The following is a 144,179-nucleotide window of genomic DNA, read 5'->3' on the forward strand; positions in this document are numbered from 1 at the left end:
TTTGCCTTCTACCATGATTGTAAGGCCTCCCCAGCCATGTGGAACTGTGAATCCATTAAACCTTTTTCCTTTATAAGTTACCCAGTCTCGGGAATGCCTTTATTAGCAGCGCGAGAACAGACTGACACAGTGGGGAATGCTAGCTACTCCACAATTCTCCATTATCAGGCTCCACGATTCTCCGTGATTAGACTCCATTCTGATGGAGGGGACAGGCATTTTGGACTTGGAGGTGTAGGGTATGAGGAATGCCTCGTGTAGGAGAAGCTCTGCCTCATGTAATGGAACCGTTATTGAACTCCATTTAAAAAATTCAATCAAATCTCATGAAAACGCATGATAAAGGTAAAGCCAACGGCACAGCAGTGGGACGTGCGTGGTTAGGAGCCCCCTCCCCAGCCCACCCCACTCCTACTGCCCAGGTTCACTGTGATCTGCGGCTGACCAGGTGGGAGGGGACCCCGTCTCATTTGGTCTGGACCTGGAGTGACAGCTGGTAGGCAGCTCCCAGCCTGGCCACCCCCGAGGGGTCACAGACTCTCCCTAGATGCACCTGGGGTGGGTGTGTGCACTGCAGCACTCACAGTGATTCAGCAGGTGCCAGTTTGCTTGGGGCCTGGGACAGCCCTGAAAAGCAGCATGCTCTCTCCTTGAGCTGACTGTGAGCCACCCAGGCCTCGCTCCTGCCATCTGGCTGAACTTTCCCACGGCCACGGGACTCGGCTGGTGTCTGTCCTCTAAGTAACGAGTGACTGTTTGCTAACGGGCCACCACATGCCCCGTGTCAGGCTGAATTTGATTCCTGGATGACCTGAACATCCACCTAGCAGAAGCTGCGCCGGGATGTGCTGGGTGGAAGTAGCGGCAGGCAAGGAGCATGAAACCAGGTCTGCAGCCGGCCTCAGGCCAGGGTGGCCAGCAGTCGTGTGGCCAGTAGGGGGGCCCCGGAGAGCAGGCCTGGAGTGGCTGGGGGCTGCAAGTGGTGCCAAGGTAGGCAAGCCTGGGGCCACGCGGACGTGCAGGAGACGCTTAGGTGTGGGACCCTAAGGAAGCCAGCTCCACTGCCTCCTGTGTTCCCTGGGCCCACTGCACCCCAAGCTGTGGCACACAGACCCCTGGGAACCCCATCTCCTGGGCTTTCCAGCCCTCTGCTTCCAGCCAGGTTTGGCCGATGGGAAACCCTGGCAGAGAGGAGAGGGGTCAGGTATTTATCGTCCCTGGCTCTCTAACCTTGCACAGCACTGTTGATTTCTAGGGCTGCAGCTCCCCCAACCCCAGCTCTGGGTGTCTCTGGTTCCCTCTGATTCTCCATTCAGCTGTGCCACTGTGGCAGCGTGTTCTGTTTTTACACCCGGAGAGCTCTGCGGCCTGGCTGGTGGTCTTAGACCCTCTTATGCACCCAAAAACAGACACATCATTCGACTCTGGGGGTCCCAAGGGAATCGGGGTCAGGATCAGAACCAGTGGCAAAAGATCAGCATCCTTGACTGTTCAGCGATGAATCCATTTCCTGTCCCCACGGCCGGGTTCTCCTCCCACGGCTGCAGAAAGAAGCCCATTTCAGGGACACCTGCACGTGGGGTCCCGCAGCTGCCGCACGTGGAAGAGAGATGTCCAGGGCTCCCTGAGGGCGGCCCTGTGAGCAGACCTCAGGCAGGTGTTTGGTTTCAGGGGCAACTTTGCATCCTTGGTGCCTCAGTCCATGCTGAGTACATAGAAGGTGCCCAACCCACACTGGTCAGGAGGAAGGAGGGGTCCGGGTGACAGACAGTTGGGATGCAATGAGTCCATGGTGACAGTGGCCCAGGGAGGGGTGTGCTCAGCCCCCCTTCCCCTGTGGACGGCGTCAGACCGTCAGCCTCAAACCTTCCTTGGGTCTGGCCTCAGCGCAGGCGGGATGCTACAAGCACCCCCGTGCCTCTGCAGGCAGTTGAGTCAACAGAGGGGACGATCGCCATTAGGGAGTGCCCGTGAAGAGAGCCCCAAAAAAACAAGCAGCTTTCCCCTCCCACCAGCCTTTGAAATCGTCACCACTTTGTTCAAACAGCCTTTGAAGCCACTTCTGGGGCCTGGCTTGTCTCTAAATTACCTGTTGTTTTGGTTTCTTGAGGGCTTTTGGCCAGGAGTTGTTCCCTTGAAAATGCAGTGGCTTCTGTAAATACGCTCTCCCTTCCACAGACCCCAACAGACAGTCACGGCCCTCCCTGTTCTTCTCCGTCCCCTCCCATCCCACCTGGGTACCCCTCCCCCCGGGATGATCTTTTTGCTTTATTTCTGAAACCACATACATGACTTTTTCCTTTGAAACTTCCCCTGCTGCTGAAACACAAGAAAAGCAACTTCTGCTCTGCAGGGGCTGGGGTTGCTCGGCCGGCCTCCCACACAGGTGCGTCCGTGTGAGCAATTGCAGCAGAGGCCCTTTGCTGTCCAGCGTCACTGCTGGACCCTCTCACGGCTGGGTTGCAAGCAGTCCTAAGTAGGCAGAATCAAGAATCAAGCTCACCTCCCAGGCATCCATGCTGCCCTTCCCTGACGTTGTCTGAGTGCTGGGGCTGAGGACCTGCATTCCAGCCCTTGGGGAGGAGGGTGTGCAGGTCCGAGGGGACATCCTGCAGGACTCAGGAGGACTGTTGCAATTGGGAATGTGATGAGGGGCCAGGACTCCCGCAGAGTGACAGCCAAACAAAGGTCCCAGCCCCGGTGGGGCAGCCCCGTTTGGGACAATGTGGCTGGAAGGGGAAGCTAGAGGTCTTGATAGGCGCTGAGTATTGAGCCAAGATACTGGTGCTACGCTCTAGTGTGTGAACTCTAGGAAGCCTCTGGCGGGGACTCCTGCCATTTCTTTGTTTATATTGGCTCTTTTAACAGTAAAATGTATGCAGCAACACATGTCTGCTGAGGAAGTCTTGTGTGTCAGCGAGACTCCAGGCACGCGGGGCCTGTCATCGCACAGAGCAGAACACGCTTCCCTCGCAACACTTGAATCTGACTGAAGCAAAACACTGACTTAGGTGCCACGATGCCATGGGTGGTCCATACTGGGGAACCAGTGGGTGGGTGAAGGCAGACGGCACTGCCGTGGGCAGCCTTGCTCCCATAGTGCAGACCGGATCCCCACCCCGTGTTTCCACAGGGCTGTCCTACAGCCCCACAGAAGGCAGTGGTAGAGGGAGAGTTGGGCAGGGTGCCTCGTGGAAGACCACCGTGGTAGGGACAGAGGGAGAGACACTTGGGGGCCTTCAGAGCTTGACTTCTCGTTCTGAACACTTGAGGAATGTTGCGCTTTTGACCAAAAGAGAGAACACTGGCTTGGGGGCCCCGGGGGCAGAAAGATAATTGGTGGGCACCTGAACCTGTGGTGTCCCTGTGGCATCCGGGCTGGTGACATCACCATTGGATTGGAGCAGGGGAGGGGGCCCGGATAAAAACCGGGAGGGCCACCTGCTTGGAGCTGAGAGAGAGCAGGAAATTGGAGCTCTGCCCCTGTCTCTCCACTCCCTAATTCTCAAAGATCCCTCCACATCCTGATGGGCTTGGCCTCTCCCCCGTCAAACCTTCTCAGAGGAAAAATCTGATTTGTGTTGGGATGGAAGTAAAAGTAGCTGAAACTAAACTGTTAGGCCTATGTCCACCACAGCCTTCCAGAAGGGTTTGGTTTGCATGGGGATTAGAGCCTCAGGCAAAGGGGGTTTGCATTCTCAGGTGGAATTTAGAGCCTACCCTGCAGCAGGTCAAGAAGGGTTTTCTTGGTGCCATGAAACTGAAACGTACAGGCTGCCTCCTCCTCAGCCCTGAAAGAAGAAAAGACGGCACATTAGTCTCACTCTAAAATCTTTGCTCTAGAAATGGTCTTTGGCAACTCCACTCACCTTCCAAATTCGTGTCCACTAAAATTTCATCCTCATTGTCCCTGGCAGGCTTTCCATGTGTTAAAAGTACACATTGTGACTATGTTCTTGGGGCGAGTCATGGAATTTTCAGGTTGGATTTCACAGAGAGGTCTTCCGGTCCCAGGACTCCGTTTTGCAGATGAGGAAACTAGGCCCAAGAAGGAAAAATGCCATATGGCCTTCGGCATGTCAATTAGCAAAAGGATGAAGGCTACGGTCTTTGGGTTCCTGATTCAAAGCAACTTTAACTTGTGGGAGTTTTGAGACAGAGTCTCACTCTGTTGCCCAGGCTGAAGTGCAGTAGCGCCATCTCGGCTCACTGCAGCCTCCGCCTCCTGGGTTCAAGCTATTCTCCTGCCTCAGCCTCCCGAGTAGCTGGGATTACAGGCGCCTGCCACCATGTCTGGCTAATTTTTGTATTTTTAGTAGAGACAGGCTTCACCGTGTAGGCCAGGCTGGTCTTGAACTCCTGACCTCAGATCATCTGCCCGCCTTGGCCTCCTAAAGTGCTGGGATTACAGGTGTGAGTCACCACATCTGGCTCACTTTTCTTTTCACTGAGAATTCTAAGGGACAGTCAGAATATTTTAGGACTTTTTTTTTTTTTTTTTTGAAACAGTCTTGCTCTGTCGCCCAGGCTGGAGTGCAGTGATGTGATCTCAGCTCACTGCAACCTCCACCTCCTAGGTTCAAGTGATTCTCTTTTCTCAGCCTCCTGAGTAGCTGGGATTACAGGCACCCGCCACCACGCCTGACTAATTTTTGTATTTTTAGTAGAGACCGTGTTTGCCAGGCTGCTCTCAAACCACTGACCTGAAGTGATTCACCCCCCTAGGCCTCAAAGTGCTGGGATTACAGGCGTGAGTCACTGCTGCACCCGGCCAACAATCAGGATATTTTGGAGCTCAGTGAGACTTTAGGGATGATTTAGTTTCCTGTGCTTTCTACCAGCAAAGTCATCACTACCAGCGCCATCTTACAGATGGGTAAACTGAGGCATGTCAATGTGCTAGCTACTAGAGAACCAGATACCAAAAGCAAGCCTCCTCCCCCTCCACCTGGTGATTTCTGCAGGACAACATGCCACTGTTTTTGTACAACCTCTTGGGTCTGTTGGTGGGGAAGGGTATTACTGGCCACAGAGCTCCAGGGAAGGTTAGAAAGCCATATCTTGCCTTGGTGTGTGTGCTTTGTGGCCAGTTGATCCCTTCTGAGTGAATCCTGCATGTCGGTTGTGAGGAGAATGAAAGAGAAAATTCTGGTGCCTTCGAACATCACTTAATAAATGCTTGAGAGACTCTCGTCTTAGCACAAAGCCGGGGGCTCCGTTGCAGACAACCACAAGAAAGGAGCGGCCGGGCCTGCGCTCCCCTTAATTCTGGAGCAAACACAATGGTATTTTTTTAAGGATAATGTACAGGGAGAGACTGTGACTGCTAATTTCTTTTTGGAGACAACCGAGGAAAAAAAAGAATAGCAAAGAATTTATTTTGGCAACAATTCTTGATCTTCTTTTTACAAAGAAAGTTAAAGCCATAATTCCCCCAGGTGCAAATGCTGTAGCCTGAAAAACCTTCCTTGAAACATATTAAACCAGAAGCGTAGGTGAGTAGAGAGGAAATCCACCTGGGGCTGTGTCAGATGGCCTTAGGTTTTGTCTTGTTTGAGATGAGAAAACAGGATAGTTTCAGAAAAACACTGCTATTTCAAAACTCCAAATTTTGTGCAAACATGGGAAATGTGTACTGCACATTATCTTTTTGGTAGATCCTGAAAGACATCAGCTTTTTTCTTTTTAATGTGCCTTGGGAGAATCCCTGGGGAGGGGGATGAGAGGGGTGCAGGGGCCTGGATTCCAGCCTCAGCCCTGCTATGAAACAGCTCCTCGAGGAGGCGGTGAATTATCTTGGGTTGGTCAGTGGCTTTGTTGGGCTTTAGTACAGGGTGACTTGTAAATGATGATACTGCAGAATGTGTCACCGGGAAAAGGCAGGATTCCTCCGGGGAGAGTGCATCCTAGGTCCAGGAGCACCTTCCAAGGGTGCATTTTGAGTCCCAGATGCTTAGGAGGCACCTTCTTTCCTCCAGGCTAGCCACCTTCAGCCCCACTCAATTCTGTAAGTTGGAAGATGGAGTGTGAGGTTAAGCCTCCCTTAGCTAATCTGGCAAGCTTTGGATGTAGCGAGCAGTGGCCTTCTTGAATCTCTGGGAGCCCGGCTGACGGCTCAGCCAAGTCTGCAGTGCCCGCCTCAGCTAGACGCTCAGGCCCAGTGCCTCGCGCTTTCCTGGAGGAAAAGCTGCTAGAATGCAGGGCTTCTCCCAGCTCCAGCAAGCATGGTTTAATTGGCATCCATCCCAGAATTCTACACATGGAACTAGAAAGTGAACCTGTATCATTCCAATAAGTGTACAACTCCCCTGGGTTTATTCATGTCCTTTATTAAGGAACTTGTGTTTTCATGTGTTTTCTAAATACATGTGTTTTTCTAAGGTCTTTAGGAAGGTCCTTAGGATGGCCTTAGTCTACAGACATTCCAGAGATGGTTGGTGCGTATCTGTTCCTCTCTCTCCCTCTCTCTCTGCCTCTCTCTCCTTCTTTCCATCATCCCTCATTCATTCACCGGTTATTAATCACTCACCATGAAAAGAGAGAGCCTGGGTCCAGAAGGCAGAACAGGTTCGAGCAGGTGGTTTTTTGGATAGGTCCTTACTGAACACCCTCATCTTCAAGGTCCTGGGCTGAGTGCTGAGGCACAGCCGAGAGATGGATCTTAGCCACAAGGGCTAGCCCAGATTAACGAGGAGTTGCCCCTATAGTAAATGCTATAATTGCAAACGAATTTCATTCCAGAAATGTTTCCACAGTGGAGCACATCTGACCAGAGGGAGATTATCTGGGGTGGTTCCAAACAATAGGAAGTTGTCCCCGTAACTGAGTGAGAATGGCCCAGGAAGCAAGAAAAAAAAAAACTCCGTTCTGTATGATGTTAGAAAAGACAGTGGAACTCATTCTTCCCTTGGGAAGGACAGAGTTTACTCGGGAGCTCTGGGAATCTGGGGCGGTTCCCAGCAAACCCTGAGCAGCCTTGGCCACACTTGGCATGGGAGACCCAAGACCCGGGGGTGGGCAGGGACAAGTGGAGACTATTTCATCCAACTCTGCCTTTCTTTACATTTCTGGCTATGCAAGGTAATAATGATACAGTTTATTTAGGTTAAGATTCAATATTCTTGGAGACTATTTTGTAAAAATTCAATACTGAGGATAAGATTCCAACATTAAGCAAAATATGACATAACAATATGATATATAATATATAACAGGCATCTAGGTGCTGTCTGGTGTGTGTGTGTGCATGTGTGTCTTTGTGTGTATGTGTGTGTCTGGTGTATGTGTGTGTACGTGTGTGTCTGTGTGGGTATGTTTGTTTGTGTCTGGTAGGCATGTTTGTGTACATGTTTGTGTGTGTCATGTGCATGTGCATGTGTGTACATGTGTGTGTCTGCTGTATGTGTGTATGTGTGTCTTGTGTGTGTGTCTGTGTGTACATCTCTGCATGTGTATCTGTGTGTGTCTGGTGTGCATGTGTGCGTCCAGTGTGCATGTGTACATGTGTGTCTATATCTGGTGGTACATATGTGTGCCTGTGTGTACGTGTGTGTGCATGTGTGTGTGTCTGTGTCTGTGTGTCTGCTATACATGAGTGTGTGTACATGTGTCTGCATGCGTGTGTGTCTGGTGTATGTGTGTGTCTGGTATATATGTGTGTGTGTCTGGTGTATGTGTGTGTGCATGTGTGTGTCTGCTGTGTCTGTGTGTGTCTGCTGTATGTGTGTGTGTACATGTGTGCATGTGTGTGTCTGGTGTACATGTGCATGTGTCTGGTATGTGTGTGTGTCTGGTGTATGTGTGCGTGTGTCTGGTGTGTCTGTCTGTGTATGTCTGCTGCACATGTGTGTGTACATGTGTGCATGTGTCTGGTGTGTGTGTCTGGTGTGTGTGTGTCTGTGTGTGTGTCCGGTGTGTGTGTGTCTTCTGTACATGAGTGTATGTGTGTGCATGTGTGTGTCTGGTGTGTGTGTCTGCCATACGTATGAGTGTGTTGCATGTCTGGTGTGTATGTGTCTGGTGTATGTATGTCTATGTGTGTGTGTCTGGTGTGTGTGTCTTGTATGTGTGTGTGTCTGGTGTGTGTGTCTTGTATGTGTGTGTGTCTGGTGTACGTGTCTGTGTGTGTGTCTGGTGTCTGTGTGTGTGTGTGTCTGGTGTACGTGTGTCTGGTGTCTGTGTGTCTGTGTGTGTGTCTGGTGTACGTGTCTCTGTGTGTGTCTGGTGTCTGTGTGTCTGTGTGTGTGTCTGGTGTACGTGTGTGTGTGTATATACATGTTTGTGTCCATGAGGAAATACGGGATGGGAGTAGCAGACAGTGAAATGGTGGAAAAATCAACTGATCTCCACTTAAGACCCCGAGCTTTCACTTTGGTAAATTCACTTTCAATGAAGGTCTTTCAATGAAGAGATTGTTCTAGATTACTTCAGAGTTCTTTATAACCATACCATTGAATCTCAGAAGGTTTTGATTGTAAGATGCTTCATTTTTCGAGGTAACACTAAGAGGGAAAAATACTGTCAAACTATTTTGTGTCTTTACTTGTGAGAGGTATTCTGGTTTCAGAGATATCAAAATGTGAAATAATGTGTCTTAGCATTACTGCAATGCAATGTCTAGTATTTTATTATTTGATTTACACATATATGTGTATGTCTGTACATATGCATATGCAATGTCATAATCAATTAGTAAGAGAGAGGGGCCTAGAAAGATAGATAGATACAGAGAGATGGATGGATGGATGGATAGATATACAGATACACGGATATAGATGATAGACACACAGAGAGATGGATGGATGCATAAATAAACAGATAGATTGATATCTGTATTTACAGAGAGAGATGGATGGATGGATGGATGGATGGATAGATATACAGATACACTGATAGATAGATAATAGATGGACGAATGAGTGGATGGATGGATTGATGGTTGGATGGAGGGAGGGATGGATGGATGGATGGATGGATGGATGGATGGTTGGATGGATGGTTGGATGGATGAATGGATGGATGGATGGATAGATGGATGGATGGATAGATAGATATACATATACACTGATAGATAATAGATGGATGGATGAGTAGATGGATGGATTAATGGATAGATGGATGGATATACACATACACTGATAGATAATGGATGGATAAGTGGATGGATGGATGGATGGATGGGATGGATGGATGAAAAGATAGATGGTTGAATAGGGAGGATTCCTGTGGCACTTCTGGTGCCAACCTCATTAATTTCCAGCAGATGGTCTGTGTAAGTACTGAAATCTGGTCTTTCCAAATATCCTTTCATCAGCTAGAGACTCTAATCTGACCCATCTATGCTTCTCTAACCCATTAGTCATTGATATTTTTAATGCTGTTGTCTTATATGCAGGCTAAACAAGTACTAAACTGTGTGAGTCATTGCAGTCATTGTCTGTGACGTTAGACAACTGTTAGGGAGCCGATTTATTACAGACAGAGCACTGTGTCCAGGCCTGGGGAGGCCAGGTCATGGAGAGGCTGGAGTGGTCCCCAAAGAGCATGGACTCCAGTGTTTTCAAAACAGAAAGACTGTGCAGATCCTGGCTGTCCAACATTATTTCAGGCTTAGCTCAGCATGGCCTCTCATAGGAGCTTTCTCTGATGCCCTCTTCCCTAAATTCATCTCTTCCTTCTCTGTATTCTGGACCATTTTCTTTGACTTTTGTTATATATTTCAATATTTACTACATACACCTTGCCTGATAGCAGAGATGGAAAAGCACTGTCTCATTTCTCTCCCATTGTACTAGCTGGCATCATGGACTTCACCTGACCCTCTTCACTTTCCCCTAGAGTTCAGCCTGGTGGTCTGCACACAGCGAGACCCAGGTGACACAGCTGAACTTAAATACCTGATAAAACAAAGCATAAAATAGTCTTTAACTTCTGATGGCTTAAAATTAAATTATGCAAGGAAAGGGGACACAGGAAAACCTTTAAATAAGGCAATATTTGATAACACTCTGAGTGGCCCGAGCAGCCTCCACTCTGGGATTTAGGAATAGGGAAAGATGGTGCCAGATGGAAGGTCGTGCAAGGATTTGTGGATAGGGTGCATTTTCAGTGCAGTGACTACATGTGGAGATCTTGAAGGTATTTTATTCTCTTTGCCATTGGTAATCACTTTGTACTAGAGCTCCTTATAAATGAGAATAGTTGATCAAACCGTTCCCCGAACATGTTGGATAACCACCTTCACCAATTGACGGTTGTGATGTGGCTTTGCTCCACACTTTCGGTAGCAGGGAATGAGCCAGAGAAGGAACTGGGATCTTGAAGGGAATTACAGGGACAGCCCTCAGACCCTCCCGGAGTAGTCCCGTAGCAGTGCAGCCGGCTTTGCTGCCTGAGGGCACTGCGCACCCTGATGCCCAGGTCAGACTGGTGGTTACTCACCGTCCTAGAAACGGGCCTCTGGGCCTGGTGCCTTGTCTGCCAAGTGGGTTCCAGCGGTTCCCACACATAGAGAATGGGGAGAGAAGGTTAATTTCAAGGGACGAGCTTGGAGTTATAGCTGTAAAGCAACAGTGGCTTATTTTCAAACAACCCAAAATTTATATGGTAAAAACTCAGTTGTCCGGAGCGCTAGAGAATGAATCCGGACATAGCAGAGACAGAGTTTAGTCCTTTACTCATCATTAAAAACCCTGAGCATACTAGATGGACATGTTTCTGCTGAGTGTAGAAACCAGAGGACCAACCAGCCCCTTACCCTGGCATTCACCGTAGCAGGAAGCTCGGCCATGGCTTTGAGGGATCCTCTGAGAGTACAGTGTGGAAACATAATTGGTGCAAGCCTGTGACCTACGCTGTGCTTTGGGGACTGCTCCTTCACGATGCAAACCAGAGCCCGACAGCCACACCAGCCACCGCTGGGAGCTGTGGTTTGCCTCCTCCATGCTTTCACTGTGCTCTTCTCTGCTTTTTGGAAACATGGCTGTCACCAAGCCACCAGTCCGCTTTCTTTCCACTGTGTCCCCCACCTGCTTGAACCGCTCCATCAGCATACAGCTGCTAGAAAGATCTTCCACACTGAAGCCATACAATGTCACACTCTTTCTTCGGAACGTCATCTCTGAAATGACAGGTATGCACCGTAGTTTGGTGTGCAGAATTCCAAACTGTACAGAGCCCGTGCCACCCTGGGTTTCTGCACTTCACCCGCGTCTCCGGGTGAGCTGTGTCTCCTCTCAGGGGACTCCGTGTGGCGCTCCCTCCTCTGCCACCCTCCTCAGACACCCGCAGGCCACCCTGTACATCACACTCACACGTGCCCACGTCGCTCAGTCCACAACGGGCGTCGCGAAGGCAGAGCTGGTGTCCTTTTTCCCTCCCCTCAATCCACATTTTTTTATCGAGTCCCTAATTGTGCCAAGCACTGTTGTGGGTACTGGCACCAGAGAGGTGACTTGGAAGACAGGAGTGGCAGTGCCCCCAAGCGTGTCCTTCCCTTCCCTTCCCAGGCCCTTCCCAGGGCGCTCCAGCCCATGAAACAGGAGTGAAAGGCAAGGGTGCTCACTCCCGGCTGAGGAAGCCAAGCCCAGCAAGTCTTCTCCGTTCTCTCTCTTCTCTCCAGGGGAATGTGGAGACCTGGGTCTCAGGTGGTGCCGCCCAAAGTGGCAGAGCCAGTGTCAGCGGTGGGACAGGGCCCTGCCCACCCACCCCGGGAGCACAGCCTGGAGAGGAATGTACGCTTGCCAAGGGAAGCCCCGCTTGTTCCTCCCGTCTGATGGCAACAGCTGCGCGTCCTTCCGTCTTCCACTCTAGTGAAGAAGGTGAGGGTCAGACCACGCCTGAGAAAGCAAATAAAGGAAGGAGAAAGAGTCAAGGAGGTGCCACACGGAGAATTAAGTCAGGTGACTTGGCAGAAAGCAAGCGCAGGCCATGTTTGATGGCGCGGCCTGGGCAGCCCTGCTGAAGACTCAGACTTCATGGTGAGCTCTGAGATGAGAAGGAAGCCCCCCGGCCAGCCAGGGGCAGGGACATTCGTCAGAGAACCACAAAAGCGCAGGCTGAAGGGGAAGCAAGCTTGGGGAGCTGGAACCTGAATAAGACCTGCGGGGCCACATGGAGGCGAGGGGAAGTCAGAAGGGAGTAAGAGTGGAGCCCCGCGGGGCCTGTAAGTCCCTGTAAGGACTCCGGACTTTGTGCTGTTCTCCGTCCCCCGCAGGCCCAGTAGAGTGCATGACCCCTATGCCGGGCCCGCTTTATTTGGGCTCCACAGCTGCCTTTACTCCCAGTTACTGCTTGATCCGGGTTGTGCTCTGGATCGGTGAGATTGTCAGCAAGCTCCAGGCAGCTAAGGGGGTCCTGTGCCCGGGAGAGAATGCCTTGCCTGGTGGAAGATGGCTGAGAGGATCAGGTGAATGCTAAGTGGATGAGCATTGGGCAAATCAGGGTTTATGCGCGGGTAGCCACACAGTCCGTCTGCTGCAGCCACGTCCTTGAGGAACCCCGTCAAATCAGGAGCAGCAGCTCTCCAGGCCCCTTCATTCTGGGACAGTCGGCAGAAATCTAGCAGAACCAGATACCCAGCTCCAGGAGGGAGACCTGACCCTTGCACGTGGGCTCCTGGGCTGCATAATTCGGAACTTGTGGTCCCTCTCTTGTGTCATCAGGGATGGGGATCCCACAGCAGTGTAGTAATAAGGAGCTGTGGTTCCATCCCTCTCCCTTCAGCTCGGCTTGTGGGTGGAGCGGCCCTGGGGCTCCCTGGTGTGAGGGTGGCTCCGGGCTGTGCCTACAGACAGGTTTTCTGGGTCCTCGTAGGAGGACAGCAGGCAGGGCACCGGCCCGGTCCGGTATGAGCTCACTCTCAGCTTTCAGTTAGATCGCAGCTCCTGGATTTAGCTATACACCCAAACCCAGCTATATGCTCTCTACAAGCACATGCAATAAAGTGATGGAAAGGGATTCAAAAAGTGTGCTGGGTGCTGCATGGAGGGAAGAGGAGACCACAGGGTTAACCTCAGGCTTGGAGGCAGCACAGCGAGAATCACTCAAGGACAGAGAGGATAATTATAGATTATAAAGGGCACCATTCACATCAGAGATATGTAATTGCTATAAACGTTTAAGTATTAAGTTATGCTGTCTTTAAATAGATAAATTAATGTTGGCAATTTAAGAGACGTACAGAAACTAAATGTGGTAGGACACTCAATATTTAGTACTTCTGCCTGTCTTGACTGATCATTTAAGCAAATTTTAAACAAAGGTATAGAGGGAATGAACAAAGAAATTAGGATAATTTAATATAAAAATGAATACCTTAGAGAAAATATAACTTTTTTCCCCCCACACAATGTCTCTGTCGCTCAGGCTGGAGTGCAGTGGTGTGATCACAGTTCCTGCAACTTTTATCTCCTGGGCTCATGTAATCCTCTGACCTGAGCTGCTGGAGTAGCTGGGACTACAGGCACATGCCATATATCTGGATAATTTTTTTTTTTTTTTGAGATGGAGTCTTGCTCTGTCCCCCAGGCTGGAATGCAGTGGCACGATCTTGGCTTACTGCAAGCTCCGCCTCCCAGGTTCACACCATTCTCCTGCCTCAGCCTCCTGAGTAGCTGGGACTACAGGCGCCCGCCACCGCGCCTGGATAGTTTTTTGTATTTTTAGTAGAGACGCGGTTTCACCGTGGTCTCGATCTCCTGACCTTGTGATCCGCCTAAACAGACAAGGTGTCACTGTGTTTCTCAGGCTGGTCTCAAATTCCTGGGCTCAAGCAATCCACCTACTTCGGCCTCCTGAAGTGGTGGGATTACAGATGGGGCCACTGCATCCAGGCTACTACTGTTTTTTAATGTCCATTGAAAATTGGCTAAAATGCACTATGTATTATGCTATAAATTACATCTCAAGTTGGCAAACGCAGAATGTGTATGGGTTATATTCTATAGTCACAACATACAGACACAAGAAGAGAAAAGAAGAAGAATAAAGGTAGGAAGGAAGGGAGGAGAAATAAATTAAGCTGTTCACACTAAACAATGTTAACCTTTGAAATTAAAATATAGACTTCTTTACAATCCTGAAATTAAAATAAAACATAAATGAATCAAAATTTCAATTAAAGTTGCCATTACACTGGGCATGGTGGCTCACGCCTATAATCCCAGCACTTTGGGAAGCCTAGGTGGGCAGATCACCTGAGATCAGGAGTTTGAGACCAGCCTGACCAATATGATGAAACCCTGTCTCCACTAAAAATACAAAAATTAGCTGTGTGTGGTAGTGGTGGGTGCCTGTAATCCCAGCTACTTGGGAGGTTGAGACAGGAGAATTGCTTGAACCTGGGAGGTCAAGGTTGCAGTGAGCTGAGATTGTGCCATTGCACTCCAGCCTGGGCAACAAGAGCAAAACTTTGTCTCAAAATAAATAAATAAATAAATAAATAAATAAATAAATAAATAAAAATAAAGTTGCCATTACAGACTCCACTTGTGTTATAAAGACATCGAAAACCCTGCTGTGGTGGATTGTGTGGGTGCGACACTGCCCCGTCCACAGTGGACTCTGCTTTGCCTCCCCGTGGGTTGGGGCTGGCTCTGTGCGCTTGTCTCCTATTTCCCTGCAATGTGTCAGCACCACCGCCCCATCCCGGGTAGACTCCGCTTTCCCTCCCCGTGGGCTGGGGCTGGCTCTGTGCTGCTCTGACGGACAGATGTGGTGGAAGTGTCGCCGTGTGGTTTCTAGGTCTGGGACTTCAGAGGTCTGCAACTTCGGCTTTTGCAACTTGGAAGGCTCACTGGCGGGATTCTCTCGTCAGGAAGCCTCCTGAGCTAGCACGTGGAGCGTCGACTTCAGCAGAGCACCACGCGTGGGTGAAGCCGTCTGGGAGCTTCGAGCTGTCATCAACTCCAACCTCAGACGAGACCTCAGCCAACACCACAGCCAACACCACATGGAGCGGAGGAACCGCGAGCAAGTGCAGCCTGAAATCCTGATCGTGGAAAAGGATGCATGTGTACACAGGTTGCAGATCGGAACCTGAAACTGTGCTGACCTGCCCTAGCACAGATGCCCGTCAGGCACAGCTGCAACCGGGGCTGAGTTTGCAGTCATCTGCCACCCACCAACATCCGTCTGGTTTTTGCAGGGGCCAAACTGATGACTTAAATGAGAATAGGATGGGGGCAATTCCCTGCATTCTTGAAGTCTTGAAGGATGTTGTTGGCCTCTGCCATCACCGCCCTGGGGTCCCCGGGGTCATGCTGCTGTTTTTGACTCACTCTCTTGGCAGGAGTGACAGCAATTTCATAAGCTTCTACTTGGCTCTTATGCACAGACCAAATCACCAACGTGTGGGGTTTTCTGACTACCACATTCATGTATCCAATTACATATTCAAGGACTGGAGAGTTGATCTCTAAGTAGGGCTGTGGATCCAGTGGATCCAGTGTGAGCTGAAACCAGGCCTGACTCCATTGTCTCTCCGGTCCCCAAAGGTTTTCCTCTCACATTGAGCCATGATAGTACTTTGAGAACCTGGCATCCAGGTCGGATCAGACCCTGCGTCTAACATTCTCCAAATGTTTGTGCACTCGCCTTTTCCCAGTCTGTGGTTACCAGGGTGAATGACTCCAGGTTCCTTTGAGGAAATTCCTGAAGAATTCTTACCATATCTGCCATGTACTGCTTCACGATGGTGACACATCCTGAGAAACGCGTGGTTAGGTGATGCCGCCATTGTGTGAACACCATAGAGTGTAGTAACACACCTGGATGCTGTAGCCTACTACACACCTAGGCTGGATGGTATGGCCTGTTGCTCCTGGGCCACAAACCTGCACAGCCTGTATCTGCACTGCGCACCGTAGGCTATTGCAACAGGAAACGGTAAATGTAAGTGTATCTAAACATATCTAAACAGAGAAAAGGTGTGCTAAAAATACATATGATAATCTCATGAGCCCACCATGGTACATGCCATCTACCACTGCCCAGCATGCCCCTGTACGGCACATGACATCCATGTGGTGCCATAGTGCTTCCTACCCTTTCTTCTGCAGACCCTGCCTCTGTGTCTGTGCGTGGGTTCTGGGTCTACAAAACTGGGCAGTAATATAACGTCGTATTGGGATGCCTGCCCTGTTCTTTCTGATCTATTTTGTCATTTGTTTCTTTTGATTTGATAGATTAAAGCATACCCATGCTGGCCGCCCACCTGTTGTGCTCCAGGAACACCATGTTTTACTGACCAACTCCACAGTTTGGGGAGGGCCCTCTGGGCTGGTGACCCTTGATGATGCCCCATCCAATGACGGCACCCAACCTGCTGATGGGGAAATGCTGCCCACCCCAGCCTCTCCCCATTCCCAGTTGTGCCATGGCGTCTCCCACTGTCATCCCTGCCTACAAGGAGAGTCACTTGTGATGGTTAACTTTATGTAACTTGGCTAGGCCATGGGGTGCCCAGACGTTGGGTCAAACATTGTCCTGGGTGTGTCTGAGGGTGTTCGGGACGAGGTTAACATTTGAATGGGGAACTGGGGAAAGCAGATGCCTTCCTGAATGTGGTGGGCCGTATCCGATCCCTTGAAGGTGTGAATAGAATGAAAGGCCAACCCTTCCACGAGTAAGGGGGAGCTCCTCCCACCTGACTGCTTGAGCTGGGACACGGGTTGTTTTCCAGCCTTCAGACCCAAAGTGAAAAATGAGCTCTTCTAGGCACTGGAGCCTCCAACTTTCAAAGTGGAGCTACACTGTCAGCTCTCTTGGGTCTCCCGCTTGCTGACTGCGATCTTAGAACTTGTCAGCCTCCATATTCTTGTAAGGCAATTCCTTAAAATAATTTCCTTCCTCTCTTTATATATGGGTTCTGTTGGTTCTACTTCTCTGGGGAACCCTGACTAACCGTGGCTGATGCTCACCCTCGACCTTCTCGGACGAGTCCCTTCCCCAGCATAGTTCTAGGTATTCTGGCCAATGGAACGTTTGTCCTCCATGTCCTTGTGCAAGACAGAGTTGGCCAGTTGACTTTGTACCCTTATGATGCACAGGCATACCTTGGAATATTGCAGGTTCAGTTCCAGACCACTGCAACAGAGCAAATGTCACAAAGCAAGTCACAGGGATGTTTTTGGTTTCCCAAAGCATATAAAAGCTACATTTACTCCATACTCTTACATCTCTTTTTTTTTTTTTTTTTTTTTTTTTTTTGAGACGGAGTCTTGCTCTGTCACCCAGGTTGGAGTGCAGTGGCGCCATCTTGGCTCCCTGCAAGCTCTGTCTCCCAGGTTCATGCCATTCTTCTGCCTCAGCCTCCCAAGTAGCTGGGACTACAGGTGCCACCGCCATGCCTGGCTAATGTTTTTTGTATTTTTAGTAGAGACAGGGTTTCACCATGTTAGCCAGAATGGTCTCAATCTCCTGACCTCATGATCCACCCGCCTCAGCATCCCAAAGTGCTGGGATTACAGGCATGAGCCACCACACCCAGCACCTCTTACATCTTTTGTGTGTGCAAGAGTGCTATGTGTTAAAAAAAAAAATCCCAACACGTATAACTTACTTAAAAATACTTGAGGCCAGGTGCAGTGACTCATGCCTGTAATCCCAATATTTTGGGAGGCCAAGGCGGGTGGATCACCTGATGTCGGGAGTTCAAGACCAGCCTGACCAACATGGAAAAACCCTGTCTCTACTAAAAATACAAAAAATAACCAGGTGTGGTGGTGCATGCCTGTAATCCCAGCTACTCGGGAGGCTAAGACAGGAGAATTGCTTGAACCAGGGAGACAGAGGTTGCGGTGAGCCAAGATTGCACCATTGCACTCCAGCCTGGGCATCAAGAATGAAACTCTGTCTGGAACAAACAAACAAAAAAACAAAAACAAAAATTTTATTACTAAAAAATGCTAATGCCTTCAGCAAATTGTGATCTTGTTGCTGGTGGAGGGTTTCGTCTCGATGTTGATGGCTGCTGACTGATCAGGGTGGTGGTTGCTGAAGGTTGGGATGGCTGTGGCAATTTCGTAAAATGAGACAACAATGAGGTCTGCTGTATCGATCGACTCTTCCTTCACAAAGGTTTCTCTGTAGCATGCGATTCGATTTGATAGCATTTTACCTACAGCAGAACTTTCAAAATTAGAGTTAATCTTCTCATACCCCCACTCTTCTTTATCAACTAAAATTATGTAATATTCTAAACCCTTTGTTGTCATTTCAGCAATGTTCACAGCCTCTTCACCAGGAGTAGAGCCAATCTCAGGAAACCCCTGTCTTTGCTCATCCATAAAACTCAACTCACTCTTTCCAGTTTGATCATGAGATTGTGGCAACTCAGTCCCATCTTCAGGTTCCACTTCTAGTTCTAGTTCTCTTGCTGTTTCTACCACATTTGCAGTGACTTCTTCCATTGGAGTTTTGAACTCCTCAAAGTCATCCATGAGAGTTGGAATCCACTTCTTCCAAACTCCTGTGAATATTATTATCTTCGTCTCCACTCATGAATCACAAATGTTCTTAGTGGCATCCAGAATGGAGAATCCTTTCCAGAAGGTTTTCAATTTACTTTTCCCAGATCCATCAGAGGAATCACTCTCTGTGGCAGATGACCTCACGAAATGTATTTCTTAAATAATAAGACTTGAAAGTCGGAATTATTCTTTGACCCATGGGCTGCTGAATGAATGTTGTGTTAGCAGACATAAAAATATTAATCTCATACATCTCCAGCAGAGATACTGGGTGACCAGATGGATTGTCAATGGAAGGTAATATTTTGAAAGGAATCTTTTTTCTGAATACCAGGTCTCAACAATGGGATTAAAATATTCAGTAAATCACGCTGCAAACGGATGTGCTGTCAACCAGCTTTGTTGCTCCAGTTACAGAGCACAGGTAGTGTAGGTCTGTCATAATCCATAAGGGCCTTCAGGTTTTGGGAATGTTAAATGAGCATTGGCTCTAACTTGACATCACCAGCTGCATTAGCCCCTCACAAGAGAGTCAACCTGTCCTTTGAAGCTTTGAAGACAGGCGCTGACTTCTCCTTTCTAGCTAGGAACGTTCTAGATGGCATCTTCTTCCAATAGAAGGCTGTCTCATCTGCACTGAAAAATCTGTTATTTAGAGTAGCCTCCTTCATCAATGATCTTAGCTAGATTATCTGGATAACTTGCTGCAGCTTCTCCATCAGTACTTGTTACTTCACCTTGTACTGTTATGTTATGCTATTTATGCTGTTATGTTATGTTATATTATGTTATGTTATGTTATACCTCATGAATCAACCTCTGCTTACTTTAAACTTTTCTTCTGCAGCTTCCTCACCAATCTTAGCCTTGAAGGAATTGAAGAGAGTTAGGGCCTTGCTCTAATTCAAAGCCTGAATTAGGCTTTGGCATAAGGGAATGTTGTGGCTAGTTTGATATTCTGTCGGGACCATTTAATCTTTCTCCATATCAACAATAAGGTTGTTTCTCATTCTTATCATCCGTATGTTCACTGGAGTAGCACTTTTAATTTTTTCCAAGAACTTTGTCTTTGCATTTACAACTTGACTAATTATTTGGCACAAGAGGGAAAGCTTTCAGCCTATCTTGAAGCACAATCATTTGTAGCTTTTGATTGAAAGTGAGAGACTTGTGACTTTTCCTTTCACTCGAATACTTACAGGCTACTGTAGAGTTATTAATTGGCCCAATTTAAATTTTGCTGCATCCCAGGAAATAGGAAGCCCTGAAAAGAGGGGGAGAGACAGGGGAACGGCCAGTCAGTGAAGCAGTCAGAACACACAACATTGAACAAAGTTCACCATCTTCTATGCGTATGCTTTGTGGTGCCCGCAAACAATTACAGCAGTAACATCAAAGAGCCCTGATGGGTCATCATAACAGAGACAATAATAATGAAAAAGTTAAAATACTGTGAAAATTACCAAAATGTGAAACAGAGACGTGAAGTGAGCACATGCTTTTGGTAACGTTCCACCGACAGACACTCAACTCAGACTCAGGTTTCCACAAACCTTTCATTTGTTCAAAAAAAAAAACCAAAAAGCAATATCTGCAAAACACAATAAAGCAAAGTGCAGGTGTGCCTGTGAATACATACTAATGTGTACACTTTCCTGAGCTTTTGTGTACACCTGTTACTTATTATTTTTTCTATGAGCCATCACTTTTTTTTTAAGTTACCAAGAGCTTAATATCATCTCCTTCAGTTATTGCCAGGGCCATCCTGTGTCTCATTAATGTCCCCATATCGGTAAGCCTTACCTTACTCACTTTATAATTAGTTTTCTTTGAACTAGCACCCCTGAATCTATTCCCGTAATACTCTCATTGCTACATCCTGCAGTTCTTTTGGGATATACTCCTTGATGTCCAGCAGAGGAGATTGGAATAAATCTTGCGGGACGAGAAAAGAAGGGAGTCATGTCTTGCGAAGTAAAGTTTTCTTCCTTGTCTTGAAGCTCCCTCTCTTGTCAGGGAGCACTGGGCCACATCTGCAGGCCCAGAAGCCTCAGGAGGACTTGAAATTATAAGTGCATGGACCGGCGCCTTCCTTCTAAGTCTTATGGGCTCTCTCCTTTCCAATCAGGGCATGCTGCTGGCCTATGGCACTGGTCTTAGCACAGTATCTGAACTTCTCTGAGCTCGGCTGCACTTATTTCTGACTCCTAAGATTATATCACAGCTTTTTCTTGAGATGAAGTGTTCATTATACGTGCTCAGGAGTCCCTTGAATCTCATGCTTCCCCTGAAGGCGGTGATTCAACACCCCATCCTCGCCTTGTCTTTCTCCAAAGCAACAGCCATCTGCTACCACAGTCATAATTTACACTTACCCCTTCCTCCCCGATGCCCAAAAGAGGCCACGCCCCCAGTGCACTGCCCTTTACTGGAATCCCATCCCAGTTCATGACCAGTGAAAATTTTAATAATTTCACCTCAAAACCATGCTGGAGATATCACTGCCAACAGTGGTGAAGTCTCTATTCAGCTTCAAAATAATTCAATTTCAAAATAAAATTGGAAATTTCTGAATAGGAAAAGAGATACAGTAACATTGGTTTGAAAAACATGAGCTGGTTCTTGAAAGAAGGAAATAAGGGATGCTCGGGAGGAGGGAAGGAAAAAAGAAAGAAAATCGTAATGAAATAAAGAATTTAAGAACAGAAAAGATATGGAAGAAAGAATAGAAGGAAGGAAGGAAGGATTAGAAAAGAATAATGAAAGGAAGAAGGAAGAACAAAGGAATGGACAAAGAAAGGGGGAGGAAGAGTAAAAAAAAAAAAAAAAAAAAAAAACGTGGTAAATCCAGTCAGGCACAGTGGCTCATGCCTGTAATCACAGCACTTTAGGAGGCCGAGGTGGGTGGATCACTTGAGGCCAGGAGTTTGAGACAAGCCTGACCAACACGGTGAAACCCCGTCTCTACTAAAAATGCAAAATTTAGTCAGGCGTGGTGGTGGGCACCTGTAATTCTAGCTACTTGGGAGTCTGAGGCAGGAGAATCTCTTAAACCCAGGAGGCAGAGGTTGCAGAGAGCTGAGATCATGCCACTGCATTCCAGTCTGGGTGAACAGAGTGAAATTCTGTCTCAAAAAATAAAAATAAAAAGTGTTAAAATATCCTGATGGTCCCTTAGAATTCTCAGTGAAAAGAAGAATGAGCCGGGCATGGGGGCTCACGCCTGTAATCCCAGTACTTTGGGAGGCCGAGGTGGGCAGATCACTTGAGGTCAGGAGTTCAAGATCAGCCTGGCCAACATGGTGAAACCCCATCTCTACCAAAAATACAAAAATTAGCTGGGCCTGGTGGCATGGGCCTGTAATCCCAGCTATTCAGGAGGCTGAGGCACAAGAATCGCTTGAACCCGGAAGATGGACATTGCAATGAGCTGAGATCATGCCACTGCACTCCAGCCTGGGTGACAGAGCAAGACCCTGTCTATAAAAAAAAAAAGTAAATCCAAACAAGAATAAAAGAGCATTGCATCAACCACCTGTGTGTTCTCCAGCAAGTAATTTCATCTTTTAATTTTTTACCTAAAATATGAAGAGGAAAATAGTGCTTATAAATGAGGTTTTTATGATGATTAAATAATACTCAATATTACTTAGCACATTCAACATTGCTTAGCACATTTGGGGTATATAATGAATACTCAAGAAATGAACTGTAAAAAGAAAGCATACACGCTAAGTCCTACAGTCAATTTTACTTTTCAATGTAAATGCAAAAAATCTTGAGTAAAATACTAGTAAACATTAATTTAGCATTAAAATAAAAGAGTACATATAAAGCCCAAGTTACATTTCTTATAATATTGCTTTTATTTTAGGTTATGTGTTAATACAGTTCAATCTATGTCAAAATATAAATTATAAACTCAGTGAACATTGAAAACACATTGGTTTAAAAAATCTATTCCTGATTAAAATGAAAAGAAAACCCTCTGAGTAAACTAGAAATCTGATGTATGGAATAGGTCTCTCTCAAGCTATATCTAATACCACCCTTTATGGTGAGGTAGGCCCATCAGTCTCCACGGGAATACACAGATAGCTGCTGGAGCAACTGTTGTTAACAATTATTCTTAATGTCCAAGACAAAGTGATGAAATAAGAAAACAAATTAGAGTTATGAACATTGGAAAGTAGTATGGGCTGAAATGCATCACCCCCAAATTCACATGGTGAAATCCTAAATCCATACCTCAGAACACAACTTTATGGGGAAATAGTGTCTTTGTGAATGACCAAGTAAAAATGAGATTTTGAAAGTGGCCGTGATCCAGTAGGACGGGTGTTCTTATACAAAGGGGAAATCTGGACACAGAGACACACAGGGAGAACATCATGTGACGATAAAGGCAGAGACCGGGGTGACGCTTCTGCTAGCCAAGAGATGCCCCCGACCCGGCCACCAGCAGACGCTGGAGAGAGGCCTGGAGCAGACCCTCCCTCCCCGTCCACAGAGGGAGCCAACCCTTCCAACACGTTCGCCCCGGACTTCCCGCTTCCAAAACACCGTGGTAGAGCCATCCAGCTTATGGGACTCATTATGGAGGTCCTAAAAAAGCCACACAGAAAGCAGGAGAAGCAATTATTATTTCTCATAAGTGAAACAAATATTTTTCAAAAACTCAGAATTACATCAGCTAAAAATATAAAATAAACATACAAAAATGAGAGCTTACCTATAGAATCAAAACAACTAGTTCGAAAATAGAATAGGAAAAAGATCCAATTCCCAGTAGTAAAAATAGAAAATAAAGGCGAAACATCTGGTGGTTCTTTGCTGGGGTGTGTGGCGGATGCATGATAGTTGGCGTTTCGCGATGATATTGACAGCAACAAAGACCGTCTTAAAATATAATCCTGGGTGAAAGGAGTAAGAAGCCGAATAAGATCTCTGGCAAAAGAGAACACGCACACACACGCACATGCCCACAGCATTCATGTGCACACACAGGCACACACACGATGCTCTTTTTAAGAAGCACATGTAGACCAAAAGGCACACTTAGGATAGTTGCCTATTCCAGAGGATGGCGAGTGGGAATAAAGGCATTGAGTAGAAGAATAAATGAGACAGGAGGTGGGCCCCATGGGTGCCAGTGATAAGAATGTGACACAGACTCAAGGACCTGATGAATTCAACTCTTGGCTCTTGAGGTTAACACACCACCACACTTCATTTTAAACGTAGGCAGTGCGGCCAGACCCTAGTCATACATATGTTTTTGATGTTGTTAAGCCTTGAGAAAGGTTTCATCTGGAATAATCAGTTTATGAAAATAAGATAGGTCCAGAGCTGAGGGTCACGATGGTGGCGGTGCCCAGCATGGCAGGGAGAATCATGCCACCTCTGCACCAGCACCGCAAGACAGTCGAGCCCCAGACCTGTGATGAGTGACCTTCTGCGGCAAAGGGGACTGGCTGTGCGGGTGTGGCGAAGGGTCCTGAGACGGAGATGATACTGGATTATCTGGATAGGTCCAGGGTAATCACAGGGGCTTTATAAGAGGGAGGTGAAAGTGTCAGAGACAGGGTGACGAAAGTTTGGGCGGAGAGAAACAGAGAGACAGAGAGGGAGGGAGAGGGAGAGGAGCACGTGATTTGAAGATGCTCCATTGCTAGCTTTGAAGAGGAAGAAGCCATGAGCCGTGGAACTCAGGCCGCCTCTGGACACTGGCCAGAGCCGAGGGCCTCCGGAAAGAATGCAGCTCGGCCTTAACCCAGCAAGTCCACATCTAAGATTTATCTGTAAGAGATTACCAAAAAATGTATTTTAAAATGTAGGTTCAAAGTTATCTATTCATTGTTTATAATATAGCCAAAACTGGAAACAAAAGTCCAAAAATAATAAAGTTAGTGATTTCGTACTTATTTAGACTGGAATAATAGGCAGTATCCAAATATGATGATATATGTCTATATTCATTGGTATTGGCCAAAAGATCCATGATACATACTTTAGTGAATAAAAGGTTACATAATAAAGTGCATACAGTAAAATGCCTTTGTGTAACATTCTAACTCACACAAAATGTCTCGGGAAATTTTCACAAACACGTTACAGTGGTTTTCTGTGGTGCTGTCATGTAATTTTGGGTGATGTTAATTCTCTTCCTCCTATTTTGTATGTGTACTTGATTCTCTTTTTTCTTCATTTGCAATGAACATGGATACTTTTCACGGTTCATGAAGACAATAAAGATATTTTTTATTTTGAAGAAAGAAAACAGCATACAAAACTGGTTAAGCAGATGAAATATATATGACAAAAGAGGAACAGCCTTTATAGATCAAGGACGTTATGAGTCACTAAAAAGAGTCAAAAGACATAAACGGACATTTCACTCACACAAAAAAATGCGTAGTCAATAAAGGCCTGGAAACATCACACACACCATGAGCAATCAGATCGAACAATAAGACAATGAGTTTGCATTTTCTTCTACCGTATTGGGAAGGGAAAAAATATTTATCTTCATTGGTTCACAACTCTTGACTGTTTCTAAAAGTCAAACCCATTATCAGAAGAAAATTAAATGTCAAGACAGCTGCCTTTTCATCTTGAACATACTCAGATTAGCATTATTAATATGATTGCAGTTATTAGTCGTTAGCGTGTGCCCTACGCCACGGCAGCAGCTCGCAGAGCGAGTCCCTGGGTGAGCAGCCCCGGTAACCACGTGTCTGTGGCGAGAAAAATGTTCGGCACTCTGCCATCAAAAAGCCCAGGAGCTGGTTGGCCACTTGGACGGAATCCCACTGAGAGCTTTCTTGAGGCTCTTTTAATTTGATTAATTTCTCTAATTTATAAAGCTGGAAAGTTTTTGTGTGTGTGATTTTTCAGCACAATTGCATTATCTCATGCAGCCTTTATAGACTCAAGCCACCAATATGCATTAAAATAGCCACAATTAAAGCAAACAAAATGTCTTTGTTGGTAGGGTCTCTGCTCTTTAGCCTTTAAAACTGCTATCTATATCCTTTATCTTTAGTGGCGGGACAGAACGTTCTGTTCATTCTAACACATCGATTCATCACAGTGGAGATGAAACTCAACTTCAAAAAGTGACCTTGCAGTTGGGAGCTGCATCCTCAGCCAGCAGGAAATGGAGACTATTATTGGAATCCTGCAGAGGCCTGACCAGGGAGTCCCCAAAACAGATTTGCCAAGAGACAGTGTGATTTCAGGGACATTTGTGACGTTCGCCTTCCCATGCTAAACGAGTTCCTCTTCTTTTTTGTTGTCTGATGTCTGAATTTCTCCAACCAAGCCTTTTTTTTGACTGAAGGCCTAACATATAAATGCTCCAAATAAGGAACACAATGACATATGCTCATGGCAAGGAAGATATGACTGCTATCAGGCATTTTCTAGAACAGAAGGACATGGGGCAACTGATGCAAGTCATTACTGCAGGAAGAAAGGGTTAAAAAAAAAAAAAAAAAAAAAGCAACCAGAAAGGATGGAAAAGCAACACTTGGGACTTGTCCTGATCACTTGGCAGCCAATGCTGCAAAATCAGTGGGTGGTATCGATGGATAGATGGATATGTAACCAGCCACGGTCAGCATGGGCCCCGACCCGCTTCAGCACACTCAGATTATGACGTCTATCTCTATCTTTGAAAGTAAAAACTAATGTCTTGTGTATAGAGAATTTCCATGATAAGAAGCCAATAAACCCAAGCAACTAATTAGCCAAGTTTCTCTATTTTTCTTGTGCCCTACTTGAAATAAAAGGGAAATGGCAAATATTGAAAGACAAGCAAAATATTCTATACCAGATAACTCTACATAACATCTAAATCTTCTTTTTCCAAAAATCTAGTCCCGGTCAACTAATATTTATAGTCCTAATGTGGCCCTTGTGATTTGGCAATGTTCTTAAAGTTGTGGTCCTCTTCACTGGATTCTTTTATTAAGGGAAACAGACACAAACATTTTAGAAAATGTTCAAGAAGGTCTCTATCTCAAACCCCGGTCCTTCAAATTCCTTGAGGCTATGACGCAAGGGTTCAAAATATATGTAACCTTTAAAGCAAATTAATGTGTATTTTTATGTAAGGTTTGTCCTGGGATGTTAGGAAAATATAATCCAATACACCCTAAGCTTTGGAACACTATTAAGCCCAGTAGTTGTTTTGAGATTTCAAGGAGATTTGGATGTGACATTGGAAAATAGAAGGAAACAAATGTGTCCCATTTATATTTTTTAAAAAGGATTATAGTCCCATAATTTTTAAAATTACTATGAAACTCAAGTACTACTAAAACAATAAACATATAGTCATCTTCCAAGCCCTTAGGATGGAATAAGATGCTAAGCACAAACTGATAAGGTTGGAGAAGGTCAGATTGGAGACGGGAGACCCAACAGACTTAGATGTTATTCAAGGTAGGAGGGACTTCATGGGCTAGTCAAGGTGTGACTTGGAGTCCAGTCCGTGGGAAATCAAGGGGCCACTCTAGACGGCTACTACTTGAGATCTTGCAATTCCATTTCTAGGCAGCTCCAGCTGCTGGACTATCCTCATGCCCAGCCAGAACCTGTCTCGAATTTTCACCTGCTCATCCTCACTCTGGTCTGGGGAGTTGCTGAGACCATGTTCCTCCTCGTCATTGGAGTGCGGCCCTCTGAGTCTCCCCTCTTCGTGTTTCCCTCCAGGTTGAAACCTCATTTCTCATTTCACTCTTCACACTTGCCAGGTGCCTGACCTCGATAAACAGCAACCTTCGCCACTCAAACCTGGTGCCCGGACCTGAAATTCATTAGCACAGAGCCACTTGTTCAGCCCAGAGAGGAGAAGGCCTGTTAGTGCCCCTTTCCCAGCCCAAACCAATTCTATTACAGCTGCCTCTGGCCAAGCTTCTCCCAGCATCCACTTCTCACTGACATGTCTCTATGAAGATGCAATAAACTTTTTCTCCGATAAAGCATCAGGCTCTGAAAGAAGTGGTGCTTTCATCTATTTTATCTTTGATGAGCAAAAGGCTTCTGGTGCACACAACGATTTTCACTAAATGGAGGAGACACCTTGTGGATTGCAAAACTATTGTGCGAAGAAAGGCAAGGATTTGTTATGCCAGAGACAAGTGTAACCTGCACTCAGGTGGTTTACATTTTGTAATTTATGTGAGCATGCGTTTATAGACATAGCCCCTTTCCTCTAAAAGGCGTCCTGAAATCTTGACCAAGAGTCATTGCAGAGAGAGTGAAAATACACACTGCCATCTGTGGACAGTGATCCCCGTAAGGGGCAGGTGGTGGGATGTATAGGGAGGAAAATACCAGGGTGAGAAGTGGGGAGGGAGATACAGAGATGGTGAGGTGCTTCTTCACGTGTCCCACCTGTACTGATCTGCTCCCTGGCTGCTCACTGTCCCTCTGATGTGACATGTTGTTAGAGATGACCAAATGCTACAGTTACTTGGCAGACAACAGCAGAAAAGGGGCCGGATTCAGAATAAAAACTTTATATGGCTTATGTGAGGAAGGAAAGTCAGTAAGTTCATGGAACTCACAAATTTTAAAATGTCCCAATGAGTCTAGCAAGCAGTGCACTGTTGGGAAGACCCTGGACGGGGCCGTTGCCCCCGTCTGCTGGTGATGTTGAACCACTGCAATGGGGCCACCGGCCAGCAGGGCAAACTCTCAGTATGGGTTTCCTGCAAAGCAAGCCCGAGGGAAGGACTTGGGTGCAGATGGGTTTTTGGAAGGCAACGTCAGGAGATCCAAATGGAGGGGTGGGGATAGTGGGATGGAGAAGGGAGATGGGGCCCCCCTCCTGCAGGAAGCCCTTGGCATGTGAAAGCCATGCCAAGGGATGGTGGGGGGAGCCAGGACCTTCATTTCCTGCCACACTGATAGAGGACTGCCTGGTGTGTGGAGCCCCCACACCTCCAGGTGCCTGTGCACCTGCTGAGGAAGAGCACTGGGCCCTGGAGAAAGCCAAGGAAGCAAAGCCGTCTGTGCACATGGGACCGTGTGTCCCTCAGCTCTGCCAAGAGAAGGCCTGAAAGCACCCGGGCAGGCCCTCAGAAGCACCTGCTCCAGATGAGACGACAAAACCAGCGAGGTGGGTGCAGAAGGCGCCCCTCAGCAGCATGCCTCTTTCCAGACTCTACCCTGTGATGCCAGCTGGGCCCCCTTGGCCAGCAGGGCCCCTGTGAAAAGCCGCTAGATGGGTGCTAGTGACACCCCAGTCCAGAGGAGGAAGAGCTGTGCGCCCTCTGTCCTGCAGCCTCACCTGGGAAGTGTCTCCACTGCAGCAGGAGTCACCCCATTTGTGTGGTGGGGTTTACTCAGCCCGGCCCCTGTGGCAGGCCCCTACTCCGTGGCCTGAGTCCAGCTCTGCCCAGATTCTCATCCTCCCCTGGATTCTCATCGACCCACACCTTTCCTTCCTGGAGAAGCCATCTCACGGTTTCCCTCCAGCCCCGTTTCATCGATTGCTTATGTCACTCAATTCCTTGTACTAATCTTCCTGTGGAAACCTGGTGCTGGTGCTTCCTCCTGACTTGGATCCCACCTGCCATGCTTGGAAAGCCAGCAAAGGCAAGTGAGGGAAGCTGGGCTCTGGCAGCAGCTGACGGGGAAGGAGCCAGGGACCCAGCAGGACTGGGACAGGTCAAGGATGACCAGGAGTTGGCGGGACCGCAGGGACAACTGGAGGCACCGCACAGTGGCATGGTCCGCAGGGCAGTGGGACCGAGCCCTTCCGTCATCTCCTGCCTGAGTCAGAGCCTTGCCAGAAACTTCTACCTGGTCTTCATCCAGTGCAGAAGAGAATCCCACGTAAAACTGAAGGCCTGACAAGCCAAACTCAAAAGACAGGGGACGGCCCCCACCGAGGCTGAGCCCGGAGCCTGTCTTGAATTACTGGGCTCAAGAAGGGTTCTTCAGGTGAGGGGCGGTCTGCGCTCCTAGGTACAGAATGGCCCTGCTTGCTCCCTGGTTCATCCACTCACTCATTTGTTTCATGGGATATATAGCAAGCCCGGGATAGGTCCCCGGAGCTGTCGAGATCCAGGACTGACAGGGGTGAACAAGCAGGGCGGGCGCTTTTCTCCGGGAGGACTGACATCCTGGTGGACACGGGGCTTGGTCGCTGGGAGGACGAGCTTCCTGCGTGAGGGCGCCATGTCTCATTATCAGCAGGTGGGACACAGAGGCTGGAAGAGGTTGGATCCGTCCACAGAGATCACAGGGGGAAGCTGCTTCTATATTTCATGATTCCATGGACCCCTGGAATCCGTGAACGAGTCAACAGCACATAGGCAGACGTCTCTAGGATCAGGGCTACAGCAAGGCCCCCTGTGGCCACGTGTGACTTCCGATCCGCCTTCTCGCTGTGCTACCCACAACGTAAGCATGTCTGTGGCTTCAGAGGCAAGTCTGCGTTCATTAGTGAAGCAGGCATGCACCGAGGTGGGCCAGGGTGGGCTGAAGAAAGGCCATCGCCAGCTCCATGTCCTCCCCCTACACGAGGCTCCTCCCTGGAGTCCAGGTTCACGACCTCTGCCGTGTTCAGCCACAGCTCTTGTCACAGGAGTTTCAGATGCCAGGAAAACCATCCCAGGGCCCCCCACTGTTTGGCATCATTTTTAGCCTCTGTGTCCTGCTGAAGCCACCCCGGTCACTTTGGGTTGGGGTGTCCAGCCTCGCCCCTCACCTCGTCCTCAGGTGACACGGCCAGGACCAGCCCCGAGAGAGGAAAGGACCACGGGCGCCCTGCTGGCTTGGATCTGGGGCACCCAGCGTGCATCACCTGCGTGATCGCTCCACGTGGCTGTGGCTCACTCCTTCTTGGGTGGCCTTAGCCCTCTGCAGTTCCCGTGTCTGTGGCCTTTTTATACAATCAAAGGAGAAGCCAACCCAGAGGGACCTGCCATCTCCCTCCGCCTTCCAGGAGTGGTACCATGGAAACTGAAGGCCTCAGGAGCCATGGCAACCAACCTCCAGGTCACATGCATCCAGGTGTCTCCCACAGGGAAATGGGTGTCACACAAAGCACTGGGAGAGCGCCAGGTCTCTGTCCCGAGGCTTGATCCCACGCCTGCCTCCACCCGTGTGTCCTGCCCGGGATCGGTGCTGACCCAGGGCACTGGGGCAGTGGGAGCCAGGGTATGGGGCCGTTTCCCGCAAGCGCTCTTTGCTCTGGTCCTCGTGAGTGGTCTTGGAGCCCTGGGGCCCTGAACAGTTTGGCGTGGAAACGGTGGCATCTGATAATTTCCTAATTCAGGAGAATACACCGCTTGGTACTAAATAGTCTACACCTAAATGCCCCACTGTCTAGGACTTGGCAATCCTAAAAAAGTTACTTGTGGAGGCAAAATCCCAGAGGCCCAGACACTAGGAGCATAGACTTAAAGACTTAAAATAGAGGGTGCGGCCAGGCAGCGGCACTGACTAGCAACGGCTGCGTGGGAGCTCGGTGGACGATAACACATGGTCTCCTCTCCATGGCCAGTCTCCCATCTGGGGGAGTCTCTGGGTGGCACAGATGGCGTTATCAGGATGGCTTCACTCCTCCCAAACCACTCCACCTCACTGGGCGGTCGCTGCCATTTTCACGCTTTCTCCCTGGCCGGGGAGTTTCCTTGTCACGGACCTCGAGCGTTGGCGGGAGAGGTCGCCCATGATGAGCTAAGGTCACGTCCACTCGCTGGGAGGAAGACGAGACTCTAACATGCAGCCTTTCCACTTCCTTTCCGTTGGCTCTGCCCTGTGCTTCTCTGGGGTCGTTTGAAGAACGTGGTAACTGGGAGGTCCCTCTCTGCCCGGCGCTGTTTGAGGAAGAAGCTGGAAGAAAACCACACTGAATGTAGCCCTTTAGTTTCTTGGGAAAACCAGGCCATGCCCTCCCTCCCTGGGCCTCAGGACACAGAGAGCGCGACACCGGCCAGAAGGCCGGAAAGGAGGCAGGGCCTGGCCATGGCCCAGTCATTCCTTCTGAGTCTTCCGGGTTCCTCCTGAGCCCTCCGCACCTCGCCCGCTCCCGCCCCCCGCCTCCTTGTGGTGTCCTGAGTCCCTCACTGGGGCCAGGGTCCCGATTCCAGCAGTGGCTGTGGGTAAGTGTCAGCTGACGGCTACATCCTCCCCACCTCTGCATCCACCCCGTCCCTCACGCGCCCTGGGCCCTGACCCCTTTGTGCTCTGTTCCCTGGGGCCAGGATGGCCCTGGACTCTGCCGGTTACCACAGAGAGGCTGTTATCAGTGGGATCAGGGATGGTTTTTTGATTTGTGGGGCAACTCTAACACCCCCAAGAGACCTGGAACACAGACCTGCTCACCAGGCCGCGAGAAAGGACTGGCCTTACAGGGATTGTCCCAGCTCAGGGGCAGGCAACCGAAGCTTACCTCCCGGCTTGGGCAGCAGCCTCTCGGAACACCTGTTTCTTTACCTGGGACTGGTAATCCTGCAAGAGGAAAGCACGTGAAAGCTCCATCCGTGCAGAGCTTGTCAGTGGGACTCGGTGAATTTCACCCAGCAGATCCCGGCCTCTCCCTTCTGCGTGGACAGAAACACCACGGCTTTTTCTGGGGGGCGGAGGAGGCTCCAGAAAAATGTTCTCAGCAGTTAGGCTGTGGTTCGCAACCTGAAAGAGGTGTCAGCGAACGAGGCTGAAGAGAGGTGACCACCGCTGGGGTGTGCTGTGCAGCGCTGGAGGGCCGCGGGGTGCGTCTGTCTGATGTTAGGGGCCAGGCTGGTGGCGGTTCCCTCCAAGGTCATGTGTGTGGTCGACAGTGAAGCTCCATGGAGTGGGCTGTGCTACTGTCACCTCTACCGCGGGTGAGAGCCTGGGGACAGAAAGTGAGGAGGCGACCTGCTCACGACGACAGGAAGAACGGGGAAGTTCTGTCCCCAGGCAGGCGCTGCTTCTGTCCAGAGCCAGGGCTTGTCACCAGCTCTCCCGACTTCACTTGTGCCCTCTGCCCCGAAGGGGACTTCCGTGCTGCCCAGCAGTAGAAGCCCTCCCCACCTGCACCCGAGGATGATGGAGTCGCCTGCCGTCACCCCAGGCAGGTGGGGACCGTGTTGCCCGATTCTGAATCCCCAGCCTGGCAACCCTTTGCTTAGTGAATGCATAAAAATGTGAAGCAGCAGGCCTGCTCTCTATTTTCAATCATGAATTTTGGCAGCAAGTGATTAAACAATGTCTGATTTCTGGAAGCTGCTTTCTTTATAAGCACAACAATGCAGGGGAGGTGTCTGCCCTCCCTGTTCGCCACCCCACCCCACCCTCCTCCTCAAATGAGGGCCCTGAGAACTCCAGGGCAGCTCTGGGACAGGGTTGCTGGTCTTCTGTTTTGGGGGAATCTTGGAAGGATCCCCCATCACGGCGGTGCTTCCAGTGCACCTGCACAGCCGGGAATCCCTTCTCCAGTCTCATTTCCAATGCTCAGAACCTCGGTTTAGCAAATCCAATGGCATTAGTTTGTTTTAACTCAGACAGGATGCATGGAGGGTGGGTACCTGTGGCCGGGTGCAGTGGCCGGGCGGTGGACCATGCCAGAGAAAGAGCCCTAATGCCACACTGGTGGTGCATGTCCCTGATTGTGACCTTGGATGGCCGCAGCCTTTGTGCCCTGTTTTCCTTCTTGGTAGAACCAGGATGATAATCCTCTTCCCATGTACCACAGGCACCTGCTGGTATTGGGGAGGGTCAGATGGGACCCAGTGAGAGGATCGTAGGAAGGTGCTCTCAGGGGACGGGCTCAACACAAGGCACCATGATGCAGACATCACTGTGCGGGGTCATCCTGGAGCCGGGCTTCTCTGGGCAGTGCCCAGAGTGCAGCATTGGGAGGCCGAGCTTGCTGCAGGAGGTTGGAGAGTAACTGCGGGGCCATTGCCTGAACAGCTGGGGAGCCTCTGCGAACGCTGCCAGAGACAGGTGGAGAACACACTGCTGAGGGGGTACTCGACTGCCCACTGAGGAGTGGATCAAACTCTGAACTCCTAAGTGGGCGGCCCTCATGCATGCTGGTGGCATCATGGGAGAAACATGCTTGGCTCAGGATGACCTGGAGGCAGAAGGTATTTTCTAGGCTCATATATGCCACAGAAACTGCTGTGTTGTGGGAAGATGGGCCCCAGGGAGAGGAAAAATCAATCTCTGGGCCCTTGCAGCAATATAAGACCTGCAGGCAATGAAGGTCTTGCCTTCCAAAACTCACCCACTGAGTCTTAATAGTCCACCATTCCCGATCCATTCCTTTGAGGTAAGTTTCCCTTCATTCGTCCTGTGTTCTCTCTCTTTTTTTTTTTTTCTGGTGTGAGATAGTCTTGGCCCTGTCACCCAGGCTGGAGTGCAATGGTGCAATCTTGGCTCACTGCAACCTCCACCTCCCGGGTTCAAGCTATTATCCTGCCTCAGCCTCCCCAGTAGCTGGGATTACAGGCGTCTGCCACCAAGCCCAGCTATTTTTTTTTAATCTTTAGTAAAAACGGCATTTCGCCACGTTGGCCAGGCTGGTCTCCAACTCGAGACCTTAGGTGATCTGCCCGCCTTGGCCTCCCAAAGTGCTGGGATTACAGGCGTGAGCCACTGTGCCCGGCCTGTGTTCTCTTTTAAAATGAAAATACTCCTGGGAAAAGTGATGTAGTAAACGTCTAGACCTTGGTAGGAATAAGAAGGAAAACCCTGTGCTCGAGGCTGTGGACATGATGGAGGCTGGGGGGTCATCAGGATGGGAGGTCAGACGGGAAGAACAGGAGCAGAGAGGGAAAGGGTAAACCACGTGAGGCCGCATGCAGACAGGTGGGGCCTGGAGGAGCGAGTAGTGGAGACAGAGAAGTGCACGTCCTAACAGTGTTTCCGGGCAGTGAGGGTCCCACGGTAGATTCCTGTCAAGCGACAGATCTCCCCGCCTCGGCCTTTTCCCATTTTGCCATTGCCTTTCCACTTTGAGATAAATTGACTTCCCTTTCAAGTCATCCCATGGAGACTCGTTCTCCCAGCTGGAGGAGGATTCCAAGGCCAGTTGCGAATTCCTGGCACCGTGAACTCGGCCTCGCCCCTCATTCATCAAGTCTGGGCACGAGTCACTTTCTGCTCAGGTTTGGCCTTTAAGATTATGCACTCCGTGCACCCTGGGGTAACCCACAGAAGGAAAACACGACGGAAGTCTTCATCCTTAGAACGGGAGGCCAATGGGCTCAGGTTGAAGCAGCTGACCCGGGGCTGGGAATGAGAGAGAGGAGGCACAGCACCTGCCCCGGCCCGCATGGACGCAGGCACGTTAGACAAAAAGTGGTAGGGAACCCTGGTTCACTTCTTACCTGACTTGCCACAAAGAGAACACCGCAGCTGCCCAGGCGCAGTGGCTCATGCCAGTAATCCCAGCACTTTAGGAGGCCGAGGCTGGTGGATCGCTTGAGGTCAGGAGTTTGAGATAAGCCTGGCCAACATGATGAAACCCTGTCTCTACTAAAAATACAAAAATAAGCCAGATGTGATGAATGTCTATAATCCCAGCTACTTGGGAGGCTGAGGCAGGAGAATTGCTTGAACCTGGGAGGCAATTCTGCCGTGAGCCGAGATCACGCCATTGCATTCCAGCCTGGGTGATAAAGCAAGACTCTGTCTCAAAACAAACAAAAAAACACCACACTGCAGCCTGGGTCAGGTGGGTGGGGGGATCTCCCTGCCCAGCACTCATGGTAGGAATGAAGAGAGAGGCCCAATTGGCCTCCTCAGTTGTGACTCTTCACAGCTCTGCCACCAGAAGAGTGTGCCAAACGGAAGCATATTTATTTAGAGCAATAGTAACTATTAATAATAATTAATTACTAAGTTCTTCTGTTCCTTTTTTCAGGCGAGTAAATGGTTTCTATTCTTTGCATCTGTTAACAGCTTCGGGAATAAAATAGTTACCCCCATCTCCAAGTTACGAATCTATGGGGCTCCAAACATTGATTTGCATGTCAGTGGCTTGTCATTTAGGAAATATTTTCTCATGGAAAACGCTAGCCCTGGCTAGGTTCTCAGGCTAGCTCACCAAGGTGAATGCAACACGTTGGAATGAAGTGTTTCGTATTGGTAGTTTATCTCTAAAAAGTCTTCATGTCAAATGTAGAAACAAATAAATATGGAAACAAGTGTAGAAGTAAAACAGCTCAGCTCGCCGATGGTTTAAATGGGTGTTTGCGGCGAGCCTGATTTGTGTTTAAAACATTATTTTGAGGTTTGGGGGAGAAGTGCTTCCTGTTTTCACCCTGCCCTTGTAAGAGAATGCTCACCCCAAAACGACGAAGCCCTCAGTGCAGATGTTTCGTTATTTGTAAAGTTTCTGTGCGACATTGTAGGGAATTTCCTTTTCCTTTTCATAGGGAAACTGGTTTCCTTTTTCATAGGGAAACTGGTCCTAAGAATGATTAAGCATCCTAGAATCACAATGGCTATTTTTGATTGATTTTAGTTTAAATTCTAAACACACAATCTTCGCCTCTTCATTAGGAGCAGTCAGTGGCTGTACAATCAGGGAGTCATGGATTCCGCCTGCTTTCTGGCTGTACAGTCAGGGAGTCGTGGATTCCGCCTGCTTTCTGGCTGTACAATCAGGGAGTCGTGGATTCCGCCTGCTTTCTGGCTGCACAGTCAGGGAGTCATGGATTCTGCCTGCTTTCTGGCTTTACAATCAGGGAGTCATGGATTCTGCCTGCTTTCTGGCTGTACAATCAGGAGTCGTGGATTCTGCCTGCTTTCCGGCTGTACGGTCAGGGAGTCATGGATTCCGCCTGCTTTCGGGCTGCACAGTCAGGGAGTCGTGGATTCTGCCTCTTTTCTGGCTGTACAATCAGGAGTCATGGATTCCGCCTGCTTTCCGGCTGTACAATCAGGAGTCGTGGATTCCACCTGCTTTTGGGCTGTACAATCAGGAGTCGTGGATTCTGCCTGCTTTTGGGCTGTACAGTCAGGAGTCGTGGATTCCGCCTGCTTTCCGGCTGTACAATCAGGAGTCGTGGATTCCTCCTGTTTTCTGGCTGTACAATCAGGAGTCGTGGATTCCACCTGCTTTCCGGCTGTACAGTCAGGGAGTCGTGGATTCCGCCTGTTTTCTGGCCGTACAGTCAGGAGTCGTGGATTCCACCTGCTTTGGGGCTGTACAGTCAGGCAGTCGTGGATTCTGCCTGCTTTCCGGCTGTACAGTCAGGAGTCGTGGATTCCTCCTGTTTTCTGGCTGTACAGTCAGGAGTCGTGGATTCCACCTGCTTTCCGGCTGTACAGTCAGGAGTCGTGGATTCCTCCTGTTTTCCGGCTGTACAATCAGGAGTCGTGGATTCCGCCTGCTTTCCGGCTGTACAATCAGGAGTCATGGATTCCGCCTGCTTTCCGGCTGTACAGTCAGGGAGTCGTGGATTCCGCCTGCTTTCCGGCTGTACAGTCAGGGAGTCGTGGATTCCGCCTGCTTTCCGGCTGTACAGTCAGGGAGTCGTGGATTCCGCCTGCTTTCCGGCTGTACAGTCAGGGAGTCGTGGATTCCGCCTGCTTTCCGGCTGTACAGTCAGGAGTCGTGGATTCCGCCTGCTTTCCGGCTGTACAGTCAGGAGTCGTGGATTCCGCCTGCTTTCCGGCCACTCCTCCCACTTTGTATTCCCATTTCTTCCCGTTCTGGCTGCTCAGTGTTCTCAAGGTGCCTGAGTCCATACAGGCAGGAAGTAGCTGACTTCACATTAGGCTGAATTTTCAGTCATAGTCTTCAGGAGGAGAATTGGAGTTTTCCATGTTTTCCAAAATCAATGAATAGGGCTGAATGCCGACAGCCAGCGTTTTAAAATCCTGAAACTCAGCCTCCTAGATCTGACAGCTTCCCATGAGCCTCAAATGGTTTTGTGTTCAAGTCCAAGTTTCAAAAGCAAATGAAGATAAACCGACCACTGCCCAGAAAATCTGTCCAAGGAAAAAAGCAGCAACCACATGGGAAATTTGAACAAGGAGACTGTCCTGTCACTAAATTCAGGATATGTAGCCAACAAGGACAACAACCAGCCCCCAGAGAGCCTCTAGGATGAACCTTCAGGGCAAGGACTTTAACAAACAGGCATCGCCTCCACTGCCAATCCCTCACTAAGTCGGTAATGACAGCAATCTTTATCTCTGAGACCGAAGGCCCCTGCACTTTCAAAACTCCTGTTACATAGAGTACAGGCAGTTCCGGGGTGAGTCCAGGAAGTCTTAGGTAAGGACTCCAGAGGAGAGCCCTAAACAGGCAGAGGAAACGCGACTTTGCACTTACAGCACCGATGGTTTCTCGGGGCAGGCCCGAGCACACGCACACCCTGGTCCTCATGCCCTGGTCCTCACACCCTGGTCCTCCCTGCATCCGCATGGGTCAGTCACTGAACTGCTCTGGACCCGGCTTCTCCGTCTGCTCCAGGGGCCATGCCGGCAAATGCTCCAGCAGCTTGGGAGGGCTCGTACTGCACGAAAAAGGGTGTGGGTTTCCGGGGCCATCTGGACCTTGCCGGCTCTGTCTGCAGGCAGCAAGCTGCTGCCCGGCTTCAGCCATCACCAGAATTTCTGGGTGCAGAGCTCCAGGCTGTGTGTTGCTCTCCCCAGCATTCTGAAGTCATTTTGTCCTGACCTTCCACCATCTTCGGTTGCTGACTATTTGCTCTTGCTGTAATTATTGTTCCATTTGATAATAATCTCTATTTCCTCCCTAGTGGCTTCTAAGATGCTAAGTTCTTTATTCAATATTTATGCTTTCAAATGTTATATTTTGCAGATATATGGTAAATAGCGCATAGTCTTTATGCTATTTTTATTCTTTATTGTTAATGTTTTACATTTTCATTATGACGTCTTTAGATGTCAGTTCATTCTTATTTAAGCGTCTTTGTCTTCTGAGTGCATTTTCAGTGTGAGGACTAAGGTCTTTTTTCAATCCTGGAAAGTTTCCAGTCATCCAAATATTGCTTCTTCATGATTTGTTCTTTTCTTTTGGAATTCCTCTTTGATCTAGATTGGAAATTCTCTCCCTGCTTGTTCTTAGCTGCTTTCCATGTGCTTATTTTGTGGGTCTGCCCTGTGCTCTGGATGAATTCTTGAGTTCTAACTAAAGAACGTAAGTTTATTAATTCTTTGTTCGTGTCTGGGATAGAGTACATTCCATCCATGAAGTTTATTTTTTAAATGACTACCATTAATTTGTAAGAGCTCATCCTGATTTGTTGTTTATGTCTGTTATTATTTAATTTCAGCCTGTTATTGCTTAATTTCTCTGGGTCCTTCTGAATTGTTATATTATTTTTCTTTCATCTGGTGGGAATTTGTGCTCTGGGGGCTATGCTGGTTGTTTTCTACATTGTTTTTCTTCTTGTGTCGTAGTCCCAGGTTGAGTGGAATACTCTATTTTCTCTCTGTCTTTTTCGTGTCTTCTGTACCCATTCTTCTCTGTCCCATGCCTTTTCAGCTGTTTCTTGGGTCCCTAGTCCAGAGCCAGCTCACAAAATGCTTGGGGTCCTTGCCCTGTGCTGATGCTGGGGATATCACAGGTAGCTTGCCTCAGTTCCTGGTCCATGCTGCGTCTGATTTCACCTCTCCCTTAGGCCTGCAGCTTTCCCTGAACCACAGCTCAATGCAGGGCTCCATAGGGGCTTGCATTTAGCCTTCCGTCCTAGAACTCCCGGTATTTAATGGTGATCCCAGATCTGGTCTATGACATTGCCTGGGGAACATAACCCTGTTACCCCTTAGAAACCCAACTAAGGACACCTCTGCAAACTTCTGAACCTCAAAACTTTGATCATTTGTCCCATCACTGCGCTACAAGCTTTTGTTCTAATTAAAGTTTTTATTTGAGATAACTGTAGTTTCATATGTATAAACAACACAGAGAGACCCTGTGTGCACTTTATCCAGTTTCTCCCCAATGGTCGTATCTTGCGGAACTACAGTACACCATCACAAACCAAGACATTGACACTGGTATGGTCAAGCTTCAGAACACCTCCACCACAAAAGGATCCTCGTGTTGACCTTTTACAGCTAAACCACTTTCCTCCCACCTCATCCTCTCTAGAACCCTCAGCAACCACTCATCTGATTTCCATTTCAATGATTTTGTCACTTGAAGAGGTTTATACGAGTGGAATCGTACAGTATGTCACCCTGTAAACTTTTGGGACTGGCTTATTCTCAGTTAGCATAATTCTCTGAAGACTTGTGCGAGTTTTTGCGTGCATCAATAGCTTGCTCCTCTTTGTCACTTGGTGGCATGGAGGCACCACAGTTAGTTTAACCATTCACCTGCTAAGGGCATCTGGGTTGACTCTCAGTTGGGGTTACTAACAAAGCTGCCACAAATATTTGTGCACAGGTTATATGTGAATATGCTTTTTCATTTCTCTGTGATAAACACCCAGGAGTGCAATCACTGGATGGTGTGATAACTGCATGATTAGTTTTCCAGGAAACTGCCAACCGTTTTCCAGAGAGTCTGTACAGCTTTCCCCTCCAGCAACGTGTGAGTGATCCAGTTTCTCCACATCCTTGCCAGCATCTAGCGTTGTCATCATTTTTCATTCTAACCTTTTGTATTAGTCTGTTCTCACACCACTATAAAGATACTACCTGAGACTGGGTAATTTGCAGACAAAGAAGTTTACTTGACTTACAGTTCTGCATGGCTGAGGAGGCCTCAGGAAACTTACAGTCATGGCAGAAGGGGAAGCAGGCACGTCTTACATGGTGGCAGAAGAGAGAGAGGGTGTGAGAGTGCAGGGAAAACTACCATTTATAAAACCATCAGATCTCATGAGAATTACTCACTGTCATGAGAACAGCATGGAAGAGCCACCCCCATAATCCAATCTCTTCCCTCCCTCAACATGTGGGGATTACATATCCTTCCCTTGACACAGGGATTACAATTCAAGATGAGATTTGGGTGGAGTCACAGAGCCAAACCATATCATTCCACCCCTGGCCCCTCCCAAATCTTATGTCTTTTATACATTTCAAAGCCCATCATGCCTTTCCAACAATCCCTCAAAATCTTAACTCATTCCAGCATTAACATAAAAGTCCAAGTCAAAAGTCTCATCTGAGACAAGTCAAGTCCCTTCCACCTATGAACTTGTAAAATCAAGGATGCCCACTCTCACGACTTCTCTTCAACCTAGAGCTGGAAATCCTCCCCAGAGCAATCAGACAAGAGAAAGAAATAAAGGGCATCCAAGTCGGTAAAGAGGAAATCAAACTGTTGCTGTTTGCTGATGATATGATTATTTACCTAAAACCCTAAAGACTCTTCCAGAAAGCTCCTAGAACTGATAAAATAATTCAGCAAAGTTTCCAGTTACAAAATTGATGTACATAAATATCAGTAGCTCTTCTATACACCAACAGCAACAAAGCTGAGGATCAAATCAAAAATTCAATCCCTTTTACAATAGCAGCAAAATAAAATAAAATACTTAGGAATATACCTAACCAAGGAGGTGAAAGTCCTCTGCAAGGAAATCTACCAAACACAGCAGAAAGAAATCATAGATGACACATCTCATGCTCGTGGATGGGTAGAATCAATATTGTAAAAATGACCATACAACCAAAACTAATCTACAAATTCAGTGCAATTCCCATCAAAATACTACCATCATTCTTCACAGAACTAGAAAAAAAAATCCTAAATTAATATGAAACCAAAAAAGAGCCTATATAGCCAAAGCAAGACTAAGCAAAAATAAATAAATAAATACATAAATAAATAAATAATCTCGGCATATCACATTACCTGATTTCAAACTATACTATAAGGCCATAGTCACCAAAACAGCATGGTACTGGTATAAAAATACTCACACAGATCAATGGAACAGAATAGAGAACCCAGAAATAAACCCAAATACTTACAGCCAACTGATCTTTGTCAAAGCAAATAAAAACATAAAGTGGGGAACGGACACACTATTCAACAAATGGTGCTGAGATAATTGGCAAGCCACATGTAGGAGAATGAAACTGGATTCTCACCTCTCACCATATACAAAAATCAACTCAAGATGGATCAAGGACTTAAATCTAATAACTGAAACTATAAAAATTCTAGAAGATAACATTGGAAAAACCCTGTTAGACATTGGCTTAGGCAAGGATTTTATGACCAAGCACCCAAAAGCAAATGCAATAAAAACAAAGATAAATAGCAGGGACTTAATTAAATTCAAGAGCTTTTGTATAGAAAAGGAACAGTCAGCAGAGTAAAGAGACGACCCACAGAATGGGGGAAAAATCTTCGTAATCTGTACATCTGACAAAGGACTAATATCTAGAATTTACAACAAACTCAAACAAATTAGCAAGAAAAAAACAATCCCATCAAAAAGTGGGCTAAGGACATGAATAGACAATTCTCAAAAGAAGATATACAAGTGGCCAACAAACATATGAAAAAATGCTCAACATCATTAATGAGATTTAGGTGGGGACACAGACCCAAACATATCACCATTCTAATAGGCATGTGGTGGTTTCACTTTGCATTTCCAAATGACTAATGATGTTGAACATCTTTTTATGGGCCTATTTGCCAACTCTATATTCTGTTCAATGAAATATCTCTTCCTTTTTGTTTTTCTTTTTTTTCTCTCTCTTTTTTTCTTCCTCACTGTTGAGTTTTGACAATTTTTATATATTCTAGGGACTAGTCCTTTGTCAGATATGGTTTGCAAATATTTTCTCCCGTCTGTAGCTTATCTTTTAGAGAGCAAAAGTGATCTACTTTTATGAAGTCCAGTTAATCATTTTTTTTTCTGTTATGGAGTATGTTTTTGGTGTCAAGTTCAAGAACACTTTGCCTAGGACTAGACTCTGAAGATATTCTTCTTTATTTTTTTCTATACTTTTACAGTTTGTATTTTAGTTTATGATTTTTTAAATATGAAGTGTGAGGATTAGGTTGAGGTTTACTTTTTTCCCTATATATTCACAATTTCTCCAGCATCATTTGTTGAAAAGGCCACTCTTCCTGCAGTAAACTGCTTTTGCATCTTTGTCAAAAGTCAGTTAGGCCTATTTGTATGGGTCTATTTCTGTGTTTTCTGTTCTATTCAATTGAGCTATGTATCTGTCCCTCTGCCAAAACACATGCCCCGATACAGTAGCTGTACAATAAGTCTGGAAGTAGACTGATTCAAATTGTTTTAGCTATTCTATCTCATTTACATTTCTATGTAAGTTTAGAATAATCTTGCTTGTGTCTTTAAAAAACTTGCTGACATTTTGATAGGAATTGTGTAAAACTTTGTGTCAATTTGGAGAGACTTGACTTTTTTTTATTATGTTGAGTCTTCCTGTCCAGGAACATAGATAGTATGCCCTGCAGCACCCAAGCCCTGTGCATGTTTCAATAGATTTATTCATATGTATTTAGTATTTTGAGCAGTTATAAACGGTACTGTATTTTTAATATTGGTGTTCATGAATTCATTGATATTCTATAGAAATACAATTGATTTTGAATGTTTATCTTATATCCTGTGAACTTGCTGAACTCATTAATTTTAGTTTCCTTTCCAAACTGTCTTAGATTTTTTTAAATGTATATAATCATGCTGCCTGTAAATAGGCACTGTCTTATACCTTCTTTTTCAATGTTTGCCTTTTATTTCCTTCTCTTGCAGTGGCTGGAGCTTCCAGCACAATGTTGAATGAAAATGGTTAGAGAGGCTGTCCTTGCCTTGTTTTCAATCTTAGCAGGAAAACATTCAGTGTTTTACCATTAAGTATAATATTAGCTGCAGGGTTTTTTTTTTATAGATGCCCTTATCAAGTCAAAGAAATTATCGATTCTTATTTTTTCTGAGAGATTCTATTATGAGCAGGCACTGAGTTTTATCAAATGCTTTTTCTGAATTGATTGATATGATCCTGTGAATTTTCTTTACCTTGTTAATGTGGTGGATTACATTGATTGGTTTTAAATATTGAACCAGTCTTGCATTCTTGGAATAAATCCTAATTGGTCATGGTGTATACTTCTTTTCATATATTCCATTTACAGGCATTTTAGGGCAGTTTTTAAAATATGTATTCATGCTTTCTTGTTTTTTGACTGTGCTTCAAAATTTCCTCTTTCTAGTTTTATCTATAGTTGCTGTATGTTTGGAGCAGGGAAGGGTGTGTTAAAGAGAAAGCTTAGAGAGTCATCTAGAATAAGGGCTCTAGGGCAACTTTTTAAAACTATGGACATAAAGTGCTTCAATAAAAATAAAAATGATTTGGACTTGGATTGTGTGGAATATCCACGTAGCAGATGCCATTGGTGCTCATCCTGTTCCTCACTCACTGCATCAGTGATGCTGCCCCAGCTCCCGCCCCAGCCTGCCCACCTCCGTGCCTTTGTCCAATGCCTTCTTTGACTGCAGAATCCCATGCTACTGGTTTACCTGGCACACCAGAGTGCAAGGAATTAATGTCCTCAAGAGTAATTTTCAACCGATGCCCAACAGAAACTGGTGCATAAATACCCCAGCTCCCTCCTCCTCAGGTCTTTAGCTCTAAGCTGTGTGCTACATGCCTTGAGTCCCTGGTAGGACTGGGCTCTGCATGCCCACAGTGATCATTTGAGAATGTATCATATGCTCTACTGGTTGCCTTCCTCCTCAGTTTCACTTCTCCCAGCAATATTTCCTGGGATCCTATTCCAAACAAAGCACTTCACTGGAATTGTTTTCTCAGTATCTGCTATTGGGGAAACACAAATTAAGACAGACAAGAAATGAGTCTAATTCAGCCTGGGAAACTATTAGATCAAAAGGTAAGGCACTTTGCTCACATGGGAAACTTATAATTCCTGTATCAAGAGATGTGTCTTCTAGAGAGACAGAATAGTGCTGTGGTTAAAAATATGACTGTAGTCAGCTTGATCTGGACTTGCACCCCAGCATCTCTGCTTCCTAACTGTGCTTTGTAGCAAGTGAGCTAACTCTAAGCCTGTTTCCTCAAAATGGGTGTAATGATAGCATCTTCCTCATGCGACTGCCCTGAGTGCCCACAGGGGCCTCACACAGCAGATCTAGTTCTGGCTTACAGTAAATGCTGCACAAAAGGCAGCTCATTTTTTTTATGCTCAGAAGAGTGGTTTAAAGAATGGAATGAGCCTATAAAAGTGGAAAAGTAGAAGACCAATATGAACTGTGAGTGAATTAAATAGACCAGTGCAACAAAATCTCAACCTTTTCTGGACAATTCCTTGCAAATGTGTCAGCAAAAGTAAGCACTTTTGTAAATACTCCTAAGGTGGCATTTCAGAAAAAAGGTGACCCTGACTGTAAGAAGATCTAACCATAACCTGCCTATTCCACTCACTTGAGTTACCTTGAAGTGAAGTAGTCAGGGAAAACTAATTTAAGTGATATTGTTCTGGAGAAAAAAAGCAAATTATACACTTCTCAAATTCTTGAATAATTAAAGCATTTTTTAAAGAAAAATAATTCAATGATATTTTATCAGTTAGGAAGGCTTTTGGCTGCAAGTAAATTCAGAGCAGTGGCATTAGCAATACAAGACCAAAGTGAACTGTGAGTGAATTAAATAGACCAGCACAACAAAACCTCAATCTTTCTGGACCAATCCTTGCAAATATGTCAGCAAAGGTAAGCCCTGATTTATCTGTAAATGCTCCTAAGATGGCATTTCAGAATAAAGGTGATCCTTACTATAAGAATATCTAACCATAATGTGCCTGTTATGCTCCCTTGAGGTACCTTGAAGCAAACTAGTTAAGAAAAGCTATTTAAGTGATATAAGTGATATTGTTCTGGGGGAAAAGCGAATTACACACATCTCAAATTTTTGACGAAGTAAGCATTTTTTAAAGAAAAATAATTTGATATTTTATCAGTTAGGAAGGCTTTTGGCTGCAAGTAAATTCAAAGAGTGGTGGCATTGGCAATAGGACCCTTTACTTCTCTCCCATGGTATGAAGTCTGGGGCGATTATCACAGCTTCTTATGCCATGAAGGATCAATGTTCACCTTTCCAACCTCCTCTTCATCAATTCATTGATGCAAAGTGGCTGCCACAATAGGACAAAGAAAAGAGAGGGAGGGAGAGTTTCCACTGTTCTTCCTCTCAGCTCCATCTATTAAAGATGCACGAACTTCCCGAATGCCTGTCTGCAGCTCCTCCTCTGGGTTGCTGACCACGACGCATGGCCCGTGTACACCAGCTTTATGGGAGGTTAGGACATGCACACCTGGCCTCATCAGCATCTCTAATGGCAGAGCAATGAGAGAGAAGTGGTTTGTTCCTCTTGGTCACTGTGTCAGCCAGCCCCCAGGGTCTGCCACCACTAATGCCATCACTTTCTGAGCTCCACCAGTTTATAGGATAGGCGCAGTCTTTCTCACCTGTTCCTTCCAGTCATCACTGGGACATTGCTTTGGCTTCCTTCCTAAAACAAGTTTTGATCCAGAAATCCCCAAGTTGTCCCACATCATGAGCATAACTGGGCTCAATGAGAAGCAGGTGTGTTCTTAGGACCCTCAGCTTTCTCACTGCAGTCCTGTATGGAAGCTGAATGCTGCTTTCAGATGTCCACAGCCCTCCTCTTGTGGTTTCTTTTGGGTTCATATTCTACACTGGGTTCTAGGCTGACTCCTAACCATGTTAAGGTTCAGGTATGCTTGACTAACCCCTGCAGTGGTTCCTTCCAGCTGATGTCATCACAGACATCACCCTGTCTGTCCTGGATCTCGACACAGTTACTAATGCAAGCCCAAGCGGGGAATGTGGATAGGTTACATGGAGAGAGAGAGAGAGAGAGAGAGAGACAGAAACTGAGGCAGAGAGAAGGAGAGGGAGGGGATGAGAGAGATACATGAAGAGAATAATGAGAGACACCCAGAGACAGGGGTGAGACAGAGAGAGGAGAAAGAGGCAGGCAGGGGGTGGGGTGGTAGGGGGTTAGTGCTCAGCCAGCCCCTGTGGTTGCAGCTGTTGCAGCCGTCTTAGGCGCTGGACGAGTGAGCGAGGACACACCCCTGACATTGTTGCCCCAGCTGCTAGAGCAGTGGGAACACCCGGCTAAGCGCAGTCCAAACTACAAAATCGAGAGAAGTCATAAGTTGTTGTTTTATGCCACTATGTATGGAGTGTGGTTTGTTACACAGATAACAGAAACAGCAATGAAAATAATTTGCTGAAATGAACTAATGATGCCCTCTGTGTGCTTGTTGACTGATTGAAAGTGCCAGCTTCCATTGGCAGGGCTGGCAGCTGCAGTGGACTTTATCTGTAAAGGGTCTGTGGCTCTGTAGATCCTGTGTTTGGTTTAGCACTCAGGGTTTAAACCCAAAGCCTGAGTATTTAGATGGTTTCATTCCGAGTTGCCAGTTCGCTCTCTGGGAGGCTCCATTGGGAGGCTCCACTGGCCTCAACTGTGTCAAGCATTGGCTGCCACCGTGGACAGTGTGTGCACATGAAGTTCATGTGTCCCGGTTCATTCGCCCAGACGAGCCTGCTACTGCACCATGGGTGTGGAGAATAAAAATATTTGCATCTGAAGTCTTCTGAGACGATTGGCCAAATTCAGAATTTCAGAGCCTGGATGAGAGATGTCTCTGAATGACCCTCCACACCTCCCGTCTTCCAGGGCAGCTCAGCCCCAGCACAGCGGTTTTGGTCATGATGGCTGTGGTACAATTTCAGAGGTGCCCAGGCCCAGGAATCCTTGGGCAAAATTCTAGAAAGCGTGTTTGTGGGCCAGGTTCCAAAAAAGTGAGTAGATGTTTTTTCATTTTCCTATCGTGTTTCCAAAAAAAATCTCAATATGGGAAATTAAATTATAGACCAGATCAAAAATATTCTGCTTAGAAGCAAAATACAATGCACTGTCATGAAATCAGCGACGGGCACATTCAGGCTGGGATAATCTCTGCTCATCGAACCTCTTCCTCTCACAGCAATGTCCTCTGACTGCCACTTCTAATTCGTGTCGGTGGAGTCGGAGTTTTCTTGTGAGTAGAAAAAGAAGGACTTCATTTGTCACCAAAGCTTGATTCCTTTTTTTTTCCTGCACATAAATCCTGTCAATTAGGTTAATAATAGAAGCAAACTTCATCATGAAATGAAATCTCCCCCAACATTTAAGACTGTGCAGTCGTCTCTTTGCCTAATTGTATTAATAAAATTTTTAGCAACATAGTTTTGGGGATCAATGCAGCAGGCCCTGCCAATCAAAGACTTTTCTACTTACTGAAAAGGTGCTAGACTTTTTAGTTTCTTTGTGACAAACTATGGAAAGGCTGCGTTGCCCCCAGAAGATTAAATCTTTAATTTCACATTATTTCCAGCCATCTCTATAGAACAAAGTGGGCTTTACCTGTTGAATATGGGGCTTACGCAACTTGAAGTACTCTTGAGACATTAAGAGGCGGCCGAGAACGGTCTCTGAGATTTAAGCTGAGGGGAATTCTAAAGGGATTACTGCTGCATTTTCCATAAAACGAGAAATAAAAACAGACTTAAGCAATGCATGATCATAAATGCATTCCTGCCGTGATGGAGAGTCCCATTCCCACTGCCACTCTGAGGCCCAGGCAGGAAGCTCTTGTCAAAGGCACCCACACTTGTAAGGATTTGTGCAAGTCCAACGTATAATGAAGTTAGGGCTGAATACTTTGGAAAGATTGGCTATTTGAAAAAAAAAAGATACTCTTCCATTTTTTCTGGCCCAAAGGTGAGAAATGTGCACATTACTTTGACATCATTAAGATATCTTTTGTTTGGAATGCTAACCTGTCTTGACCAGAACTGGATAATGCTCTCTATGAATAATTAAGAACAAAGATCTTCTTGAGAAGATTTTCATGACTGATTAACTATGTGGGCTGAAAAAAAAAAAAAACAACAAAAACCTGATGTCTTCCAAAGATTAAAAGAAAATGAGGACCCTAATTAAAATCCTGTCATCCTTACTAATCAGCTTAAGAAACTCAACTAAAACAAAAGTTGTATTAAACATGTAACAGCATTCTCAAGCGTGCACTGATTACTCAGCAATGCACATTTTATATAAATACACTCTAATGTTCTAAGCATATCTTGCTTTGAAAGTTAAGATTAAAACAGTGAAAGAAAATTGTCATGCACTTAGAATGGTATGATGTAAAAAATGGAATTTTTGTTTTTAAGACTCTGTATTCAAAGTAATATTCTGACTTTGTGGTAGTTTGAAGAATGTTGGGTGAAGAGGAAAAAGCCTCTCTATGATCACATGCTCCATTTAATGAATGAATTAAGTTAACTCATCCATCCTGACCACACATTTATTCATAAAAAATAAAAATGTGACCGTATAGTTGCTTCCTACCCTTGCTCTAAAGGAGGTTTTTATGCTTTCCAGTGGTGTTAGTTCATGGCTAGATTCCTCCAGCTCTGAGCGTCTGTGATTCTAAGTATGACTCTATGGTTTCCCAACATGACAAATACAGGCCTAGTATGTGAAAAGAAGACGTAAGAGCTGGATGATTTTCAGAGCGCAACCTTCTAGAATTTTCTCATTCAATGGGCCAACTTGCTCATTACCACAGACCTAGTTAGTGGAAGAGCAGATGGAAAATCCCGAACATGCTGGGCCGCGTTGGCCTCCATGTGCACTTCCATGCTCATCTCATTGCATCGTCCCGAGATGGCCACCCCGTCCCCTGGCTTCCCTGTGGGGATGTGAGCGGCAGGCCCCGGCAGCCCTGCTTGGGCACCTTGCCTTGCAGTGAAGACCTCAGAGGCTCAGGAAGGGGGCTGTCTCTTCCTCCCTGGCCATTCCCAGTTCCCTCTCCATGGCGGGGGTACTAGTCTCCCAGACCCTCAGTGGAGGCGGGCGTGTTAGAAAACACCTGTTTACTAGAACAATTTTGACCAACACTCAGAAAAGGACAGCACTGGCACACCTGGTGTCAAATCGCCCCGTCACCCTGAAAGCCACATCTGGGGCCTTCAGGGACCTCTCATTGCACACGTGGCCTGAAAGGAGGGCCCCAGGGAACAAGGGTCCTGGCACTTGCAGAGCTGCTGAAGGAAGGGTCCCCAGAGGCAGGAAGCAGTGCCAGGGCGGATGGGAGCCAGCAGGAGATGGGACCCCTGGCTCACCACCTGTCCCAGCCCAGCAGGAAGGAGCACGATGGCCCTCACTCCCGGAGGACCCCTCAGCCCAGATGGGCACCTTGCTGGAGGACAGGCCTCTGGCAGAGGCAAAGGATGGGGCCGTGTATCCCCGCCTCCTGCATCCTCACTATTCTTTATTTCACAAGCTCTAGGGTGGGGAAGGACTGGAGGAATTCAAGCCCAGCCCTGAATTCTCTTCTACCATGGCTGAGTGTGCGGTCCCCTGACTCTGGTACATCCTCCTGGGAGTTGGGCCCCGCTCTTGGGAGGCGTCCTATAGAAGGGCTGTGCAACTCCTCTACTGCTTTCCTGCCCCTTCCCTCCATGGAGCCTGGACCCTGGAGCTCCAGCCCTGGAGGCAGCTCAGAGCATTTCCTAAATGACAAAGACAACTACTAGCTGCTTTTCTTCAGGACAAATGAAACCTGTCAGTCCATGGAGCTCGTCCCTATGTGACACGGTCCACAATCTCTTGCAGCCCTGTCACCTCTGGGGACATTGCAATGTATCCTGCGTCTTTTACGTGTGACAACCCACACTGGATGCAACTCCAGGGACCGACTGACCAGCAGAGAGTGAGGTCCGGCTCTTCCATCTGTGATCCCACTGAAGCTCGGGGGCTTTTATCTTTTGGACCTCCAAACCAGGTTTCTTCATTTGGGGCGTCAGGGCAATTCATTTTCTTAATTTATACTGGATCTTAGCAGGGGGATGCTTCCTCTTAATTTAATATATTCAAAATTCTCTCCCCAACTTAGGAAAAGTCTACTTTGAAAATGCCCACTTAAAAATATAGTTGTTTCTATCTCATTATTTCAAGCCCATGATATTTTGCCTCAGATTTGTTCTAATAGACTTTTCACGACTGCATTTCAGTGATCAATTTAGGAGCAGAAGTGTGTAGAACATGGAGGGATACCGTGTTATGGAAAAGCGCGGACAGCAGACGTGCATACTGTATGACACTGTGTACATTTGAATAACGCTTTTATTTTCATTCTATTTTTAGGCTGCTTGTTAAGGAAGATGGGCTTTCAATGCTCCTTCCCACTTCTTTCACTCCTTGGAAAACATCGCTTTGCCCATGCACACGGGAATCCATGCTCCCTTCTGGGTTCCCAGCTCCCCACACGGGTGGCACTTAGACCAGAAGGGGTGGCGCCGATTCTTCCAGGAGCCCAGGCTCTTCTCCCACCAATAAAATGTGACCTAGAGCTTTACCTTACTTTGCTGTGCCCAATTCTATCTTTGAAAAATTGTTAATCGACAAATAATAATTATATATAGTTATGGAGTACAATGTGAGGTTTTGATCTATGCATGCATTGCAGAATGATTAAGTCAAGCTACTTAACATATCCAGCACCAGAAGAACCTGAAGGACATTCCGCTAAGTCCAAAAGCCAGGCACAGAAAGACAAATATCACGTGATCTCACCTGGGTGTGGAATCTGAAAGTACCAAACTCGTAGAAGCCGGGAGTAGGAGGGTGGTTGCCAGGGGCTGTGGGTGTGGGGAGCAGAGTGAGGACTGGGAGACGTTGGTCAAAAGGTCCACAGTGTCCGTCAGACAAGAAGAATCAGTTTTAGTGAAACATTGCACAGCCTGATGACTGTAGTTAATAATAATGCATGGTGTGTTTCAAATTTGCTAAAAAATAGATTTTAAATGTTTTCAGTTCAATTCACCTTCTCATCAACACATTTTGATTGGGTACCTCCTTTTCAGCATGCAGTCTAATTAGGGAAATATACACACATTAAAAAAATCATGAACCCCCATGTTATGGACGGCGCATTTTGTTCTCCCGAAATTCATCTATTGAAATTCTAACCCCCAGGGAGACACGTGAGGAGGTGGGGCCTCCGGGAGTGGTAGGTGTAAAGGAGGTCAAGAGCCGTGTGCAAACCCGGAAGAGCCCTCGCCAGACATTGGATCCACCAGGGTCTCATCTAGGACTTGCCTGCCTCCAGAACCGTGAGACATACGTGTTTTCGGTTTAAGCCACCTAGTCTGGGGTACTTTGTTACAGCAGGGCAAGCAGATTAAGAGGTCCCGTGAAACAACTCAGGCTCCGTGCATGTCATGGTTAGGGAGTTCTATGTGTAGAAGGAGTAGAGAAGAGATTGCTGTGGCTGGGAGGGCTGGAGAAGGCCTCAAGGAAGAACAAGAAACCAAGATGGCCCCTGAGGGGTGACTGGGATTTGGATAAGTTGCAGAGGAGCAGCAAGGAAAGTTGGGATCAGAAACTGCATGAACTCGGCGTAAACGCCAGCTCACACGGGCTGCGGTGTAGGGGAGCCAGCTGAAGGACATGGCAACAGGTTCTCTCCTGTGGGGGACCTTGGAAATGAGAAGGGGAAGGCATACGAAGGGAAGAGTCAGAGGTGGTGGATTATTCTTCTTAATTGTTCCAAAGAGGGGTTGAGACGGTGAAGAGCAGCACCTCAGGCTCCGGGAAGGCAGGGAACAGGGAGGAATAGAAAGCTGTGCTGCAACTTGCTCTGGCAGGTGGGAAGGGTGCCAGGAACGGGTGACAGTCCGCTGAGATGCTCTCAGGGAGCTGGGCCTGCCTCTGGTCATCCCATGTCCCTCCTGGTCAGCCCCTTTGCCATTCTGCTTAAATTCCGCTTTTAAGAATAGCAAAATTCTTAAAAGAAAGAAAGAAACCACTCGGAGTGAAATCAAGCTGCACTGCGAATCTGACTGTTAAGAGTTTCAAAGACCCAAAGAAAATGTTACTGCATGCCTTTCTAGGGGTCACAGGCTGACCACCATCCATGAAGATGGGATTCTTCCTTGGGCTTAACGAAGTGGAGAAGAACATCTTTTTTATATACCTCAGGGGAAAAATCACCAAACCCTCAAACTACACAAATCTTCCTCATTTCTATTATCTTGGAACATTAGCCTATTACTTTCTAGCCTTCATACAAGTCGCTGAAAACTACTGCAGAAGACTGAAATTGTTTAAAGCCACTTTCAATAAAAGTTCACTTAGCAAAACTTATATATGACAGACAATTCCTCATGGCCCATTCCAAGCACATAGACACTGTCCAGTGATGGGGGCTGGGGGATTAAGTGGGATTAAGGGTCTTAATTACAGTAAAGATGTAAAAACGATTCATGGTTGGACATTAAATAGGAGGATTGGAGTGACACGGCATTCTCTCCATCCCATGGGAAGAATTCACTGGGGAGATCGAGAAACTTGCTGGAATCTCTGGGCTCCTGAACCAGGGTGTCAGGTTAGTGCCATGACCCTCAAATCCCGAAGCGCTTTTAACCAAGCACAGGGAAGGCCACCCCAGCTTACCATAGGAGTCACCACAGCCAAAACCTGACCAGTGGGAATGCAATTTATCAAAAGTCCAAAGTCCAAACTACATTTTTCCCAGCTCTGAAATGACTAAGAAGCTGGTGCTACAAAATATTATATCTAAAGAATATGATGTGGCCACTCTTTCCAGCTCAGCCTTCCCTTCTGTACGTCACGACACAAGTCCCTGCTGGCCTTGGGTAAGTCACAAAGCTTCTCAGAGCCCCGTGTAAAATTAGACACTCCCTAACATTTTATAAGGAGAGTTTAAATCATAGATGGCGACCCAACGTGGGCCTGGGTCATGCGCCTGGGTTGTGGACACTGCAAGGGGAGCCCTGCACCTGCCGTATCACTGTGGGCCTCAGCCATGGACACTGCGAGGGGAGCTCTACGCCTGCCGTATCACCGTGGGCCTGGGCCGTGGACACTGCGAGGGGAGCTCTACACCTGCCGTATCACCGTGGGCCTGGGCCGTGGACACTGCGAGGGGAGCTCTACACCTGCCGTATCACCGTGGGCCTGGGCCGTGGACACTGTGAGGGGAGCTCTACACCTGCCGTATCACCATGGGCCTGGGCCGTGGACACTGTGAGGGGAGTCCTGCATCTGCTGAGTCACTGTGGAGCCCTGGAAAGCCCACCTGTATTTTAGGCCACGCGTCTGCCTGTTTGCTTTGCTTGAACTTGTATTTTAAAAGCTTTATTTCTGTAGCTGAAAACTTTCCTAGTGAAAATCCGAATCCCCAGGAAGATGACATTATAGAACTCTTAACAGTATCACATTTTTTATGGAAAGGATTTGGAAGGGATTAGAACTTAATGTTCTTGAGAGGGAAAAGGCACAGGCCTGGGATTTGCAGTGAATAAAAAGATAAGTTACCCGAATGAGTGCCCGAGAAAACTGCCCGCACGTGGAGGCCTTCCTGCTGCGCTGCTGGTTTGCGTTGTGCACCACGGGCTGGAGATGGCTCTTCTCTCCTGGCGCGAACACGCCTGCCCTCCTCCCTCTCTAGCTAGGACCAGTTCCCTGCCTGGCTGTGTCTCCATTATAGGCAAGGGGAGCCCTTCATGCAGAGTCTGTTCAGCTTGGTCACTTGGCTGTGTGTCTGCTGATCTTACTGCGGGACAGACTCCCGTGCTGTGAGGCGTGTGTGCAAAGCTCTGTGAGGTTGGCTTTGCACAGAAGTTTCACCCTCCTGGCTGCACATGTGGGGCCTCTTAGGAGCTCATGGCCTCCCTGTTCCCCCTTTACTGGGCTCCTCACGCTGGGCATCCTGAGGCAGAGCTTCCAGACCATCAGGACGGACACCGAGGGCCCTCGAGCGCACACACGCAATACCAGTTTATGAAGGTTTCAAAACCTAGGAAATGTTTCCACGTATCTAATTCCATCCATGAGTTCGACAGGTGAGGAACTGAAGCCTGGCCCACTGGAGGGAGTGGCAGGATGTAGACTCCAGGTCTGGTTCATTGACAGCCCTCAGCGTGTCTTTTCACCGAGTAAAGCCAATTAAACAGGACCAAGGCCAGACAGACCAAAACAGAGACAACAAACCATTGAAAGCACAGGAAGGATTGTTCCAGCTCCGAGGACCTCTCCCCAGAGCTCATCTTCCTGCTTTCATGGGCCTTCGCCACGCCTGTGTTGTTCATATCCGCTGCTCTTGCCAGAACCCCATGGTTTTGAATTCCCCTGATTTGTGCTTCCTCCAAGGCTCACCAAGGGGCCAATATTTTATCTCGAGGGCCACCTGGAGACGTGCTGTGAGCATCGCAAAACCTCCTTCCCAGAGCCACATCGCTCCCCTCCGATTTCATCTTAGAGTTTTCATTGCTCCCATAATCTAACGTTCTCGACTTTGGCTTCACAGTAACAAACACCCAGGAGGCTTTTGAAAAATGCTTAGACCTAGGACATCCCATGCCTGTAGATACCAATTCATTTCATCTAGTGGAGGCCTAGGCCTCTGTAACTTTTTGTAAATTCCAGATGATTCTAACATGCATATGAGAACTCGAGACTGTTAACATCATTGCAGGTTCTAAGTTTATTCCACTCACAGCTGGGTCATGTTGCCCAGAATTCATCCATCCAGATTAAAGGGAGGAGGCCTCAGGCACACACTGCAGTAGCACTTGCTGGCGTTTACTGAGCATCTAATGCATGCCACACAGCGTGCTGCGTGGTTTACAGAGAATCTTATTTAAACCCTGTGAAGCCCTGCAAGTTACTATTGCTTTATTCCCCCAACAGGTGAGGAAAATGAGGCTCCCTGTGCTTAAGCGCTTCCTCTAATCACACTGCTCGTGTTTGGCAGGGCCAAGGCTCCTGTTGTTTGAATGGATCAAAAGACTGTGGTTTCCAGCATATGTCTGTGCCTCACAATCACACCGCACCTTCCGTCTGTTTAAATGAATGTGCCTTTAGGTCAGATACTCCCAGAGGCGCCTTTTAAGGGGCCCATCAGAATCCTAGGGAGGCTTTTCCAAGCTGTACATGCTCAAGCCTCTCCTTGCCCCCTCCTTGATGGTGAACCCGCTTCCAAATTACGGGCTTGGCTGCGGGGGCGAGGGGAGGTGCTGTTCAGTGGGGCCAGCATTTCAGATTTGCAGGAAGAAAAGGTTCTGGAGACCCACTGCACAGCAATATGAATATGCTTAACACGACTGAACTGTACTTTTTATTTATTTATTTTTTAGACCGAGTCTCGCTCTGTCGCCCAGGCTGGAGTGCAATGGCGTGATCTCGGCTCACTGCAACCTATGCCTTCTGGCTTCAAGCGATTCTCCTGCCTCAGCCCCCATGAGTAGCTGGGACTATAGGCACCCGCCACCACGCTTGGCTAGTTTTTATATTTTTAGCAGAAACAGGGTTTCACCATGTTGGAGTTCAAGACCCACTTGGCCAACATGGGGGCTGAAGCAGACGGAAGGTGCGGTGTGATTGTGAGGCACAGACATACGCTGGAAACCACAGTCTTTGGACATAGGGCTGATATGACACTGCATTTGCAGAACTGCTGACCTGGATTTTGGATGGGACAGCAGAAGACTCAGACCTCTAAATCCTAAACCATTCTAGCTCTTCGTTCTCTTTCTCTGTCTCCCTTTCTCTCTGGCTCTGTAAAGCAGTGGTTGTTGGCTGATCCATGGACACATTTCAGCTTGTAAAACTTAGAGTGCTTGTTCATTTTTCTCAAAAAGAGATGTTCTGTCACATCCTCCATTGTTATAAACCATGAGAAGAGCAGTCGTCTTCACTGAAGAGGAGAGAAGGCGACATGGTCCAGTTCTTACCGATGCTTTATTCGAAAGCCGTGGTCTTCCTGACTCACACAGCAGCCTCTAGCTGGAGAGACCAGTCTGGGCAGCACTTATTTCATTGTGAGGGAAATGATATCTCAGGGAATTAATTTTTTTTATAGATTAAAGGCATTTTTGTCATTTTTAATGTCTTACTACTAGTACTTTATAAAAAGTATTTGTGATGATGTGGACATGCATTTTACAACAAGAACGGCTTCAGTGGTATTTAATGGATAACTTATTACTAAGAAAAAATTCTTCGGGCCTGCTTTACCTTGTAATTCGTGGCACTGTCTTTGAGTGTTTTTGCTGCATAAAAGGAGGTGTGAGAAGTAGTGGGGAAGACAATGATAATCATACATACTTTGCTGTTCGATCCGGAATCCCTAAGAACCGCTATGAGAAGAAGGGAGTTGTCACTTGTCCACGAGGGAGAAACAGAACCTGGTTTTCAGAAGTATTTCTAAAGCATAACTCCAGGGAAGACAAATTGATAGTGACTTCCACAAAGTCTTAGAAAACTCATTTCTGCCCTTTGGATACGATGTAATAAGTTCAGGTCAGCTCAAATCTGTAATAAGAAATGTTATTACCACATTGATCAGACGCCTCAAATTTCAGAAATAAAAAGGACAACAAAAATTCACATCAACTGACCTAGACTGAAAAATGACCATCGGCTCTTTCCGGTTTCTGATGGACTTGCTCCAGCGAATCAAGGCTGAGTGCCGGAAGCTGTCTCCGTGGTCCTCGACAGATCTCCAGCGTGTTTCCATGTCTTCCCCACTTAGGAGCTTTGACTCTGAGTCAACAAGCTGAGGCCAATGCCCATAAAAATCAGGACTCACGGCCGGGCGCGGTGGCTCAAGCCTGTAATTCCAGCACTTTGGGAGGCCGAGACGGGCGGATCACGAGGTCAGGCGATTGAGACCATCCTGTCTAACACGGTGAAACCCCGTCTCTACTAAAAAAAAAAAAAAAAAAAAATACAAAAAACTAGCCGGGCGCGGTGGCGGGCGCCTGTAGTCCCAGCTACTCGGGAGGCTGAGGCGGGAGAATGGCGTAAACCCGGGAGGCGGAGCTTGCAGTGAGCCGAGATGCGGCCACTGCACTCCAGCCTGGGCGACAGAGCGAGACTCCGCCTCAAAAACAAAACAAAACAAAACAAACAAACAAAAAAAATCAGGACTCACATATTTCAGTAAATCCGGTAGGTTTTCCTGCTCACATATTTCAGTAAATCCGGTAGGTTTTCCTGCTCGCGTATTTCAGTAAATCGGGAGGTTTTCCAGCCAGGCTTTCTAACAGGAAGAAACACAGATCTTCTGAAAGTACTTTCTCCTTCCATCCTCCCATAAATGTGATTCCGAAATCCCTTCCACTCAGGGTTGCCAGGTAGAAAGAGCCAAGTTAAATTTTAGATCAATAATGAGTATTTTTTTAGTGTATCTCCCATGCAATATTTGGGACATACTTACACTTAAAAGTATTTGTTATTATCTGAATTTAAAATCTAACTGGGTGTTCTTTATTTTTATTGACAAAATCTGGCAAGTCCGTCAGAGCAGACTTCGATCAATTCTTGGGAATAGCTAACTCCATCCAACCCTGGTGGCCATTACATAGCAACTAATATGTTTTAGCTGTGTTCCCACCCAAATCTCATCTTGAATTCCCACATGTTGTGGGAGGGACCCGATGGGAGGTGATTGAATCATGGGGGCAGGTCTTTCCTGTGCTGTTCTCATGATAGTGAATAAGTCTCACTATATTTGATGGTTATATAAGGGGAGTTCCCCTGTACACACTCTTCTCTTTGCCTGCTGCCATCCATGTAAGATGTGACTTGCTCCTCCTTGTCATGATTGTGAGGTGTCCCCAGCCACATGGAACTGTAAGTTCAATTAAATCTCTTTCTTTTGTCAATTGCCCAGTCTCAGGTATGTCTTTATCAGCAGCATGAAAACAGACTAATACAGCAACTGAACCATGCAGCTCTGCACTGGGAGCCACGGACGGCATGACATAGAAATAAGGCTCCACTCTCCACTCTGCTTTTTGGAACTTGAAGGAGCACATTCACTTTCCACTCATTGAAAGCTAGGAGTTTTGCACTTTGCATTCATTTGTTTCAGCTAATTCTCATTCTAATTCTAAGAAGTTGATATTTTATACTGATTTAGGACTAACAGGGAATAGGTGGAAGGACCAACCTCTGAACCTGTCTGTCAGTTTCCCACCCTTTCCTTCCTCTTCTCCATCCAGAGAAGACACATGGATAAACCAAGAGCAATGGAGAGATGCAATGTTAGCGAGTGCTGGCTCCGGGGTAGCCAGGCCTGTGGAAGGGACCACGTTCATTCCCGGGCTGCCCATATGCCAGGAGGCTGCATGCCCCTGGCCACCTTCTTGCCCCATCCCCAGGGCCCAGCCATGAGCACCACACAGATGGCAGAATCCCCCCGCCACAATCTAGAAAGACATCAGAGTATGCTCACAGGATACAACTTTGGGAAAAACAAGATAGCAAAAGATAGGATGCGATGACGTCAGTGGGAAGAACCCGAGGGAGTCAGCCAAGGAACAGTGACCTCGGTTGTGCAGGAGTGTCTAGAATTTTGTTCCTGAACGGCTGGACCCCACACATGCCCATGCACCACACCAGGGCATTGTCTGTGGGTGCCAGGTTCCAAGGGCTCGTTCAGTGAAGGGGGGGTGTGCCCAGAGGAAATTGTGCACCCACAGATTCACCCCGGAGGGCACGGAGGTGCCGAGCAAAGGGTGCCACAAAAAGTGAGCTTTTTCTAAAAATCAATTAAAAGCCAAGACATGCTGGGAGACTATCTTTCACAGGGAGGCTCTGTGAGGAAATCAAAGGCAAATAAGACAGCACAAAATCAGGGGGCAGAGAGGATGAGGCTATAGGAATAGAAGGCAGAGAGATCAACGGAAAGTGAAAGTCAGGGATGGCTTCCTGGAGGAGGAGGGCCTGTTCCAGGGCTTTCTGTTATGAAACCACCAATAGGGAATACTTTTAAATTAAATTGAGAAACAAATCTGCCAATCAACCACAGAAATACCCTCATATATAAAATACTACCCCAGAAAAAGGTGTCAATCGAAGTTTAAGATGTGTTCACTTAACTATCTCTGGTGTGAATTCATTCCTCCATTCACGAATCCATCTGTTCATGAAGCACATCCAAGTGCCCACTGCTGCCAAGTCCCAGGAGGCTCCAGGGAGACAACCTCGGCTGGAAGCAATCGTGGTCCCGTATTCGTGAATGTAATATCTAGATCAGGGGTCCACAAACTTCTTCTGTAAGGGGCCAGATAATAAATATCTTGGGCTCCATGGGCCATATGGCCTCTGTCACAAGTACTCAACTCTGCCCTGGTGGCACCAGGTCCCCTGTGTGAACACGGTGCGAGTGCAGGCATAGAACAAGTGTGAACATCACAGGTGTGGACACGGTGCAGGTGCAGACACAGAACAAGTGTGAATGTCACAGGAGTGGACATGGTGTGGGTGCAGGCATAGAACAAGTGTGAACATCACAGGTGTGAACACGGTGCAGGTGCAGACACAGAACAAGTGTGAATGTCACAGGTGTGGACATGGTGCAGGTGCAGGCATAGAACAAGTGTGAGCATCACAGGTGTGGACATGGTGAAGGTGTAGACATAGAACAAGTGAGAACATTGCAGGTGTGAACACATTGTGGGTGTAGACATAGAACAAGTGTGAACATCACAGGTGTGGACACAGTGTGGGTGTAGACTTAGAACAAGTGTGAACATTTCAGGTGTGGACACAGTGTGGGTGTAGACATAGAACAAGTGAGAATGTTACAGGTGTGGACATGGTGTGGGTGTAGACAGAACAAGTGAGAACATTACAGTTGTGAACACATTGTGGGTGTCGACATACAACAAGTGTGAACATTATAGGTGTGGACATGGTGCAAGTGGACACAGCACAGGCATAGACATAGAACAAGTGAGAACATCACATGTGTGGACACGGCACGGGCATAGATGTGGAACAAGTGGGGATGTCACAGGTGTGGACACGGCATGGGCATAGGCGTAGGACAAGTGAGAACCTCACAGGTATGGGTATAAACATAGTACAAGTGTGGACACGGTGCAGATATAGACACGGTGCAGGTATAGACCTAGTACAGGTGTAGACACAGTGCAAGTATAGACAGTACAGGGTGACCAGAGTGTGGTGTGAATGCAGCCCAGGTCTGGACACAGGGCAGGTGTAGACACAGGGCAGGTGTAGACACAGGGCAGGTTTTGGCACAATGCAGGTGGAACATAGTACAGGCGTAGACAGAGTACAGGTGTAGATGCAGTGCAGGTGTAGACACAGTCCACAGGTGTGGATGCAGTATAGGTGTGGACACAGTACAGGTGTAGACACAGTGCTGATGTAGACATGGTGCAGGTGAGACACCCTGGAAGTGTGAACATAGTACAGGTGTAGACACTGTGGGTGTAGACACAGCATAGGTGTAAACACAGTACAGGGTGGACGCAGTACAGGTGTAGACACAGGGCAGGTGTAGACACAGTTCAGGTTTTGGCAGCATGCAGGTTGAACATAGTACAGGTGTGGACACAGTCAGACACAAAGGTGCAGACACAAAGCATGTGTGTAGTTGCAGGACTGGATTATGTGGGACGACCCGGGCTGGACTGTAGCTGCAGGACTGGATTACGTGGGACGGACCCGGGCTGGACTGTAGCTGCAGGACTGGATTACGTGGGATGGACCTGGGCTGGACTGTACTGGATTACATGGGACGGACCCGGGCTGGACTGTAGCTGCAGGACTGGATTATGTGGGACGGACCTGGGCTGGACTGTACTGGATTATGTGGGACACAGCTGGGCTGGACTGTAGTTGCAGGACTGGATTACGTGGGACGGACCCGGGCTGGACTGTAGTTGCAGGACTGGATTACGTGGGACGGATCCGAGCTGGACTGTACTGGATTATGTGGGACGGAGCTGGGCTGGACTGTAGTTGCAGGACTGGATTATGTGGGACGGAGCTGGGCTGGACTGTACTGGATTATGTGGGACGGACCCGGGCTGGACTGTACTGGATTATGTGGGACGGACCCGGGCTGGACTGTAGTTGCAGGACTGGATTACGGGGGACAGACCCGGGCTGGACTGTACTGGATTACGTGGGACGGAGCTGGGCTGGACTGTAGTCGCAGGACTGGATTACGGGGGACGGACCCGGGCTGGACTGTAGTTGCAGGACTGGATTATGTGGGACGGACCCGGGCTGGACTGTACTGGATTATGTGGGACAGACCCGGGCTGGGCTGTAGCTGCAGGACTGGATTACGTGGGACGGACCCGGGCTGGACTGTACTGGATTATGTGGGACAGACCCGGGCTGGACTGTAGCTGCAGGACTGGATTACGTGGGACGGACCCGGGCTGGACTGTACTGGATTATGTGGGACAGACCCGGGCTGGACTGTAGCTGCAGGACTGGATTACGTGGGACGGACCTGGGCTGGACTGTAGTTGCAGGACTGGATTACGTGGGACGGACCCGGGCTGGACTGTACTGGATTATGTGGGACGGACCCGGGCTGGACTGTAGTTGCAGGACTGGATTACGTGGGACAGACCCGGGCTGGACTGTACTGGATTACGTGGGACGGAGCTGGGCTGGACTGTAGTTGCAGGACTGGATTATGTGGGACGACCCGGGCTGGACTGTAGCTGCAGGACTGGATTACGTGGGACGGACCTGGGCTGGACTGTAGTTGCAGGACTGGATTACGGGGGACAGACCCGGGCTGGACTGTACTGGATTATGTGGGACAGACCCAGGCTGGACTGTAGCTGCAGGACTGGATTACGTGGGACGGACCTGGGCTGGACTGTAGTTGCAGGACTGGATTACGGGGGACAGACCCGGGCTGGACTGTACTGGATTATGTGGGACAGACCCGGGCTGGACTGTAGCTGCAGGACTGGATTACGTGGGACAGATCCGGGCTGGACTGTACTGGATTATGTGGGACGGAGCTGGGCTGGACTGTAGTTGCAGGACTGGATTATGTGGGACGGACCCGGGCTGGACTGTACTGGATTATGTGGGACGGACCCGGGCTGGACTGTAGTTGCAGGACTGGATTACGGGGGACAGACCCGGGCTGGACTGTAGCTGCAGGACTGGATTACGTGGGACGGACCCGGGCTGGACTGTACTGGATTACTGTGGGACGGACCCGGGCTGGACTGTAGTTGCAGGACTGGATTATGTGGGACGGACCCGGGCTGGACTGTACTGGATTATGTGGGACAGACCCGGGCTGGACTGTAGCTGCAGGACTGGATTACGTGGGACGGAGCTGGGCTGGACTGTACTGGATTATGTGGGACAGACCCGGGCTGGACTGTAGCTGCAGGACTGGATTACGTGGGACGGAGCTGGGCTGGACTGTAGTCGCAGGACTGGATTACGGGGGACAGACCCGGGCTGGACTGTAGCTGCAGGACTGGATTACGTGGGACGGACCCGGGCTGGACTGTACTGGATTACTGTGGGACGGACCCGGGCTGGACTGTAGTTGCAGGACTGGATTACGTGGGACCGTTCCCAGGCCCCGGCTGTGGTATTTGTGTGCTGTGGAGACAGGGAAAGGTTGTTTCTGCACTCCTTCCTTCTGTGTCTCCATGGCCTTCACCTCCCAGGGCAGCCATGCCAAAGCCGGTTAAATGGAGGTTTGGGGACGAGAACCATCTGAGTCTGCTGTTGCCTGTGGCCTGAGAATGGCTGAGAGATGAACAATGGTCCTGAGATCTGAGCTGGGCCGTGAGGAGGAGGGTGAATTGCTTGGATTAGGATGCAGATGAGTGCCGGGCAGAGAGCCAGACAGGAGCTAGACACAGAGAGGCCCGTAGATTGCCATTTGTGGATGTCTCTGATTGATTAAACAGAGGGGAAATCAACTGATTTCTTGAGAGCAGAAACTATAATGGATGCTTTCATTTGGGCTCACTGCAAAGCAATTTGCTCCCAAGCTCCAGGCTGGTTGTAGCCACCCTGGGGTGCAGGGCTCGCCTCTGTCTCCTCTCGCCTCCCAGGTGGGCTCCTGGCTGGGGGTTCCATGCTCTCCCGCTGCCCCCCACTGCCCAGTTCTGCTGCCATCTCACTCCTTCTTCCCAGGCCCCCTCCACTTGGAGTTGTCCCGGGTCCCCTCCCCTCCCCCGCCTATGCCTCAGGGATCTTGCTTCTGCCAGGGCTGGGCTGACGAATTCATTCAGTCACTTATTGGCAGATCACGGCCTAATGAGCTCCCCCTTCCGGTCCCACGGGATATTTTCATTTCGTTGGAGGATTTGCAGGGTCTTAGCCCAGAGGTTAAGGCACAATGTGGCCTGCAACCCACCTCCCACTCCAGAGTTGAGCCCCTGGCCACATCTCGGTGCCACTGGTTCACTGGCCCATAGTGACACAGGGGTGGGCACTAGGGAGGAGTGGGGACAATGCCAAGAGGAGCAGGGGAGCACGTGTTCCCTTAGATAGGTGAGCAATGATTACGTGGCAATGCATGACCACCCTGGCACCTCCGGCTGCCCGGCGAGCACTGCTGGCATCCTGTGTGGGACCTGGATGCTACCAGCACGGAGCAGGGGAAAGCCAGGCAGGTGCGGCTGGGGCGGGAGAAGAGCATGGAAAGGAAGAATGTTACCTGAGGAACCAGGCTCTGCTGCAAGTTGAGCAGAAGCATGAGCAAAGACAGAAGGGGAGAGCGGGATGGAGGGAGACCACTAGGCACACCAGGCTCTGCTGCCGGGCAGGAGCCTGAGCAAAGACGGAAGGGGAGAGCGGGACAGAGGGAGACCACCAGGCACAGCCAAAGGCATCACTGTGCAAGAAGGCAGCCTCTGGAGAGCCGGATGCCATGGGGTGTACTGGGTGAGGCCTGGAGGCCATGGTAAGGCCCTTGGGAAGAGTGCCTGTATAATCAGGTGAGCAGCTGCCCATGGGGACGGCTTGTGGGGCAATCTCCAAGGACAGCTACCCATTCCTCTGTCTCAGGAGGAGACAGCACTGAACAACAAGTTCTCAGTTGGTCGACTTCCAGAACTGACTGTTCTCTGCATCACCTGAGAAATTCCTGAGCAAGCTGGCAACCCAGGGCTCCGGCATTTGGAGCGAGGGACTGGTGGAGGCCAGGGCAGCAGAGTTTACTGAGATGCTGGGCAAACGGTTTGTGCAAGGGTGGGGGTGCCAAGTGGGGGAGGTGAAGGTGGTCTGTCTTTTTGAAAGTATATTATGGTTGGAGGAGCTCAGGGTGTGTGACAGGAGGTAGGAGATCCTGCAAAATGGCAGAAGAGCCTCATGAGGCACTCAACTCCTGCCCCACCCAGCAGAGACGAGGGAGCTGGGCTCTAGGTCAGGTCACCAAGCATCGGCTCTTGGGCAAAGCCACACTGTTTCCCATCTGTCTGCAGCACCTGACAACAAGATCAGAGGCAGAAACAGCGTGATCCAAGAGCCCATTCTCTTGAGGCATTTCCCGCTTCAGGAACCCTGAGTTACCCACGACAAGGGAAGACGGGATTTTCTACAGAAGAAAAATACATTTGTTTGCAAAACCCACAGCAATAGTAGGTGTCGCCTGTGTCTACACAGGCGTATATATCTCTGCATTAGTATACATATCTGCATTAATCTGTGTGGCCACCGTGCTGACTGGGTGCAGCCACCCCTTCCCTCTCTAGATGTGCATCTCCAACAAGAACACGATGCCACCTGTAGATGCCTGGCCTTGCAGGCAGAGTCCCTGGTGGGTATCCCTGATGACACAGGGGGACCCCTCCGGGGCCAGCCCATGTTGTTGTTGCTTGTCCACGGAGATCTCTAAAACCGTGTCTGTGTTTCTGAGATTGTCAGGAGACAGGAGGGTATGGGCAGAAACTCCAGGAGTGACAGCCCAGTCCCGACCCGGACGCAGCCTCCATCCTGGCCCACAGCCTCGCATGCCCACCTGTACTGAGCCTTCTGTCTTCTAGCGTCTGGCCCCAGATGGTAGGAATTCGTTTGCACCTTTGTGTATCTATTTACCCATTCTTTCAAACACACATTTGTTCAGGGTTTCCTATGTGCAATTCCATCATTAATCATTCGATCATTAATTGTTTCTGCCCTGGGGAGGCTTTAATGGGCTATAAGTTGGGGTATTGGAGCCCCGAACTGGCAAGGGCAGTGGCCTTGACTTGGGGGGGATCATTCCCCACGATCGTTTCTGTGTGTTAGTGTGGGGGGAGCAAACGTCAGGATGGGGCATAAAATGTCTGTGTCATTGTCCAAGTCTGAGTGTCAGGTGAGGCAGAGCCAGGCCTCGGCCCGGCCTCGCTAGACTCCCCACATCTCCTCATCTTTCCAGGCCCCAAGCCTGCAGGAGTGCCCTTCTCCAAGCTGACTGTGTCCATTTGCTTTTCCAATCACCAAGTCGGCTTTTATTTGATCACCAGATAACAATGGGATTAGTACGATTTGGGCTGTTCGAACAATTTTGAACAACCCCAAATGACAACGCTGCATGTGGCTTTGAAATAAGCCTTCAAAATCATCAGGTGACTGCTGATGACCTGTAGCAACCGCTTATTAACACTGGAAAGGCAAGTGCTCTAGCTGCTGCCAGTGAGCCTGCCGAGGGGATCAGCTGGCTGCCCCACCTGCCCTTGGCTGCAGTGCTCAGGAGAGATGGCCGGCCCCTGGGAGGACGAAGATTCAGGCGCTGCCTGGTTCCAACAGGCAGGTTCTCCAGGAGGCTACAGCTCTTCCCAGGTGTGTGGGCCGAGTGGCCGCTCCTGCAGCATGGGGACAGATCATTTGGTCAGACTCTCCGGGGAAGCGAAGCAGGCTGCCTGTACGTGTGTACACATATGCGAGCACGTGTCTCCCCCAGAACACCAGCCCCACTAGCTGTGGCTTCTCCCTTCTTCCACCTTTCTTTGTGGCCTTGGGCACTCTTTGATGGCAGATAATTTCCTCTTCCAGTACGGAATGCCCCAATGTTAAACTACTAGCTAATATCCTGGGCACCCATTCACGCATCTGCTGGGCTGAGTTGTGCGGGGAGGCTCAGAGCTGAGGATGTGGGAAGCACCTGGATCAAGAGCAGACAGTGCCAGGATTGGGGGACAACGAGGCCCGTGGGCCGAGGGGACATGCCAACGCCGTATGAACATACAGCCCCAGGAGGCCCCAGACCATGCATTTCTGTGATTTCTAAGTGAAAAAAAAAACCAAAAAAGCCCAACTTACTCTGCAGAAACTTTGCTTTTCTCATAAGGGGCCTCCACCTCTAGGACTTAGCCACACGCTCCCTGAGGGAGACACGCTGTGTGATTTGAATAGCACGGAAGGGCTGTAGAGACCCAAAGCCCACCCCGGTCGTGGCCTCAGCTCCCAGTCACTCCACAAACATCTCCCAAGCCTCTTGGCCTGACTGAGCGTGAGCCCGTGCTTGTCTGGAGGGCTGGGCAGGCAGGGCGGAGGTCTGACGGTGGGCACCCGAGATGATGTGCCTGGCGATATTTCTCACGCAGCTCCTTCCACACCTCCCTGCTGTGGGACTCCTTCTTTCCCTGGACTTCTAAGCACTTCAGGCCCTCCCTGGCCACCTTTAGGAAGGATGCGGAAAGTATACTGAAATCAAGTAAATATCACTTCCATAAATGACGGGGCACGGGATTCCTGAGGATCCACTTTCCACACTGTGCTTACCCTGTTTCCCAGTTCTCTGCTCCCGTCCAAATTCTCGCCTTTCTTCGGGACCTTGCCCAGAGCCTGCTGTCTTCACGACACCTTAGCTCACTTACAGTCAGAGAAGCCTATTTGGCCGCCCAATCCTGCATTGGGCTTCGCCTGCGTTGTTTTGTGCCTGTAGCTTCATCCTCCTACTAGGCTGTAAATCCGTCCTGGCTGGTGCAGTGGGGTCGCTGACCTTCCCACTCACTCCATACAGCAAGTACCATGCGCGCATGGTGTGGTGTGAGACACTGGGAGAGGGCTTTGCTGAATGCAGTTCAGTTGAGTCCTTGATATTGGATGGAGAAGGATCTCTGAGGAGAAGTAAAGGGGCTTGAGCAGGAACAGCTACGGTTTACAATGAACTACCCAAGTAAACCCATCGGCAAATAATGGTGAATCCACCCAGCACCATTTTAGGCACGCAGGGGAAACATGACGTGCAGGTCAGTTTCTATTGTGGAACTCATAATTTTGGAGTGACAGCGGCTTGTGAAAAAAACAAGACAGCTGGGCTCACCCCTGTAATCCCAGCACTTTGGGAGGCCGAGGTGGATGGATCACTTGAAATCAGGAGTTTGAGACCAGCCTGGCCAACATGGAGAAACCCTGTGTCTACTAAAAATACAAAACATTAGTCAGGCATGGTAGTACATGCCTGTAATCCCAGTTACTCAGGAGGCTGAGGCAGGAGAATCACTTGAACCCGGGAGGCAGAGGTTGCAGTGAGCTGAGATCGCACCACTGCACTACAGCCTGGGCGAAAGAGCGAGACTCCATCTCAAAAAGAGAGAAAGAAAAGAAAAGAAAGAGAGAGAGAGAAAAGAAAGGAAGGAAAGAAAAGAAAGAAAGAAACGACAGTTATAGAACAAGACATTTCAGAATTTAATTGCCAGGCTGTACATAGGACTACACAGAAGAGCCTCTCTCCTCTTCTGACCCTGGATGTCTCTTAACCATAAAGCAACCTGGGTTTCCCTTTCTCTCTCCTTGTTGCCTTGAGCGACTCCCACCACTGCACCCACCAGCTGTAATGCCACGCCCCCCTCGCCGGCCTTCCCCTAATGCCACGCCCTCCTCGCCGCCCCTCCTCTAATGCCACGCCCCCCTCGCCAGCTTTCCTCTAATGCCACGCCCCCCTCGCCGGCCTTCCTCTAATGCCACGCCCCCCTCACCGCCCTTCCTCGAATGCCACGCCCCCCTCGCCGCCCCTCCTCTAATGCCACGCCCTCCTCGCCGGCCTTCCTCGAATGCCACGCCCCCCTCACCGCCCCTCCTCTAATGCCACGCCCTCCTCGCCGGCCTTCCTCCGGGCTGCCTCTCTACCCGCCAGGCGTTCTTCAGGGCTTCTGACCCTCACGTGGACCGTTTCAACACCTCCCTCCTCGGCACAACAGATTATTTTTAGAAGTAACCACAGATAATCAGCAGTAATCTTTATTCCCTTTATTTGTTCTTTAGAGTCAAAACAAGTAACATTTTTAAAAGAAGAACACATTTTCATTTTAAACATATGATTCAAGTTCAGGGAAATATCGCACATATGAATAAAAATGTGTAATTGCCAAACAAAAATATTCTACCTCCGCAGGTTTGCCATTTCACTGTTTTAAATTTTAAATGAAATTGAAAACTACAAGTGTTTGAGACTCCAGTATCGTGTCTTCGTCTTTCTGATAAGTATGTCATGATTGTTTATTCTGAATCTACTATTTAAATGCAGAAGCTGGAGATATGACTTCACCCAAAGCCAGCTCAAAGGTTCTGAACGATTAAAAACCTGCCCATTGGGTCAGGGGCTCACTTTGTGACAGGCAATTCTCCAAATTAACTTCCATGTAAATAAGAAGGTCAATTAAGAATAAATGATAGCTGGGCACAGTGGCTCACGCTTGTAATCCCAGCACTTTGGGAGGCTAAGGCAGGCAGATCACCTGAGGTCCGGAGTTCAAGACCAGCCTGGCCAAGATGGTGAAACCCTGTCTCTACTAAAAATACAAAACAATTAGTGGGGTGTGGTGGTGCGTGCCTGTAATCCCAGCTACTTGGGAGGCTGAGGCAAGAGAATCACTTGAACCTGGGAGGTGGAGGTTGCAGTGAGTTGAGATCGTGCCACTGCACTCCAGCCTGGGCGACAGAGTGAGACTCCATCTCAAAAGAAAAACAAAAACAAGAATAAATGACAAAAAAGCACTCCTTTGAATCTTACATATATGTCACTAAAAGTCAGCAGTAACCACAGCAATTGTTTCAAACAAACGGTCTTTTGTTAGTGGAGGTCTTTAAGTCATTGCTAGTGTTCAGAATTGCAGGTGCACAGTGCTGAGGACCACAGGCTCACTCCCCCTTGGCATTACAGTGATTGTAAATTCTCCACAAACAAGGCACTTATTCCCTGCACTGGAGTGGGCAGGAGCACTCCCACCGCCGGCCCATGGCCACTCACCTGGCTGCCACGCTCATCTTCCTGATGCTCATCGCCGAGCCCTCAAGAAACCACTTTTACCCGTAACATCAAATCCAGATTTTACAGCTCCAAGTCAAGAGTTTCCAGCCAGACATCATCCCTCCAAGCATGTCTGCTGCACTCCACCCGGTGCCCATGTCCCCCAGGGCAGCCTGTCTCCTTGGCACCCCTCCGCTAGCCTTATTCTCTTATTTACCTGAAAAGTCATCTCTGAACCTCCCCGACCCTAACTCTGCCTTGTCTTAAGAGACCATCTCTGTGTCCTTCCTCTGCTCTCTTGCTTCTTTGGACATCGCTTTGATAAGTGATTGCATATCTTACATCCTATCTGTGTTACAGGTACATATAAATGTTTCCCCTCGATAAGAGGAAAGGCACCATAAATATTTATTTTAGATGGTTCACATACTTTAATACAGATCTAGATACAAAATAGATACTTAGGGAATTTAATCCTAATATTTTGAGCCAAAGACATTTGAAGAAAATATGAGCATTTGGGGAAAACATCACCCCTCCACTGGATTTCTGCCACCGGGTGGTCCATCACAAAGCACCGATACCTCGCAGTACCTCAGTTTCCCCCTTCATAAAACTGAAATGATAATATTTACCTCCCAGGGCTTAATCAATATTTGCAAGGTACTTTGAAATCCTGAGATGAAAGGAGATACACCAGGCAAAACCTCATCCACGTTTTTGAATCTATCATTATAGTTATTGCCATTGTTCATAAAGATTATTATTATCACCAATCATCATCATCGTCATCGGAGGGGTATTGTGGGATCTTTTTATTTGATCCCTGGTACCTCTGGATGCAGGGCTAGGGGGTTAGAGAGAATGCAAATCCCAGATCTGCCCAGACACTGTCAGAAGGAACTATGTATCTCCCCGGCACACAGATAAGGACGTCCAAAATGTTACCTCGGCCACGGTATTCTCCAGCTAGAAATCTTCAGTGGTTCCCTTGGGATGCCTATAGGAAGCCCACAGAGTGGGGGGAGGACCCTGCACTTTGGATCAGTCTGGACCCAAATCCCTAGGTCCTGCCTCTCACTACTGAGCTGTCTTGCAAGCAGCACACCTCTCTGGGACTCAGCCTGCTCATCTGTAAGATCGGGATGATTATGTCTACCTGGTGAGGCAACGTGGGAACCAGCAGTAGTGTATGCAAATCATACATTAAATTTTAAAATAGAAAAGGCACAATGTGTAAACCCTGGAACTGACTGATAGAGGGCACAAGCTCTGCATTTGGATGACCTGAGTCTGAATCCTGCCCAGCCACTATTGGATGAGCAGCTGTGGGGAAGCCCTGAAACTGTCTGGGCCCCACCTGTAGATAGAAATGAGAATAGTACCTATCTCACAAAAGAAGTTAATGCAAATGGTGACAATGTTGCTGTTGCTATTGTTACTATCATTACCATTATCTTCATCACTTAGGGCTTACTCCAGGATGCAACTCATACTCAAGGGTACACAAATAGCAATTATTAATTTAAGTTAAACATCTCAATTTTAGGCCAGTACCATGCTATTTTAATTACTGCAGCTTTAGAGTTTGAACTCAGGTAATGTGATGCCTCTAGCTTTTTGTTTGTTTGTTTTGCACAAGATTGCCTTGGCTATTCCGGATTTGGGGGAGTCTGTTTCTATGAATTTTAGAATTGATTTTTCTGTTTCTGTGAAAAATGACATTGGAATTTTGATAGGGATTGCATCGAATCTGTAAATTGCTTTGGGTAGTATGGATGTTTTAACAATATTATTAATTCTTCCGATCCACAAACATGTATCTTGGAATTTTGATAGGGATTGCATTGAATCTGTAAATTGCTTTGGGTAGTATAGATGTTTTAACAATATTATTAATTTTTCCGATCCATGAACATGTATCTTAGAATTTTGATAGGGATTGCATTGAATCTGTAAATTGCTTTGGGTAGTAGAGATGTTTTAACAATATTATTAATTCTTCTGATCCATGAACATGTATCTTTCCATATGTTTACATCTTCTTTAATCTCTTTCTCCAAAGCTTTATAATTTTTAGTGCATGGATCTTTCAACTCCTTTGTTACATTTATTTCTAAACATTTTAATTTTTTGGAGCTATTGTAAGTGTGATTTGTTTTCCTGATTTCTTTCTCAGATAGTTTGTTGTTACTATATGGAAATGGTACTAAATTCTGCATGTAGATTTTGTATCCTGCAACTTTCCTGCACTTATTAGTTCTAACCTTTTTTGTGTGTGGAATCTTTAGGGTTTTCAGCATATAAAATCATGTTGCCTGCAAACAAGCATAATTTGGCTTTTTCCTTTCCAATTTAGTTGCCCTTTATTTCTTTCTCTTGCCTAATTGCTCTGGCTAGGGCTTCTAGTGCTTATTGGAAAGCAGCGGTGAGAGTGGACATCCTTGTCTTGTTCCTGATCTTAGAGGAAAAGCTTTCAACTTTTCATCCTTAAGTGCAATGTTGGCTGTTGGCTTGTCATGTATGGCCTTTATTGCACTGAGGTACATTCCTTTCACATAAAAACAAACATGTCAACCAACGGAAGAGAACAGAGGCCCAACATGAACCCGTGGATTTATGGTCCATTGATTTTCAACAAAGGCACTCAGAATACACAATGGAAAAAGCACAGTCTCTTCAAAAGAGCATGTTGGGAAAACAACACCCACATGCAGAAAAATGAAACTGGACCCTTATTTCTCACCATGTATCTCTCACTCTTTGTCCACAACACAGTCTCAACAAAAACCAACTCAAAATGGATTACAGAGTTAAATGTAAGGCCTGAAACTAAAACTACTAGAAGAAAACATAGGGGAAAAACTATATAACGTTAGTCTGGACAATGATTTTTGAATTTGACCCCAAAAGCTCAGACAATAAAATCAAAATCGACAAATGGGATTACATTGAACTAAAAAGCTTCTACACAGTAAAGGAAATAATTAATTGAGTGAAGAGCTAACCCACAGAATGGGAGAAAATACTTGTGAGTCATACACCGGATAAGGGATTAATATCCAAAATATATAAGGAACCCAAAGTACTCAACGCCAAGAAAACAACCCACTAAAAATGGGCAAAGGAACTAAATGTACATTTCTCAAAAGAAGACATACAGATGGTCAACAGAGACAGAAAAAATTCTCAACATCATTAATCATTAGAAAAATGCAAATTAAAACCAGAAGGTACCACTTTACTGTGAATGATTGCTATCAAAAAGATGAAAGACAGGTGCTGGTGAGGATGTGGAGAAAAGAAGATTCTTGTACATTGTTGGTTGAAGTGTGAATTAGTACAGCTGTTATGGAAAACAGTATGGAGGTTCCTCAAGAAAACTAAAAATGGAGCCACTATACTTCCATAAATTCCACTTTTGGATATATACCCAAAGGATTTGAAATCAGAATGTTTAAGAGATATCTACACTTCCATGTTCATTGAGTGCTATTTACAACAGCCAAGTTATCAAATCAATTCAAGCGTCTGACAATGAATGAATGGATAAAGAAAATGTGGTATATACACTATTTGGCCTTTTTAAAAAGAGGAAGATTATGTCATTTGTGATATCATGGACCTAGAGGACATTATGGTAAGTGAAATAAGCATAAAGACAAATGCCACTTGTTCTCACTCCTATGCAGAGGATAAAAAGGCCAAACTTGTAGAAGAAGAGTAGAAGTAGCGTTTACCAGAGTCTGGGGACTGGGATCAATGGAGAAGTGTTCATCAAAGGGTGTGAAGTTTCAGTTAGGCAGAAGGAATAAGTGATGAGTATTTGAGGTGAAGGACATATTAACTGTCTTGATTCAATCTTTCTACAAGGTGCACATATATTATAGCATCACATTGTACCCCCATAATCTATAATCTGGCCCCAAAGAGCAGTGGCTTGGGGTAAAGACCCTGGGTTCCAGCCTGCTTCTAACCCTATCAGCCTTTGAGCAAATGACCTGGCTGTGCTTCAATCCATAAAACTTCAGGGCTATGTTACCCTCAAGCTGGGAAGCTCATTGCTTCTAGGACTTGTCCTCTATAACTTTCTTACACAAACAGTTCAACCACAACACAATCCCAACACTGCCCCAATACATTGCACACTCGATTGTACCAGACATTTGCTGATGAGCTGATGCCTCCTCCCTGTCCTGAAGGGTCTTGCCACATCCTTTCCAGGTACACAGGACTCCTCCTTCCGGTCCAGCTTTTCCCACCTTCCCTGGTCTTCCTCGAGGACCCCACCTCCAATGTTTGCCTCATTCACAGGCTCTCAGGGTTCCCTGACACCTCCTTCCCCGGCTCTCGCACCTGACCCGCCATAGGTCCTGATTCGTGATCACCCTAGCCTGAGCAAAGGGACTGCCTATGGCCAACGGTACTGAACACACAACCAGCGATTAACATGCCTATGCTTCTGCCTGGAATGGAGTTCATTCCTTTTGTTCACATGGAGAACACCAATGTTTTCTTCAAGACCCTCTTCAAACCGTGTTTCTTTCCAAAACCTTCTCTTATCCCAGTAGCAAGGATCAACTTATCCATGTGCCTGAATCTTTCCCTCCATTGCCGGACACGCCCACTCTGCAGTGCGAATCCTGACACACGTGAGGAAATGGTGCTGACTCAGGAAGCTGTGCTCCGTGCGCAAGGTGCTCGCCGCGGCCAGTTCTCAGCAACTCTGTGGCCACTAGTGAAACTGGAGAGTTGGGGCGTGAGTGAAATTTTTTCCTACTAAGTTATTTTAATTAAAAGGATACTCTGATCTGTTTATAAGTCTTTGCTTATGGGCCAAGAGCAGGCAAACACTGCAACATCTGATAACAGATTCCACTTCAGAATCCCAGATCGCAGGCTTGAGGCTGGAGAGGCCTCAGAAGGGTCCCCAGCTGCCGTCCTCGTTTCTCAAGTGAGGACAGTAAGGATCAAAGGCACCAAATGAGCTGTTCTAGGTCACACTGGAAGCTGAGTTCTAGCTCATGTATAAGCTCTGGGCATCCAGCTTTCGAAGGTGGCTTCTGAGAGTGCACATGTAACAGGCCCCCTAGACCTGCAAAGTGTCGTATACACAAGGTGAGGCGTTCTGGCCACATGCCACAGGATGTGAGCTACCATCCAGCAGCCCTTACAGAGCTGGCATTTGCTGCTGGCACGAAGGCCAAATTCCAGCCTCTTATGATGCAGAAAGCACACATCTGAGAAGAAATAGACATTTCAGAGAGAAAGCTAATTCAGGACTTCTAAAAGGTGTTTTGCTTCACAGTAATTACATAGCTCCAGAGCCTTTGAACTTCTGCAGGGTCTTTCATCAGTTTATGTGCAGTAAGAGTGAACGGCTGCATATCCTCTGGGGTAGATATTATCACCACTCCCGCAGCTGGGCAACTGGAGACAGAGAGGAAGCGGCTTGGCAGCTGGGATGGAGGTGAGTGAGCCGATACCTGGATCTCAGTTATTCTGCCAAGAGCTCCTTCTGGACAAAATTGTCCTCAGGGCTCCATCCACCCCCTCCACAAGCCCAGCTCCCAGCTTCCTCCAACTGGGCCCAGAGCCTCAGTGGGGCGGCAGCGTGCTTTGGAGTGGTGGAGGCTTTGGAGTGGTCCAGACGTAGGGTCAGGCCGATCCTGCCTGTTTCCCAGCTCTGGGATCTGACACATTTCTGCCCTGCACTAAGCCTTACCTGCTGCACTTGTGAAATGGAGCTAACAGTAAGTGTCTCAAATGAATGTTGTGAGGGTCATGCCAAGTAACTCAGCTAGGACAGTATCCTCACCTGGTAAGAACTCAGCCATGAATGCAATAACTGCTGTTTAGTAATGACAACAACAAAACCACCACCAGCAATGCATGACTTCCTCCAGCCCAGCGAGCCCCTTCCCATCTCACCGTCCACTCCACTCCAACGCTCTTCTGGAAGAGTCTTACGCTAGTGACACACCCGGCTACCTCCCTGGAGTGCTGCCGGGTGAACAGTTTACTCCATTACTTCATCTAAGACGAGGGACTGATGGGTAATCAGGCTGCAATGTGGCCCCAAAGCCCAGGGGCTCTGCCATCCATGAGGCCTTCCTACAGTAGCTAGAGGAGTGGACGAGGCCAAATCTGGGGTGCCTTGGTGGGCAGAGCACACATTTTCCTGCTTCTTTGCAGAGGGCAGTGGGTGGGACACTCCCAGCAGGGGCAGTGGGTGGGGTGACACACTCCTAACTTTCCCAGTGGGAGGGGCAGAGCAGTGGGTGGGGTGGGACGCTCCCAGCAGAAGGGGGCAGTGGGGCAGTGGGTGAGGTGGGACGCTCCCAGTGGGGGCACTGGTACGCTTGTAGAGGGGTGGCAGTGGGTGGGGTGGGACGCTCCTGGGGAGGGCAGTTGGTGGGTTTATGTGGGACCTTCGTAGCGGGGTAGGGGAGGCCATGTGTTGAGTGGGACCCTCCTGGGGAGGCAGTGGGCAGGGTGGGATGTCTCTAGGGGGGGCAGTGGATGGGGCAGGACATTCTTGGGAGGGGCAGTGAGCAGGGTGGGAAGCTCCAGGGGTGTACTGGGTGGGGCAGGAGGCTCCTGGGAGGGTACTGGGTGGAGTGGGAGGCTCCTGAGAGGTGTAGTGGGCAGAGTGGGAGGCTCCTGGGGGGGTAGTGGGTGGGTCGGGAGGCTCCTGGGGGGTTAGTGGGTGGGGTGGGAGGCTCCTGGGGGGGTAGTGGGTGGAGCGGGAGGCTCCTGGGGAGGGGGTAGTGGGTGGGGCGGGAGGCTCCTGGGGAGGGGGTAGTGGGTGGGGCGGGAGGCTTCTGGGGGGGTACTGGGTGGGGTGGGAGGCTCCTGGGGGGGTAGTGGGTGGGGTGGGAGGCTCCTGGGGGGTAGTGGGCGGGGTGGGAGGCTCCTGGGGGGGTAGTGGGGGGGTGGGATGTTCTCAGTGGAGGGTGGCGGGTGGGGTGGGAGGCTCCTGGGGGTTAGTGGGCAGGGTGGGAGGCTCCTGGGGGGGTAGTGGGGGGGCGGGAGGCTCCTGGGGGGATAGTGGGGGGGGCGCGATGTTTTCAGTGGAGGGCAGCGGGTGGGGTGGGAGGCTCCTGGGGGGGTAGTGGGGGGGCGGGAGGCTCCTGGGGGGTAGTGGGGGGGCGGGATGTTTTCAGTGGAGGGCAGCGGGTGGGGTGGGAGGCTCCTGGGGGGAGTAGTGGGGGGGGGTGGGAGGCTCCTGGGGGGGTAGTGGGCGGGGTGGGAGGCTCCTGGGGGGGTAGTGGGTGGGGCGGGATGTTCTCAGTGGAGGGCAGCGGGTGGGGTGGGACATTTCCAGCGGGGCACCGTGTGTGGGGTGGGACGTTCCCGGTGGGAGGGCACTGGGCGGGGTGGGTGCTCCCAGCGGTCTTGCCAGGGATTCCATCTGTGTTTCTTGACAGAAAGAAAAGAAAAGGAACTGAGATGGTTTAAGTGACTTTGCACTTTCACCTCTTTCTATTTCACGGGGTCACAGGTCAGGCCTCCGCAGCCTGTCCGGGGGTTAGGTGGAGGGCTCAGCCTGTCCCGTCTCCTGGGGAGGGAACCGTTGATGGGAACGCGGGGCCCCAGCTCCTCTCCTGCAGCCGGTTGTGCCTCTCAGGCTTCCTGCAGCCTGGTCCTCCCGGGCCCGGGGCAGGGGCCGCCCTTGCCACTTAGTGGGGAAGCAGCTTCCGTTCCTCTCCAGCCCCTTCTCATCGACCCCGGGTCGATGCCAGAGAATCCACACCACGAAGGTCGCCCAGGACCCCTCTGCTGCCGCCAGCTGACGCCCTTAGAGTCTTGCAAACACCCTCCTCTGAAGTAGGGGCTCCCTGCTGTGCTGCAGGAAGACGCTCCCCTTGGGGGTCCCTGCTCCTGGTGGCCTGGGACAGCTGTGCCTGAGCCAGAGCGGATGTCGGTAGGGAGTGGACCCTGAGCCGTCCTGGGACCCGCCAGGCCTGGAAGTGCAGGGGGGAGCACAGAGCAGACGCCTGCCCCACCCCTCCCCGCATGGTCACTTTCTACAGAAGCCCAGCCGCGTGTCTGCAAGGAGCCCCCGCTCGGCAGTTCCAGCCTGGCTGGGAAAGTGTTGGGCCCGGCCCCACGTGGACACACCCCAAGGAAGGACACATTCCCACTCCCAGAGCCCTTCACAGGGCCAGGCCCTCCAGCTCTGCGGCGCTGCCTGTCCTCCGAGGCCCGGCCCCTTCCAGGCGAGGCAGGAGTGCTCTCCTCTCCACCGGTCACCAGCCACTGCTCCAGGACTCTGTGGCCAGCTCTGTGTTCTCACCCTGCGTGAGGACAGCCGGCAGGGACAGAAATGATGCTTGGACGTTATGGTGGCCAAAGCCCAGCGCGGCAGGTCCTTCCGAGATGCCTGCCTGCCAAGGCCTGCACAGCCACACAGATCAAACAACGCCCTTCCTTGAGGGCTTAGGAGAGGTAGGGAGGTGGCCCCCAGCTTGCCCTAATGTAACCCTCAGCAATATCCATTTCAAGGCTTAACTGCTGAAAGCCTGAGCCCTGGAATCAGTTAGACTGCGGGAGGTGAACCCCGCCTTCCTCTCAGAGGGCGTCCTCAGTCGGGTCCGTCCACCTTGCTGAGCCCCGGCCTCCTGATCTGTGATATGGGAGATGGCTGGTGTGAAACTCATTGCTCACTGTGAGGACTCAGCCTAGAAGCAGATGTGCGCAGTGCCTGGAGCGTAGCAAGGCCTAGGCTACGTCCCTGCATTTCATGCTCAGTCGTGCACACATTCATTGCTGCACCCACGGCTCACCTGCAAGGGCCCTTCTTGCCTACTCCACCACTTCCAGGCCATTTTCTTAGATCACCATCGTTCTTAAAGCTGAAAAGAGGCCAGGCACAGTGGCTCACGCTTGTAATCCCAGCACTTTGGGAGGCCAAGGCGGGGGGATCACCTGAGGCCGGGAGTTCGAGACCAGCCTGACCAACATGAAGAAACCCCCGTCTCTACTAAAAATACAAAACAAAATTAGCCCGGGGTGGTGGAGCATGCCTGTAATCCCAGCTACTCAGGAGGCTGAAAAGAAACATCCCTCCCAGGACAGTCTCTGCCTTCCCAGGTCCCAGCACGCTCCCTCTGCTGTGAACTCCTAGATCACCTGCTGGTTGGGATCTTGGTGTGGCCCCTCAGATGCGGCCTCCTGGTGAGAGCTGTGTGCTCCTCTCTATTCTAGGCCGACACCATCCTCAGACAACCAAGGGCAGCTTCCAGCACAAGCTGCATGTGACATTGAGATTTCCTAATAGCCACGTTGTTGAAAGTAAAAAAAAAAAAAAAAAAAAAAAAAAAGGTGCAATTCATTTTAATACTATGCGTTTTAAACTGAACAACCCAAAAGATTAGGTTTCAATATTGAATCAACGTCAAGAATTGTCCGTGGTAGGGTCACATTCTTTTCCTTTTACTAAGTCTTCAAAACCTAGAACGGCACATCCCAGTTTGGGCTGGCTACCTTTCCAGGACTCAGGGACGACGGAGGCGGGTGGCAGCCACACTGGGTGCAGCTCGAGACCAGAGTGTTCTTGGGAAAGACAAAAATGAACTTTCACAGGATAATCTCACGTAGGACCCTCAAGCACTCTTATGAAAATGGGACAGAGTACTCAGTAAGTTCTTTGTCATAGTTTGTCATGATGCATACCAAGTTGTGGCTGCCCTTGTCCTATTTTAGGTATCGTATTTCTGGCACTGATTTTTCAGGCATGCCATTAAAAATCAGGTATGCATCAAATCCCTGGGTCTGCCCTGTCTGCTTCAGATAGTCCTGCCTTGGCTCCCAGTAACTTAAAGACTTGCTCCACCATTGGCCTGTTCCACGATACGTGCAATAGTTTCCTGAGCTTTTAAAACACCGGAGCTGCCACTCAGTCCACAGATGTTCTCCAAGTGTGCAAGAGACCACAGGGAATGCCAAACGGGACATTCCTTCTGCTGCCCAGGAGTTTATATGAGCAAAATGGATGCCCACTCATTCCAGCAAACTGTATCATTTCCAAGTGACAAAGGTTCTACCTGCTCTTCTTTAAAATCTGGAGCGTTTTAAAGCAGTCCAAGGAGCATAGCAGAGGCCTTTCTCAGTGGAATGTACAAACAGGTTTTGTAGAAGAGGCTGGTGTGCAAATGAACCTCAGCATCTTTCAGTTCCATGTTAATTTATTTTAAGTCTTAAAGAAAGACACAACAAACTGGATTTTCAGGTCTCCTGAGGGGATTTCAAAGGCAAAAATTCTGAATTGCTCCACAGAGTAGATGTCTGGTTGAGTTGTAAATTATTGGTTATACCAGAGGCATTAGAATACATCTATAAACTCATGTCAAAAAATAATATCGCACCAAGGAAGACTCTGATATTAGGAACATTAAATAATTCACAGTTATGAATGCTTTGGTTCTTCCCTATCAGTACGTATATTTGCATCTCTTAGTCAGAAGTATTGTCAGCGTGTTCCTTCGGTGAACATCATTTAGACTCATGCTCTTTGATAATGTTTTTAAAAACACACAGGTCCTTCTTTAACAACACCGGATATTGCTGTGTTTGATTGCTGTCTGAAAGCTTAAGGCATTTTTATAATGAAAGAGTTATGATTTCAAAAATCCCCCAAATTATAAATAGAGCATCCCACCTCCTGCTTTGCCCCAGAAGATAAGGCAGCTGCCTCACCTCAACACACCCCCGAGAGCGGCCCCCACCAGGCCTGGTGGACTGCATTGCCAGGGTGGAGAAAGACGGAAATATTTTAGGATGAAAGCTATGGAATAAGGTGGTCCATGTTGGCCAGCAAAGAGAAAGCCTGTACCTGGCAGACCCAAGCATACAGCCGCCTGAAAGGTACTCTCGGTCACAAAGGAGTGACCCTGCAGGCTCAGCACACTGTTGGGAATATCCCTCCCGTCCTCTTGCTCCCTGAGTGAAGGCTTGCTGAGGAGATGTCTGATGAGCCCATAGCTCTCTAGAAGGGAGGCGACCTGGGTACCTAGGAAGGGACTCAACTCCCTTTCATCATTGATATTGAACTGGTTCTTGGCTCACTCGTTCCCTAAAGCTCATCTAGACCTGGAATGTGTTACCCAGAGTTCTGCAGGTTGCCAAGGTGAGACAACACGGCCTGTCTCTCTGTCTCTTCCCCAAGGGCCAGGCTGTCCCCACAGTGATCGTCCCGGCCTGAACTGTCAAACATAGACTATAGTCTTTGGAATTTCCTTGGTTCTCCAAGATAGGTGTGAGACTGGGTGAGACATCAAGATCAACGGGACAGTCGGGCCTCCGAGAGGACAAGGGCAACCTGGAGGAGACAGGCACTGCAGGGCTGAGGCTGGAGGAAGTGAGAGGAAGTGAGAGAGGGAAAGGAGAAGAGAATGGAAAGTGAGCAGTGAAAAGCCTTGAAGCTGCTGCCATGTCTCCTCTGGGAGGCCCGACTGTCCCGTGCTGCCGGCCCAACACCCTCCATCCCTCTGAGCTGAGGCCGGGCCAGGCCAGTCCACTTTGTGTTCTCCTAGACCAGCACGGTGGTGGCTCTGAATGTCAGTGCCCTCCAGAGACAGGGCCAGCCCGGCTTTCGGATTTGAGGAAACAGCAGAGTCCTGGCTTTGCTCTGTCCAGGTCCTGATGCCCCTTTCACAGGACACATGGCTCGAGGCTACCAGCCCCTCTCTGGACCTTCAGTTTCCTCTCTCTCTCTCATTTGTGTGTGTGTGTCTGTGTATTGAGCGTGCATGTGGGCATGCAAGTGTGTGTCCAGTCCCGAGGGGGCAACCCCACCTCTGCTGGGGGCGGCTCTGTCCCCAGCCCTCAGGAGTGCCTGGCTCATGTGAAAGGCTCAGGGTGCATGTGCTGAACGGGTGACAGCTGCTGGGTGGTTCTCTATAGTGAAGGGTGAGGCCGGGGCTCCTGCGTAACACAGTTGGCTGACACCTTCTCTGAGGCATGCGGGATCCCAGGGCCTTCAACATGGTGGGCACTCCATAAACCTCGTCACGGACCAGCGAGCCTGTGAGGTGTTGACTCCAAGGTGTATCCCTGCCTCAGCTCGTTTTTCCTGCACTGCTGCTGAAGACACTCGCACTGCTGCTCAGCTTCCAGAGGACCCCAGGCTCAGGGCTTCCTACAGCCGTCCATGCTGAGCCCAATACCCCAGAGCTGCATGGTGGGCAGCAAGGGCTGTTTCCAGAAGGCCCTTCTGCCAGGGATTCTCTGCTCCCGCCAGAATCCTGACAGCGTGCACCTGCCAGCCCCGGGAAGGGGCTGAGATGTCAGCAGAACACCCCCAGTGCACAGCCAGCTTTGAATTTGTTGGAACATGGAGGTGGAACCAGAGAGAGCTGGCAGAGAAAGGAGCTACAGAGTAGCAACGGGCAGAGGCTGGGGCGCCTGGGAGGGGCAGGTTTCCCAGCCAACCCAGCCGGGCAGCACAGCACAGGGAGCAGAGGGAGAACAGGACAGAACACTTGAGGCGTGGCCCACACCACTCTGGATGGCCGGCTTACAGTTCGGGGCAGAACCCAGGCTCTCTGGCGTGATGAACGGGAGTTTACAGAAATCGGAGAAGAATGGGGGCATGAGCAAACCCACTCAGGTGGGTCTTGGCCACGCTGTCCTGGAGGCAGTGGGGCCTGGGGCCCCCAAGACGCTGCCCAGACTAGACAGGTTATATTGGCCATCATGGACATGGCTAAATTCCCTTTCTTGGCATTGAAGGGAAGAAATAATCCCTCAAACCACAGTGAAATCTTGAACATCCAAGAAACACCCTCAGTAGTTCTCTACCTACCAAAGCACATTTCCCTGAGGTGGGTGGGTGTGGAGAGAGTCAGGGCGGGGTTAGGGTGTCCCCTCTACATAGAAGCTGGACCCAGCTCTGGCTCCAGTGGTGCAGGAGCCCTGGGTGCTCAGATGGAAGGGCCTGAGCTGAGTGCTGGGCAGCAGATCTTTCATCCGCTCCTCTCAACAGCCCTGCCCCTTGGGACCACATCCCACACAGCCGTAGAGACAGGAACTGGAGACCAGCTACAGCTACTCGGCAAGCCCTGCGCCCGAGCTGTGTCAGGCCTTTCCTAGTCCACGTGGCACCGCTCTTTGGACCAGCTGAGGTCTTGAACGTCCTCATTGCAGAGGCATCGGAGGGAGCGTAGCTATGGGGATGCGGGTGACCCTCCTGTGCCTCCGCACCTACAGAACTCCCTTCCTACGTGGTTCTTAGCCCCTGAATGACTGCTGCCCCCAGCCCCTGCCCTCTAATCTCAGACACACACTCTATTGCCCAAGGTAGGCAGTGCTGGGCCCCCGCCATAACCCCTGTCTATCAGCCTTCGTCCTGTTTCCCCGTTCCCATTCCTTTTGTTGGCTCCGTCTGGTGGGCCCAGGGGGAGTGGCAGTAGAAATCCTGCATGGCTGAGTTTCTGGGTCCACAGTGGGTGGCCTGCTGTTCCCCAAAGTCTCAACTTTCACTCACACAGACTCAAGTAAATATTGTACATCATGGCAAATGAATGGGTATCCCACTGAGGCCTAGTAAGTCAGTTCTGCCAAACTGCCACCCTCCCAACAAAAGTCAATCATTGCCCAGTTTCAGGGCTCTAGTCCAGGGACTGGATAGTGTTTTCTCTAAAGGGCCAGATAGAAAGGCTTAAGGCACTAGAGGCCATATGGTCTCCATCAACTCTGCATGGTGGCATGGAGATAATGTGTAAGTGAATGAGTGTGGCTGTGTTCCAATAAAACTTTATTTACAAAGATAGATACAGGGCCGGATGTAACCTTCAGGCTGTAGTTTGCTGACTATATGTTCTTTCCTGCATCTGGTCAACATGGGGTGTGTCCAGAACCTCCAAGGACACTTACCCCACCCCTTCCTTTCACAGAGAAACGAAGTCATCTTCCCATGCCACATGAGTCTGTGAATAGCTGAGCTGGGTCTGGGGTCCCTGTCCACACCTCTGCTTGGTCACTTTATCCTTTCCTCCTCTTGCCATTGGTGAGCTCACTCCCAGGATTGTCAGAGTGGCTGTGTCCCAATGGCCTGGGCTAAGGGATAAAGGACATGTGTGTCACCCTGGAGTGGCCCTGGCCTGCATTCTGGCTGGAAGGTCCTCACTGCATACCCTCCCTACAGGCTCAGCGTGTGCCGTGGCCGCAGAGTCATAAGGTGCAGCCCAGACCCCAAGTCCCTCAGAAGGTGGCTGCATTTGGAAATGGGGTTTGACAGAGGGAATCAATGAAGTCACTAGGGTGGCCCTCGTTCAATGTGGCTGATGAAGAGAGGATATCAGGACGCAGACTCACACAGAGAGGCCATGTGAGGACGTAGGGAGGAGACGGCCAAGGAGAGAGGCCCCCGGAGGAACCAAACCTACCAACATCTTGATCTTGGGCTTTCAGGCTCCAGAACTGTGAGAAATAAATTTCTGTTGTTCGAGTCTCAGCCTGTGCACTTTGTGACGGCAGCCTCAGGGGGACTCACCGCATGTCTGCAGGAAGGGATTGCACGGGCGATGTTCCTAAGAGGAAGTGAGACCCAAGTCTCCACCTCACTGGCTAGGATGTCACCTTGGCTCTTCCTCGGGCCGCAGTCTTCACACCCTGCCTCTGCAAGCTGCACTGGGAAGTCCGTTTCGTGTTCAACGACATGGGGTCAGAGGCTGGAGACCGAAGGCTGAGGGTAGTGTTAACGGACGTGCAGAGCTGTGGTCAGGAGGAGGGGGCCTCGAAGGAGGTGGGTCGTGTCCACAGTTTGGGAGCCATAGAAATGCTCAAAGGCGAAGGTGGCTGCAGGGCCCTTCCTGAGGTTAAATCCTCTCAAAGCAAGAGTGGTCCCACATCAGGACTGCGGAGGGCTCCAGGAAATGCTGGCCTCACGGCAGTCCAACGGCAACAATCCTCATTTACTGAACAGAGCAGGAAATACTTCAGGCTTCCTGGAGGAGAGCTCCTAAATTAAAATCAGTGGCCAGAATGTCCTTGAAGACTTTAATCTTTCAAATTTTTTCCTGTATCTTCTAAGATTATTTTCATTCTGAAATGAGTCGGGAATGACACCAGTTGGCAGGGATTTCTTTTCCCCCACCCCAAGAGACACAGACCCAGATCGACAATGTCTCTTTAAGACTCCAAGCCCAAATTTTGCTCTCGTGGTTTTCAAAATAAAAACATGTGATCAGTCCTTTTTATTGAAAAGAAATTTCTTAGGAAGACTAAGAAATATTGCACTCGATTAGGTCTGTCTCTGCCCAGAATTGGAAGACAAATGGTAAAACAAATTATTTTCCCCTACAGAAAAAACATTGCCAGAGGGAGAAAAATAAAATGATTTGACAGGTGCAAGGAGCCCCGAGGTGTGGGCTCGTGAGGCTCATCCCCGTGATGCAGTGCAGACCTGAGAATGAATAAAAATCTTTCCCGAGCACTCCAGGATGCTCTGTGTACGCGTGTCAGAGACAATGCGGACCGGCTCGAGGGGCCTCCGCGTCGTGGCCTCGTGCCAGCCTCACCACAGCTGTGTGGTGCATAAGAATCACAGCAGCTGTATTTAAACTAGAAATTAAATCTCCTTTTATTTAATGTGCACAGTCTTTTTAGTTATCAAAAGGAAACATTAGCAATTAGGGAATGTGTATCTCGTGGATGGCGTTGGATTTGCTGTTTTTGTTTTGGATGTCTATGATGTCTAATTCTAAGGCAGGATGACGGCGGCGGCCAGGTCTCTTGAAAGAGGGAGCTTTTCACTACCTTTTCCTTTGTCAGCAGACAGGGAGTTTCAGACGTGCCCTTCTCCCCACTTTGGGAGAGGGCTGGGGAACCACAGGACTTTTATTCTTTATTGCATTTGGTTTTGATTTGAATGCTGAAGTCGGGAAAGAGGGAGAAGTGGGGAGGGAAGAGGAGAGAAGAAAGAAGGGGAACGTGAGGAGAGGGAAGAAGAGAAGAAAAGAGAAAAGTAGTTGAGTGATGAGTGCACCAAAGTCTCAGAGATCACCACTAAAAACTTATTCATGTAGCCAAACAACCCATTCCCCAAAATCCTATTGAGATAAAAAATTTATAATTCAAAAATAAAAATAAAAAAAGGAAAAAAGTGAAAGAGGAAGAGGAAGAAGAAAAGCAGGAGAATGTACACGCTACACACTCGGACACGCCGAGGCTGAGAAGATCCACGCTTACGTTGCGTGGAGACGGGGAAGGAGCAGGCCTCTCTGGGGACATCTCTGCAGCCTCTGCAGGCCGTCCTGCTCCGGAGGGTGACTGCTCAGTCTGAGCCTGTGGTGAGAGGGAGGGAGGGAGGAAGACAGCGCTGCTCTGCTGAGCTTCCACACATCCTCCCCACCAGCCGGGCAGCAGGGAGAGGCGGGATGGGGGGCGAGGAAGGGAGGGCGCGGGAGTGAAGGCAGAGGAAGGAGAGAGGAGGTGAAGGTGGGGAGGGAAAACTGGGGTTGCAGGGTCTTCTTGGAAGCTGAACTTGGAATTCTCAAAAAGAAAACTAAAGGGGCACCTTCCTTCCTCGCTGTCTGTTGAAATCTGGCTCCTGGTGTTGCTGACGACGGCAGGAGCATGTCGTGGACCCGAGGCAGCCACAGGCTTTCCTGATGATTCCTGATAACGGTCATCCTTTCTTCCATAGCATCTCCCTTTGCACAAAGGTGTGCTCAGTGCATTCGTTAATAGACCTTTATAAAAACCTCGTGGCAAGACAGCTCTGGCCTCCGCTCAGTGCGGGAGGAATCCAGGCCCAGGCCCAGTCCTCCTCAGGGCCATGGAGGCACTCTAGGCCTTTCGGCAGGAAAACTGATCCAGATGGTTCTCGTGAAGTCGATGCAGGCCCTGAGGTCACTCACAGAAGGGCCGCTGCACCCTTTGGCATCGTTAGAGCCCAGAGTCAGGGCCCTCGCCAGGAACAAGAACCACAGAGAGGCCGGGGCAGCAGGGAGGGTGGGGGGAGAAGTGGCACAGGCTCCTTTCTCCACCACCCTGAAGGTTTCCACCTGTGCCTCCTGTTGGCCAAAGCTACAGAGAAGCTGGAGGTCAAAGGCATCCGGGAAAAAGTAGGGCCCTGTTGTGTAGCCCGCAGTGGAAAAGGGGGACCACGGATCTGAGAGCAACAGGAAGCTGCTTGGGGCATAGAGGTGCAGAGACGGGGAGGTGGACGTTTCCCGGATCTCCCAGCTGGCGGATCAAAGGCTCTCCAGCCTGCGTGACGTGCCTCCCGTGTGTTCTCCAGTCCTGGCGAGGGACTCTGGCATTGTCAGTTCCAGAAGAGATGGGAAGCCTCCCAGCCCCACTTGGGCAGGTTGAACAGCTCCAGCCCCATAGGAGCAGAACGTTCTTGAGACACATCAGAGACAGCAGGAGCTGTTCCTGGGGATCTGCAGGGTCGCTGGGGAGGAGGGCAGGCCAGAGCTGGGCATGGGAACTGCCCTTCCTGTTGTCTTGAGCCTTGCTGGCTCCCAAATGAAACCTCCAACGCCCTAGGACGCCAGGACCTTTCCCCGAGTGATGGAGAAACCTAGCCAGAGGTGACATGCAGGCGAGGATGGCTTTAAGGCCCCAGATTTCGTCTTTTTAAAGCGGAGAGCACCTGACGATGGTGTATCCTAATTTCAGTGATGTTCTCATTGGTAGTAAGTCTCGCAGAACTGCCCTCACAGGACTGTCCTCAGAGACACTGTTTACAGCCATGAGCCACAGTTCATCCCAAATAAAGTCACCCAACTCATCCCCCAGCCATGTTCCTCATGATTTTGACTATTTCCAAAAATTACGCCTAGACTTAAAAGATTAATACTTGCTGCTGTGGAAATACTCAAAGGCTGTGCCGTACACATCGAAGCCGTGCTGTGAAAGGACTCCGCAAAGTACTGTGAGCGAAGACAGCCACACTCAAAAGAGACAGCGGGTTCTCAGCAGACCTTTCCCGGGGGATGTGTTACATGCGTCCTTGTCATCACAGTCTCACCTCGCTGCACAGACCTGTGGAACCGGCCACCCCGGGGTTGCTGTGAGCCACTGGACTCATCTAAACCACCGGGAGATGCCAAGGCTCAGGCAGGCAACCCAGTGTGCTCAGGAGACTCTCCTGGGGTGGCGACAACTCTGTTTAGTTTTGGAAGACATCCACGCCAGGTGAAGACAAGGGGAGGAGAAAACTGATGGAGAAGCACATAGAAGGGCCAGATGTGTGCGAGAGGCCCGTGGTGGAAAGCACAAGGTGATTCGAGACGCCCAGGGTAGAGGGTGAATCAAGAATTGCGACGTGTGCCATAACAGTTCTTGATTTCTCTAACCTGATTCCCTATCTGCCCTGGCCATTCTTAGAATAAAAGTTGATGACAATAAGATATAAAATAAAATAATTTAAAATAGTAAAATAAAATAAAAGGAACTGTTACTCAAATCTGAGAAGCGTGGGCTGCTATGGGAAGGTCGTTAGCAGGCGTGATGGGACCCATCTTCCCCTGCAATGAGCAGCCTCAGGGAGGAGGGTGGGAGCCAGGGCAGCCCCGCAGAGGCCTCCTGCAGAGGAGCCTGCTCACCTGCACAGGTGGGAACACCCGGGGGCTGACAGTGGTGGAGGGTGGTGGGTGGACAAATTCTTCAGGAAACTCCTCGACCTTCTGTGACCTGCCCTGCCCACCTCCCCTTCCCTGTATCAGAGGCACTTTTCAATACTTGGGAATCTGTGGCACTTCACCCCTCTTCCTGTCACCAGCATGGCTCTTCTAGGAGAGAGCCAGCTTTCTTCCCCAGGTGACCTGCCTCAGCCGGAGGGCCCAGGCCCTGCCAGGCAGAAAAGAGGCAGTGTCTGGAGAAAGGAGGAGAAACAGAAAGCACAAAAGCACAGAATGCATGCAGCACTGCCTTCACAGGCTCCACCAAGACCCCTCCAGCCTGTGGCCGGCTCCTTGCTCTGCACCAAGACACCCTCCAGCCCACGGCCGGCTCCTTGCTCTGGAAACAAGCACCACATTATGAGACCGACTCCTGCCACTGGAGTGCCCTGACATGCCAGGGTTGGAGCTCAGAGGATGAAATACTTCCACCATGGCCAGACGATTGGCTCAAAGCGTCTAGTAATGTGACCATCCTTGGATTCTTTTAGAGCAAATGCCCACACAGCACCTTGTTTTCTGAGTTGACTGAAATGTCGGTGTCCCCGTTGGTGGCGTTTGCACGTGAAGACACAGAAACAGAAGAATCTCCAGCTCATCTGCTCCACTTCATGCCAATCAGCCACCTTCAATAACACAGATAAGGCCTGGTTTGGGGGGCTAAATCCCATAAGGCATTCAATTAACGTGATGTCAGCATCAACAGGACGTTAGTGCCATGGAACCAAAGCTTTACTGGATTTCCAGGCTTCTCCCATCCAGGCATGAGCAGCAACACCCAGGAAGATGAGAGTCCAAGGAAAGGGACAGAGTCAGAGCAGCTGCCATTCATACTTCAGGATTCAGGAGCAAATGTTGCTTTTAGAGCCAGAAGGTGGGAAGACAGTGGTTACAGAGAAACTTGCTTTCCTAAACAGCTTTAGAAGCAGACGCAAACCTCACGTGCACATGCTCAGCCTCAGCGCTCCCTGTTCCCTGCTGACCACATGTTTCCCTTAGAGGGAAAGCCTGCACAGCCTCCTGAAGACCCACACCCAGAGCGCCCAGTGCTCTTCCCCTTTCCCAGTGTTTATGCATCTGGTTGTTGATGGAGTCATTACGTTCTTCTGCCTTAGCAAGGGCAAGACCTAAAGTCTGGCTCATTCAGTCCCCCTAAATGTGTCTGACTTTAAGAGAAAATCACTCATCGTGAAGATGGGTGAACTTTCTGGAGGTGAAAAACGATGCAGCTTCTTCTGTCTCCCCACCCCCTCACCACTCCAGATATCCAGCAGAAACACCCGAAAGCCAGTCCTAATTGAGCCATTTTCTGAATGCTAGCCTTGGAGAGGCTGGGTGAGAAGCAGGCCAAGTGGAATGTGAACTGTGTCATTAGTGGGAATGACAGCCTCCTGGAAGGCGTGATGGAGATGCGCTGAGTGTGCAGCTGAAGACGTGTCATTTGCTGCGGGTCTACATTATGCTTGGCCTTTAGACTATTGGATAGTAAGTTGAGATTGACAGGAGTTAAAATACAAGGGAAGGCTAACATAGAAATAGCCATCATTTAAATACAGACTCTGGAACATTTTAAAGGAACTATCACAGTGGACCTGACCTTCAGATTTAAAATCACCTTTAAAAAAATGCAGGTATTGGCTATAAAAGAATAAGGTAAGGTGATTTTCTCTCTCTCCCTTTTTACCTGCTTTCTACATATCACCATCAATGAAAGCTTACTGAATATCTAAAACTCCCAATAGAGACAGGTGAAGTCACTGGGTTATAAAGAAATGATTTGCACACATGGCAGTTGCATGGAACTTTGCAGGGGTTGCAGGAAGCTTTGTAAAGAAATAAGTTTCACGGGACCCAAGGTCTGCTTGGTTTTAAGACATGTGAAGCCTTTGGCATGAGGGGCACTCCTGTTTTCACTTCTTTGCCTATGAGGTGGTATGTGAGGTGGCTTTTTAAATTCCCTTTTACAGCCGTGGGAACTAAGGCCCAAGGTCACACTATTAGAACAGATAATGTCAGTCCTGGAAATAAACCCTCTCAGTTTGGGTTGAGCATTCTGTCGGCCACGTGACCTGCCACACATAAACATGCATCATGGTTTAAGAAATGGCTTGTGAAGTTGGTTATGACATTTTTCTTCTAAGAAGTTTCCCACTGCAAAAACTAAGCTTACTTTGAGACAGAGGACATTAAATTCCCTGTCTTTTTTGTGCCAAGTAGTTACAATTTCATCTTAACTGACTCCAGGTCATATTTGATTACAAAACTAGGAAGCACTAACAAATCACCATATAGGAGGGGAATCAAGATTTGACAAATGTGTGATATTAATGTTATTTAAACTGTTTCAGGACATAGAAAACTCATTTTATGAAAACAGCATGACTTTTAATACAAAAACCTATTAATGATAAAAACAATATAAAAATAGACTAATCTCACTTTAAAATATGTGCCAAAATTATAAACATAATATTAGCACTATCTTAAGAAAATAACACACCATGACCAAGCAGAATGCAAGACTATATCAACATAAAAAAGGCAAACAATATACCATTACCTCAACAAATTAGTCACATCAATAGATACTTAAAAGGTATTTGAAAAATACAGCCATAATTTCTAATGAAAACTTTATGTAAGATACAAAAAAAGGAAAAAACATAAATATCAATTATTTAACAGAAACCAAAAGCAAATGTTACAATACTAAATGTTGAACAACAAAATATTGAAGTAATTGAAATTGAAATCCAGAGCTAGAAGATTTGTGCATAATAGCATTACACTTTAACATTATCTTAGAGGTTTTTAGTGAATTCATTATGACAAGAAAGTGAATTAACTTGTATAGACATTGGGAAAATTAGAAATGAAGTCATATCTGGTTGCTGAATTTGCTGAAGATTGATTGTATACTGGAATCCCGAAGAAGTTGAATTGAAAAAAACTACTAGAATTAATTTGAAAGCTTGGTAAGTTGGCATACATATGTTAATCATACAAAGAGAAAAGTTCTATAGTTTTTTGGAGGGAGCAGTGGGGATGATATGGCAGCATATATTAAAATTAAAAATACATTTACTCTTTGACCCAGAGATTCTTCCTTGAGAACCTCTCACAGAAGAAAGACTTTGTCATGTCAGGACATATATTCTAGAATGTTTCTTGCAATATTCTTCACAGCAGGAAAAAAATCTAGGAAGAAAGAGAATGTCTGTCAATAGGGAATTGTTGGCTGGGTGCAGTGGCTCACACCTGTAATCCCAGCACTTTGTGAGGCCAAGGTGGGAAGATCATTTGAGACCAGGAGTTGGAGATCAGCCTGGGCAATGTAGTGAGACCCCATCTCTACAAGAATAATGGAGGAATTGTCAAATTAATGATGGTGCCCACCCTATGGAATAGAAAGCAACCATTAAATGTAATAAACCAGAGGTAAGCAGAGTCACTTGGTGAGATCTCCATACAAAGTCACTGAGTGAAGCAGGAAAGTGTCTGACGTAATCCAGTCTTTGCACAACCATGATTGCTTGTCAGATGCAGTCATCAGAGCACAGTGTGAGGGATGGAAGGGAGCCTACCTGGTTGTTACCACGGTTACTGAAGGATAGTGAAGTATGATGAGTAGAGGCAAATAAGGAGGAGTCAAGCTTAAAATGAAAAAGGAAAAGAACCCACTATAAAGAAAAAGAACATACCAGAGAATCATATTTTTGCATTCACAAAATTATTTATTGCATATACGAGCATATGGGTGTGATTCAATAGAAATTAAATTTAGAAGTTAACATTATCTTAAAGAATTTTAGTGAATTCAATAAGACAAGAAAGTGAATTAACTTGTATAGACACTGGGAAAAGTAGAAATGAAGTCATATCTGACAATGACCAACTCCAAATTGATAGTCCATCTCCACTTGGATGTCCAATAGCAAATCTGTTTGAAACAAAACATGTCAAAAATGGAATCGTTTATTTTTTCATGTGAACATGCTCTTCTCAAAGCTGGTACCATCCCAGTAATGGGCAACACCTTCCATCCACTGGCTGAAGCCAGAACTCTAGGAGTCGTTCTTACGTTCACTCTTTCCTTCACACCCCACATCCAGCAACCTTGTGAACTGTCTTGCCAAGACTTACCTATTTTTCTGCTTCTCTCCCTTTTTATTGCTGCAACCACCCTGGTCTTCCTGTGCTGTTACAGTAGCTTCCTAAATGGTTTTCAGCTTCTAAATATCCCCTGTGATAAGCCACTCTCCACACAGGATTCAGAATAGCCTTTTAAAACTGTAAATAGGATTGTGTTTTTCATTTACTTTACCATTGGATTTGTTCACACTATACAGGTTTTTCGGTTGTTTCAGATAATTTTATTGAAGTATCACATACATACCTAAAATGCACACATTTCAATTGTACAGCTCAGCAATTTTTTGCCAAGCTATTACATCTGTGTAACCCAGGTCTAGATGTAGGCTGTTACAACATCCCTCTTTCAAGATGCAATCCCACTGTCTTCCCGGTTCCATCATTTCCATTAAAACATCAGTGATTTCTAATCTTATTGCTTGTTTGATAGCAATACTTATTTTCTCTGCCTTCTATTAAGAGTTATTTTTGTCCCAATTTTTCAGCACTTTGACTCTGATGTACAGAATGTGACTGTCTTTATTTTTTTCCTGCTAACATTTTTTAGGGCTTCATGAATCTGCGAGTTGTTGCCATCCATCAATTTTGGAAAATTCTTGGCCAATCTCTCTTCAAATACTGCTTATTCCCCTAATCTCTCTTTTTTGTCCTTCTTAGAGTCTAGTTACTCACACATTAGATCTTTTTGTCGCCTCTGTGGCAGCCATGGAGGTGTGCTTCTTGGATCTCCTTTCAAAGGAAGGACTTGCAATTCATCCAAAATGAATGCATTTAGTTGACAGGCCCTAGTTCAATGTCTCCAGGATCCACTTCAGCTTTCAGTCCACCTTCCCAGTCCACTCTTCCTTCCCAGTCCTCTGCAAATGACTGGCCATTTCCACCTAATGCAGGACTTCTCTACAGGGAAATCTTTGCTCTTGTGCTCCCTTTATGGTTGGCCAAGATTTTTCCAGGCCTGCAGCTCTCCCTGTTCAAATCCTTCTTATTCCCACCCCACTTAATTTTATGGGATTCATTTATGCATCCTGGCCCTATTCTGCTTCCTCTATCTTTTGTGTTTCATGGGAATCATCCTCAAAACAATTGTGTGCACTCCCAATTGTGTTTCAGTGTCTGCTTAGCCCTAAGCCTAACCCTAAACCTAAGGATACAATGCTTTGTATTAATAATTGTCAAATTTTCTGAGGAGAAATAGTGGTGGGAAATGTTGGGCTCACCTCAATTTTAGTTTACCTCTTTAAGGCTAGTCAAGTGAAGCTGTGGGAGTGGAGAAGGAACAAATAAATCCGTAGCTGGTTGTGATCAATTAGGTGTAAACACCACTGTACTCAGACCAGCTAAGTGTTCACCTCGATTTTATGTGGATTCTTTAAGGATGTTGGCTCTTTAGCCTTGCCTATCTTAACTATTTCCTGATGCCTGCACACAGATGTTTTGTGTGTGCATATTGTATAGTTGTACTTAGTGGGAGGATAGCCTAAAACCAGCTATTCCACCATAGCTAGAAGTGAAAATCCTTCCCACCAAGGCTTGAGACCTCTTCTTGTTAACTCTGAGTTGGTATTCATCAGCCCATCTTAGGAGCTCCCTCTTAAATTGATGTAGGAATTTTAAAAAGGGATGTCCTTGTAGCCTATGATAGTTGAAGAAATCTTTAAGTAGAAGGTGGAACTTCCTTCCCAAAGGGAAGCCTTGGATCAAATACCTCTATATTAATTTATTTTAGAACTCATATTCCTCTTCCATAAAGTTCTTTTCCCTAAATTCTAAGGATCTGTTTCTCTACTGAACTTTCACTCATTAATTCATTTTATGGTCTGAATAATTTTGTCTCCCCAAAATTCCTAAGTTGACACCTAATCACCAATATGATGGTGTTAGGAGATGGGGCCTTTGAGAGAAGATTAGGTCATGAGGGTGGGGCCCTCATGAATGTGATTAGTGCCTTTATAAAGACTCCATGGAGATTCCTCACCCCTACCGTCATGTAAGGACACAGGGAGAAGGTGCTGTCTATGAGCCAGAAAGCAGGCCCTCACCAGACACCACATCTGCCCTGACCTTGGACATCCAAGCCTCCAGAACTGTGAAAAATAAATTTCTGTTGCTTATAAGCTACACAACTAACAGTATTTTGTTATAGCTGCCCCAATAGACTAAGACACTCTGGAAATATTTACTGAGTATCTACACTGGCTTGGACTCTCCACTGGGAAAGACATAAACCTCATGAGTGAGTCCCTGCCTTGAGTAGCTCACAGTCTAGTGAAGAAAACATAAAGATTGACATCATAACACACAAAGTCCTGGAACAGAGTTGAGATCACCAATGCATTGGCTACTGGTGCAGTGGAATGGAGTTGAGGGATTTGAGGAAACTTTGGACTACTTAACTGCAGTACCAACAGCATGGCTTGGTACTGTTTACCATGAATATTCCAAATATAAGTTGGAGATGACACAAGAAGTGGGAGCATCCTACACTATCTACAGTAAGCCAATCAGCATAGCACAACTCCACTCAACACACGAGTGTCGTGTGTGTCTGAGCCTGAAGTCCTCCATGTCACTCTACACGTGTGACTCCGAGCAGCAGGCTGCCCAGCTGTGGGCTTGCCTCCCTGGGCACTGAGCCCTGGGATGCCCTCCAGCAATGCTGCAGTCCCCAGGGGATGCTGGGCTTTGACAAGGCAACATCAGCAACATCTGAAACTTGATCTTTATAAAACAGACTCTTTTGCTCATAATTCCTCTTTAAAGGAGATGCACCGATAGTTAAACCAGGGAGATCAGCATTCTCTTCTTTTATCCCGGAATTCACTGTTCTTCAGATAAAAAGAAATGGGCCACTGAATATGAGCAGAATTGCTTGCCATAGTACGATTGTGAGCAGTCTAGTCAGACTGCCTGGAGTGGGTTTCAGACTGTACCACTTCCTAGCCCTGTGTCTTCAGGCAATTACTCCCGTACCTCAGTTTCCTTACCTACAACATAGCACTTTTAATAGCACTCACCTCAGAGAGCTGCCATGAAGATTAAATTGTTATAAAGTAGCAGTTAGAACAGTGCCTAGCACATCTGAGCACTGAACGGATGATTGATACTATTAGGACTATTATTAATATTACTAACAAAGAGCATTTATGTGCCTGGAGGCATTAATGCAATAATAACCAATTCTAATTAATATTCACTGCTAAAAACTATCCAGTGATGGAATTTTCTTAAATGCATGTGGCATTTTCTATGAAAAATAAGGGAGTTTGATTTAAGCAATAGGACATCATACAATTCCAAAAAGTCCGTGTAAGATCCCTCTAAATGTCACTGTGCTGAACCACATCCTCCTTCACTCACCCCACTGGCTGTGTCTCCTGCTTCAGCTATCGAGGGCACACGTGCCCAGAACGCAGTATCGGAGATAATGGCCAAATAAAACCTAGCTGTACAAGGATATCATGAAAGAATTTTGGCAAAGTCGTTGTTCATATTCACTGAAAAACACTAGAACTTTCCGAAGTCACTTGGGGGACAGAACACTCAAGAGACTCTTTAGACAAAAGGGGCTCATATCCCACCCTGAGCCCTGGGGGTGGTGGAATTTTCATGCTCAGTCCACCCAAAATCTTGAATGTTGGAGTCATCAGGAAACAGACTCTCTTTAGAGGAAATCTTGTAAGGAATCCCCACATAGGAAGCAGGTAACAGCAGAGACACTCAGGTAGATTTAAGGTAGAATCTTCAGAACCTGTCCCTGTCGTCCACCCACACTTCCAAACTCCAAGACTCTCCTGCCACACCTCTTGGATATTCAGGAGTACGCTTTGAAAACTATGGAGATAAGTATCTAAAAGCCTTCCATCAACCATAAAATGCGACTCCACACGAGGTCTTCCGTGTTATAAATCATCGCAGGTGCACTACCAGTGGTGTTACCTAATGTGACACAATTAGTGGCATAGCCATATTTTTAAACGGCGTAGTTCTGACTATGTTAATTATCAAATGGATGGCCATTGGAAGTCACAACTTACCTTTTGAGCCCCAAGGGAAGAGAGAATTGCTTGGCTTATGCCTCTGATGCCAGTCATCTCCTTCGTCACTCAGCTGCAGCTAGCACCTAGCACCTTTAAGTTGGTGAAAGAATGAATCCAAGTTGTGTGAATATTAGTGTGTCTGGGATGAACAACACAGGAATTGAGACAAGAGTCGGTCCAGTGGATATTTTAGGAAAGTTGAGTGTCCCAGGAAAAAGCCTTAGGGCCAGGAACTTCTCTATTCAGATTTACAGATTAAGTAGCTGGGTAGAGACACGGTCAGGAATTTTGAGGTTTGCCTATAATAAACCAAAAATAAAATCACCCTGTAATCCCAGCGCTTTGGGAGGCCAAGGCAGGTGGATCACTTGAGGTCAGGTGTTCGAGACCAGCCTGACCAACATGGTGAAACCCTGTCTCTATTAAAAATACAAGAATTGGCTGGGCATGGTGGCGGGTGCCTGTAGTCCCAGCTTCTCCAGAGGCTGAGGCAGGAGAATCACTTGAATCTGGGAGACGGAGGTTGCAGTGAGCCAAGATCATGCCACTGCACTCCAGATCTGCACGACAGAGAGAGACTGCATCTCAAATAAATAAATTAATTAATAAAATAAGAATCCCAGAAATGGTATTTCTAATTTTTCAAAAGCAGTTCCAATCATGTATCATAAGACAGGTTCACTAAGAATCAGCCCCCAAAAGTTCTGACCTTCACTACTACAGTGGCCTTGAGGCTACCCCACACATGCATGGCAGCACTCAGCCCTGGCCAGCACCCCTGCTGCCCTGGGTGGCTTATCGATGTGGAGAAAACCATATTCCCACCTGTGATAATTATGCTCTTCTTAGGATGTAGCCGCTGTGCTTGCTCATTTACCATCAAAGCTGGGCAGAGTTCCAACAGATGCCCCAGGGATTCATCTTCAAGCCAACGAGTTCTCCATCAGGTTGATGGCACCAGGATGGACCAGTGGCTGCCATGATCTTGTGCCTCCCGCCGACTTTCTTTGGTGAGATGTGGCTTTCATCCAAGGAGATATGATGGCATGTTTTGTGTTAGCGGATCCAGCCTTATGTCAGCCGGCAGGTAAGGAAGACAATCTTGTCCTATCCCTGCAATGTGTGTCCATCCCAGTCCAGGTAAATCACTGCCCATCTCCTCTAGAAGGAATCCAGTGCAGTCAACTTGCCACTGAGTGGCTGGTAAGTGTCCTCAAGATATGGAGCCTTTTTGAGGGTGAAGCATGCGTTTCTGTTGCTGATGTGGCGTGTTGGCCGTACAAGAAGCCTGGGACCCATGCATGACTCCCACCCTCACCAACAGCGTTACCCTTTTCAGGTGTCATTGGGCCAGCATTGTGGTTTTGTGTCTTCTTTAGGTTTTAGTGCCTCTTCCTGATGGGTGTTAATTGTCAAATATTAATGTTCCACACAAAGATAGTTGCACTTCGTGCCCACTCCATATGTCCAGCCACAAGCCAAGATTTCCTTGTCCCCAGTATTCCAGCTTTTCCCCTTCCAAGCCCCTGACTAGCCAGCCAGACTGTTTGCCATTGCCCAGGTGTCTTTTCATTTTCTCAAAATTTATTCTCACTTTGAGCCACTTCTTGTTCCACATCAAGTGGATGGCCATGGACTCCCCACAGCCTCGCCCACTGGGAGGGCATTCCCGGCCAGGTCATGCAACATCACTCAGGCAGAAGATCCAAGTGCAGTGCTCGGATACTTTTGGGTGGCACCTATATGTCGGGATCAAAGCAACTCATTCATAAAGCGAGTGCTCAGGCCTTTTCTCCCCACCAGCTGGTTGTACGTGCCCCTCCACGTGGCGCTAAGCATGGGATGAGGGGGTGGTGGTGTTGAAACAGTTGCGAAAGTCTGGGGACCCGGGTTTCCTGCCTGTGCAGCCTGCTTGTGCCCTGTGGTTCTTCACATGCACGATCCACATGATGGATTACTGGGCTCATGCGAATCTTTGATGTGGTGGGTCTGTGGCAGGTAGTTGTCTCTGTGTGGTCACTCTGTGTCTAATGGCCAGGTGCTCTGTTTCCACTGGAACCCAGTAGAACACCAGGAGCTGTTTGTCAACAGGCATGTAATTCTCTGCTGCAGAGGGCATGGCCTTCTGGGAATCCTAGGGGATTGCCTGAGATTCTCTCGTTGCATCTTCTCCCAGCAATGACATCTCTAATGCCATGGGATCTGCCAAGTGGCAGGGTTGCTTGTACCGCAGCGTGGACATGCAAAATAGCTGATTCCTGCTCCGGGCTCCACAGAAAACTGGTAGTGGGAGCACCGTTCACAAGTACAGTCTATGCTGCCTGTGGAACCCAAGGAGGCCTACTACGCACTGCACCTGCTTCCTTGTGGCAGGATGGAGTGTTTTTTCTGTACTTTAAATGGGACACTCAGCATGTCGTTGGCTATTGAACCGCCTAACATTTTACGCTGCAGCAAGCATGGAAATTTTTGCACACTTTATCTTGTCATGATACTGCCTCCAGCCCAGGAACTGCAATAGGGCCACTACTCAGCCACGCCTGTGGTCTTGGTTGAGTCATCTACTGTGACCTGTGCCCTGTGGTTCTTCACATGCGCGATCCACATGATGGATTACTGGGCTCATGCGAATCTTTGATGTGGTGACTCTGTGACAGGTAGTTGTCTCTGTGTGGTCACTCTGTGTCTAATGGCCAGGTGCTCTGTTTCCACTGGAACCCAGTAGAACACCAGGAGCTGTTTGTCAACAGGCATGTAATTCTCTGCTGCAGAGGGCATGGCCTCCTGGGAATCCTAGGGGATTGCCTGAGATTCTCCCATTGCAGCATCTGTCTGGTTTTGCAGGGAAGGGACTGGGGAATTAAATGGAGGTAGGATGGGGCCACCATGCTCGCTTCCTTTCCGTCTTTACGAGTGGCACTGATTTTCACCATCTCCGCTGGGAAACGATATTGTTTTTATTTACTGCATGGCGGGGGTCAGGGAGTCACCAGACATTTTTGAATCTTCCACTTGAAGTTCCTCAGAGGGGAAGTAAAATGGCCACGTGTGCCTGGTCCCCTTGTACATTAGGGCCGGGAATATGCTTTGAGGCAGGCCTGTGGACCTGGGGGTCCAGGTGAGCCAGTCCTCGGCCAGGACGCCACGTGTTGCCTGATCTCCACCCCCTATTCTAGCACAGACGACACTTCAGTCCCTGGGTGCAAAACATGTCCCCTGGCTGCGCCCGCTGGAAGTCGTCACATCCTTGCTATTCCTCCTTCCTCAGGGTGTGACCGCCTGGGCCAATGGCTGCAGAGCCCTGTGGGATGTGTTGGAATCATTGTCAGGAACATCTGCTGGATTACGGGAGGCCTCTTTTAGGGACCCACCCTCTTCTTCTGTCCTTGGGCTCAGGCCCAGAAACGGGGAGAGAAGCTGTGATGCTTGCTTGGAGGACCTGTGCCCAGCCACCCCGGATTTCTTCCGATAGCATAAACTGTGTGGCACCTCCTTGGCTCCCCATTTATTTTCTATTTAAATATTCTCTCTTTTTTTTTTTGAGATGGAGTTTCATTCTTGTTGCCCAGGCTGGAGTGTAGTGGGGCAATCTCAGCTCACTGCAACTTCCACCTCCCAGGTTCAAGCGATTCTCCTGCCTCAGCCTCCTGAGTAGCTGGAATTACAGGTGCCTGCCACCATGCCCAGCTAATTTTTGCATTTTTAGTAGAATCGGGGTTTTACCATGTTGGCAGTCTGGTCTTGGACTCTTGACCTCAGGTGATCCTCCTGTCTCTACCTCCCAAAGTGCTGGGATTTCAGGCGTGAGCCACCACACCCAGCCTTAAATACTACGTTTCTCTGAAAATGTACGTGTTTTTCTAAAACTACTCTCTGTAGTTCAGGTCCTGAGCTACCCCTCCAAATGGGCCGCTAGTAACAAAAAAGCCTGAGCGCTGCCACTTGGCCTCTGTCGCTCCCGGTGCCATTGTTGCTATCAGCACGTCGAGCTCCGTGATGGCTTCTTTCTGCCAGTGCAGATCCACGGAGAACGGCCACCAAGGAGCCTCTCGGAGATTCCTATGTCCACTCCCCAATACATTCTTCATGGGCATTTCTGTTTTTTCAGGGAACTTGCTCCTACCATCTAAGTGTTGTTAAGTTTGTTGGCATAAACCTTTTCATAATATTCCCTCTTTATCCCCTTAATTCCCTAGGATCTGTAGTGATAATCCTTTTATTCCTGATCCTGGGAATTTATTTTTTGATCAGTGCAGGGAGGGGTTTATCGACATGGTTTATCTTTGCCAGCCTCTTCCTTGCCCAACTTCAGGTCCTGAATTTCCCTTTGATCCAGCTCCCAGGGATCCATGTCCACGTCTCCTCTTCCAGCCTCTGTGGCCCTGATGACTCAGCTCTTGGCTTGCTGCTGAGTCATGCGCTTCCTCCCTTCTGAGGCCCAACACCTTCATGGCTGGGATATGCTGAGCCTGGATCCTAGCTACTGGTCCAGGGCCTAGGGACAAAAGGAGGGAGAGTTCCTAGGGGATGCTGTGCAACTGGAGGGAGATGAGACTCTCTCTCTGTATTAGTCTGTTCTCACACTGCTGATAAAGACTGGGTAATTTATAAAGGAAAGAGGTTTAATGGACTCACAGTTCCACATGACTAGGGAGGCCTCACAATCACGGCAGAAGGCTAAGGCAGAGCAAAGGCACATCTTATGTGGAGGCAGGCAAGAGGGTGTGTGTAGGGGAACTGTCCTTTATAAAACCATCAGATCTCGTGAGACTTATTCACTATTACAAGAATGGCACGGGAAAGACCCGCCCCATGATGAAATGACCTCCCACCAGGTCCCACCTGTGACACGTGGGAATTATGGGAGCTACAATTCAAGATGAGATTTCTGTGGGGACACAGCCAAACCATATCACTCTGTGTGCTTCCCAGGAGGCCTTGCAGCACTCACAATGCACCTCCAGGCTTTCGCTGGCTGCCTCCGATACCTCTGTGACTCCCAGCAGAAGCCGTCCAATTCCATGTCCCTTACCGTTACTCCTGCCCCAGCACCTCTCACACACCTGAGATGTGGCACTTACGGTTCCCTTCCACGGTACATCGCCCCGGTTCACCCTGGTGCAGTTTTAGCCACGCCCCCCTGCATGTCAGGGCCGTCAGCACCTCATCCACCACCAATGGTACATTCTCGCTTCCAGCTGGCCAGCAGGAGATCCAATTCCAAAATCCCAGTTTAGAGTCTGTGACCTATGACTGCCCTGCCCATGAATTGTTCAGTCAGGTTCCCTGGGGAACAGACTCTGAGATGGAGATGAGTGTGCAGGGGCGTGTGGGGTGCTCTTGGGAATAGCACCTTTAAGAAGGTAAGAGAAGCAGAACTGGGCCGAGAGAGAAGTTGACCTGCTTCGGAGTTATCCCAAATCCGGGTGGGACGGGGCCTTGATCCCTGTAGCAGTAGGTCAGTGAATGTGGGTGCCCCCGGGGAGAGGCCCTAACGCTGGAAAGGCGGCTCCTTCATTGGGGGACAATTCCTGGAGAAGGGGAGCCCCAGGACCCCGCAGGCTGGAGATGAGGGTCTTTCTTGGAGGATCTGGGTGGGACAGCAGCATCCCTTCCACAGTGACCCAGCGATCTTCTCCAAAGGCTGGAGCTCACATGCAGAGACTGCTAGATGTGCTTCTTCATTTCTTCTCCATACTTACTCTTCTTGGAATAAATGTATCTTACGCAAAAACTAGTCCTCTCACTGACAACTCACGTGATCTTTTTAAATTGCCCCTTCAATTAAATGTGGATAACAACAGAATGGAAACCATAGTGTTTTTTGAGGGAGACAGAGATGATATGTATGAGGCCTTCTGCACACTACCAGTACCTCGGAGGAAGAGTTCGACATAAGCTGCTATTTTGCGCATTTGAAAGTGATTGTGGTCACTGTGCCCTCCTACACCCTTTTTAGAAGTGCAGTTGTACCTTAGAGTCTTGTCACTCAGAAATCCTGTTGGCCTCTTTCTGATATTTTTTCCCTAACCCTGATATCTTCACTGGAGTTTTCCTCTGAAATGAGCGCAGCTGGGCCTCTGCGATGGGGTTACATGTTGAAAAGGAACTGGGGAGCAAAGACGGGCAGGGAGAGACAGGCAGAGCCAGGTCCCATTTGATTACCAGGTTCAGCGTTACCAGTGCAGAGCCGTGGCCAGGTCTCAGGCACCTCCCTGTTGGTCTTCAGGGCTGCCCCTCCTGCCAGCTGCATGAGGCATCTATTTCCTGCCATGTCCCGGGGAGCCACAGAGTGCCACTGCGGGGGTCAGAGCCAGGGCGGGAGTGAGGACGCCAGGCAGCCACGGGTCCAGAGTCCGTTTTTTCCCTTAAGTATAATGGTTCTGAGGACACCATGTAGATCATTCCAAAAAGTCATTTTGCACACTTTGGAGGCTGTTTGCAACTGCTGACACTGCCCTTCGGGGCAAGTTGAAGTCCTTCCGCTTCTCACTGTATGAAGAGAACTGTAGCCTCATCAGAGTATATTCCACAGAACCAATTTATTTTTATTGGTCTTATCACGAGCATATTAGCAAGAAGATGCCACTAGGAATTTCCTAATGGATGGTACATCGCTGTTTGGGGGGTTAGAGAGGTAATTGGGGCAGTTATGTGTGAGCTGTATTCAGAAACCGACAGGGGAGACAAGGAAGCGTGGCTAACGATGCCCAACAACAACGCCAGGGAAACTCAACGGGAAAGAGCCCCTGTTGTTTGAAGCAAAACACAACATTTCTCTCTGTCAGTTATCCTTACAGTAAGATACACCCAGACCTAACAACCCTCCTTTACAGGAGGCTGACAGCTCCGCCTGTCAAAATTGGTTGGATGTCCAAATTAACTTGAAGTTAATCCACCCCTCAAAGGCCTATAAGAATCAGATCACAACATGTCTACATAATAAGTTCTTTGTGCCAGGAAATAGGAATTAAATTGTTTTAAAGCAATAATGTTAGGTAAGTAAAGGAAAAAAGGCTTCCTACTGGGAGATATTTGCTGAACAAAATTAAATATTATAAAACCATATTATTAAACTCTGTCAAAAAGGTATTAATCTTGTTACTTTGGCACGGTACTTTACGACTGTGGATCACGGCAAAGTTAACCTTTTGTGTTATCTTGCAGCCAACATGAACAGAGGATTGGAAAGAGTGAAAGAGTAAATACATCAGGAGTAGATGTTTGCAGCGTGGTGAGTTTGACCAAAACCAAAGCCAAAACTGTCTATTGGACGGGTACAGTTTCTGCTTCAAGGCATTTTGGAAACCACAGTAAGTCAAGCACACACCCTCACACACTCACGCACACAAACACGTGCCCGTTCCACTGCTTCTTTGCTTTTTGTTTTTTCCATCTGAAACCTATTCAAAGTGTGTGACAAGAGAATAGCTCCTTTCCAGGCCGGAATGTGCACCGTGTCTCCTTATGTCTGATGGTCTATACTCCTTGGTGCTGGAGTGAGTCCACCTTCTGCAAGGATCTTCTTTGCAAAAATCTCCCAGCACGGTCAAATGTCATCATAGCTCTGGTTTTTTTTTTGTTTCTTTGTTTATTTTTAAGTAATAGCCAACGTTTTCCACTGACTTACCATGTGCCAGTCACACCACTAAGTGCTGTTCATCCTCAGAGCAAGACTATGAGAACATAGTACACTGTCACTAGATCCATTTTATAGAGGAGGAAACTGAGTCCAGTGTTGGTCTGAGGTTTCGGTCATGCTCCAAAGGCCACACTCACCGTCATGACACGGTGTGGCCTCGGCCAGTGCGGGGAACCATGGCCTGCATCAGCAAATGCTCAGAGGACAAGCAAGCTTTCCTCCCACTTGTTGCACACCAAGGCCCTTCATTTTCAGGTTCTCTCCCATCTCTCTTTGTTTCCTCTTTCTTTCTCCTGCTCCTTTCTTCTTGTTTTCATTTCTTTCTTAGCTTCTCTTTCTTTCTCTTCTAAATGGTTCTGAAGGCAACATGACCACCCGAGCTAAAATAAAATCCACCTATACTTTCCAATCATGGCCGCAAATCTAAGCATCTACCCATTTTCCCAGCCAGGGAAGGTGGCGTGATTTACAAGAAACCACAGAAACACTGGGGTCACTGTATTGTAAAATAAAACATCTTCATATGATTCACTCTTTTAAAACGGACGGCATATTCCCTTCCTGCGGCTGCTGTAACGAATTACGTTTCGTGGCTTAGGACCACACAAGCCTCTTATCCTACAGTTCCGGAGGCCGGAGGTCCAGTATGGGCTGCAGGATTGGTCCTGGGGGTTCCGGGGCAGAAGTCTCCTTACCCCTCCCAGCTTCTCGAGGCCACCTGCCTTCTCTGGCTTGCGGCCTCCTCCTGGCATCACTGAGCTCTGCTTCTAGCTGTAAGCTGGTCATCTCTGACCAGTGCTCCCTGTGCTACAATCATTAACAACATTGGGAATGTCCTGTGCAAATGGATTTGAAACAAGGCAACTCAGCTCTCAGTAGTTACGCCTGGGCATCGGCACTGCATACCCACTCCTTAGAAGGTGCTAAACTTGATAGGAGTTGAAACGTGAAGCATCTCCCCTCTTGGACTCAGGACATAGCTTAGGATACAGGACACCTTTGTAAAGAAGAAATAATAATAATAATAATAATACAAGTTTGCAAATGCCAAGTGCCGTCAGGGTTGTGAGTTAAGTTACTTACAAGCTGTCTCCTGTAGGAACTTGACTTTGACCCAAGCCTACTGTGGTCCCAGGAATGCCCTGTCTCACCAACAACTCCTGGAGGTTGAATTTGCAATCTCTAAGTAGGAAGGTAGCAGAGAGTTGTGGGGGACACCGTGCCACGCATGATGGCATCTGTCTCGGCCCTAGTGGGAAAGAATTGTGTGATGAGGAAGTCCCTTAAGCTCCAGTGCCTGCGTTTCCCTATCCGTAGAATAAACGTATCAGTGAGAACGACTCTATCTTCATCCCTAGGATGCTCTCAGTTTGGGGAAAACTATAAAAAGTAGAAGCAGCTGTGATGGCTTGGGCCCTGAGACCCCTCTCCAGGTGTTCCTCCAGCAGTCCTGCCGTGGGAGCTCTGCACAGGCCACGGGATCACGTGTGGGGCCATCTCCACCTCCATCCCTGGGCCCAGGTGCAGTCTCTCTGTGCCAAAGCCTCTGGATTTCCAGCCCCTGGAACAGTGCCTACATCACAGTAAGGGCTCCAGTGCCGTGTTGACCGAATGCCGGAACAGAATAAAGTGACCCTGGAGGACACTAGGGGTGTGCCTCAGGCATACGCCCTGAGAAAAGTCAGAACGAGAGGGATTCTTTCCCAGCACAAGTCACTGCCCTTTAATCTGCTTTGAGTCTGCATTTTCTTTCTCGGCATGCCTGTGATTAACACATTCTCAGCCTCCCCGAAAGTGCCCATCAGGGCTCCCCTCTGCTTCATGAGATACACATATGCTTCGTTTGATTATTTCTGTCAATGACTCAAGCTGGACTTACCATAAGGTGACTCACTAAACACAGGTGCCATGCGATTGCCCGGGACCACAAGGAGCCAAAGGGGAGCTGCTCCCAGGTGTCCTTAGTTCACCCGCTCCACACAGTGGGCCTTGCCCGGGTTACCCCAAGTCCTGTGCCAGTTCGGGGGAGCAGGTATTCTTGGCTTATTCTTAAACGGAGCAGGCTTTAGATTTCCTAATATAGAATTTAAGTCTGGATTTTAATGAGCATATGCCCTGTACTCGAGAAAACAGGACCCTACGAGACAAACAAACAAATCATTACACTGTGGCATTGTATGATCAGTGATAAGGAATTTACATTACACTGTGGCATTGTATGATCAGTGATAAGGAATTTACACATCACTCATAGCTCGAGGAAACCATAGGAGAGATAAGGATGTTTATTTGCAGCCATCAAGAGAAGAAGATGGTACAAAGAGGAACTGTGAACAAAAGGTAAGGGGTTAATTTTAAATTAAGAAAATGTGAGTCTAGAAAACTAGAGAGAAAAGAAGAAAGAAGCTGAAGAGAAGGAAGGAAGGGAAGAGGAGGGAGAGTGAGACACAGGGGAAGGCAGACAGGCCCAGTGGGGAGAACACCCGGCAGAGGCAGGGCCTCCACATGCAGGCCCACTGAGAGTACCGCCCCCATACCCCTGCCCCGGGGTGAAGGGCTGTGTCCCCAGCCATGGGAGTCCCTGCCCCGGGGTGAAGGGCTGTGTCCCCAGCCATGGGAGTCCCTGTCCCGGGGTGAAGGGCTGTGTCCCCAGCCATGGCAGTCCCTGCTCCCTGAGTCCTCACGGTCAACTCTGGGAATTATCTCAGGTGAAGAACAGAACTGCCTTACTCAGGGCCACAGCTCCAGGAGCTACCCACATCCTAGATCAGTCCATGTGGGGTGTTCGTACCACCCAGCCCTTGCTCCGTGGCTCTGGATACCCTGGAAGGGGCCCCCAGCTTTAGTTTCCCTGCGGGCCCATGAGGCCGCTCACCTTCTCCCTCTGCCTCGCCTGCAGGTGTGGACCCTCTCCCAGCCACCAGGCTCCCTTCCAGAGCTGGTTCCTGGGGAGCCTCCCCTGTGGCATCTCCCTGCGGCATCCCCCTGCGGCATCCCCCTGCGGCATCCCCCTGCAGCATCCCATTCAGATCCCTGTGTTTGAGCTGGGTTTCTCAAAGGGTGGTCTCCAAACTCACCGAGAGCCCCACAGCGGTGAAGAGTTCTGTGCCACCCAGACCTTTAGAGTCAGCTTCTTTGATGATGTGTCCTGAGTATCTACACTTTTAACAAGCTCTTCAGGTAATTTGTTGCAAACTAAATTCAAGACACACTGTTTCAGAAAGTGCGGGGCCGGCCGGGCGCGGTGGCTCAAGCCTGTAATCCCAGCACTTTGGGAGGCCAAGACGGGCGGATCACAAGGTCAGGAGATCGAGACCATCCTGGTTAACACGGTGAAGCCCTGTCTCTACTAAAAAAAAAAAAAATACAAAAAACTAGCCAGGCGAGGTGGCGGGCGCCTGTAGTCCCAGCTACTCGGGAGGCTGAGGCAGGAGAATGGCGTGAACCCGGGAGGCGGAGCTTGCAGTGAGCTGAGATCCGGCCACTGCACTCCAGCATGGGTGACAGAGCTAGACTCCGTCTCAAAAAAAAAAAAAAAAGAAAAAAAGAAAAAGAAAGAAAGAAAGTGCGGGGCCAAAAAGACCAGACGAAGGAATGTTACAGGACTTTAATTTCTATCTATGGCACCTGTAAAAGATACTAGGTCCTTTATAAAATGTTGGCTCCTAATAACATCAGGTGAGTGCTCCTCCCATTTCATGAAGGAGGTCCCTAAGTCTTCACCTGGACGCCCTAATTTGTTATGGACAAATTCAACACATTTCATTCTCAAGGAGCATCTGTGTCTCGCTCCCTCTTCGCCGCAGTGAACTATCAGACAGCTGTCACTCTCCTCGTCCTTCCTGCTACTGCTTGGGGGATGGCAGGGAATTGATGTCATTTCAGAGTCTGTCTTAATCTATTTTGGCAGCATGAGGATGGCATACTGTATCCTATAAAGAATGCCAAGTGACTTATCAAACTGAGTGATGTCGTGTGGCCAATAAATTGTCCCGGGCCACAGCAATATGATTCCACTCAGGTCTCCACATCCGAGCCATAGTTCAGGTGACTCCTGGCTGCGGGTGACATGTCCCCAATCCTTTCCTTTCCTGCAGCTAATCCTCTTGAATCCGTAGTTGCTGCCCTAGGCTCTTCTCCAGGGGCCAGGGCTGCTGTTCCTGTACTTTACCCTCCTTTGTTGGGGAAAGAGGATCACAGAGAACTGCAGGTGCGTCCTTGGATTTCTTCTTCTCTGAAGCCGCGTATTAGAGCTTGCTTGTGGGTGAGTGAGTCGCCCTCGATTTGATGACTTTTGGCCTTTGCACCTCGGTGTTGACAGCGGGTTCCATCGCCTTGCCCAGGAGTGCCACTCTCCAGGTCATTGCAGTGTCAAAGGAGCAGCACCCGCCCTGAGGACCATCTCTCTGGTCTGGGGGGAACCCCTTGCTCTGCCTCAGATCACTGCAGGCCACAAACACCTCATTTTGATCCCACTTCAGGACTTGTGCTGAGTGACCTCACGTGTTCCGTGGCCTCATGTATTAATCTTCCTATGGAGAATACATCAAAAGGTTTCCTTAAAGACAAGGTAGAGTGCAGCCACCCCTCTCCACGCAGCTTGTTGGAGAAGAGCAGGGCAGTGGGGAGCGTGGCAAGTCGGGTCAGGGAGCAGCACAAGGTTGGGGTCCTGCGGTTTCCCGGCTAGCTAAGCAACGCAAGCGGGGACTGGGGTTTGAGTCTTGATGGCCGAGTGGCTCTGTTCTGGTGCCAGCAACTGGCCCCATGGTGACATGTATCTGTCCAGGCCTATTTTGATATGTTGGTGAGCTGAGGAGTTAGAAATCAAAAATAGTGGATTTTCCTTTAGCCAACCCCAAATTGTGACAAGGAGAATCAAAAACAAGACAGCAAGTCTCTGGGGACCAAGATCGACTCAGAAAGCTTTTGTCTGGTGGGAAGTCAGTCCAGAGTATTACACAGAAGGAGTAGTAAAGCACAGAAGATCCACGTGTGGCTCATTTTCCAATTCTTCGGAAGAAAAATACTGTGGGCCAGTGAATTGCACCCTATAGCTTAGATCCAAGTACTGTGTCTATTTGAAATATCCAGATAATTTAGGGAGAAGGTTCAGAATTATTTGGCTTTAATTAACTGGATCTAACTAGAGAATGTTAAGTAACCCTAAGAATTTCCCAAGCATATATGGGAAAACTACATCTATTCGTCCTTGAGTGCCACCTGATTCTAAAACAAACAGTATTCTAAATCCTTTCCTATTGGTTTGTCTCTAGAAAATATTTGTTATGCATTTAAGGCCAAAGAGCAAAAACAAACATGGACACATTAATTCACAGAGGGAATGTAGGACTTCTGACAGGCAAAAGATGAAAGGCTTCACTTTTTTCCTCACCTTTTATCCTGAAGTTAACACCTTCAGGAAGCTGGCTTAAAGAGATGCTGAGATTTAAGAAATAAACTGGAGGGCTGTTATTACACAACTTGTTTTTACACGGAGGTTGCATAGATCAGACCACGCCCTTCGGAGCATCCCAGCGACCCCCTGTTAGAGTCCATAGAGGCAGGCTTCGTTTGACCTGAGCTCTGAACTCCACCCTGACTCTGTCACTGAGAGTCGCAGTGCTGTGCTGGTGAGAGGCCTCTCGAGGGGAGAAAGCCCCCTGGTTTGTAGCACATGCTGATTCCTGTGGTGTAAACATTCCTGAGTGTATTTTCCCCCTGGGTGTCAGGAGCCAGTCCAAGGTGGCTCCGCACACCACTGCCTGCTGCAGGATGATGAAGAGAGCATGTCACTCAGGTCGTCCACAAACATTTGTTAATAATTCGTCCCATACCTCTACTCAGCAGACCCAGCCTCACCTCTGGCGAGACCAAAGGGAGTCTCCGGAACCCCCCAAGGAACTGCACCTGGTTTCTGACTGTACTTTGGGCTCTGGATAGTGCAGGCCACTGAGCACACATGAGATGCCAGACTCCAGGCTCCCAGTGTGTCCCAAACGACAGGGATGTCTGCTTTTCGCAAGCTGAGATCTGGCAAGCCTTAAATCTTGTTGGAATCTTCAACTGCAGATTTCAATAAGAACTTTTAGGGCCTTATCAACCAGAAAGTGGAAAGAGTAAGAGGGAAGCATTACCATCATGGGAATAAAAACTCACTGGGTCAAAACGCTGATGAATTTATGAAATGTCGGCTCCACTCCAGGAGAGACACGGCTGTAAGGTTCTCCATCCTCTCAATGACCCCAAAATAAGATCCACTGGCTGGCAGGTTACTGCAATGAGCATTTTGTTACAAGTAGCTTCTAATGGTCTAAAATGTCACTTAAAAGAGTCAAAGTACAAACAAGTAAAACAGCGTATGTGGCTACTGTAGAGGTCTGAGCCACACCTGCCAGGCCCACATCTGCGAGGAGGTGACGGGGAGAGCTCCCACACCTGCAGGGGCTGCAGGCTCCAGCCCAATCCTCTCCTTACTGACCCTCGGCACGCTCCCGCGAATGAGATGGTGCTAAGTGCAAGGGAAAAATGTACGGCCATTAGTTAGTCATCAGCAACTTAGCTCCAAACTGCAAGTCAGGTTCCAGCCTGAGGAAGGGGGTTTCTAGGGGACGGAAACCCAGGATCTGGCTTTTGATGGGAAGGGTCACTTCGGCAGGGCTAACAAAAAAAGAAAAGACAAACATCAACAATGAGAAGAAAGAAGAGGCAGACGTCATCTTAAATCGAAAAGAAAGGAATTCTTGTGTGTCCTCCATGGGCACAGTGCTTTGTCCATAAGAAAAGGTTAGGGGGATGTATTCTAATCATGTTCTACAGAAATCCGAGGCAGTCCCCCAGCCCCCATAGGCCCATCTGCACCCAGCACAGCCCTGACCATCTCTGACCACAGTTGGGTGCTCATGACACAAGATTATCCCCCTTGACAGCCCCTCCCTTCTAGAACATTCTGCCATCTTCTGAGTTTCAGTGTCATCAGATCTCTGAGGTCTGCGGAACCCAGGACCTTCTAAGATGAAAGTGGTGCTGTGGCTGGCGTGGTCCTGTTGGTCCCGCCTGCGGGGTGGGTTACCTTTAAAGAAGAGTCAGGTGTCCCCGAGGCCCAGGTTTGCTTCTCTGAGTCTACTTTCCCCACCCCCAGCCCCACAGAATTTACTTAATTAATGTTTTTCATGGGAGTGTCTCACCATTCCCATATATTTACTGAACTATTTGCTGCTGCAAAGGAAAATGATTGTTTTTATTTATTTGAACTTCTGAATATCTCCCATTGTCTGTTTTACTATTCAAAATTCCAGCACTTTAATAGTCTTAGGAGAGGTGAGTTGGAAATCTTTGTATATTCGTAATTCTATGAAATAATTGTTTACCGGGATTATTTCAGTCTGTAATCGTGTCTTTGTTTTCCCCTGTGAAACATACCGTGCTCAAATGCCTTTGTTCAATTCTCAGGAAGGGAAGAGCATGACACCAGTTCTCCCCGAGAGATCAAAGGGAGATTCCGACGCAGGTCTCCAGGCCGCTCGGTAACGCGTCGCCTAACTCGCCCTCCATTGATCCCCAGGATGTAAAGCTCTACTTGGCGTCTGGGACAGTGAGACTGGCTGTGGGAAGCTTCCCTTCCGCCGTCTGGTGCTTGGAGGCCAGGCACATAGAGACGTCTCTCTGAGTTCTTGACCTTCGTGGGTCTGGAATAACAGGCAGGAAGATGCCCCTGAAGGGAGCATTTGGAGAGAGAAGCAGGACCCCGGAGGCATCAATGTCCTCGCTGTGGCACCATCATGTCTCTGCTCCATGGAGAAGAAAGGAAAACGGGAGCCTCTTTGCTGCAAAACCGAAGAGGCCAAGCTCCCAAAGCGAGAAGCAAAACATAGGCGAGGAGCAGCATCGCACACCCCGGTAGGATGCCCGCCCTGTTGCAGGGTCTGGGTTTGCTCACAATATGTCTGCTTGGGGTGGACGACAGCTGGAGACTGGTGAGAAACCCTCCCTGCCTTAGTCATGGCCCAGGCCCATCGAGCCATCTTGCCCATGGACACACAAGGCAATTTCCAGAGGCCTGCAGAGCCCATTGCTCTCACTCCTAGGAAAGGGGAGGCCGGGAAGCCTGGGCTGCTCAGGGGAGGCCTGTCCCCCAGTGAGGGAGGGGCTTCGGGAGCAGACCCAGGTCTTTTCTGTGGAAATCCTTACACCTTATGTAAAGATCCCATTGAGTGAAAGGCTCTTGAATTCACTGTTGACCTGCGGTCACATAATCAAATTCATTTCAGCCCTTACTGCATCCTATAAGCTTTCCTAACTCAAACCCATATTCATCCCCTATCCATCTCAAAACAATGGGATTTTGTGAACGGAACCCATGGTAATTTTTTCAAACACTCCATCTATAGAGATCTGTGGACCTGAAGAAGCAGTAGAACCACAGGGAGTTTGATAGGGCAAGATAACTCCAAAGTTAGTTAAGAGTGAAATCAGGGCTGCCAAAGATTAAGTCAGCCCAAGACAGACTGACCACGCCCAACCGGTACATGATGACCTTGTGCGTCTGAGCACAGGGCCCTTCACCATCACCCCTCCGTCTCAGTGCCTGAGCCCTCCATCACCTGAACACGGTGCTTCTAACCATTATTGCACCCCCAGACCCCAGTCTGCCTTCAACCTGGCATTAAACAAAGAGCACTACATCTTTTCCCAATGGCCAACCACACGCATCCACCCTGGCACATGCACACCTGAAAGGTAAGGCCCCTGAGTCAGTGCTGAATAAGCTCTTATTTCCCTGATGCGACTTGACCTCAGAAGTCCTTTTCACCAATGCAGCTTAATTTTTTTGTAAATAGTTCCCAGTCCATGTGGAATTCAACGCTGAGTGGTTCTCCTGTTAGAATGTGTCATGTATGTTCACTGCCTGGCCTGTCAGTTCTCATTACTCTCTGCTCGCCATGCGTCTCTCCCTGCATTTCTAAGCAGAGTCTGTTGTATTGTCAGGAAGATCCCCTAATAGCCTCTGCCTTGGTTCCCAAGCCCTTTCTTTTCTTTTCTTCTTTTTTTTTTTTTTTTTTTTTTTTTTTGACGGAGTTTCGCTCTTATTGCCCAGGCTGGAGGGCAATGGCGCAATCTTGGCTCACAGTTCCCTCCGCCCCCAGGTTCAAGTGATTCTCCTGCCTCAGCTTCCTAAGTAGCTGGAATTACAGGCATGTGCCACTACGCCCGGCTAATTTTGTATTTTTAGTAGAGACAGCGTTTCCCCATGTTGGTCAGGCTGGTCTCAAACTCCCGACCTCAGGTGATCCGCCCCCCTCGGCCTCCCAAAATGCTGGAGTTACAGGTGTGAGCCACCGCACCCAGCTTTCTCAGCCCTTTCTCCCAGGGGATCCCTGATTTCATATTTTCCTACTCTGTCAATTCCAGCAGACCTAGAACGTATTTCAAATTGCTTCAAAGTTTCAGAATACTGCACAAATTAAAACTAATAAAAAGCCACAGAAATCCTAGAAGGAATAAGGAGGCAGTAGAAAAGTGGTTTCCTGGGCTCTGAAAAAGGGCTCAAATTATTTATGGGAATCAAAGTAAGTAGGGAACCAGTTTGGTTCGGGTTCTAGCTCAGGGGACAATGAAGTTCCACTTAAACAGATTTCCAAAGGCCGTTAATGGCAGCTTCTTTCTACCACGTGGAACCTGAAACAGCAAGTGCCTTCTGGTCTGGTCCTCTGTGGTACTGGACCCGCTCAGTTCTGTATGAGCAGAGAGAAGGGTTATCTGGGAGGACATTGTCTGGCGGCTCAGACCATTCCAGCTGTTCAGTCCCAATAATTCAGTTCCAAATTTACTTTTTTTCCTTAACGAAAGAGTCTTCATTGCTCCAGTGCTCCATTTTAATGTGCCTTATATACAGTATTGATTTTTTTTTTTTACTCTGCATCTTATTTATTTATTTATTTATTTATTTATTTGAGACAGAGGCTGGCTCTGTGGCCCAGACTGGAGTGCAGTGGTATGATCTCAGCTCACTTTAACTTCCGCCTCCTGGGTTCAAGCAATTCTCCTGCCTCAGCCTCCTGAGTAATTGGTATTACAGGCTCCTGCCACCACGCTCAGCTAATTTGTTTGCATTTTTAGTAGAGATGGGGCTTCGTCTCTGTGGCCAGGCTGGATTTGAACTCCTGATCTCAAGTGATCTGCCCAACTCAGCCTCCCAAAGTGCTAAGATTACAGGTGTGAGTCACTGCGCCCAGCCTGCATTTATTTCCTAAGTACAAGGCAATGGTTTGAATGCAGGCGTGTGCTGTGAGTGCAAAGATGGTCACCGTCATGTGGCCATAGACATCTGTGATTTCTGTGATGACCGGCAGGACAATATTCAGGAGCAAGGCTGTTTTGAGAGAAGTGCCCTGCACTGTTGAGGAAGGATGAAACGTACTCTCCCCACTCACCTCTTCAGACGTACACCTCACTCCCCGCCCCTACACCGTCTAATCGCAGTGCAGTGTGGATCTCGGGTTAATATCATAACAACAGCAAAAACAGCAACACAGATGGAGCTGAGAAGCCCCAGCCAGAGTCAGACAGAAGCAAAATAGTGGCTGCCTGCGTAATCCAGCTTCTCCCCCACCTCTAAATTCTAAATTCTCTTCCTGCCAGGTCAATGGCATTTGAAATTTCTTTAGCTAGAAACAGGTGCTTTTGTTTTGTTTTGTTTTTTCCATAATTGAAGAAGGCTTTAAAGAGGAAACATTCCGAGTGAGACGGAACATATTGGTAACCATTTCTCCTCCAAGTGGTGAGAAGTTGGCATCAAATTCCTCCTTTCCTGAAGGTTACCATTAAAGGAAAGAGAAGGTCACTAAACAGAGGGGCTGCCACCCCAGTGAAAGACTCCCCAGTGTTCTGGTGTTACTCCCCTCTAGCCTTGTTTTGGTCACAAGTCGCGTTGGTGGAAGAGGCAATGGTTGTCTCATGGCTAAATACTCAAAAAACTCTCAGGGTTGTGCCCCCGGCCCTGGAATTATGAGCTCTCGTTTCCAGACGGCTTGGTGTTCAACAGAGAGATTATCTTCCAGGGTACGCGATTCTTTCTCTACACTGAATTGGGAGCTCAGTCTGCCGCTAGACGATGCATGTGGGCAAAGTTAACCAGGGTGATTTCATTCCTGATCAAACAAAGCGACATACAATTTCTGAATCAAAATCGATGGGAAGCGTATGGTGAAATATGGCGACCCTTGCAGGTCTCCCCTTAGAGTATCTTGTTCAGTGATCACAGCAGTGGAAAAGCACCATAGCCCTCTTGAGGAAGAACGGCCAAGACCCAGCCCCTGTAGAAATAAATGCTGCCTCCCCCTGCCAAGCAAAGTGGCCCAGTCCACAGAAGAAGGAAAGAGAGAGAGCCGAGGAGGACGGATGCACTTGATACTGGCTGTAGCCTAAGCCAACTGTCATCGCTAGGCTTCCTGATTTTGCTTTACCTTCCTTTAATTTAAAAAGTACTCCTTTTCTTCTTTCTGCTTACCATCTAAAAATATATATGTATTGGGCTGGGTGCAGTAGCTCACACCTGTAATCCCAGCACTTTGGGAGGCCAAGGCAGGCAGATCATTGGAGGTCAGGAGTTGGAGACAAGCCTGGCCAATATGGTGAAACCCTGTCTCTACCAAAAATACAAAAATTAGCTGGGCGTGGTGGTGTACGCCTGTAATCCCAGCTACTCGGGAGGCTGAGGCAAGAGAATTGCTTGAACCTGGGAGACGGAGGCTGCAGCAAACCAAGATGGTGCCACTGCATTCTAGCTTGGGCAACAGAGCAAGACTGTCTCTCTCTCTCTCTCTATATATACACACACACACACACACACACACACACACACAAAATTTATATACATCTTGTGTGTGTGTATATATATAATTTACATACATCGTGTGTGTATATATAATTTACATACATCTTGTGTGTATATAATTTACATACATCGTGTGTGTATATATAATTTACATACATCGTGTGTGTATATAATTTACATACATCGTGTGTGTATATATAATTTACATACATCGTGTGTGTATAATTTACATACATCGTGTGTGTGTTTATATATAATTTACATACATCTTGTGTGTGTTTATATATAATTTACATACATCTTGTGTGTATATAATTTACATACATCGTGTGTGTATATATAATTTACATACATCGTGTGTGTATATAATTTACATACATCGTGTGTGTGTATATAATTTACATACATCGTGTGTATATATAATTTACATACGTGTGTATATATAATTTATATACATCGTGTGTGTATATATAATTTACATACATCGTGTGTGTATATATAATTTATATACATCGTGTGTGTATATATAATTTACATACATCCTGTGTGTATATATAATTTACATACATCGTGTGTGTATATAATTTACATACATCTTGTGTGTGTTTATATATAATTTATATACATCGTGTGTGTATATATAATTTACATACATCGTGTGTGTATATATAATTTACATACATCGTGTGTGTATATATAATTTATATACATCGTGTGTGTATATATAATTTACATACGTGTGTATATACATAATTTACATACATCGTGTGTGTATATATAATTTACATACATCGTGTGTGTATATATAATTTACATACGTGTATATATATAATTTACATACATCGTGTGTGTATATATATATAATTTACATACATCTTGTGTGTGTTTATATATAATTTACATACATCTTGTGTGTATATAATTTACATACATCTTGTGTGTATATATAATTTACATACATCGTGTGTGTATATAATTTACATACATCGTGTGTGTATATATAATTTATATACATCGTGTGTGTATATATAATTTACATACGTGTGTATATATAATTTATATACATCGTGTGTGTATATATATAATTTACATACATCGTGTGTGTATATATAATTTACATACATCGTGTGTGTGTATATATATAATTTACATATATCTTGTGTGTGTTTATATATAATTTACATACATCGTGTGTGTATATAATTTACATACATCGTGTGTGTATATATAATTTACATACATCGTGTGTGTATATAATTTACATACATCCTGTGTGTATATATAATTTACATACGTGTGTATATATAATTTACATACATCGTGTGTGTATATATAATTTACATACATCGTGTGTGTGTATATAATTTACATACATCTTGTGTGTATTTATATATAATTTATATACATCGTGTGTGTATATATAATTTACATACATCGTGTGTGTATATAATTTACATACATCGTGTGTGTATATATAATTTATATACATCGTGTGTGTATATATAATTTACATACATCGTGTGTGTATATATAATTTACATACGTGTGTATATATAATTTACATACATCGTGTGTGTATATATAATTTACATACATCGTGTGTGTGTATATAATTTACATACATCTTGTGTGTGTTTATATATAATTTATATACATCGTGTGTGTATATATAATTTACATACATCGTGTGTGTATATATAATTTACATACGTGTGTATATACATAATTTACATACATCGTGTGTATATATAATTTACATACATCGTGTGTGTATATATAATTTACATACGTGTGTGTATATATATAATTTACATACATCGTGTGTGTATATATAATTTACATACATCGTGTGTGTATATAATTTACATACATCGTGTGTGTATATATATAATTTACATACATCTTGTGTGTGTTTATATATAATTTACATACATCTTGTGTGTATATAATTTACATACATCGTGTGTGTGTATATAATTTACATACATCGTGTGTGTATATAATTTACATACATCGTGTGTGTATATATAATTTATATACATCGTGTGTGTATATATAATTTACATACGTGTGTATATATAATTTATATACATCGTGTGTGTGTATATATAATTTACATACATCGTGTGTGTATATAATTTACATACATCGTGTGTGTATATATAATTTACATACATCGTGTGTGTGTATATAATTTACATACATCTTGTGTGTGTTTATATATAATTTATATACATCGTGTGTGTATATATAATTTACATACATCGTGTGTGTATATATAATTTACATACATCGTGTGTGTATATAATTTACATACATCGTGTGTGTATATATAATTTATATACATCGTGTGTGTATATATAATTTACATACGTGTGTATATACATAATTTACATACATCGTGTGTGTATATATAATTTACATACATCGTGTGTGTATATATAATTTACATACGTGTGTGTATATATATAATTTACATACATCGTGTGTGTATATATAATTTACATACATCGTGTGTATATATAATTTACATACATCGTGTGTGTATATATAATTTACATACATCGTGTGTTTATATATAATTTACATACGTGTGTGTATATATAATTTATATACATCATGTGTGTATATAATTTACATACATCGTGTGTGTATATATAATTTACATACGTGTGTGTATATATATAATTTATATACATCGTGTGTGTATATAATTTACATACATCGTGTGTGTATATATATAATTTATATACATCTTGTGTGTGTATATATATAATTTATATACGCCGTGTGTGTGTGCACGTGTGTGTGTATATATATAATTTATATACATCGTGTGTATATATATAATTTATATACACCGTGTGTGTGTGCACGTGTGTGTGTGTGGATATATATATAATGCATTGATGTTGGCAAAATGTGTCATGTATTCCACAGGCAGGATCCTGCTAGGATCGCCATGGGATGGGCATCAGTCGAGACCGTCCACCTGGAGAGCCAGGACTCCACAGCACCAACTGTGGGTGAGAGGGTTCTGTATACCTTGGGTTTTCCTCCCGCGGGTGAGAAAGTGAGCACATTTGCAGTTGGAGCAGCAGGACTCCATTATGTTGAGGGCGGAGGTGGGGGTGACGTGGACATCAGCACAAAGAAGAGAGTGTGATATGCGCTCAGTGGCCAAGCTGTGGACCATACCATGGCTGTGTCTTTAGTCTTCCTAGCAACCCCTCCTGACCCTGTTCAGGTAGCAAGTCCTATCTCTTGGCCACAGGGAAGGCATGTGAAACACCCTGGGTTGATCATAGCATCTTACCTCCCCAATCAGGTGGCAGACCCACTGGGTGAGCACCAGAGGAAATGAAGCAATGGAATTCTGTAATGGGACTTATACGTTGAGTGCAAATAAACAGAAGACAGTGAGTGCCAATGCATCTGATGGTGGCACTTAGTGGGAAGTCCACAGGATTCCCCTGCAGAGATTCCTGGAGCTACCCTAATCCCTCCCTTTCCTGAGCATTGATTTTTCTGATTTTCTCAATTTTTTAATAAGTTAGAATTCTTTCCTGTGGCTTGCAGAACAGAACCTAAACTAACACTGAGTACCACCCTCTGGAAGAGAAGCAGTGGCCCTAAGATTCTTCAGAAAGAGAGAGAGTTCCTGAGGAATGGATCTTTAACCCCTGATCTAGATTGGCGAATATGGACTGTTCATGGTGACCTTAATTCTTGATTGTGGCAGGAAGCACCAGTAAGGTATGCCACTCATGAAGACCTGACCGGGTTCCAGTGAAGAAGCATTTTAATCCAGTCACACGCCGAGGCTCTTTATCTGATGTCAGTGAAGCTTTTCTTTTTGGTTGACCATGAAAAGAACCCCAGTGGGATCAACATCTTCCCAGGTCCCAAAAATATAAACAGGGGACTCCCAGCCTTCAAATTCACCCTTTCGGACATGGGTGTTTTCACGTCTCCGTATCGGTGGCTGAGGGAATGAGCCCTGAACTGGAAGTTACCAGACAGGATTGTCTCCAGCTTGGCCAGTTGTTCAGTGAGAATTGCTCTTGGGAAACTTCTCTTCCTTGCCTTTGGAGAAAGGCCAAGGTTGGAGGCGAAAACAAAGTCTGATGCAGATTGCTATCTCCATTTTCTTGGAACCAACCTTCTTGTTTTCCAAGGCTGGAAAAGAGGAAGAGAACATCGCTGGAGGAGAGAGACAGAAAAGAGAAGTGGAGCTCAGCCCCCTCGCCAACCTGGCTATGCTGAGTTCCCGGAGCATCACAGGACTCTGCTAGTGCTAGTGGGTTTCTGATCCTCTTGCCCATGTTTTGGGGAAATTTTCTATACTTTTAGCCAGACTCCAGATCTATTTGGCATCACCCAGGATCCCAGATCGGAAGTCCCAATCCCTGCGCCTCTCTCGTCTGCCTCAGCTCTTCCCCAGCCACGGGCTATGCAGGGGATGAGCGTCTTAGATCCAACCTGTCTGGGACTCTGACACCCATCAGCCCTTTTCAGATTCCTTTTATGCTCTCCCTATTTGTGCTTCCAGGAACTAAATTCTTGACCATGGCCACTTCTTACCTAGACCCTTCCTACCGTATTGAGTGCTCTGGTCTAAATGATCCTACAGTTCCCAGGGTCCCGGATCCACTCCAGACCTGACATCAGTATCTGCAGGAGACTTTTTCCTGCAGAAAAGCTTTTGGAGAGTTGAGACACTGTAAATATTGTGGAATAAATGAAAGACTGAATGAATGAATTGTAGACCACGTTTAATGGATACATTAAAAATTCGTGTTTTCTTATTTTAATATTTTAAAAATTCATCCCTCTCACGTGTCAGACTACACATGCAGTATGAGATAGCTGAGAAAAATACAATTTCTCAAATAAAGGTTTTGCTTTAGTTAACGACAGAGTGAGAGTTGGAGAACAACGCCGGAGAGAGAGTACGTGCTTGGTAAACATTCATCGTATTTGCAAGTGAAAAAAAACCTCAGACACAGGCAGAAAAGATGATGGGGGAGGTTCATGTAGACCTGGTGGGTCTGTGATGTTTGGGGGCGTCCACGGGGCTCAGGAAGGGAGTTTATTTCTCGCAGCATTCACAATGGAGAAGTGGGGGCCGAGGGAAAATGGCCTGTTTCACAGCCGTGGTGACAAGCTTCCATCTGATGGTGATGGATATTGATTTTTTCCTCCTCTTCTTGGCCTGTAATGTCCTAAATCACTTCCTTTGTGCAATTGCCCAAACTCTTACCCCAGCTCCCACAGTGAGGGACCTGAAGGTTAGGGCTCCAAGGGGTGGGGCATCCGCATTAGGAGCAGCAGCGAGAATCCAGCCAAGGCGAGCAGATGGCGCTGAGACAGAACCCCCATCCTGGGCAGCTTTCTCCATAATGGAATCCACATTAAAAATGATATTATCTTCACTTTTAAAGGCCCTAATGGACGATATTTATGTCTGTGAAATATGTCCCTGACTGAGCCCTACACGGTGGAGGAAGAACAAGCCATTGGGAGAAGGCTGCTTCCGAGGGAAGGAAACAGTGATGGATAAATTTCTTTTCCAACCAGCCAATCAGTAAAATAGGTTTTAATACATGACAAAAAGTATAGTTTGTCCGTTTTCCCCACAGAGCATGGCGAGTAGTCGAGCTTTAATGTGACTTGACAGCCTTGTGATCCTTTCTGCCATCCTTGTTCTTAGCAAAGTGCTCTAAAAACACACCTATAATTTATTTATGGGACCTGTCAGTTAACTCATGAATAACCAGAATGTTCCAGAGGGCACTGAGACTCGACACTTCTTCCTTTCTCTGGGAAACACTGCCGTCTGGATCCCGGGGAAGTTAAGTGACGACTTACCCCTTTGTGCCAGAGATTGAGATGGGAGAAGACACGGCCAAATTCCCCGCATTCACTAGAGCATCTCAGGAATTATTAGGGTTAGGTTGAATAAATTAGGGAAATTTATTTAAAGTCTCTGAAGCTCCAGATTCTTTTCATTAATGACCGAATATTTATAAAGAAGAAAAATTTTCAACCGGAGACTGAATTCATAGCATTCGGCATTAGAAAATCTCTAATATCCAAAAGGCAAGCCAAAAACAAAAAACAAAAACAAGAATCACACTCTCAGAATTTGAACATTGGACTCCACAGTTGAACTCTTGGTAACACAGGCCTGAACCAAGCATAACACAATCGCTTCACCAAATGTAGTATTTTACCCAGTATGATCAAGAAATCTTAACAGAACCACAAACTATTTTTATTTTCAAGGATCAAAAGAAAATGTCATATAACTGCTTTATTTTGGCATAGGTCTCTCTATATTCACCAAAGAAAGAAGGCAAGGAGCTGTTCTTCAATGGTTCTGGCCATTGTCAATAACCCAACCAGACCATTACAGCTGGATGAAAGTTATTGTCAACCTGCACCTCCCAGAGTCCCAAGACAGCTCCCCCGGCCACCCCATTGTTTGGGAGCAGATCAGGGCTCAAGGCTTTCAGTATGGGCTGGACACCTGCATGCTGTTTTCACAGTTAGGGATCTAACATTGCACGTTTGCTCAAACTTCAGGCCTGTTGCTTTAAACACGATATGCATACGCACAACAGTGGATATCCTGAGTAATCCTTCAATGTTTAGAAAGTTTGCGTCGTAATTCCCAGCTAAGACAATGGTGATCACAGACACGATACATAAAGGCCGTGAAGCTAAGGTGTACCTCATATGCACCCTTGATTCATAGACGCCAAACATTTTATTGATTCTCTGCCAAAAAGAACATTCAATATTCCAGGAAAAAAATTCCTAACAGGTGACGTAGAGGATATGGCATTTAACTGAACAACAAAAAATAAGGTACAGAAAGATTCAGACTTTTACTACTTTTACTACGAATCTTTGAATTTTAGTATGAATCTGTACCACTCCAAAACGTCTCATTGGTTCACTCTAGAGGTACACACTAGCCCTAAGTGTATTGAAGATGATGGTTACAAATCATTAATAGAGCAGCATTTGCTAATCTTCACACAATGATGGATTTCAGCCTTGGTGGAATTAGGCTGCTGCCACACTGCGAATAGTAGGCAGTTTTAGGAAGCCCAGCCCCGGCTGGCCAAGGTACCCTGAAGATGCTGATGACAATGGTGATGACAGCCAGGGACTGTGGGGTTACCTGTGCCACCTGCTTCAATCCTTACAACAATCCAGGTGAGGCATTCTCAGGGCCCTCACTTACAAATGCGGAAACGGACGCTGAGAGAGGCCACTGACTTGTCCGAGCCCAGTCCTCAGTTTGTAAGTGATGGACAAAGGATGTGACTCCAGGAAGTTTGCATCTGAACCTGCTCTCTTTTCTTTATGAACCTGCTCTCCTAACAGCTGGATTGTGGTCTCCGATCCCCAATTAGCAGTGCTTGTAACTGACGGTTGAGAGAGAAAATTCACACACAAATGGTATGCAGATTTTCATGGGGGTAGGGCAGGGCCCGTTATAAAGAAAAAATGCCACACTGAAGACAGAATTTTTGGCAAGTATTATCATGAGACTGCACAGGTGAGACAACTGAGCTACAAGCTTCCATCAGAAGTGATCGGTCAGCGTACACACTGAAAATGCTTAAACGACACCTGCAAAGCCTGAGCATATTGCAGAGCCTGCAGTGACTCTTTTAGACTGCAGTAACTTAACTCATGATGCTTACTCCCTTTTCAAAAACTCTTCTCCAGTTCCTGACTTTCTATAGCAAGAAGTCTCCCCAGTCAGACGTCAGGGCCTCTCCACAGCCAGGTCACCTGATTTTCCAACTTGCTTTCTTTTCCCACAAGTGCTTTGGCAAATCTGTCTGCTAGACACTTTCAATCTCGGTCGTGTCATTCACGTTGCTCTCTCCCATTCATTCTGCCAGTCTGCATTCTGGTTTTCTATCAGTGCCTGCCTGAAGAATTAATGAAATGTGCAAAACATGATGGAACCCTTACAGCCCCTTATGGGGTGGATTCTGTTGCTATCTGCCAGAGGATAATCTGCCAAGACCATGAGAAAAGACCTAGGATTTGAACCCTGGTCGACACGGGCCCAGAGCCAGTGTTTATCTACTGCTGCACAAGTCCCAGAGCCCACGTCTCCCATGAGGGGTTCTGAGACCCCCTGGCTTTGGTTTGCTTCTTTCTCTAAACTCATAGCCTTGACGAAAAGCTAAACTGCGCATCTCTCTTCTCAGTGTTTCTCTGTCTCTGGGTTAGGAGCTTCGTGACAGGAATTGTCAGGTGTCCTCCACAAAGCACCTGGGAGACACCTGCTGACTCAGAAGGTAGGCAGAGGCCATGTATATGAGGTCTTGCCCAAGCACAGACTTCAGTTTACAAATTCACCCTTCCTTCCTTCCCTCGCTCCCTCCCTCCCTCCCTCCGTCCCTCCCTCCCTCCTCCCTCCCTCCCTCCCTCCCTCCCTCCCTCCCTCCCTCCTTCCTTCCTTCCTTCCTTCCTTCCTTCCTTCCTTCCTTCTTTCCTTCTTTCTTTTTGATGGAGTCTCTGTTGACCAGGCTGGAGTGCAGTGGTGCGATCTCAGCTCACTGCAACCTCCGCTTCCCAGGCTTAAGTGATTCTCCTGCCTCAGCCTCCCGAGTAACTGGGATTACAGGTGAGCACCACCACGCCTGGCTGATTTTTGTATTTTTAGTAGAGATGGGGTTTCTCCAGGTTGGCCAGGCTGACCCTGAACTCCTGACCTCAAATGATCCACCCGCCTCAGCCTCCCAAAGTGCTGAGATTACAGGGGTGAGCCACCTCGCCCAGCCACAAGTTAACTTTTTCATAGTGAAAAAAATAATTTGCAACTTTCAAAGATTTACTCTGAAAGCCGGCGTTGCAAGTTTTCAGTTTTCTGCCTAACGCACCGAGGTCGGGCTGCCTCTGAAACCCAGGTTTGTGGTGTCGGGGCCTTGGATAACAGGCAGAACTCATGAGGGACTGGCCCGAGGCCCGTGTGCAGTGATGCTGGGACTGATGTGCATTTCTGTGGGTGAAAGGGGAGGTCCTGGGCCTGTGTTGGAGGGATGTGCCCCGCTTCTCCCTGCTGCAGGGCTTGAATTGTGCCATGGGGCCAGAAGCTGAGTCGATGAGGGGTCGGTAGAGACCCTGAGTGAGGGCCTCGTTCCAGCTGCTGGGTGCTGCTCGTGGACCTGCAGGAGGGGTGGGAAATGTTGGATCTAAAACGGCCTGTGAGATCTGGATGCCCAGTCTGCAGCTTAGATCACCAGCATAGACACTCTCCTCCTTGAAGAGCAGACAGAAAGTATTGTGTCTGGGAAGTAAAAGAGGTTTTCTGATTAAAATTCAAGTGAAACTCCTCTTGAGAATGACTTATTTAGCCCTGTTGGGAGCTGGGGGTGGGGTGAGGCAGAATTAGGAAAAGGATCGGGAAATAGAAAACCTGACATCTGTGCTTGATTGGAACTAATGCGTTGTGTGATCTTAGACAAGTCATTTAACCTTTCTGTCTCATGTCCTTATCTGCAAATGATGATAATAAATAACCACTCTGTCCCTTTCATAGAGATGTGAGGATGTCCAATGATCTAATAGCCGTGTAATGCCTTAAAAGTAAAGATCTGTGGAAATGTGAAGTGGGGTTGGCATGGCCCTTGCCATCGCTGGTGTGTGTTCACCCATTTCCTTCATGAGCATGTCATCAGTATTGACCAGAGGTCCAGGATTCGGAGTCCTTGCTGACACAAATTCAGCCAGCGTATTCGTTTTAGATGCTGTGTATGGGAAGGCTGTGCTACTTCAGATACTATGTATGCCTCAGGGATGGCTCCCCGTTTGGGCAATGCCTCCTTAAACTTGAGATTCAGGGCTGGGCACTATGGCTCACGCCTGCAATCCCAGCACTTTGTGAGGCCAAGGCGGGGGGATCACTTGAGGCCAGGAGTTCAAGACCACCCTGGCCAACATGATGAAACCGTGCCTCTATTAAAAATACAAAAATCAACTGGTTGTGGTGGCACACACCTGTAATCCCAACTCCTTGGGATCTGGGGCAGGAGAATCACTTGAATTCGGGAGGCGGAGGTTGCAGTGAGCCAAGATCGTGCCACTGCACTCCAGCCTGGGTGACAGAGCGAGACTCTGTCTCAAAACAAACAAAAAACCTTAAGATTTAAAGAGGTCACAGTGGTGTGTGAGGCTGACTGGAGACAGCTGAGTGTGAAATGTGCAAGAATTTGCCAAGCCAGTTTAAGTGACACTGGTCCTGGCGGGAGTATTTAGTGTGGAAACCAGCAAACACTACAGATGAAGGCCCCACCCTCCTGCCCTCAGCTACCCCAGCCCCTGGAGCTCTGTGAGAAATATGCCCCCTGGCATGTTTCTAAGGGCAGAGGAGGAACGCCTAGTGACCAGCCACCCAGGACCAGATACGTGCTTCCTGGACGGATGGTCCTCCTTTCCCAGTTCCTGTTCTTGGAATTGCCAGGACAGTTGGGGCCTGAAGTCTAGGAAGACCCTTCTGAGAGGTGAGACATCAGGGTCTGACACACAGCCCCTCTAGATCTTTCATCTCTCTCTCTTTTTAAAATGGGGAATTCTTGTTGATTTGTAACCTCGTATTTCAGTTCTCTCCTATTTTGTTTTATTCCTAGGGGACATGGAGTCACCAGTTTCTAGTCCCAGTTAGAAAGCCCTCTGTGTTAAAATCCGCCCTTGGCCTTTCTGTCCCAGCTCAGTGGATCATTCATTTCAGAAATGTTTGTTGATAACTCGCGATATAACTCAGCATTGAATGCTAAGCCCCACGGAAGTGTCAGAGATGAAGAAACATTTTCATCGTACAGGAGCTCAGGACTTGTTGAACAGCTGAAACAAACAGACGAAGTGCTTTCCTCAAGGCGCAGTTGTGCTGGTGGCTCTTCTCTGTGACTTTCCAGGGTTCCCCCGAGTGCCCACTGCAGTGAGAGTTACGGACCCATCTTAGTCAATACGACCCCAAGAGGTGGGTGTGGCAGAGAACTCACCGGAGTCAGAGACAGAAGACCTGGGTTGGAACACAAGTTCCACCACGAGCTGCATAAATATGAACAGGCCACAGGATCCTCTTATCTCAAGGTCCTCAAATGCAACATGCAGGCCAGTTCACAACCCTACACCCTGAAGCCCAAGCTCGACACCCTAAGCACGGAACATTCTCACTCATTTGGTGAATCCTGTTCTGAACTGACATGGGACTATTTTTAGTCTTTATTTGTTCCACTTAATGTGAAGATTCAGGTTTCTTTGCAGAAGAATTCATGTGCTTGATTCGGGGGCACTCCAGATTCTCTGGGTTTGTTGCATAATCTTCACTGTGTGCACCTTACCACCTTTCTAAAACCGGAGTCACTCTGAATTCTGAAACACATCTGGTCCCAAGGATTTCAAATGTAGAAGGAAGAGTGAACCCCATTGGAAATAGCTTTTGTCTTCCATCAACAGAACAGGTTTCCTTCACCCGAGGCCCTGTCTGTCTCTGAGTCTCTTCAGCCCCGCCTGAAGGTGAAATAAATGGTCCTGATTCCCCCATGTTCAGCATCTGAGCTCCTTCCATTGTGAACCTGCAGACAGAACAAGGAAACATTGGAGGATTAAAACGTTCGCTCATGAACTTAACGCTTAAAATATGTAGCCTCCATTCTTCTGTCCATGAGGTCAAAGTCTCCCCTGGCCAGTGAGTCAGCGATGGTCTGAGGTTGCAAACATCCAAGAACACAGGGCAAATGCAATAGGAGTCAGTTCCAAGGAGAAGCTGAGAGCGCGACACAACATGGCAGATTCCAAGTCAGTGAAAGGGACGTAGAACTCTCCATGTTCTAAGCAAATGGACACAGCTCACAAATGAGGAGATGGCAGAGTTTGAACTATGAACAACAGGAGAGAAGACATTTACAAGACAGTTATAAAATATGCACTCAGAAGAGACTGATTTAAGAAGTTTTAAGAGAACCTCATGGTAAAATTGATGCTACTCTTGATTTTGCTGTTGTGTGTTAAAAAAAGATTCTCTTTTGATGATGTCAGGAAATTCAAATGGGAAGTACGGGATACTATATAATGCTACCTTGCAACTGTATCCAGAATATTATGACATAGCTAGTCAACACTTGGTTCGTTTATTACTTTAAAAATTGGCACATAATCACAATGATAGCATGTTTTGTTGACTAGAAGAGAGGAATATATCTTCATATTGTTAGCTTCCTATTTTTCCTAAATTTCCAATTGACTCTTTTTTTTTTTAATATTTACTAAAACATATTGGCTATGTTTTAACTGAATTCTTTCTGAGCGACCTTTTCCCAGTGCTTAGTGACCTTGGATGATAAAGACCTTCTGTCTATGTTCTAGAACCCCTTTGCCTTTCTGAGCAGCTCTCTGCTCTTATAACTGCTTCTACCCAACCCGGCTGCCACCCATCAGGCCTGGAAGCTGGGGAGCAAGCGTGTCAGCATCACTCACCCTGGCCATTTGCTGTAGTCAAGGGGATGGAGGGTTGAGACACTAGTTGATGTGGCACAGGGACTAGGGAAGGCTAAACCTGAAAAATACTCCCACGCCTCCTGGAGAGGAACCCAAGGCCTCTGGGCTCCTGCTGCCCCACCCTCCCTGGTGATCCCTGCTGAGGAAGCCAGCATCATGCTCAGCAAACTCCCCTCCACACGGCTTTCCATCCTTGGTTCTGGGGGCTTCCAGCTTAAGACAGGCAGGAGAAGCCTGGCGAAGGCCCTTCTAGCCCTTGAAGACACCTTTCCCATCTCTCTGTGTCTTCTCTTCCAGGGCATCTTTCAACTATCTCTGTGGCACGGGTCCCAGGAACCCTACCTGGCTTCTCCACCTCCTCAGGCTCCTTATCAATGCTTCTCCTACAACTCTATTGCCAGAAATGATGTGATTCTTGAGATATGTTATGAACTGCCTTGGTCATCAAAAATGAAGAGTAGATAATAGACTTTAAGAAATATTCCTTGGGGAGGTCCTTCACATTCCTTGTAAGTTGGATTCCTAGGTATTTTATTCTCTTTGAAGCAATTGTGAATGGGAGTTCATTCATGATTTGGCTCTCTGTTTGTCTGTTATTGGTGTATAAGAATGCTTGTGAGTTTTGCACATCGATTTTGTATCCTGAGACTTTGCTGAAGTTGCTTATCAGCCTAAGGAGATTTTGGGCTGTGACAATGATACAAACCACTGCTCAGTGAAATAAAAGAGGACACAAACAAATGGAAGAACATACCATGCTCACGGATAGGAAGAATCAATATCGTGAAAATGGCCATACTACCCAAGGTAATTTATAGATTCAATGCCATCCCCATTAAGCTACCAATGACTTTCTTCACAGAATTGGAAAAAACTGCTTTAAAATTCATATGGAACCAAAAAAGAGCCCACATTGCCAAGACAATCCTAAGCCAAAAGAACAAAGGGGGAGGCATCACCCTACCTGACTTCAAACTATACTACAAGGCTACAGTAACAAAAACAACATGGTACTGGTACCAAAACAGAGATATAGATCAATGGAACAGAACAGAGCCCTCAGAAATAATACCACACATCTACAGCCATCTTATCTTTGACAAACCTGACAAAAACAAGAAATGGGGAAAGGATTCCCTATTTAATAAATGGTGCTGGGAAAATTGGCTAGCCATAAGTAGAAAGCTGAAACTGGATCCTTTCCTTACTCCTTATATGAAAATTAATTCAAGATGGATTAGTGATGTAAATGTTAAACCTAAAACCATAAAAACCCTAGAAGACAACCTAGGTAATACCATTCAGGACATAGGCATGGGCAAGGACTTCATATCTAAAACACCAAAAGCAATGGCAACAAAAGCCAAAATTGACAAATGGGATCTAATTAAACTAAAGAGCTACTGCACTGCAAAATAAACTACCATCAGAGTGAACAGGCATCCTACAGAATGGGAGAAAATTTTTGCAATCTACTCATCTGACAAAGGGCTAATATCCAGAACCTACAAAGAACTCAAACAAATTTACAAGAAAAAACAAACACCCCCATCAAAAAGTGGGCAAAGGATATGAACAGACAATTCTCTAAAGAAGACATGCATACAGCCAACAGACACATGAAAAAATGCTCATCATCACTGGCCATCAGAGAAATGCAAATCAAAACCACAATGAGATACCATCTCACACCAGTTAGAATGGTAATCATTAAAAACTCAGGAAACAACAGGTGCTGGAGAGGATGTGGAGAAATAGGAACACTTTTACACTGTTGGTGGGACTGTAAACTAGTTCAACCATTGTAGAAAACAGTGTGGTGATTCCTCAAGGATCTAGAACTAGAAATACCATTTGACTCAGCCATCTCATTACTGGGTATATACCCAAAGGATTATAAATCATGCTGCTATAAAGACACATGCACACGTATGTTTATTGCGGCACTATTCACAATAGCAAAGACTTGGAATCAACCCAAATGTCCATCAGTGACAGACTGGATTAAGAAAATGTGGCACATATACACCATGGAATACTATGCAGTCATATTAAAGGATGAGTTTGTGTCCTTTGTAGGGACATGGATGCAGCTGGAAACCATCAGGTAGGGACATGGATGCAGCTGGAAACTATCACAAGAACAGAAAACCAAACACTGCATGTTCTCACTCATAGGTGGGAATTGAACAATGAGACCACTTGGACACGGGAAGGGGAACATCACACACCGGGGCCTCTTGTGGCATGGGGGTAGGGGGGAGGGATAGCATTAGGAGATATACATAATGTAAATGACGAGTTAATGGGTGCAGCACACCAACATGGCACATGTATACATATGTAACAAACCTGCACGTTGTGCACATGTACCCTAGAACTTAAAGTACAATAAAAATAAATAAATAAATAAATAAATAAATAAATAAATAAATAAATGAAAAAAAGAAAAAAGAAAGGAAATATTCCTTGGGAACTTACGTCTCATTGACCACTCCTATCGAGGTTAGTGAAAACAAAATCTCTCACAAAATGACATTTTATTTATTTATTTTTTTAACCAGAGTTCTTTTCCTTTAATTGTAGTACATAAAATAATAATCCTCTGACAATTAACACCAAGTTAGAATGGATGAAATATAGAATGGAAGCAAAGTCTGAAGAAAAACAACAAAACCCAAGAGGACATTCATTATGAAGAACCCAAGGAAGTACATGATATTTTATCAATGCATAGTAATAGTACTCTCAGAAGAGCTTATGGAAATACATATTGCTAATGGTCTGAGGCGTATAAGTAATTTTCTTTTCTTAATGTCTGTTTTTTTTTTAATTATCCAACACATAGATGTAATTTTATGTAATAAGATGTTAATCATTTCTGGTTTTGATTTGGCTTTGGTCTTTTTAAAATATTGTTTTCATTGTTTGCTTGGCCATCTGTAACAGACACACCCTACTCTTGACCCCCCAGTGATCCATGTTCTCGTAATCATCTCCAGTCCTTGGATAAGTGGGACATGCAACTTTCTTCTAGCCAACAGAATATGGCAAAAGTGATGGGATGGGATGTCACTCTTGTGACTATTTCATTTTATAAAACTCCATCTTAGCTGATTTAGCAGCAGGATACTCTCCTGCTGGCACTGAAGAAGCAAACAGACATGCCAGAACTGCCTATGGAGATGGCCATGTGACAAGGAATTGCAGGTGGCCTCTGAGACGCAAGGATGGCCTCCAGCTAACAGCCAGTAAGAAGCCAGGGCCATCAGGCAGGCAGTCCCAAGGAAGTTAATTCTTCCAACAACAATGAAAGCTTGGAAAAGGAACCTGAGCTCCAGAAGGAAATTCAGTCCTGCCAACACCTTGATTGTAGCTTTAGAAGATCCTGAGCAGGGGATTCAGCTAAGCTGTGCCCAGATTCAACCCATGGAAACAGAAAATAAGTGTATGACAAAATGACATTTTAAAGTGTTTTTCTCTTATTTTTTAAACAGAGTTAACTTTTTGGACCCAACTACAGAAGACAGTATGAACTCATCTTCCATTTCTTCTTGTCACAGCTTAGTCATTTTTATAGACTTCTGAGTTATTTTAATAGTCTTCCTTTATTTCTAAGAGGAATTTTAGAAAGAGAGAACAGTATAATCAAGGAAATAAAAATGATCCAAACTCTTATTGTTGGATATAGGTTGTTTCAAATCTTTGCATAGTGTTAATCAATCTGCAATGAACACTCTCATAAATCATTTTGTGCACTTCTGATTATTTTCTTACTGTAAATGGCTTTAAGTGAAATTCATGCATAAAGATCTGGCAATCTTTAAAGCTCTTGCAATCTTGTTGAAACTAGATTAAATATGCAACATGTTAATTGTGTACATTTACATATTTGATAAATATCCTTCAACTTTTAGCTAAGTGTTCAAAGGCACAGTCTTGTGGCAGAGTAGTTTCTGCTTTTTTTTTTTATCTGAACCTTTTTTTCCTCTGTTATCCTAAAAGGTAGGTACTGTAGATTGAGCAAACGTTGTGTATTAGACTATCCCTAACGTTCACTTGCTTCATCTGGCTTAGTCCTTGATGGGAGTCTTAGTCCACACTCCCATCTGGCATGGGAATCCTCCCCCCTCCCCCTATGCCACAAGAGGCCCCGGTGTGTGATGTTCCCCTTCCTGTGTCCAAGCAGCTCTGAGTGGCAGCGTCATTCTTTCTGCTTTTTAGAGGAAAAGCTGAACCTGGTAGACTTTGCTCAAGGTCACATAACTGGAGATCAACAGAAGCAGCCTGCAGACTGGGGCTGGTCTCACTCTGAAGGCTTAACTCTTGCATGCCCTCAGGAAGACATCTGCCTAAGTGTCTGAGAAGTGAGCTCTCTTTCTGACGAGTTGCTGGCTGTTTTTCAGGTTCCTTTGGGTGCCACTTTCATTGGCACATGTGTCAGCAGATGGGCAGTTGTCAAGGGGGGTGCTGTATCCTGGCTGAGGCCCCACAGAAGGAGCACTGCCCCACTGTCCCCTCAGTCTGCAGGGAGCACAGAGCAGGAGGAGGTCCTCAGTCTGCAGGGAGCATGGAGCAGGAGGAAGTCCTCAATCTGCAGGGAGCATGGAGCAGGAGGAGGTCCTCAGTTTGCAGGGAGCACAGAGCAGGAGGAGGTCCTCAGTCTGCAGGGAGCACGGAGCAGGAGGAGGTCCTCAGTCTGCAGGGAGCACGGAGCAGGAGGAGGTCCTCAGTCTGCAGGGAACATGGAGTAGGAGGAGGTCCTCCGCAGCAGGAGGTCTCAGGGCTGCAACCTCGGAGCCTGTGATTCCTCCTACCCCACAGTGACGCATGGGCCCTGCCGCTTCCTCTCCAGGGTCCCCGCCTGTCCCATGGGACCAGGACTTCCAACTCTCCTGCTTCTCCTTGGTCTCCTTTGTTCAGACATCCGATCCAATGCAGACTTCGATGTCCTCCGCTTAAGGTCCTTTTATTTTGGTCTTCACTATTTATTCCATTCTGTGCGCTCTTTCCAGTGGGTCCCAGGGGATCCTGGAGGCTTTCGCCTTTCCTTTAAGCATCAGGCTGACTTACACCCATGAGTCCAGCTTGGACGACAGCAGCACCTACCTCACGAGCTTCAGACGGCACACTCCTCCTCAGAGAAGCTGGGCTGGAGGTACTGTTGTTGTTGAACAATTTCCTCATAAACTGTGACCAATCTGGTAGACAATTTGATTTTCCCACACCTGTCCCTCTGGGTCTCTGAGGATGCTTCCTGTAACCTGTATGGCTACTGCCTGCCCCCTCCTTGCCGGGGTGCAGCCAGGCTGAGCCGCAGAAGCAGACACTGCTCCTGACCCAGTGCTCCAGCAAAGGCCACAGAAAACCCAGGGAAAAGAGAGGAGTTGCCTTCACATATGCCTAGGATTTCTTCCTGCTCCTTTTTGTCTAGTAAGCTTGAGGATTAAGAGGCACACAGGAGAGGGAATTCAGGAAAATCCAAGGAGAAAAGGTTCCTAATAGAGTGACCCCGCAGGCTGTGTGCTGTCTCCAGAGCGTGTGAACACGGTGAGCCGCAGGCTGTGTGCTGTCTCCAGGGCGTGTGAACACGGTGAGCCGCAGGCTGTGTGCTGTTTCCAGGGCGTGTGAACATGGTGAGCTGCAGGCTGTGTGCTGTCTCCAGAGCATGTGAACGTGGCGAGCCGCAGGCTGTGTGCTGTCTCCAGAGCGTGTGAACATGGTGAGCAAGCATTTGGGGTGAGCACTCTGGGGTGTTGTGAAGACAGCCCTGTACCAGGGGCACTGGTGACTCCATGACAACTTGACTTTTCCAAGAAAGGCACAAGTGCAAATGCATCTCCGAAGAGCAGGATGGTGGCTCTCGAATGTCCTGCTGCCTTCTGGTTTGGGTGAATACTTGGCACATCTGTCCTGTCCCCAGCTTTCATCTTCTTTCTTGAGCACTCCCCTCCCGGACTCCTCTTGTCTCCCTGCTCTTCTCACAGAGCCCCTCTTCCCTGCTCCTCTCAAACGCCCAAATGCTGAGAGGACATTGGGGTGCAGGGTCCTTGGTAACGAGGCAGAGGCACCAGACTTTTCTCCACCCCATGCTGCAGGCCCCAGCTCCTCCAGCTCCAGCACGAGCTTCATGGACGTTACCACGACAGTAACAATATTAGGATAGGTGACGCTTCCCCGGGAGCCACACATTAACATTTTCATATACTGGGGCTATTAGCTGCAAAGAATGGGACAGAATTGAGACACGTTCCTTTCTGTGATGCCTTCCATTAATCACTCTTAACAGCCAAAGACTGTCAAAACAGACAGGTGATGTGCACCGTGAGAACCCACTCGTCAGCTCGGAGCTTTGACACTTTAATCTCCGTCATCTCAACTGCTGGAGAAATGAGGCCGAGATAACCTGGAATTCATAGACACACACGCACACATGGCATAGATGACGCCACACACACTGTGTGTGTGATGACACGTGTGCATAGCACAAATACACACACACACAACACGTGCACCCATGGTATACAAAGCAATCATGCTCATAAAACAATTCTGAAGGTTAGAACGGGGCGAAGAGACTGGTAGGAAGAATAGGGCTGGGGCCACTGCCACACTGACCACTTCTACCCCTCGGGGACTGGCCTGTGGCTTCTGAAAACACATGTGTTTTCTGTACATTTCAGAGCCATGTAATCTCTCACAGCTATTAGCACACACATACTTTTAAAATACTTTTTAAAATGCAAGGGGGTTCCAGCACAGGCAGAAGGCAGCTGAGTTCATGGAAGCAAGGATTTGACTCGTCGAGTTCTTATCAGCCAGGTCTCTGCACGGGGCACAAGCCCGTGGTTTAAGCGTCCTCTAAACAACTTTGAAAAGCAGGGCCCTCCCTGCTGAGATCGTCCTGCTAAAGGAAACACCTGGATTGATCATGTTCCCCTCTTTAATGTTGGTATTGACTTTGGCCTAAAAATGACAGGTTTCAAGACTGTCATTAGTCTAAATTACAAACAGATTATATGTTGATATAATAAATGTTTTACCTTTAATTTTTGTTTTAGTATCTTCTTATAAACGGGTATCAAACTATGCTGAACCTATTTATTAAGGCTTTCCTCTGAAAGATGATTTGGTTGCAAAAGAAAACCTTTCTTTATCGGAGGCTGCAGCAAGGTCCCGGTTCTGCTGGAGTGGGCTTTGGGCTCTGGACAGGGCAGCCCCCGGTGCACACTGAGTACCGTCCGCCCTGCTGCCTCTGCTCCTGTTATCTGTTGCTCCACAAACACTACTTCTTTTTCCCTGCCTGTAAAAACCTCCTCATCTTAAAAAAAGCCTGGCATTACGGCAGAATTCTATCCCACCCTATCCCCAGATCCATATGCTGGAGTCCTGAATCCCAGTGCCACAGAATGTGACTGTATCTGGAGATGAGGACGTTGAAGAGGTTATTAAGGTGAAATGAGCTCATTAGGGTGGCCCCAATCCAATATGACTGGTGTTCTTCTAAGAAGAGGAGACGAGGACACAGACACATTAGAGAGGACACCAGGAGAAGACGGCATCTGCAGGCCCAGGAGAGCGGCTTCAGGAGAAACCAACCCTGCTGACACCCTGATCTGGGACTTCTGCCCTCCAGGATGGTGAGAGAAGGAATCCCAGTTGTCCAAGCCCCACAGTCTGCAGGACTCGGTTGCGGCAATCCTGGCAGGTTCGTGCACCTGAATGGGGACACTGGCCCTGTGCTAGTTCCAGAGAAGAGCCTGCCCCAGACATAACGATGAGTAGCATCTTCCCATTACATAGGATTTCCTCCATTTCTAAGATCTGCTTGAGGGCAGAGACTTATTTTCTTTGGCCACAAAGCTTCGTGCCTTGCACATAACTAGTGCTCAATACACTCCGGGTGACTGGGGATAACTAGACTCAAATCTCGTTTCCATTTGAAAACCAGCTTCCCCTCCCCTTCCCTGGACCCACACCATGGGTACTACCTAGAAGCTACCCGGTAGCCTCTATGTTCAGGCCTCATCCTGAATTGCAGTAGGCCAAGCTGTGGTTAGTGAACAGGGAGGAGAAGCACAACGGGTTTTTACAGAAGCTGCTCTGTACATGGCTTTCCTCTGCTTGTAGAAAGGGTCAAATGCTCAGGACCTGGGGGTGCTTGAGGCAAGAAGAAAGGCAGATTCCCTCCAGCTTCCAACTTAGTGGATGGTGCTGAGGCCGAATCATTCACTCCTCCTACGAGAAGGCAACAATGACCAAGCGAACCCACGAGACACAGGCTGTGCAGGAAGCACGAGAGGCCCAACCATGGGGACAGGCCTAACTGCAGGGAAGGGCATTTCAGCTGATTGTATTAACATGACTCCTCTGAGCCAAAATTAAGATTCTGAGCAAAAACTCAGCAGAAGCTTCATTAAAAATGTCATCACAACTTAAGTCTGCAAATCAACAACTCCGCTGATCAACCACAAAGCAATAAGGAGTAACTGCCTAGGAAGTTATGTTATTGAACCAGTGGGCAAATGTCTATCAGAATGTAATGTGTTGATTTGTCACACTTACGTGAAACCTTTAGTGTTTCTTGACTTTCATGTACTAAGAGGCCCCATTTAGGATAATAGCTATGAGTAAAAAAATAGGCTGTTCTCCAGAAGAATCATAGGCAGACACCTTTGCTTCTGATTCTTGGTGCATTTCTTTCATTGTAACAGCGATACATTCAATTGTGTTACAATTGCCCTTTAATTTGGAGCAATGCCAACTGTAGCCAGCTACTCACAGGAGGGGCTGCACCACCCCGGGGCTGTTTTCAGGAGCATTGGCTCACCCTTTATCAGTGTCAGTGATAATGCTGGGATAAAACGCCACAGGTTGGCAACAACCATCTTATTTTGTATTCTCACTTGCTCTCCTCTTTTCTCTCCTTCTCCTCTCCTCCCCCTCTCCTCTGTCTCTGCATCTCTCTCTGTCTGTTTTTCTTATCTCTGTATCCGTGTCTTTGCGTCTTTTTCTCTCTGACTCTGTCTCTCTCGGACTCTGTCTCTTTCTGTCTCTGCTCTCTCTGTCTTTAAGCCTTTCCATGTCTGCCTCTTTCTGTCTTTGTCTCTGATTCTGTCTCTCTCTCTCTGATTCTGTCTCTCTCTCTCTGATTCTGTCTCTCCATCTCTATCTCTCTCTACATCTTCCATCTTTCTCTATATCTGAATATCTCTCTCTCCTCTCTCTCTCTCACTGTCTGTTATACACACACACATGCACACACACACACTCACAATTGTTTCCATTGGTTGAGAAGTAGGCTAAGCTTTTCACAGGTGAAGGCTCAATCCCAAAGTCTAAAGCAAAGCCATTATCAGTGAAAAGTTTGCTCAAGGGTTTTCTGGGTTGTGGGGAACAGGGCAACTCCCTGGCAAGCCCCCGTGCCCTGGCCTCTGCTTGCTGGTGTGTGCTGTGGCAACAATGCATCCCCCTCCCACTGGGCTATTAGTGGAGCAGTGACAATGTCAGCCTGGAGCCCCAGAGGTCTCACAGTCTTTCCCAGGGGAGACCAGCCCATGGAGTCACACAGGGGTGCTCAACCTGCGTGCAGCAGGGGTAAGATGCCAGGGGCTTCAGAAGCAGGAGGTTCCCAGCCTTTTGGAAGATTAGGACGCAGACTCTCTAGCCGGCATGAGCACTCAGGCAACTCTCTAGCCAATGATTTCCACTGGCAAATGAGCAGGTTTCCATGGAAAGTCATTAATTATCTCCTATTTAATCATCCACTTTAAGAGTTTCTGTGGGTTGTCTAATTAAAGACACAGGACTTTATGGGGATTACTGGGGTACATAAAATCCCCAGCCCTGTGCCAAGGCTATAGCGTTTGTCTCAAACACTGAGAACCTGTTCTGATGGTGACGAGGCATTCCTGGGCTTGCTTTGAACCAGTGGGGCTACTGGACTCACACTTCCTTAGCTTCTTGCTCCCTCCCAACCCACTCCTGGACTGAGGGAGGCAGGAAGGAAAAGCCCAAAGTGTCTGTTCTCATGACAGAGTTCCAAGGCATTGAGGAGCAGGCTGCCCTGCCTTGCCAGGACCAGATGAAAACTGCTAAAGAACAAGAAACTGGGGTGAAATGCAGGCAGACCTTGCTGTGGCAGATGTCTTTCCAAGATGGCCTTCAGTAACTCAAGACCCCTTCTCTTCACGTCTCTGTGATATATCCCCTTATTTTAAGTGTGATCCTCACCTAAAGACTTCCTTTTAACAAGAAAAATAAGACGAAATTGATGAGATGTCACTTCTGTGATGAGGTGACAAAAGACTGTTGCTTCCATCTCTGTGGCACTCTCTCTCTGGACTTCTTGTCCAGCATGCTTTCATGAAGCAAGCTGTCATGTTGGAGAAGCCCTCCTGGAAAAGAGTTGAGGATGGTCTCTGGCCAACAGGCAGTGAGAAACTGAATTCTGCCAACAGCCATGTGAGTGAGCTTGGATGCAGATCCTTCCCCAGTCGAGTCTCAGATGAGACCGCAGCCCTGGATGACACCTTGGCTACAGCCTTGTGAGACCCAGAAACAGAGGATCTGGTTGAGCCATGCCTGACTCCTGATCCATAGAATCTATGAGATAACAAATGTTCTTTCAGGTCACAAAGTTTGTGGTAATTTGTTATGTAGTCATAGGTTACTAATCCACTCCAACTAACTAAATAGAGGTTGTGACTGCAATGAATCTTTACATTTTTCAACACAATTATTTTTTAGAAGGAGAAACTACAGGCATAATAATTATGTGTTCAGTAACTAATGTTGAGCTCCGTTTTTCAAAAGTTGGCAAAGGGGAGAATGGCCAAGTTGAAACCAAGGCATTTCTCTTTCATTCATACTTTTAATAGGTTATGCATCCTTGTGCACTAGCAAAATCCTATTGAATATTCAGTTTATGAGCTATTCATTTCTTAGAATCCTCCTGTTTTACCTGGTACTTGCAAATAGGTGCTTATTATCCTGTTTTACCATCAGAGTCAAAGAAAGGAGAAGCTCAGCTCAAGTTCCTATATCTATCTAGAAATTCGGATAGAAATTAGCTACTCATATGCAATAGTAAGAAAACATTGGTGAGATACATGGCAAAAGTAGCTGGTACATCCTTAGGAATTAGAAGATGTAGCAAGATGGTAGAACAAGAGAAAAAGAGAGGAGATGAAGGGTACCACAGAAAATCAGACCACTTCATGAACTGACTGAGCACTGGTCCTGCCTGGAATCTTTGAGAAGTGACCCTTCCCTTTTTTTAAACCTCGAATTTCACCACCAGGGCTTGTGTGACCCAGCTGAATGACAGGGTGCACCAGCTTGGAAGAGGAGGAGAAGGTGGTAAGAGCCTGACACAACCATTCATTTCCTCATCTACGTGCCACAAAACTTCAGGCTCCATAGGAATATGTCCCAGAAGTCAGCTTAAAAATAATATAAAAATAGGCCAGGCACAGTGGCTCAAGCCTGTAATCCCAGCACTTTGGGAGGCTGAGACGGGCGGATCACAAGGTAGGGAGATCGAGACCATCCTGGCTAACACGGTGAAACCCCGTCTCTACTAAAAAGTACAAAAAAACTAGCCGGGCGAGGTGGCGAGTGCCTGTAGTCCCAGCTACTCGGGAGGCTGAGGCAGGAGAATGGCGTAAACCCAGGAGGCGGAGCTTGCAGTGAGCTGAGATCTGGCCACTGCACTCCAGCCTGGGCGACAGAGCGAGACTCCATCTCAAAATAATAATAATAATAATAATAATAATAATATAAAAATAACAATAACAAGGTTTCTGCGTACTCATTTTCAAGGGCTTATATTGAAGCAACTCCAAGTGCCAGTCATCTCTATACAGTTGCCTAAACAGAGCCATCTTTCAAGACCTACCAACACTAGAAATGTGTGGCACAGAATATAAACATAGAAGACAACTGTAAAGCATGCACAATTTCACAATGTTCCTGGCTTTTTTTTAGTATAGCGCCTTCTTTTTTTTTCTAGTTTTTTGCCCTATCTCTTTTTAAAACTGTGATCGATATGTTTTCTTTCTTCAACTACCTTCCAAAGCTCTGGAAAAGAACAGGCCACTGTGAGGTGAACGTGGCATGGAATCCCCAGGGTAAGACACATGTGATTGCTTCTTTGGTTTCTATCTGAAAGGACTGTCAGCAGGGGTTTGCTGTTTCTGTGACTGTCATGGGATATTCTTCAGACACTCATTCTATTTTCTGAGTATAAATTTCATGAGTATATATAAGTCACTGCAGAAGAAACTCTGCAGGGCCCTTGTTGGAGTGCCATGTGAGATTACAAAGTACCACATTACAAACCTATAATGGTCAAGCAACTTCTGTCAGCACAGGGCTCAGGTCATCGCCGGCCACTGAAAAGCAAAGTTCAAGCTATTCCATGCCACAACTCAGGATCTTCTTGTGAAGCGTGATGTTCTTCTCACAAATGGCAGTATAAAGGGGGACTGGGAAGAATCAGGAGACAGATCTCACTTAAGAGACAGGACTACTGCAGAATTAGAAATTGAAAAGCAGACAGGGTTACAGGATCCAGAGATGGGGCCATTATCATGCCCAAAAGAGTGAGCAGCAGTCCTTAAAAAATGGCTCTACTGAGCCAGCAGAGGAATGAGGGTAGGAGTGTCCCAGGCAGGTGCCAGAGGGGTCAGGGATGGGGGCATCAGCCAGGGACCTCTTGGTTCATCAGGCCTAATAGAGAAGAAAGAATAAGACAGAAGCTAATTGTGGACTTGATAAACCAGGTGGACTTGACCTTTGGTTCCCGTCATTTCCCAGGATTGGAGGAAAGAGGACGGTGCTCAAGGCAGACTGAGGTGTTTAAAGGAACTCTCCCCATGAACTTTCACTGTCCTTATTAAAGGACTTCAGACGAATCATTTAGGAAAAATACCTCTCAGGAGACCAGGCATTTTCCATCTTGAGTAGAAGAGGTGAAAATACCTCTTGTGAGTTTTTGAAACTAAAAGTTGTCCCCATGCAAGTTTGTCTTTCAAATTTGTTTTATCCAGTGGCCCATTAAATCTCAAGCCAGCATTTTTATTCTGGTTAATTGGGCTTAGGAGTAAACCCAGGCATTTGAAGAAGCAAATGAAAATCCTCTCCACAAGAGCCTGACTTCAAACCAGGCCTCAGAAAATCCCCATAGATAAAATTCCAAGAAATGTGAGCTCAGACTCCAAAACAAAAAGTGCACAAGAAAGCAAGACACCATGAACAAAAGGCAACAGAAACGATGCACATGCAATTAAATCTGCACAGACTTTAATCACAGAACTATCAGACACATGTTTGCTTCATTTTATATGAATGGGTTGGACCCAATGGTGGTGTTAGAAATGATTACAAGTGGTTAAGTTTGGGGTATACTTTGCAGGTAGAGTTGACAAGAATTGCAGACAGATTGGATGTGAGATATGAAAGACTGAAGTTGTGGATAAGTCTGAGTTTGGACCTGAGCAGTTGAAGGCATAGGCTTGCATTGTTCCAATAGCTCTGGTCCATCACTGCCACTCCCAGGACCCTTTGACCAGTGGCAGTCCCAGGGCAACACCTTATTTTCCAGGCACAGCCCAAGAGTGGTCATTGTTTCAAGAACTGCATTCTTCTAGTGGTTTGGGTTCACTTTCCAAGTAGGAAAGACATCAAAAGGAGGAGTGCAGGAAAGGGGTGGAGATCAGGCTTCTGATCTATCAAGCTTGCAATGTCAAAAAACAAACAAATGATGGTGTAAGGCATGCAGATAATGTAACTCTAGACTTCAGCATAGACATGTGGGCTCAACGTGTGATTCTGCATATCTTTTAGCCTATAGTATTATAATATAGCTCCCAGGTCAAATGAAATCACTACGAGAATGAAGGTACACACAGAAGAGAAATGGACCAAAGGAAGCCCTAGGACAAGACAATTTTAGGGGCCAAAAGATGAACCATAAAAGGAAGTTGAGAAGGAAGACCAGTGAAGTAGGTTGAGAACATAGAGAGATGGATATCCTGGAGGCCACATGGATGTTTTTTTTAAGAAGCAGGCTGTGAGCATATGAGTGAAAACCTCTGATAAGTGGAGTCAGGTAAGAACTGAGAATCTACGCCTGGACTTGACAATTTCCAGACCTTTGGTGGCTTGAGGAGGAGCAATTTCCATGGAATGGTGGAAGGCTAAATGGCTGATTGGAGTGAGCTAAAAAGAAAATGGGAGAAGAGGAAGGTCACACAAGGATAGAAAAGCGTTTTGTAGAGTTTTGCTATAAGTGAGGTGGGGAGGGAAGTGACACGTGAAGTTAGTGGTTATGAACACAAAGTAAGACCGCCATCAGAATGGATCAGGAGCTGGAGACATTCCAGAAATGAGCAGAACACAAAATCACCACAGACCAGAAGTCGTATAAAAAACAGCACAAAGGAGATGAGACATGTCTGTGAACACAGTGAGGGACACGGAGAAGTGAAAATGAAATAGAACTACTGCACAAAGCAAAAAAGACAGGGACAGAATGTTAGGTTTTAAAGCTAGACAAAAGAAAGCTCTTGACACACATACATGAGCATCCCTGAAGAGAACTAAAATAACAGGACATAAAAATATTGCAAGATATAATTCAAAAAACTTTACTGAAATAAAAACAAATCTATAAGCACACAAAACACACCAAAGCAAAACACACAACAAAATAATATGACAGACTATGAAAAAAAAGAATCAGTAAATATCCAAAGCCTGACATATGTCTTGGGCTGCAGTAACAAAATACCTGAGACTGGGCAATTTATAAACAACATGACTTCATTGCTCACCATTCTGGAGGCTGGGAAGTCCACAATCAAGGTGCCAGAAGATTCGGTGCCTGGTGAGGGCCTATTCCTCATAGATGGCACCTTCTATGTGCCGTCACGTGGTGGAAACTCAAGAGGGATAAATAAGCTCGTTCTCTAAAAGGGCACTAATCCCATTCACAGGGCTCCACCCTCATGACCTCATCACCCCCCAAAGGCCCCACCTCTCAACAACGACACATTGGGGATTCGAATTCAACATATTATTATTTTGAGAGGCACACAAACATGAAGATGACAGCAACACCAAATGTGGATCAATGCTGCAAGCAAACATCGGTTAGTTAAGAAATAGACATGTAATAAACTCCTATATTTAAAGAAAAAGATCAGGTAGAGTATATTAATAGTATACCATGGCAGCCAATATAATACACAAGAAGCACACCTCAACAGTGACTCAGAAATTTCAAAAATAAAAGGATGCAAAAAAAAATCAGGTAGATTCAGTTCAGTTCATAAAAAAAAGAAAAGAAAGGCAAACCTGCAGAAAGTATTATGCCAGGACAACTTTGCAGAAGAGAAATGAATGGGAAGGAATCAAGCTGTAACTATCAAACTGCATTACACTGGTACATGAATAGATAAATAGATCAATGTAACAGAAGACAAAGTCCATTAATAGGACCAAATACATATAGAATTTCATGTAGAATAAAAGGGGAAATTCAAATCAGTAGAGAGAAAGATGAATGGTCTCGTTATTAATGTTGTAATAAGTGGGTTGGCATCGGAAAAAACATAAAGTTACAGCACTGCTCACTTCTTCAACGGATGTAAATTTTAGAATGATACAATTTTACACATAAAACCCCAAATATAAGAATAGTCTAAGAAAATATGGGATGGTTTCTTTAAATCTTAGTGTATGATACAAAAATCAGAAGCCATAAAAATTGGTATAATACTCAAAAATATAATCTTTATAAGGAAAAGTGTGGGAAATA

This window comes from Macaca mulatta, chromosome 3, assembly GCF_049350105.2.
Source record: "Macaca mulatta isolate MMU2019108-1 chromosome 3, T2T-MMU8v2.0, whole genome shotgun sequence".
Taxonomy (NCBI): domain Eukaryota; kingdom Metazoa; phylum Chordata; class Mammalia; order Primates; family Cercopithecidae; genus Macaca; species Macaca mulatta.